This window comes from Oncorhynchus clarkii, chromosome 6 (assembly GCF_045791955.1).
Source record: "Oncorhynchus clarkii lewisi isolate Uvic-CL-2024 chromosome 6, UVic_Ocla_1.0, whole genome shotgun sequence".
In the NCBI taxonomy this organism is placed as follows: Eukaryota; Metazoa; Chordata; class Actinopteri; order Salmoniformes; family Salmonidae; genus Oncorhynchus; species Oncorhynchus clarkii.
Window position 1 is genome coordinate 21,338,941 of NC_092152.1, and position 144,179 is coordinate 21,483,119.

Genomic DNA, 144,179 nt, shown 5'->3' on the forward strand with positions numbered 1-144,179 from the left:
AGTGGGACTGGAAATGTGTGAAACCAGTCTCGACCATTTAGTTACCCAGCACAGGAATAGTTATAAGCAATTGGACATTTATCAGGGACTGAGGGGCAAAGATGTTAAGTGTCAGGATCCACACATCATCAAGTGACATAACCCACACACAACCAAAGTGCTACAGCAAAAGAGGAACTCATGTGCTCCTGTGTGTATTGTGTTTTGATGCACACTGGGAGACAATCCCTTAAGTACTCGTTCATTAATTTCCTTTGAACGCCTAGCCCTTTACGGCACAGCCTCCCTCCCAGAGCTTAGAGTGACCACATTACAATGAGGGGCCTCTGTGTTTTCCTACGGTGAACTGTGCCGACTTTCTGACAGCTGATAAATGAGCACAATACTGTCTCCCCCATTCAGCCTACCAATCATTACATGCAGGACTAGGGTGGTAGGAAATGATCCCACTAGCAGCACTTTATTCTGTTTGATGATGATATACTCTTATGCTACATGTTGACTAGACTTTCTGTTTATATAATACACGTTGAATTGTCACGTGTGTTGTAGACATCATTAGGCCCTACAACATGTAAACATGCTATACATAAACTCAAGTTGATCCCCATACAAATTCACAAAGAACCGAAAAGGGGAGAGAGCAGCTTACGAAGTCGGAGACCACCTACTACACTAGAAATCCCAATCCACTGCTCCAAAGAGGGCCATCAAGGTAAATTTATACCCCCCCCCCCCCCCCCCCCCCCGACAGGGGAGAACTCATTTCGAATCAGCTGCTTCTCCTCAGATGTAACAAATGAGACTCAGAGGGCCTCCTGACTCTGTCGTAAACCCCATCTGAGAAAATACATGATGGTCCCCACCACCACCAGAATACATCAGTTGGAGCTAAAGAGTCAGTCCACTCCGCTTGCTCACCCACTGGACAGGAAGTCTACTAATCTGAAACCTGATCCAGGGGGAAGGAAGGGCTCAGGAACCAGCCTTCAGTGCTTTCACCAATCATATTCATCACCAGGCCGGGTCGCCCGGGTCCAGACTCATTAAGCCACACTGCCGCTCTTAACTAAACATCTTCTCGATAAAATAAATGCTTCCAGGTTACTCAGTCACAGTCAGGGCCCAGGTCGGAGATGTATCACGCATCTGATCTCAATTACTGCTGCCTGGGGAACCTATATATGAACCTCAACACTACCCGTGCCTGAGCAAATAATGCAGTGCAGCCATGGTAACCAATAGAGAGAGTATAGCCCCATACAGATACGGTATGCATCATGAAAAGGGCTAAAGTATTATTTGATAATTGGTTCCTGGTGCTTTTTCATTCCTTTAAATATCCATCACGAGATGCATGTGGTTTTGTTGCTGTGAGCTCAATTTGGAGAAACATCAGATATAGTCAAGTTCAGACTGTAGTGTTCTGGGGTGTCGTAGACCATGGTGTGTACCATAGAAATATAATGTGATAGAATATACATATTCTAATTCTATGGAGTGTACTGTACAATCACAAACATTTCGAAGGGAACTGTTTTGGCACCAGATCTGGGTTCAAATAATTTTTCAAATATCGAGAGCTTGGGACTATAAGGTTCTATCTACAAAAAGATGATTCTGAGATAATTGGCTTTAAAATTCTGAACCATAATTGGTTTGAATGGTGTCAACAATTTTTACATTGCATTCTTTTGAACTTATCAACGTAATTTGGGATATTTAGAGTACTATATAAGTAGCAAAAATTTAACAGGACAAGGCTATGGCAATAACAACATTTTGACAAAAAACGCAGATAGAACCTTATAGTCCCAAGCTCTCGATATCTCAATTACCTCACATACATTTCAAAGTAAGTAGTGCATACGGCCCAGTACATCACTGGGGCCAAGCTTCCTGACATCCAGGACCTATATACTAGGAGATGTCAGAGAAAGGCCCAAACAACTGTCAAAGACTCCAGTCACCCAAGTCATAGACTGTTCCCTCTGCTACCACCCGGCAAGCGGTACCGGAGTGCCAAGTCTTGGACCAAAAGGCTCCTTAACAGCTTCTACCCCCAAGCCATAAGACTGCTGAACAATTAATCAAATGGCCACCCGGACTATTTATATTGACACCCCCATTTGTTTTGTATACTGCTGCTACTTGCTGTTTATTATCTATGCATAGTCACTTTACAAATGACCTTGACTAACCTGTACCCCCTCACATTGACTCGGTATATAGCCCCGCTATTGTTATGTAATTTTCTTGTGTTACTTTTTTCTTAGATTTTTTAAACTTTAGTTTATTTAGTAAGTATTTTCTTAATTCGATTTCTTGAACTGCATTGTTTTAAGGGCTTGTAAGTAAGCATTTCACAGTAAGGTCTACACCTGTTGTATTCAATTCAGCACATCACATCAAATCAAATCAAATCAAATGTATTTATATAGCCCTTCGTACATCAGCTGATATCTCAAAGTGCTGTACAGAAACCCAGCCTAAAACCCCAAACAGCAAGCAATGCAGGTGTAGAAGCACGGTGGCTAGGAAAAACTCCCTAGAAAGGCCAAAACCTAGGAAGAAACATAGAGAGGAGCCAGGCTATGTTGGGTGGCCAGTCCTTTTCTGGCTGTGCCGGGTGGAGATTATAACAGAACATGGCCAAGATGTTCAAATGTTCATAAAATAACCCAGACAGGAAGATCACATCAGTGACTCAACCCACTCAAGTGACGCACCCCTCCTAGGGACGGTATGAAAGAGCCCTAGTAAGCCAGTGACTCAGCCCCTGTAATAGGGTTAGAGGCAGAGAATCCCAGTGGAAAGAGGGGAACCGGCCAGGCAGAGACAGCAAGGGCGGTTCGTTGCTCCAGAGCCTTTCCGTTCACCTTCACACTCCTGGGCCAGACTACACTCAATCATATGACCGACTGAAGAGATGAGTCTTCAGTAAAGACTTAAAGGTTGAGACCGAGTTTGCGTCTCTCACATGGGTAGGTAGACCATTCCATAAAAATGGAGCTCTATAGGAGAAAGCCCTGCCTCCAGCTGTTTGCTTAGAAATTCTAGGGACAATTAGGAGGCCTGCGTCTTGTGACCGTAGCGTACGTGTAGGTATGTACGGCAGGACCAAATCAGAGAGATAGGTAGGAGCAAGCCCATGTAATGCTTTTTTGTTTGTCACATGTGACAAATAACATTTGTATTCGGATATATTTAATTTGAAAAGAAAAGTAGTTCAATATTTATACAAGTAATATAAAAACACTTGGAAAGTATTTTAAAATACTCAAATACACTGACTCAAATGCACTTCGTGAATTTAATCCAGGTATTTGAAATAAGTATTTGAAAATACTTTCAAACACAATTTGGTAGACTTTTTGTTTTTTCAAATAACCATTCAAATACTCAAATAAAAGTACTTATTTTGGACTGTGAATTTGAAAATACAAAAATACACAGATTTTTTTTTTTTAAATACCAGATACTAAAATACATATGTATTAGAACCCAGGTCTGATTGGCACAGCCTAATAGCAAATCGATGAGTTTAGCTTGCAATACTCCAGTTCACAGATTTAAAATTACCATTTTGAGATTAGCCTTAAAAGAGAAAAGCTACGTCTGTTTGCGTAACTTGTCTCTGCTCCCTGACGGAGAGAAAGCCACTGTCAGAGTGAATGTATTGCTGACACAGTCTTGGGTTTTTGGACATGAAGGATACAGGGCGAGCTGGGTCTTCTCTCTCTCCTCCAGTCTCTGGGCTGTTGAGTGATGCAACTACACCTCCCCACTCTCTCCCTCTCTCTCTATATTTATATATATCTCCCTCTCAGAACACACATAATGAATTTGGCAGACTCAGAGGGTTGGGATTGGCTCATGCTTGGGCTCCATAGAAAGCCAAAAGCTGATTGTGCTGAGGATGACTTTTGAAAGTATTTAAAGACCATCACTACTTTTAGTGGATTATTGTATGCATCTCAATAGTCTAAAGTGGATTTCTCTTCACCTGCATTGATGTGAAAGAACTACAAGAACACCTCCATACAAGTCATTTTCATTCCTGTATATCTCAGTTGCATCATGCCGACACACAATAAATAACATGTTTGCAATACTTACTTGTGTATTATTAGCGCTGCACATTCATTTTGCCAGCACGTCCTCACATATCATTGTTATATCTTATCGTTGCAGATTTATCATGACATGTATTTACTATTTCAAAGAAAAACACATTTTATATTTTCTAATTATGTTATCTTTATAGTAAATCATTGAAATCAGAATTGTTTGTTTTTGCCATTGAAGTCTCCTTCTGTCCACTCCAAACATGCTGTGGTTAATCTGGGCAGCCGCTAGTGGGGGCTATGGATCTCCACTATCGTCTTGGCTTAATGTGCCCTGCTGGTACTACACTCGTGTGTCCTCCGCGACAGGTTCATACATAAAACATCCTCCATTAAGGCTGCAAAGGCATCGGTTTCCTCCTTAACTAGTTTAATGGTGTGCCGCCAGAAAAAAATATATCCGTACAGTCTTAATAAAACACAATTTTTCACTACAATTTTTGGATTTTCTGACAACTTCACACCGCATTCAGCCAATCAGGTTACAGCAGTCTGTTCTTTACCCCTGGGTGAAAGTAGGGGTTCAAACCAGGTACTGTAGGCTAAGGTATAGTATAATTGGGAAGTTTTCCATGTGAAAAGTTTGGAATTTTATCCTATTAAGCTACTGTTTAAGTATACCCTTACATTTAGTTTTTAGTTTTTTTAGTGTGAATTTTACCCCTTTTTTCTCCCCAATTTCGTGTTATCCAATTGTTAGTAGCTACTATCTTGTCTCATCGCTACAACTCCTGTACGGGCTCAGGACAACCCAACCAAGCCGCACTGCTTCTTAACACAGCACACATCCAACCCGGAAGCCAGCCGCACCAATGTGTCAGAGGAAACACCGTGCATCTGGCAACCGTGCACTGCGCCTGGCCTGCCACAGGAGTCGCTGGTGCACGATGAGACAAGCCTCCACATAGAAGACTCTCTAAAGCGCCCTGATTTCTTTCACTCTAATTCTTTCACCCTACCGGCCAAGCCCTCCCTAACCCGGACGACTCTAGGACAATTGTGTGTCGCCCCACGGACCTCCCGGTCGCGGCCGGTTACAACAGAGCCTGGGCACGAACCCAGAGTCTCTGGTGGCACAGCTGGCGCTGCAGTACAGCACCCTTAACCACTGTGCCACCCGGGAGGCCACATTTAGGTATTTTAATTATAGTATACTTGTATTAATTTATGGTAGCCTACCTTATACTATGGAGAATGTTATTTATAATTTTTTATTTTGTGCTGTTTCATTGGATTACCCATCTTTGGTTTGTCTCCGTAAGAGGAGCTATGGTGCAAACAGGTTTCTGGTATGTCAGAGTGTTTGTATACAGGCCTTTGCAATGCAGCCACTGTCAAATGTTTGGACATGTATCAAGTATCTGCCGACGGGAGAAGCCAAGGTGTGGGAGAGTGTAACGTTCGTCGTTGGGAGAAAGAGAGGAGGACCAATGCGCAGCGTGGTAAGTGTTCTGTAACGTTGGTCGTTGGGAGAAAGAGAGGAGGACCAATGCGCAGCGTGGTAAGTGTTCTATAACGTTGGCCGTTGGGAGAAAGAGAGGAGGACCAATGCGCAGCGTGGTAAGTGTTCTGTAACGTTGGTCGTTGGGAGAAAGAGAGGAGGACCAATGTGCAGCGTGGTAAGTGTTCTGTAACGTTGGTCGTTGGGAGAAAGAGAGGAGGACCAATGTGCAGCGTGGTAAGTGTTCATAGCTTTTAGTGGCGTACTAGAACACTGAACAAAACAATAAATAACAAACGAACAGTCCTGTAAGGTGAAAGACAAAAACACTAAATAGGAAATATACCCCCCACTACTCAAAAGTGAAACCAGGCTACCTAAGTATGGTTCTCAATCAGGGATAACGATTGCCTAATTGAGAACCATACCAGGCCAAACACAGAAATCCCAAATCATAGACAAAAGAACATAGACAACCCACCCAACTCACGCCCTGACCATATTAAAACAAAGACGTAACAAAAGAACTAAGGTCAGAGCGTGACAGAGAGGGAACAATGGCGGAAATGAATGCAGAGTTGAATTTATTTTTAAAAAATTGATAGCTAATATGAATATTTTCTTGCAAAAATATTAAGTAGGTGGTGGCAATACACCTTTTCTTGGTTGTAGTCTGCCAATAAATAAAGAAGAATAAGAAGATGCAAATGTGTGGGATATGTATGGAAAAAAACACTATGAAGGAGAATGTGTAGCAGGAGAGAATGATGAAGGAGCAAAGTGCTGTAACTGTGGTGGAGATCATGAATTGAAGTCCTTGGAATGCCCAATTATAGTGAAAGAAATCAGGGCGCTTTAGAGAGTCTTCTATGTGGAGGCTGTCAAACAGGTAGAAAGATTTGTAAAGGCCCCATGGTAGTGAGTACCGGTAGGCCTACACTGCAGCCTACACTGCTTTTCTTCTGTGAATTTATTCACCCCCATCCAGTTGGTGGCAACAATAGAGCACTTAGTTGTGGTACGCCATAAAACCTTAGAGAAGAAGAAAAAATTATATACTGGTCATGGAGAATGATATAGTCCTTTAGTGGCCCAAAGCCCATTTTAGCAAGGGCAGTGCCATTGAGGGCTTCCACCAAGCTGCCAAAATGTTAAAGTAGTCAGAGTAGTCAAATGGGTGGGGATTCCTAAGGGTTGTAGCCTCAATAGCGATGCTCTGCTGTCACAGGCGCTATAATGGCACAGATATAAAGATTAGTCATTTATCTATCTCTATGGTACTGGTTAACAATTACAGAAGCTTTTATCATTTTTTACTGATGGCTCCAAAGACCGAGATAGTGGTCGCACAGGAGCAGGAGTTTACATTCCTGAATTTGATGTGGAGATATATCAAAGAACAGATTCACTTTAAGTTTACTCTGTTGAACTGTTGGCGATAGTTGTTGCCCTCCAGTGGGTGGAGGATGTCCAACCTGTCAGAATTGTAGTATGCTCAGATTCCCTTTCTGTATTGAATAGTTTATCATCTGGCAAATCTAATAGGAGTGACCTACTATTATGGAGAGACTGGGTGTAGTAGTGCGATTCTGCTGGGTCTGAGCCCACTCGGGAGTGGGCGGGAATGAAAGTAGATCAGGTAGCCAAAAGTGCTTTCAAACTAGATTTATATTATTGCTTCCCTGGGTATAGGTGAGGCAAAATGTAAAATTAGAGCTATTATGATAGATGTGTGGCAGAAGGGTTGAGACAGCGAGCCCAAGGGCCAACATTTATATGCCCTACAAAGAAAGGTCTGTGGACCAAGATTCAAAGGTCCGATTAGGAAGGAAGAGGTGCTGTTTGTTCAGTTGAACCTAGGACATTGTACATTAAACTCATCATTACATCTGGTTGGCAAGCATGTGAATGGTTTGTGTACAGATTGTGTCAGTGGAGGCTCCTCAGAGGAGGAAGGGAAGGAACATCCTCAGTGAATTTAATAAAAACAATGAAACATAAAAAATGTATCCTTTTTAGATAAAACTATTCTAAATATATTCACGTCACCAAATAATTGATTAAACACACTGTTTTACAATAAAGGACCACAGTAGCCTCAACAGCACTCTGTAAGGTAGCACCATGGTGTAGCCAGAGGACAGCTAGTTTCTATCCACCTCTGGATACATTGACTTCATTACAAAACATAGGAGGTTCATGGTTCTCACCCCTTTCCTTAGACATACGCAGTAATTATGACAACTTCTGGAGGATGTCCTCCAACCTATCAGGGCTCTTGCAGCATGAACTAACATGTTCTGCACCCATTAAAATGATATTTCATTGTGATAAATCCATATGTGGATTTACTCAGGAGGGTTTAGTTTTTCTTAATATTTGTTACATTTAGTCTGTAAGCTGTGATAGACTACACACTCCAGTACAGTAGGTAGCGACATGCACCTCTAATGTTTGTTTACGGACCACCGTAATGCAGTGAAGAAGAAAAATGAGGTTTATTTTCTTTTTTTGCCATAATTGCAAAAGGTATGGCCATGTGTCAAGTGTGTGCCGAAAGAATGTTGCTGAAGAATCTGAGGATGTACGGTGTTGCAATTGTGCTGGAAATCACGTTCCCAATTCCCCAGAGTTTGTAGTGGCAAGGGTCAGGGCTGTACAGCAGGTCTCCTACACAGAGGCACGTGAAATAGATGAAGGAGCGCGTGGAGCTGAAGATATGGAGGTGGATGCCCCGCAGCTTGTGGGAATTCAGAGTGTTGTTTAACAGTTGAGGGAAAGTGATATGCTGATCTTGAATAAGGTAGATTTTGTGGAGTTTATTGCGCATGTGATTAATAATACTTCACAAACAAACAAGAAGTCCAAGGAACTGGCCATACCTGTATCTGCGGCTGAAAGGTTTTTGGGTCTCCAGGACTTCACACCCAAAACATTTCAAGGAATTCTGTCCGAAGACACTCTTCCTTCTCAGGCCCCAGAGCATGTAGTGATCGGAGTTGACATTTGAATCTGACTAAAGAAGAACTATTTGGTTTTTGTTTCTTTGTCTTTGGGAACAATTAGTGTGTTGCCCGTGGGTGGCGGCATGCACCTCTAACATATGGTTGCGGACCGCAATAATAACATAGAAGAAGAAAGATATTTCTTTCTGGAAGGGGAAAAAAAGATGACGAACACTGATGCGGATCTTGAATGTCATGGCGGTGGAATCAAGGAAAATGTGACTATTGTCCAAAAGAATGGAAAATAAAGCAAAGTAGCGTACAGTGCTGAGAGTGTCCATTCTTATCTTGTTGGAGTACAGTTTGTTGATGAGGAGCAGCTGATCGGATCACCAATCTTGAAGAATCCATTTGAGATGTCCAAACTGGTGGAGAGAGTGCTGGGTAAAGTAAGGCTGTGAGAATCACGAGAAGTGGGCTTCTTTTGATTTCTTGTACTTCTGAGGATCAGAAGGAACGTGTGTTGCTTCTCACCTGATTTTGAGAAGTTTGACGTGTTGTGTGTGCCTCTTCGGAATAGGGCGCCCCTAGAGGGTAATATCTGGCATCTAACGGTAAGTCGATGTTGTCGAGATAAAGAATATTCCAGTACTGATTTTTGCATGTCGGATGAATTGTGTGGTAAATCAAGAGAAAATGAAGAGTCTATCTGTTCTTTAATTTTTTAACATGGAGTCTTTCCCTACTCAGGTGCAGTTGGGGTATATAAACTACCAAGTCAGAGCATTTATCCCAAGACCAATGCAGTGTGATCACTGTAAAGCTTTTTTTGTGTGTGTTTCAAGTGTCTGCAGAAGGGAGAAGCCGAGATGTCTCTGTTGTGGAAAAGGTCATATCATGTGTTTTAAAAGTGATGGCAATGTGACATGTTGCAATTGTGGTGGGAACCATGAAGCCACCTCTTTGGAATGCCCGACAAGGGTGAAAGAGAATGAGGTGGCCAAGGTCAGGGTTGTACAGAGCATTTCCTATGCAGCAGCTATTATAAAGGTTAAGGGTTTGAATGGTCTTCCTGAAGAGTCCATGGTGGTGGATAGGGCTGTGGCAGTCATGAAATTTCGTTAGCTGGTGATTGTCAAGGGTCAGGGTAATGACCGTTCATTAACATAAACACATTTAGCATCTCCTGGCTTCCACACATAGCCTACAAGCCACTGATGCAGACCTTTGGAACATCTACATTTTAAAAAGTCTAATAAATCCATGTAATATAGCCTACACCTTCACAATAAATCCATTATTTATTTTAGACAGGTCTAAAGAAACATGATATGAAGAAAATGTAGTCTATTTCAGAAGAACAGAATAGCATACTCTGAGTTGTCCTTATGTTAGGTCCTCATCTGGCTATGGCTATGGGCTACACTAGTTCATTTAAAGGACAAGATTTGTTTAGAATTCCGATAGCGTTATTATTATTTCATAGTATGAATAATACAATTGAACAAAGCTGAATAAAATACAAAGGATATTTTCTCCAAACGATTTGAGGTAGTGCACACATGCTGCAAATCTGTGTTGAGCAGTTAACAAATAAACAGGTACTCCTATATGCTTAATTTAGAGTTATTAATGTAACTTTAGTTGTTATACAAATGTTGAGCTGTATGTTTTGATTTTTAATCCATTGTAAGGTGCATGATGCGACTCCAATGATGATTTGAAAAACTCTGCTTTGTTTTTTGCATAGGCTATACAAACTTCATCAGTCTCTCATTCACAATTTGACAAGCACTTTATAATGCCTTGAATTTCCCGGCAGCGTCCCCTTTGTGTGGCCATAATGCCCCCTAAAAAAAAATCCATGCCTTTTACGGCCAGTGGCCGAATATAATAATTATAATTCCCTTCTCACTGAGTGCTGCGTGCTCTGAAGCACATCTCACTCACATGGCTCTCCATCACGTGCTACAAGTGAAGACAGACACATCAGGAACGCAACTGCGCGTGTCCTTATCCAATTCCGAGGTGCATATTCAAGAATTTGGAAGAACTGTCCACATTTACTTTTCATCAGCCAACAAGACGAGTAGGCCTAACTAACAGCAAAAGTACTAGCCTATGTCAATCTACTATCCCCCATATTACAACAGTTGACCTATTCTGGGCAATAAATAAATATTCCAAACATAGTCAGGAACAGTTGTGGAATGCTATAGATCCCAAATTAATACAACCACTAGCATCAAAACAATGTTTTTAGGCAATGATGCACCTGTCTCAAAACAGTGGCGGCGGACAAAAATACATGTCATCTATGCACTTAAATAACGAACAGAGGACGCTTTTCCCGTGGTTGATTTTCATGTCAGCCAGGTAGGCTATACTCCTGTTGTAAAGATAAACAATGTGCTTAATATTAGGAAAGTTGAGAAATAAATATAGTAAGCCTAGCCTATAGAAAGATGATCACTCTGTTTTTTCTCAAGCAATTGCATAGCCTATATAAATGTTGCGCAACAATAGCGCATGGGCTCTCATGGAGTGTTTGATTAGATTTTCGATTACCTTTGCATTGATGTCAGAGTGTTTAGAGGGACAATAGAGTGCTGAGTACCAGGCAAGTCGCAAGTTTGGTAGGCTACTAATGACCATCAGCAGCATCAGAGCTTGGAGAAGCCTAATTACCTTGGCTAAACGGTCACATGGAATTTGGCTGCCTTCATGACTTGTGACTGCCGATTTGGCAATAAGGTCACCGTAACAGCCCTAGTGGTAGATAGGCCTTCACTGCAGGCTGCAGGGGTTGCCTTTCACCAGCAAGACCCAGATATTTTACAGGTTAAGAAGGTGTACTTTGTGGTCTTTATAGCTATGGTGATGAATGGCACTGCCAAGGACAGTGCCACAGAAAGTCCAGGAAAATAGATATCATTGTGGAGTCGTTGGAGCGGTTCCTGGGACTGAAAGACTTCTCGTTGAAGGAATTGCATGGAGTATTGTCACGGGACGTACTAGCCCTTGATCATGACTTTCAGTTCCATTACATTACACATAAGAGTCATTGGATGAAGGTGTCTTCTGTAGGGGGGAGGTTTGTTAAGAAACGAAAAGCTTCTGAACAGCAACACACACTTTGTGGTTTGGAAGCATTAAGACTTTATCTTTTATATCGGCGAGAAATCATTAAAAAAAGGTTAAATTGATATACACCTTTATAGGGTTAGTGTTCCCACACGGCCATATTTCCATGTTACAGCACTTGTTTACGGAAAACAGATTGAAGACCGAGTGGACTATTTGTGCTAATTAGCTATCTGCATCTCCAAACACCTGTTTGTAAACAGAAGAAAGGGAAAGAGGGATACCTAGTCATTTGTACAATTGAATGCATTCAACTGAAATGTGTCTTCCCCATTGAACCCAACCCCTCTGAATCAGAGAGGTGCGGGGGGCTGCCATAATCGACATCCACGTCTTCGGTGCCCGGGGAACAGTGGGTTAACTGCCTTGCTCAGGGGCAGAACGACAGATTTTTACCTTGTCAGCAGAGACACATCAAATGTGTTTTCACTGTCTGACAAATACTGTTGGCTGCAACTGAGTTAAAACCGGTTATGTTTCTAGAACTATACCACAATTGAAAATCGAATCAGGTTTAATTGGAGTATTTGCCTGTTTTGGCTCCAAGAGCCAATTCACACTTTAAACAGAACAAGTAAGGTCCTTAAACTAAGGAGTAACATTAGGCTCCTTTAGTCCAATATTGGGCTAGAGCCATATGCAAAGATTTGAAGGGAGGAAGAAGTGGGAGTTTTGTTTTTGTTTTTATTTGGGTGGATGAAGTTAGTTTTCCCCATCACATAAGGATTTTCTTTAAAGAAACATGTTTTAACCCTGTCCAGTTTGTAGTGGCTATACACTTTTTTTGGGGTGTAGATCACCATAAAACCCACAGAAGAAGAGAAATGAAAGGTTTCTTTCCATAAAGTTCCCCACTGCAGATGACAGGATACACAGTAGCGTGTTGCATGTAGGCCTGCGCCAAATGGACGTAGCCTCATGTTTTTAAAAGTTTGTTTCTTATTCTTATTTTTTCCCTCCTGCATTGTAAATTCCCACTGGGACCTGGAACTCCACATCCTAAATGATGACTCTGTACGTTTTGGTCTATCCTCCCCCGATTCAGAATATGTAATTTTCATAATCTTTGGAATGCTTTGTGTAAGAGCTATTGAAGATTGAAATCTGAAATCGTTTTTTTTTAAATAAATACTCATGTGGATTTTTCTCCATCCACCCCTGATTCAGAATATACTATGTTCATAGTAATGGCATGTTTGGTTCAATAGCTATTGACGAGAGAACTGAATATCCAATATAAAACCATTTTACCTCTATACTGGTTACACAGTTACGATGATGATGATTTTCAGGGTGTGTAATTTGCAAAATTCAAGGATATTGCAAGAAAAGCAAGTATTCATACTAGTTTAAAGTGTCTTCACTAGGATTGTAATGCTCTCATAACAACCAATAGATGGAGCCATTAAACTACATTACACACTAGCCAATCTGGGTGTTGAGAAGGCTGCATACTGAAGTGAACCAGGAGATGGGGAGCTACACTACTCGTTTCGCTCCTACATTCTTGCAGTCATAATGTCCTGTATGTAATTCTGTGTGGACTTGTCAGTTTTTAGATGGTATCTAAACAGTTTCCTGTCAGAAAATACTTTGTTTCGGGTATGGGTGTTTATTTATGAGAGTACTCTAATAACTACTTTTTGTTGCGCTGCCTTACTGAGAAGAGCGCGTGCTTTGAAGGTGCGTTTTATGCAGTACATCTTACAATGAGAGGTGAGTTCCTTATAATTAATTCCCCCCCCCCGAACATATTTAATCAAAGTCGCCAACCCTGGTTAGTATAGGTTGTTTCTCAATTAATTAACTCTGATAATTGTGTTTCTAGAGTGCATCGTGTGCGTATGGGCGTTTATCCTGCTGCTAAGGTTACCAACATGTGCAGGGGAAGAGATCAGAGACGCCTCTGCGAATGTTGGTAAGCGTATAATATCTTGTATTATTATAACCTATAGTAGTATTATTCAGGGGTGCCAAGTTTTCCAGGGGTGTCATTTTTTTCCGTGGGTCCGGCCCAGGAAACAAAATCTGTTTTAAAGCGAATTTCCTGCAAATCTACATGTTTTCTCATGGTTTAGCCTTAGGCCCTTTTTAAAACACTGGTCAGATGTATTAAGGTTTATTTTAAATATACACACTCAAAACTCGACGACTTGGTTTAAGTTACTTTCAGATGATTTGGCCATTGAATTTAGAGTATGCTAACTGTATATGATATTAATGGTTGGTGGCAGTGGCTAACCATAGTACGAATTGCAGTCTCTCCTTGACTTTAAGAAACCAACATGTAAATTAAAACTTTAGCTAATCCTGCCTTGAGTTACAGGTAACTGCCAAAATAAAGGAAACCCCAATATAGTGTCTTAATTAGGCGTTGGGCCAACATGAGCCGCCAGAACAGCTTCAATGTGCCTTGGCATAGATTCTACAAGTGTCTGGAACTCTATTGGAGGAATTCAACACCATTCTTCCATGAGAAATTCCATAATTTGCTGTTCTGTTGATAGTGGTGGGAAACCGCTGTTTTAGGTGGCTCCAGAATCTCCCATAAGTTTTCAATTGAGTTGAGATCTGGTGACTGAGATACGCGCACACACACCCAATTTTTTTTAATTTATCACATTTGCCGAATACAACAGGTGTAAACTTGACAGTGAAATGTTTGCTTAATACGAGCCCTTCCCAACGATGCAGAGTTAAAAAGTAAGAATAAAATGTTAACACTTGGAATAAAATACAAGAATGAAGCTATATGCAGGAAGTACCAGTACCAGATCAATGTGCAGGATTACAAAGCATTTGTGCATTCCAAAAGTATTCATACCCCTTGACTTAATTGACATTTTGTTGTAACAGCCTGAATTCAAAATGGATTAAGTATATTATTTTTCTCACCCATCTACACAAAATACCCTATAATGACAGTGTCAAATTAATTGAAAATTAAATACAGCAGCGGTCTAAGACACTGCATTTCAGTGCAAGAGGCGTCACTACAATCCCTGGTTCGAACAGCAATCTTCAAGTCTTTCCACAGATTTTCAATGGGATTCAAGTATCCTCATCAAGGATTTGGCGCCGTTGATTGTTCCCTTTATCCCTACCAGTCTCCCAGTTGCTGAAAAGCATGAAATCACATTTAAAAAAATTTATTGGTTGCATACACATATTTAGCAGATTTTATTGCAGGTGTAGCGAAATACTTGTATTCCTAGCTCCATCAGTGCAGTAATATCTAACAATACACACATCTAAAGATAAAATGGGATTAAGACCCAAATAGACATGTAGTGTTTGTGTGTTAGATATATAAATAAACAACACACACAGAGTACCAGTCAAAAGCTTGGACACACCTACTCATTCCAGGGTTTTTCTTTATTTGTAAAGACATCAAAACTATGAAATAACACATGGAATCATATAGTAACCAAAAAAGTGTTATATGAATTTAAAATATATTTTAGATTCTTCAAAGTAGCCACCCTTTGCCTTGATGACAGCTTTGCACACTCTTGGCATCCTCTCAACCAGCTTCACATTAAATGCTTTTCCAACACTCTTGAAGGAGTTCCCACACATGCTGAGCATTTGTTGGCTGCTTTTCCTTCACTCTGCTGTCCAACTCATCCAAAATCATCTCAATTGGGTTGATTGTGGAGGCCAGGTCATCTGATGAAACACTCCATCACTCTCCTTGTTCAAATAGCCCTTACACAGCCTCAAGGTGTGTTTTGGGTGATTGTCCTGTTGAAAAGCAAATGATACTCCCACTAAGCGCAAACCCGATGGGAGGGTGTATCGCTGCAGAATTCTGTGGTAGCCATGGTGGTTAAGTATGCCTTAAATTCTAAATAAGTCACTGACAGTGTCACCAGCAAAGCACATCCACACCATCACACCTCCTCCTCTATGCTTCATGGTGGGAACCACAAATGTGGAGATCATCCGTTCACCTACTCTGGGTCTCAGAAAGACAGCGGTTGGAACCAAAAATCTCAAATTTGGCCTCATCAGATTTCCACTGGTCTAATGTCCATTGCTCATGTTTCTTGGCCCAAGCAAGTCGCTTCTTCTTATTGGTGTCCTTTAGTAGTGGTTTCTTTGCAGCAATTCAACCATGAAGGCCTGATTCACGCAGTCTCCTCTGAACAGTTGGTGTTGATGTGTCTGTTACTTGAACTCTGTGAAGCATTTATTCGGGCTGCAATTTCTGAGACTGGTAACTCTAATTAACTTATCCTCTGCAGCAGAGGTACCTTGGGGTCTTCCTTTCCTGTGGCGGTCCTCATGAGAGCCAGTTTCATCATTGCGGTTGATTGTATATGCGACTGCACTAGAAATAAACGTTTCATATATACACTACCACTCAAGTTTGGGGTCACAGCTTTTCTTTCAAAAACAAGGAAATTCCTATTTTTTTTTGCCCATTTAAAATAACATCAAATTGATTAGAAATACAGTGTAGACATTGTTAATGTTGTAAATGACTATTGTAGCTGGAAACAGCTGATTCTTAATGGAATATCTACATAGGCATACAAAGGCCCATTTATCTGCAACCATCACTCCTATGTTCCAATGGCACGTTGTGTTAGCCTTTTAAAATGATAAATTTGGATTAGCTAATTGATCATTAGAATCCCCTTTTGCAATTATGTTAGCACAGCTGAAAACTGGCTTTCTTTAGACTAGTTGAGTATCTGGAGCATCAGCATTTGTGGGTTCAATTACAGGCTCAAAATGTCCAGAAACAAAGACCTTTCTTTGGAAATTCATCAGTCTAATCTTATTCTGAGAAATGAAGGCTATTCCATGCGAGAAATTGCCAAGAAGCTGAATATCTCGTACAACGCTGTGTACTACTCCCTTCACAAAACAGCGCAAACTGGCGCTAACCAGAATAGAAAGATGAGTTGGAGGCCCCAGTGCACAACTGAGCAAGAGGACAAGTATATCGGTGTCTAGTTTAAGAAACACGCGCCTCACAAGTCCTTAACTGGCAGCTTCATTAAATAGTACCCGCAAAACAAGTCTCAACGTCAACAGTGAAGAGGCGACTCTGGGATGCTGGCCTTCTAGGCAGAGTTGCAAAAAGAGAGCCATATCTCAGACTGGGCAAAAGAACACATACACTGGACAGAGGAACTCTGCCTAGAAGGCCAGCATCCCGGAGTCGCCTCTTCATTGCTTTAACACTTTTTTTTTGGTTCTACATGATTCCATATGTGTTATTTCATAGTTTTGATGTCTTCACTATTTATCTACAATGTAGAAAATGGTAAAAGTAAAGAAACTATTGAATGAGTAGGTGTGTCCAAACTTTTGACTGGTGGACTATGTACTTCAGATATTTCTGCAATACATTTGCCAACATTTCTAAACATGTTTTCACTTTGTCATTATGGGGTATTGTGTGTAGGTGAGTGTTTTATTTATTTAATCCATTTTGAATTCAGGCTTTAACACAACATGTGGATTAAGTCAAGGCGGTATGTATACTCGTTGAAGGTACTGTATCTACATGAATGCAGGTTAAAGTGACTAGGTATCAGGATTGATGATGATAATAGTAAAGACAGAGTAGCAGAAGCATATGATGAGTGCAAAGATGTGTTTGTGTTGTGTGTGTGTGTGTGTGTATATATAGTCTTGTGAGTGTGCATAGGGTCAGTGCAGATAGTCTGTGTAACAATTTTAGCAGTCTTATTGCTATTTAGCGGGCTTTTTGCTTGGGTGTAGAAGCTGTCTCGGAGCCTGTTGGTCCGAGAGCCGATGCTCCGGTACTGTTTGCTGGGGGGTAGCAGAGTGAACAGTCTATGGCTTGGACACTTGGAAAAACACAGATACACTTTAAACCCCCTATGCTTCTTTGAGACCCCTCATTCAAATTCACTGAGATCTTTTCTTCTAGCCATGGTAGCCAAAATACTGGCCATTTTTTATAAATGACCCTAAGCATGATGGGCTGTTAATTGCTTAATTGACTCAGGAACTACACCTGTGTGAAGCACCTGCTTTCAATATGCTTTATCCCTTATTTACTCAAGCGTTTCCTTTATTTTGTCAGGTACCTGTAACTCTCCAAGAGGGTTGGCTTCCCACCCCTGATCTTTTCCCCAAATACTGGGAGTTTGAATATGTTCGTGTGACATTGGATTTCTACACAATTACCCCACATTCAAGAAAACCTTGCCATCTTACATAGGCAAGATCTTTTGCTGTTATGATTACCTTTTTTGCCTAGCAGCTTGTGCGCTATACTAAAATGTCAAAACAGGATATTTAAGGCAAGGGACATTTCTCATTTTATGGCTTAGCCTATATTCATCACTGTCCATAAATGCTTATTACATTTATTTTCAAAGACACAAGTTGGCATATCAGATTTTAAATACAGAATTTACTGACGTAATTAGGCTAAGTGAAATAAAAGTATGAGGAATAACAGTGTTTTTGGTGAGATATGCACACAAATTAACCTATGTTTTAGCCCCTTGTAAGGGATGGGAATTGTTCTACAGAGATTTTTCTGCCACAGAAAGCCTTTGTCGTCTAAGCGTTTATTTTCAGGATGCGTAAATCCAAACTGCAACACCTACTCATTCAAGGGTTTTCTTAATTTTTTAAAACTATTTTCTACATTGTAGAATAGTAGTGAAGACTTAAACTATGAAAGAACACATATGGAATCATGTAGTAACCAAAAAAGTGCTAAACAAATCAAAATATATTTTATATTTGAGATTCTTCAAATAGCCACCCTGTACTCTGCACACTTGGTGTTTTCTCTCAACCAGCTTCACCTGGAATGCTTTTCCAACAGTCTTAAAAGAGTTCCCACATATGCTGAGCACTTGTTGGCTGCTTTTCCTTCACTCTGTGGTCCGACTTATCCCTCAATGAGCTTGACACCTTGATAAGATAATTTCCCGACGATGGCTCACCTCTCTTCGTACTTGGCGACTTCAACCTGCCAATATCCAATTCTCTTTCCCCTCCTTGCCTCTTTTGGCCTCACCCTTTACCAATCCCCTCCATCTCACACGGCAGGCAATACGCTTGACCTTATCTTTACTAGAGTCTTCTTTCCTACTAATCTCACTGCAACCCCCCTCCAGGTCTCTGATCACTACTTTGTTTCTTTTTCTGTCTCCCTTTCCTCCAACCTTAACCACTCATCCCCTACCCAGATGGTAATGCGCCGTCGCAATTTTCGCTCTCTCGCTCCCACTACTCTTTCCTTTTCTATCCAATCATCTCTCCCTTCTGCTAAATCCTTCTCCCTGCCGCCTCTTCGACCCTACCCTCCTCCCTTTCTGCATCCTATGACTCGCTGTCCCGTTTCCTCCTGGCTGGCTCGGCCCTCCCCTCCTGCTCCGTGGCTGAGCTTACAGAACAGGGCTGTGGGCAACTGAGCGAAAATGTAGAAAAACCTATGTTCTGGAGGAACATCATCCTATCATCCTTTCCCCCCCTCCTCTCTACCCTCTTCCTCTGTATCTGCTGCTAAAGCCACTTTCTAAATGTCAATCTTCTGCCTCTAACCCTAGCAAACTATTTTCCGTTTTCTCCTCCCTACTTAATCCTCCACCCCTCCTCCTCCGTCTCAGTGGATGACTTTGTCAACCACTTTTGGAAAAAAAGGTTGACGACATCCGCTACTCATACACTCAGCATATTGTGTCCACTCACACAGAATTACACTACGCCTTGACCTCTTTCTCCCCCCTCTCTCCAGATGACATCCTGTCACTAGTGAGGTCTGGCCGCTTGACCCCCATCCCCTCCTTCCTTCTCCAGACCATCTCTGGAGACCTTCTCCCATTTCTCACTTCCCTCATCAACTCATCCCTGACCACTGGCTGCATCCCCTCTGACTTCAAAATGGCCTGAGTTGCTGCCCTCCTCAAGAAACCAACACTTGACTCAACTGTCAAAAACTATAAACCTGTCTCCCTTTCGTTTCTTTCCAAAACACTTGAGCGTGCTGTCTCTGATCAACTTTCTCGTTATCTCTCTCAGAACTCTCATCTTGACCCTAACCAAGACGGGTCACTCAACCAAGACTGCTCTTTTCTGTGTCACGGAGGCTCTTCCCCCTGCCAAAGCTGACTCTCTCTCCTCTGTTCTCATCCTCCTAGACCTATCTGCTGTTTTGGACAACGTGAACCATCAGATACTCCTCTCCACCTTCTTTAGGCTGGGCGTCTCAGGCTCTGCACACTCTTGGATTGCATCCTACCAGGCAGGCCGCTCCTACCATGTGACGTGGAGATTATCTGTGTCTGCACCCCAGGCCCTCTTCTCTCTATACACCAAGTCACACTGCTCCATCATATCCTCACATGGTCTCTCCTATCATTGCTATGTGGATGACACTCAACTACTCGCCCCCCACCCCCCTTCTGACACCCAGGTGTGGCGACAAGCATCTCTGTGTGCCTGACATGCATTTCAACTTGGATGTTGGCCCACCACCTGAAGCTCAACCTCGACAAGATGAAACTACTCTTTCTCCCTGGAAAGTCCTGCCTGCTCAAAGACCTCTCCATCATGGTTGACAACTCCAGTGTCACCCTCCCAGAGTGCAAAGAAGCTTGGCGTGACCCTGGACAACACCCTGTCGTTCTCTGCAAACATCAAGGCAGTGACCCGCTCCTGCAGGTTCATGCTCTACAACATCCGTAGAGTCCGACCCTACCTTGGGTCGTGAGGCGGCAGTGTAGCCTACTGGTTAGAGCGTTGGACTAGTAACCGAAAGGTTGCAAGATCGAATCCCCGAGCTGACAAGGTACAAATCTGTCATTCTGCCCCTGAACAAGGCAGTTAACCAACTCTTCCTAGGCCGTCATTGAAAATAAGAATTTGTTCTTAACTGACTTGCCTAGTTAAATAAAGGTAAAATAATATATTTAAAAATCCTTACACAGGAAGTGGCGCATGTCCTAATCTAGGCACTTGTCCTCTCCTGTCTGGACTATAGCAACACGCTGTTGGCTGGGCTCCCCACTTGTGCCATCAAACCCCTGCAACGAATGCAGCAGCCCACCTGGTTTTCAACCGTGCCAATTTCTCTCATGTCACCCTGCTCATCCGCACACTCCACTGGCTTCCAGTTGAATCTCGCAATCCACTATAAAACCCTACCTCTTCAAACAGTATCTTTAAATAATCCTCCTCCCACCCCACCTTCTAGCTCTGACACTACTGACAGCTACATTATTGAGGTAAAATGTACTTTCTATGCCTGTGATGTGTAGCTATCTTAAGATGAATGCACTTGCTCTTATCCAGAGTGACTTATAGTGTCTGCTAAATGACCCAAATGTAAACAGAAGTCCACTCTAAAATATGCAGTTTTGTCACACCACAATGCCACAGATGTCTCAAGTTTTGAGGAAGCATGGAATTGGCATGCTGACTGCAAGAATGTCCGCCAGAGCTGTTGCCAGAGAATTAAATGGTCATAAGTCGTTTTAGAGAATTTGGCAATACGTCCAACCGGCCTCACAACTACAGACCACGTGTAACCATGCTAGCCCAGGACCTCCACATCCTGCTTCTTCACCTGCAGGATAATCTGAGACAAGCCTCCCAGACGGTTGATAAAACTGGGTTTGGACAGCTAGGGCTGTTACGGTGAGCATATTACCGCCACAAGTCATGGCCGCAGTCAAATTCCACCTGACTGTTTAGTCAAGGTAACTCGGATTCTCCAAAACTGAGCTCTGATGCCGCTGATGGTCATTAGTAGCCTACCAAACTTGCTAACGGCCAGTTGCTAATGGCCTGGTACTCAGCGCTCTATTGTCTCTCTAATCACTCTGACGTCAATGCAAATGCTATTGCATTAGAGGCCATGAGCTCATGTTGCAAAACATTTCTATAGACTACTGACAACTGTTTTGATGGCCTCTTAAAAAGAGGATCCCATCAGCTTTCTATAGGCTAGACCTACTATATTTATTTATTTATTTATTTATTTATTTATTTAGTTTATTTCTCAACGTTCCTAATATTAAACACATTGCTTTGCTTTACATCAGGAGTATAGTTTACCAGGCTGGCATAAACATTTACTGTGGGGAAAAGCTTCCTCCATTCGCTATTTAGGTGCATATGACACATTTTTTCCCCCCCTGACCCTGTTCTGACAGGTGCATGATAATGTTACATTCTAAATCAAAACTAATTTCATACGCATATATTATTTAGTATATGTAAAGACAAGATTCAATTGAAAATAGTCTGATGGGTGACAATATTATCACTTGTGAATTATGCCCAGCATGTGCAGTCTAAGGCGAGAAACGGCGGCAATTTTTTTTTGACTTTTTCAAATCATAGTTGCACACATGTAGCCTAGTCCATAGGCCTATATGTTTTGATAAGGTTTGTATTACATCTAAAATGGCCAAATGACTCCAAACGTCGCCTATAGGCCAAGGACCCATGCAACACGGAGTGGACATAGCCTACAGAGCCTAGTGAAACCTCTATTCTTATAAGCCTAGTCATTGCGTAATTGGGTGTGAAAAGAGTTTTGACTAGCCACTATTTTAAAAGAAGATCCCAGCTTTCTCGTGCTTATATATTTATTGCGAAATTAAGCACATTTAATCTGCTTTACAACATACAGTATGTGGTGTGTGTGTTTTCAAGTTTGGGGAAGCACATTTTCACCATAAAAATGAACCTCTATAATAAAACATTACATTCGTTTTCACATTTGCAGACTAGCCTACTATTCGTAATGTGATGAGTAGATTGGATAGTCATAATGTAGGCTAATTTAACTCGATCACTGTTCGCAAAAAAAGACAGTTCAATGCATGGCTGAGCGCATATGGAGTAGGCTATAAGCTATTTCAGCTGACTTGTGTTTCTACTTTCTTCGACTGGGAAAAATGTGGCCTTTTTATAAACATATTTTCATGCAATTCTACTACACTTTATATGACTGGAGACAGAAGAATCTTTTCTAATAAGACACATTTCAGAGTAGCCTACACTGCTGACACTGACAAAGATTAATACAAATGACGACGTCCATATAACAAGCCTAAGAGAAGGTGAGGCACACATAATATGACGTCCATATAACAAGCCTAAGAGAAGGTGAGGCACACACATAATATGACGTCCATATAACAAGCCTAAGAGAAGGTGAGGCACACATAATATGACGTCCATATAACAAGCCTAAGAGAAGGTGAGGCACACACATAATACGACGTCCATATAACAAGCCTAAGAGAAGGTGAGGCACACACATAATATGACGTCCATATAACAAGCCTAAGAGAAGGTGAGGCACACACATAATATGACGTCCATATAACAAGCCTAAGAGAAGGTGAGGCACACACATAATACGACGTCCATATAACAAGCCTAAGAGAAGGTGAGGCACACACATAATATGACGTCCATATAACAAGCCTAAGAGAAGGTGAGGCACACACATAATATGACGTCCATATCACAAGCCTAAGAGAAGGTGAGGCACACACATAATATGACGTCCATATCACAAGCCTAAGAGAAGGTGAGGCACACACATAATATGACGTCCATATAACAAGCCTAAGAGAAGGTGAGGCACACACATAATATGACGTCCATATAACAAGCCTAAGAGAAGGTGAGGCACACACATAATATGACGTCCATATAACAAGCCTAAGAGAAGGTGAGGCACACACATATGACGTCCATATAACAAGCCTAAGAGAAGGTGAGGCACACACATAATATGACGTCCATATAACAAGCCTAAGAGAAGGTGAGGCACACACATAATATGACGTCCATCTAAACTGGAGGAGGAAATTGTTGTCCAAAACAAACTTCAGTAGCACTGAACCAACATTGATAAATAGTAAATATGCTCTCCGCTGGTGCTAGTAAAATAGGCTATACGGTTGTTCACTCAATTGATTTGAGAATTTTGATAACTAAAAAACTGTATTTTATGTATTCTCTTTTAAAGCAAAACCATTTGCTTTCCAAAATGTTTTCCCGCAATTATATTTTGAAATAATGCTATATCCCTTGCTTTGCCTCCTACTTTTCACAGACAGTCGTAACTCAACAATAATGTGCCCAAATTGCCCGCGCTGCCTTTCCTTCCAACTGTAGGCAATGCGATTTTTAGAACACTCTACAACGTATTTTTGATCCTTTATGGACAAATTTAATCTTTTAGTAGCCTATTTTTGAATGATTTCTGTATAGACAGGCGTATGGATTACATGTTTGTTTTTTTTGTAGGGCATTCTAAATCAAAAATAATTCCACACATATATTAGTAGGCTATATGTAAAGACTAGATTAAATTAAGAAATGTCTGATGGGTGAGAATATTATCAAGTGCTTGTCAAATTGTGCATGAGAGACTGAAGTGTGAGCAGCCTGCACAAAAAAACCCAGAGCAGAGCTCATGCCTTTCCATGCAACTTTTTCAAATCATCATTAGTGACATCATGCAGCCTTAGGCTATATGTTTGGATTTTTTTTATACATTCTAATGTTTTTCACAACTGAAGTAGCATAAATAACTCTAAATTAAGCATATAACATGCATTCGGAAAGTTTTCAGACCCCTTCCCTTTTTTCCACATGCTACGTTACAGACTTATTCTAAAATATATATATTTTAAAATTCCCTCATCAATCTACACATAATACCCCATAATGACAGAGTGAAAAGAGGTTTCAGAATTTCACATTTATTAAAAATAAAAATGTAAAATAATATATATTTCAGATAAGTATTCAGACCCTTTGCTATGACACTCTAAATTTAGCTCAGGTGCATCCTGCTTCTTCAATTGATCATCCTTGATGTTTCTACAACTTGATTGGAGTCCACCTGTGGTAAATTAAATTGATTGGACATGATTTGGAAAGGCACACACATGTCTATATAAGGTCCCACAGTTGACAGTGCATGTCAGAGCAAAGACGAAGCCATGAGGTTGAAGGAATTGTCCGTAGAGCTTTGAGACAGGATTTTGTCGAAGCACAGATCTGGGGAAGGGTACCAAAAAATGTCTGCAGCATTGAAGGTCGCCAAGAACACAGTGGCCTCCATCATTCTTAAATGGAAGATGTTTGGAAACACCAAGACTCTTCCTAGAGCTGGCCACCTGGACAAACTGAGCAGTCAGGGGAGAAGGACCTTGATCAGGGTGGTGACCTGATGGTCACTCTGTAAGAGTTCCTAGGTGGAGATGGGAGAACCTTCCAGAAGAACAAACATCTCTTCAGCACTCCACAAATCAGGACTTTATGGTAGAGTGGCCAGATGGAAGCCACTTCTCAGTAAAAGGCACATGGCAGCCGGCTTGGAGTTTGCCAAAAGGCACCTAAATGACTGACCATGAAAAACAAGATTCTCTGATCTGGTGAAACCAATATTGAGCACTTTGGCCTGAATGCCAAGCGTCGCATCTGGAGGAAACCTGGCACCATCCCTACGGTGAAGCATCATGATGGCAGCATCATGCTGTGGGGATGTTTTTCAGCGGCAGGAACTGGTAGACTAGTCAGGATTGATGGAAAGATCAACGGAGCAAAATACAGAGATCCTTGATGAAAACCTGCTCCAGAGCACCCAAGACCTCAGACTGGGCTGAATGTTCACCTTCCAACAGAACAATGACCCTAAGCACAAAGCTAAGACAACGCAGGAGTGGCTTCGGGACAAACCTCAATGTCCTTGAGTGGCCCAGCCATAGTCCGGACTTGAACCTGATCGAACATCTCTGGAGAGACCTGAAAATAGCTGTGCAGCTTTGCTTCCTATCCAACCTGACAGAGCTAGAGAGGATCTGCAGAGAAGGTGAGAAACTTCCCAAATATAGGTGTTCCAAGCTTGTATCCAAGAAGGTGGCAGGTGGTTAGAGCATTGGGCCAGTGACCGAAAGGTTGCTGGATCAAATCCCTGAGCTGACAGGTAAAAAATCTGCCGTTCTGCCTCTGAACATGGCAGTTCCCTGGTAGGCCATCATTGTAAATAAGAATTTGTTCTTAAGTGACTTGCCTAGTAAAGTAAAGGTTCTATACAGTTGAAGTCAGAAGTTTACATGCACTTAAGTTGGAGTCATTAAAACTCATTTTTCAACCATGCCAAAACGATCGTTTGTTAATTAACAAGAAATTTGTGGAAAGTCGGTTAGGACATCTACTTTGTGCATGACACAAGTAATTTTTCCAACAATTGTTTAGACAGATTATTTCACTTATAATTCACTGTACTGAGTAAAGGGTCTGAATACTTATGTAAATGTGATATTTCTGTTTAATTTTTTTTATACATTTGCAAACATTTCTAAAAACCTGTTTGCTTTGTCATTATAGGGTATTGTGTTAATATTGCTGAGATTAGGATGTTTTAAAATCCGTTTTAGAATAAGGCTGTAACCTAACATTTTGGGGAAGAAGTCAAGGGGTCCTAATACTTTCCGAATGCGCTGTAGGTGGACCTGTTTCTTTGTTAACCGCTCAACACAGAATAGCCACGTGCCAGCCACTCCCTGTTTTCTTCATACTGTAAAATAATATAAAATAACACCATGGAATTCAAAGCCTTCTAAATGAACTAGTGTAGCCCAAAGCCAGATGACGACTTAAAATAAGGAAAACTCAGAATATGCTATAAATAATACATTTATTGTGATGGGTAGGCTAGACTTTTTAAAATGTAGATGTTCCAAAGGTCCACATCAGTGGCTTGTAGGTTATGCGTGGAAGCCAGGAGATGCTAAAAGTGTTTGTTAATTACCGTGAGACTAGCAGTTATTTGCTTGACAATTACCGGCTGACAATTTCACGACCTCCACAGCACAACCAAAGAATTTCTGCACAAATTGTCAGAGACCGTCTCGGGGAAGTTCTTCTGCATGCTCGTCCTCCTCATCAGTGCCTTCTGCAATTCGGCACTGTAACCGACTTCAGTGGGGAAATGCTCACCGTTGATGGACACTGGAGAAGTGTGCTCTTCATGGATGAATCCCATTTTCAACTGTGCCAGGCAGATGGCAAGCAAGTGTGTATGACGTCTTGTGGGCGTGCGGAAACAGAGTTCCCCATGATGGACAGGCATAAGCTACGGACAACGAACACAGTTGCAATTTGAATGCACAGATACCGTGACGAGATCCTGAGGCCCATTGTCGTGCCATTCATCTGCTGCCATTCCCTCATGTTTCAGCATAATGCACAGCCCCATGTCGCAAGGATCTGTACACCTCCTGGAAGCTGAAAAATGTCCCAGTTCTTCCATGGCTTGCATACTCACCAGACATGTCACCCACTGTTTGGGATGCTCTGGATCGACATGTACGACAGTGTGCTCCAGTTCCCGCCAATATCCAGCAACTTTGCACAGTCATTAAAGAGAAGTGGGACAACATTCCACAGGCCACAATCAACAGCCTGATCAACTTTAGATGTCGTGCTGCATGAGGCAAATGGTGGTCACACCAGATACTGACTGGTTTTCTGATCCACACCCCTACTTAAAAAAAAAAAAGTAATCTGTGATCAACAGATGCATATCTGTTTTCCCAGTTATGTGAAATCCATAGATTAGACACTAATGAATTTATTTCAATTGACTGATTTCCTTATCTACTGTAACTCAGTAAAATCTTTGAAATTGTTGCATGTTGCGTTTTTATTTCTGTTCTGTGTGTATCATACTTTGACTAAAACCATGACATATTGACTTGCATTGATGTGCAACATCATGGGTAAGCTCTTGTCTTTCAGCTCGAAAAAGTGGATTTCTGCTGGTGTGGAAAACAGCAAAAATAATGTCCAAAATGTATAAAGAGCACAGTTTTATGTACATTTTCCAAAGTATAAAGCATGAATATGAAGCTAATGAACAGGGGCCCAGGTGGCAAAATAATTCCTCTCGCTTGCTATTTTCCGCTTACTATTTAGACCATAAATTCCTACCGCCAGCAGGCAAGTGTAGTTTGCCATTCAAGACGTGATTTACCTCCCTGACTGATATCCCCCACTCATAGGACTGCTATGTGCCCTAGGCAAGCCGTCTACCCATGAGTTAATTTGAAAGACAATAGTCTGTTGCAAAATGTTTTGCAACAAACTGTTTATTCCAAACGTAAAACATTTAGCAATGGAAAAAAAATAGTATCTTAAACTGAAGCAAATGGAACTAAATAGGGAGGGACCTAACTAATATTGCCCAATAGAAGCTCTCGTTTTGCTTCCGTTTGGTTCATAAATGGTAAACGATTTCCGTAATGAATATACCCCAGGTAGGTCCCTCCCCATTTTATTCCATTTGGTCCTGCATTCTGGTGCAGGACTTAATGAATACACCCCAGTTCAATATTTTATAATAAACTGTCGGTCTCAACTTACTGTTAAGAGTTAGAATAGTAAAATACACAATTTAGAATTTTATTTTCTCTTATTTGTCATTGAAAGTCACTCAATTAGAATGTAATCTAACAATTTTTAGATAGCTGACTAACTTAGCAATCTAAACTTATAGTAATAATGGCCTTATACCGACTGGCACACTTACTTGTTTGTGTTAACACAGATGGCACAAAGCATATTTGCAGGTGGAGGAAGACTGTTTTCAATTCTGTGCTATAAGATGATCTGCCGGGAACAAATTCTGCTGTATCATACATTCTTTTTCCAGTTAACGGTACAAATCTTAACTTCCATTGTACATTTGAAAGGGTTAGGAACACTATGGTGTTTAATACATATTTCATACTATAAATATTCAACCAAATATCTGTCCTGTTGGTTGAATGAGTTGACTACTAGTACAGTATAGGACTGTCGCCTATCAAGAAGCCATCATTTCATAGCAGAAGACTCCAGTTATCTAAATGACTGAAGAACACTGCTTAATGAGGAAGGATCTGCTGAACTACTGCCACTCATACATACTCTTCATTGTGAAAATTATATTTATGATCATCTCAATGGATGTATGTCTTGCAGGGAAGGACAGGAAGCCATAACATGATAGTGACTGCATGGCCAAGGATGTGAGAGTTGGCATCGTGCTTGCCTCATGGCAGCAGACATTTCTGTTAGCACAGCTCTCCAACCTCAGTCTGACTCTTAAGTAGTCCAAACACTCTTCTTTCCTGGCTTGTAAATTAATTATAGGCTGAATCTCAACTGGAAATCATTCAACTTACTGTTAATGCACTAATGGAAGATTTGTGTGAAAATAGTAGGTTAGGTTGTTCACACCTCGAGTTAGGATTTGGCCCTGACTAAGATGACATGCTCATTTAGCTGTCGTTTTGGTGAGTGTCCTCACCAGATGACAATCATAAATGTGCTTATAGCATGAGCAAAACAATGAAGTCAGGCTGGAACTTGATTTTGCCCTCCTCCCTTCTACTTGACTTTTATTGCAGTTATGTGCACATAACTGTATTATTAAATAGATCTTCCCTACCTCGCCAGGGAGGAGGGCAACACTTCAAATTCCAGCCTGAGATCAATGTTCTGCTCATGCTTTAAGCACATTTTTCAGTGTGGCATCCAAGCTGGAGAGACATTGGACACCATCTGAATATTGTCCTGGCTGACAACACAGATGTGCGTTGTTATGATGGTGATCAGGAAAAAGTATGTGCTCTACTAGGAAAAACTTTGGCGTTCTTGGTCATTTCAAATGGTCAGGAAAAGCTCAGTGCCCAAACTATACTTTAATCGAAGTGTGTGTTTTCTCATTTGCAGTGAATCCCTGTTGCTATTACCCCTGTCAAAACTGGGGTGTGTGTTTAAGGTTTGACACTGACCGCTATGAATGTGACTGCACTCGCACCGGCTTCTATGGACAGAATTGCACTACCCGTAAGTGAAATGTTTTGCTTATACATTCTTTTGATTATTATTCTTTTGATTAAGTTACATTTTTCATTTTCCTCCCTGGCTTATCAAAATATTGCTATCCTTTCCTGATGTGCAGAAGGACTTGTAAAATGAAAAGAAAAGATGAGCGCATTACATAACCAGGAAATAACATTTCTAGGCCTAAAAGTGAATGATTTTGGTGGTGGGGTTCTGCACAGCTGGGGTATGGCTTTGCAAAGCCAGGGAGGCGTTTTTGTGTCCAGTCTAACACTGATAGTTTACTTGAGAAATGTCTACGCGTTTTAAAGTTCCACTGGTCCCTCATCCATCTAGTAGCTTGTAAACACTTCATTTGTTTCATTCCCCCGTCTTCCATCCTAACGGGAACTGACATGATCCTCACGATGAGTAATAGTTAAGTCTTTTGAATTCAGTTATGTTTTGTGGCGTACCATTCACACTTGTAGGAAAGGTTTCTGGGAATCATAGTGCATGATTTAATAATGAATAATACCAAAACAAAATGAAATGACTTTCAATGTTGTCTCTTAATACTGCCAGTTGTGAAATAAGGTAACAGATATACGGTCTAGGGTTAAAAATGAATGAAATGAAACTGAATGAAACTGGCATACCAGTATAACACCTTGCTTATCAAAAAAATGTAACATTTACAGTGCCTTCGGAAAGTATTCATACCCCTTGACCACATTTTGTTTTTACAGCCTCAATTTAAAATTGATAAAATATTTTTTTCTTCTCCAGAAAACATGTTTTTAGACATCTAATTCACATAAGTATTCACACCCGAGTCAATACATGTTAGACATCTTTGGCAGAGATTACATCTGTGAGACTCTCTGGGTAAGTCACTAAGAGCTTTGCACACCTGGATTGTACAATATTTACCCATGATTATTTTCAAAATTCTTCAAGCTCTGTCAAATTGGTTGTTGATCATTGCTAGACAAACATTTTCATGTCTTGCCATAGATTTTCAAGCAGATTTAAGTCAAAACTAACTCGGCCACCCAGAAACATTCACTGTCTTCTTGACAGGCAAATTCTTTTCCGGTTGTTGTCCTGCTGAAAGGCGAATTCCTCTCCCAGTGTCTAGGATTTTGCCTGTGCTTAGCTCCATTCCATAATTGTATTTTATCCCCACACTTACATGCATACCCATAACATGATGCAGCCACCACTCTGCTTGAAAATATGGAGAGTGGTACTCTAATATGTTTTGGGCAAATCCAATACAACACTTAATATTCAGGACATACAGTTTATTTTGTCACATATTTGTCGTATTACTGTAGTGCCTTGTTGCAAACAAGATGCATGTTTTTGAATATTTGTATTCTCTACAGGCTTCCTTTTCACTCAATTAGGTTAGTATTGTGGAGTAACTACAATGTTATTGATCCATCCTCAGTTTTCTCCTATCACTGCCATTAAACTCGAACTGTTTTAAAGTCACCATTTGGCTTCATAGTGAAATCCCTGAGCGGGTTCCTTCCTCTCCAGCAACTGAGTTAGGAAGGACGCCTGTATCTTTATAATGACTGGGTGTATTGATACATCATCCAAAGTGTAATTAATAACTTCACCATGCTCAAAGGGATATTCAATGTCAGTGTTTTTTTGTTTTTTTACCCATCTACCAATAGGTGTCCTTCTTTGCGAGGCATTGAAAAATCTCTCTGGTCTATTTGAGGTTGAATATGTGTTTGAAATTCACTGCTCGAGTGATGGACCTTACAGATAATTGAATGTGTGGGGTAGAAAGATGAGGCAGTCAATCAAAAATCATGTTTAACACTATTATTGCACAGAGTGAGTCCATGCAACGTATTATGTGACTTGTTAAGAACATGTTTCACTCCTGAACTTACTTAGGCTTGTCATAATAAGGGGGTTGAATATTATTGACTCGAGACGGCATTTCAGCTTTTCATTTGTAAATATATATTTTAAAAAACAAAACATAATTCCACTTTGACATTATGGGTACTTGTGTGTAGGTTAGTGACACATCTCAATGTAATCTATTATACATTCAGGCTGTAACGCAACAAAATGTGGAAAAAGTCAAGAGGTGTGAATACTTTCTGAAGGCATTGGAAATCCAGACATATGTAAATATTTTCATACCGGAGGAGCCATGGGTCAGTAGTGATTGATGCAGATGGCACTACATGGTTGTATTTCTCACCTCCTCTCTAACCTCCTACTAGGACACACTGTCCTGGGCTGGCCCAGCATATCTAACAGGCATGTTTGTTCTGGGCACTATACAACTCTACTTTCAGGAAATTTAAGCTGTGGAAGTTTTTTCATAGTCCATCTATAGATACTCAATAAAGGACAGACTTTCAGTAACATGTCAACTGCATGTCTGTGGAGAGGGGACTTTCAAAATGAGGTGAAATGAACCAACATCCCCTTATCACAGCTCAAAGTCAAAATAAACTGGCCAGGTTTGAGTTGAACACCAATAGAAATTAGATTTAAAGGAAACTAAGCCATTTCCAGTGTTGTCCTGCTCAGGGGTTTTCTGATAATATAGCTTTTCAAAGTCAAATAGTGGACTTTAAATTGGATCAACTCAGTAGTGAGTCTCTTCTATCCCATCAACGGTCTGTATATCCTCTTCCTTGTCGTCATTCTGTCTCTGCTAAATGTCTCCTTATGTGGAGTGCTCATCAGTAGTCTAGAATGCTACCATGGTTTATCGCCTCAATCCTGGCTATTATAGTTGGCAGCAGCAGTGTTTCCCTTACTATTATTCAGGCAGGGTGGGCCATCTGCCTTGCTCGGTTTCCCCTTTAGCTTGACCTGATTTAGTCTCAATTGAAAATGTTGGCTTTGGAAGCCCTGGATGATTATTTAGGGACCCTCATCACCCTGCCTGTGAAGTAATCCGAGGGAAACATTGACTGGCAGTCTAGGTGGGCCCCAGAGTGACACTGGACTGCAGGGATCATCAACTATTTATTTTTAAGTAAATGGTCGGGGGGCCGAACAACATAATTACAAATAATTTGTAGACTGCAAATTGACCACAAGAAGCCCAAACACACATTTGACTAAACATAATTATTTCAAATCTTGCTTTTATTTACAATCACGTGTCTCTCAAGTGTGGGAACACTTGGGAACATATTTCCAAAATTGAAATCACTTGGAGTTGATTTCCTGTTGTTTTTAGTCTTTTATGTCCCCTCATTTATTTTACTGAAATCTGTGAGCCACCAGTTTGGGAACTCTGCTGTACTGTATGCAACACCTGCTTTATCAAAGCTTTGTGCCTTATCTTTTTTTATCCCTGCTGTGTCTTATCTCTGTGTGTAGCTGAGTTCTGGACAAGGGTCTACCTGAAGCTGAAGCCGAGCCCTGATGTGGTCCACTACATCCTTACACACTTCCACTGGCTGTGGAGCCTCATCAACAGGACCTTCCTACGGGACTGGCTCATGAGGGTGGTCCTCACAGGTGAGTCACCATTCAATGCAGCCGTGGTGAGCATTCTGGCACAAAATGGTTGCCATGTGGGTGCTATGTATAAGGGGTGGAATGGCTAACTTAATGCCGTACAATGTACAGTGCTTTGTAACCAGGGGGAACAAGTTATGATGATGGAAATGCATGCATGGATCAATTATGTTGTTGAAAATGCTTTAACGCTCTCCAGAGCCATATATTCATATATCTACTCTTATGTTACTGCACTAAGAGGAGTTTCTCTTCCCTACCAATGTACACCGACTACGACAGATTAATTGGACAGTTTGCTTACAACTTGTGTTAATTTGCCTCTTGGTTCCTTTTGTTATGTTCCCAGCATGTAAATATTTGCATAACACATATTGGCCCATGGTTTCATCACCACACTCTGAGCTCTCCCCTCTAACTCGCTACAGCTGCATACAGTTTTAGGTGTATTTACAAGGTTTAACATCTAAGAGAGGGGCATGGTGAGGTATTGTAAGTCATCTCAGAAGCCCGGGCTGTTGCCTTAAGAAAAGAGGAAGAAGGGGGTCACTGAGTTCAGTACTCATCTGCAGATTAACACTGCCTTAAAGTCGAAATAGCAGCAGCAGCTGTGATCATTATGGACTTTTTTATTTGAGTTGTCCAATATATATATTTTTATGTATATTTGCATCCTTCAACGCTTTCTACTAACCATACTATCATTCATTTGTACAGCTAGGTTGTTTTTAAGCTGGCATGGTCCAGTGTTTTTATGCTGGCCCACACTCTCTCCACCAATTTCCTCCTGTCTGTGTTTGTGTGCGTGCTAACTGGTAGTTGGGTGGAGCAGCGTACCCTGGCCTGACATCCTGACCTTATTTATTCAGTCTCTCTCCCAGGCCTGTGCTCCATGGTCCTCCAGCTGATTCACTCTACACATCACTTCCTTCCATGGAGATTGGAATGGAGACTTCCTCACCTCTGTCTCCCCTCTTTCTAACCCCATGACTGGGAAGAGACACTAGTGTGCCACCAATCTGTGGTGTGTTAGGGTGGTAAGGTGAGAGAGGGTAGTGATTAGGTCCGGGACGATACCAGTTTCGCAATATATTTTCCATGGCAAAAATGAAAGCCTAAAGCAGACCAAAGTTTTTGGTCCTTTTAAAAAATAGCTATATGTCAAATATTGTGTTCTTTAGCTTGGGAAATAAATGTGACTCTGGATGACAACATGTTTGTTTCCAACATTAGGGCTGTTTTCCTAAAGTTAAATCTGCTTTGTGTTTTGTTTCCTTTCTGCCATACTAACGAGTATTGCAATACTGGTATTGTCTAGGTTTGATGTGGTTGTTTTACCTACTTTATTTTAAAGCACTGATTGCTTGTAATTCTCTCTGCATAATAGCGTTTGCTAAATGACTGAAATGGAAGGGAATGGCGGGACGGCGCATGGGTCACTTCTGTACTTCCATTATACTAAAAGGCTACTGTGTTAAGCCTTAACAATAAAACCCATGGTGTTCATCTCATCAGTATGTACTGTATCAACCTTGTGCCTCCACTAAACCCCAACACATCTGTGTCAACCCTGTTAACAACCATGTCATGTTCTTCTGCTATAGCAAGCCCCATGTGTCATAAGAATTGCTAAGGTCTAATCTTTCATGGCATGGCGTCTGAGCTAAGTGTGTTTGTCGACGTGAGCTTGTTTACTGGACTCCCTGGCTTCCCCTCAGCCCCTCTCTCTGTCTGGCAGCTGCATTCCTCACAGGATTCTATTCCCCCTCTGGCTGGTAGCTGGATTTCCTCACGGTTTTTCAGTTTTATTACAGGATCTGGTCCGTGTATTTTTCCACAGCCATAGTAGTTTCAAGATGTATAGCTGATTGTCATGTGCTATAACCTGACTGACTTGTGTGTCTAAGAAATATTGGTTTATTTTGCTTTGCAGATGAACAACACGGTTTGTTTCTTGATATTTTGTACTATAATGTTAATTGTTTTCAGTTGCATCATATTGATACTTTCTTCCCTCAAATGTTTGCTTGTGGCTTTGCAAAGTCAAGCAACACGTCTGATGTAACTAATATACAGTGGGGCAAAAAATGATTTAGTCTGCCACCAATTGTGCAAGTTCTCCCACTTAAAAAGATGAGAGAGGGATGAGATCCAAGGCATGTTATAGTGCAGGGCTTGACTGAGTTGAAAGTTGCAGTTTTAAAGATGATTATCATCAGGGTTGTTTGGAAGTCAGGTATTTTCTGACATTACAGATCGTTTCCTGTAACGTATGAGAGAAGTGACATCTCTTCATCTAAAATGTGTGATGCACGCACGTACGCATGCATTTCCATCCTGTGGGTTGCATTTCCTCCAACCATTATTGCTTTTTCAGTGAAACTTCAGGCCTTTAATGATCAATGTGTCAAACTATTCTGTGTTCTCTCTGCCAAAGTCAGAGCAAACCTTATTCCCAGTCCTCCTACCTTCAACTCAAAGTATGGATACCTCAGCTGGGAATCCTACTCCAATGTCTCCTATTACACCCGTATCCTACCCCCTGTGCCTGAAGGCTGCCCCACCCCTATGGGTGCCAAAGGTGAGAGGGCATCCAAAGTTCCTATCAGAAAATAATGACTACTGAAGACTACTTACGAAAATAAATCTTCCCAATGGCAACATGCATAGCTAACATACATACTTTTCTCCAGGAAAGTCTGTCCTCCCAGACCCAAAGCTGGTGGTGGAGAAGTTTCTGCTGAGGAGGAAGTTCAGGCCGGATCCACAGGGAACCAACCTGATGTTTGCTTTCTTCGCTCAGCACTTCACCCATCAGTTCTTCAAGACTCAAAACAGCATGGGCCTGGGCTTCACCAGGGCGTTGGGGCATGGGGTGAGAATGTTACTACCGCTACTGTATATGTACTCCCTGTACTGTACAGTATATTATTCTATTACATCATTATTGCATTATATTCTATATTTAGAGGGGGTAATGTATTTAGGTTTTAGCGGGGGCAGACAACTCAAACCCTTGGCGCAAAACAAATCTATTCCAACTAGTGTTTAGCGACGTTAAACTTTTTGTCCCATCTTGATTATAAGTACCCATAAAACATTGTGATACAGTATATAAAAAATATCCCCAAAAATATCAGCTAAAACGACAGTTGAGCTATAGCGCAAAATCAAATGCAACTGAATGAATCATGGCAAAAGATAATGTTGAAAGCCTGGCATGTGCACGCAATGGCACATCTTTTATTCCTTTCTGGTGGAGAAGCAAAACAGGTTTGTCTGTGTCTGTTGCGAGCACATTATGGAGCAGTGACTGTCTGAGGAACGGGCCATCTTACCATAATGAGCTGGGTTATAAACCTACAGTACACCATGGGCTGGATAGAAGCAGTTTGGTTTTCAACCTCGCATGCAAGGCTTTTCTCTGCCTTTATGGTTCATTTCTTTCTTAAGTTTAATACAGTTTAAGCTTATCATTCAATTTTTCTATTGATATTGATTGTTCTCTCTCATTATTAGTCCCCTGGCTAACGTACTTTTTGAGATGGATTGTTTGATTAGGAAAAAGCCATGCATAAAACAATGAAACGTTTAAAAACTGCTAGACACAGGATAGTTAGCTTTATTTTTATAACAGAAACTACCTAACACTTGACACCCAGTGTCCTAACACATTATGACATGGTCATAATGTGATAACACTGTTATGACCCATATTTACACCTGTGACATACACTGCATTTGGAAAGTATTTAGGCCCTTTGACTTTTTCCACATTTTGTTACGTTACAGCCTTATTCTAAAATGCTTTTTATATATATATATATATGTATATGTCACTACACAATACCTGATAATGACAAAGCAATAAGTTTTTTGAAATTTTTCCAAATTTATATTGCAATAAAACCTGAAAATATTACATTTACATAAGTATTCAGACCCATTACTCAGTACTTTGTTGAAGCACCTTTGGAAGCGATTCGGCCTCGTCGTCTTGCGTATGACGCTACAAGCTTGGCATAAATGTATTTGGGGAGTTTCTCCCGTTCTTTTCAGCAGTTCCACTCAAGCTCTGTCATGTTGAATGGGGATTACCAGGATGTGTATTCAAAGCATACGTGTACCAACTGGCAAGTGTCTTCACTGACATTTTCAACCTCTCCCTGACCGAGTCTGTAATACGTACATGTTTCAAGCAGACCACCATAGTCCCTGTGCCCAAGGAAGCGAAGGTAACCTGCCTAAATGATTACCGCCCCGTAGCACTCACGTCAGTAGCCATGAAGTGCTTTGAAACGCTGGTCATGGCTCACATCAACAGCATCCTCCCGGATACCCTAGACCCACACCAATTCGATTACCGCCCCAACAAATCCACAGATAATGCAATCTCAATCGCACTCCACAATGCCCTTTCCCACCTGGACAAAAGGGAACAACTATGTGAGAATGCTGTTCATTGACTACAGCTCAGTGTTCAACACCATAGTTCCCACGAACCTCATCACTAAGCTAAGGACCCTGGGACTAAACACCTCCCTCTGCAACTGGATCCTGGACTTCCTGACAGGCCGCCCCCAGGTGGTAAGGGTAAGCAACAAAATGTCTGCCACGCTGATCCACAACACTGGGGCCTCTCAGGGGTGTGTACTTAGTCCCTTCCCGTACTCCCTGTTCACCCACGACTGCGTGGCCAAACACGACTCCAACACCAACACAACACAACAGTGGTAGGCTTGACCATCGACAACGATGAGACAGGCTATGGGGAGGAGGTAAGAGAACTGGCAGTGTGGTGCCAGGACAACAACCTCTCCTTCACTGTGAGCAAGACAAAGGAGCTGATTGTGGACTACAGGAAAAGGCGGGCCAAACAGGCCTCCATTAACATCGACGGGGCTGTAGTGGAGTGGGTCGAGAGCTTCAAGTTTCTTGGTGTCCACATCACCAACGAACTATCATGGTCCAAACACACCAAGACAGTCATGAAGAGGGCACAACAAAACCTTTTCCCCCTCAGGAGACTGAAAATATTTTACATGGGTCCCCAGATCCTCAAATGGTTCTACAGCTGCACCATTGAGAGCATCCTGACAGTTGCATCACCTCCTGGTATGGCAACTGCTCGGCATCTGACCATAAGGTGCAACAGAGGGTAGTGCATACGGCCCAGTACATCACTGGGACCAAGCTTCCTGCCATCCAGGACCTATATAATAGGCGGTGTCAGATGAAAACCCAACAAAATTGTCAGAGCCTCCAGTCACCCAAGTCATAGACTTTCTATGCTATCGCATGGCAAGCAGTACCGGAGAGCCAAGTCTAAGACCAAAGTCTCCTTAGCAGCTTCCACTCCCAAGTCATAAAACTGCTGAATGATTAATCAAATGGCCACCGGACTATTTACATTGTTAAGGGCTTGTAAGTAAGCATTTCACGGTAAGGTCTACACTTGTTGTATTCGGTGCATGTGACAAATAAAGTTTGATTTGAATGTCGCTGCTCAGCTATTTTCAGGTCTTTCCAGAGATGTTCGATCTGGTTCAACTCTGGCCACTCAAGGACATTCAGTGACTTATCCCGAAGCCACTCCTGTGTTGTATTGGCTGCGTGCTTAGGGTCGCTGTCCATTTGGAAAGTGAATCGTCGCCCCAGTCTGAGGTCCTGAGCGCTCTGGAGCAGGTTTTCATCAAGGATCTCTCTCTGTACTTTGCTCCGTTCATCTTTCCCTCGATCCTGACTTGTCTCCCAGTCCCTGCTGCTTAAAAACATCCACACAGCATGATGCTGTCATCCATGCTTCACCATAGGCACATGGCAAACTCCAAACGGGCTGCCATGTGCCTTTTACTGAGGAATGGCTTCTCTATGGCCAATCTACCATAAAGGCCTGATTGGTGGAGTGCTGCACAGTTTGTTGTCCTTCTGGAAGGTTCTCCCATCTCCACAGAGGAACTCTAGAGGACTGTCAGCTTGACCATCGAATTCTTGGTCACCTCATGTCCAGTTAATTGAATTTACCACAGGTGGACTCCAATCAAGTAGTAGAAACATCTCAAGGATGATCAATGGAAACAGGATGCACCTCAGCTCAATTTAGTCTTATAGCAAAGGTTCTGAATACTTATGTATATAATATTATTATTATTTTTTTTAAATGTGCAAGAATTTCTAAACCTGTGTTCGCTTTGCAATTATGGGATATTGAGTGGAAAAACATTTAAATCCCTTTTAGAATAAAGCTGTAACCTAACAGTGGAAAAAGAGAAGGGGTGTGAATACTTTGTGAATGCACCGTATGTTGTGTTATTTCATGGCTGATTTATGACGTCTACCGAAGTGTCAACCCACATTTTATTAACATTTGTGTTTTCCTGCCAATAAGTTTCCTGTTTGAATGTTTTGTCTTTTTAAATCCTTAATTAATTCTTTACAGTCATGTTTTTTTCATCATTTTAAATAATTTGTAGAAAATGTACTTTATGACACTGTCATTAAGGATTATGACCATCCTGTGTCCCTTTTACGTGGACACAAAATATACACTGTCAAGCAATATGACCCCCATAATTCAGATAGGCCTATCACTTACATGCCCTTTTAATCAGTCATCAGTTGAAAAGAGGGTGTCTTGTCCTGCTCCTGAAATCAGTTTCTGCATTCATTTCAGTCATCAGCAACAGAGCATTGGGGTAGGTGCATGTCTGAAAATAAATAACCATAAAATGTCTACATATATGTCATGACATTGTTATGACCATATAACAGTTTATGACATGTCAGCTGTTATGACATGGTTATGACACTGGGTGTCAAGTAAAGTGTTACCAAAAGAATATAGGTTTAGGCTAGGGAGGGAGAGAAACAATATTTCCTGACAGGACATTTTGCACTGCTTTGGTGGAATTCTCCTCTCTGTCTGGCCTGAATTCCTGTCTTGCCTTCTGTATAAGCTACATAAGACAGTGAGTGCCCTAAAGTGTTGGGATGGTGACATTTGTTTTGTTTTGGCTCTGTACTCCAGCACTTTGGATTTGAAATGATACAATGACTATGGGGTTAAATTGCAGACTGTCAGCTTTAATTTGAGGGTATTTCCATCCATAATAGATGAACTGTTTTGAAATTACAGCACTTTATGTACATAGTTGTTGTAGGAATTAAATTCCTCTGTTTTAACACCCAATTAAAATTAAACACTCTGTCAATTCATAAGGAGATGTATGACCCTTATTACTATAAAAATGGACAGAGCCCAGTCTTAAAGTCAAACAGCAGCCTTTATTCACGAGAGTACTGCTCCTTACACATTTTACCACAGGTTATAAATATAAATGACCTGACCAAATATAAATTCATTTATATGTATTAAAGCAGTCAAAAGTGTAGTATTTCATCCCATATTCCTTGCACACAATGATTACATCAAGCATGTGAATCTACAAACTTGTTGGATGCATTTGTATTTGTTTTGGTTGTTTCAGATTATTTTGTGCCCAAAAGAAATGAATGACAAATAATGTATTGTCATTTTTTTGTCGCTTTTATTGTAAATAAGAATATAATACGTTTCTAAACACTTCTACATTAATGTGGATGCTACCATGATTACGGATAATCCTGAAAAAATCATCAATAATGAAGAGTGAGAAAGTTAGTCACACAAATATTTTACCCCACCCCCCAAAAAATGCTAACCTTCCCTGTTACTGTAATGGTGAGAGGTTTGCATGTCTTGGGGTTATGATATTTTTGCCTTTAACTTTCTCACTCATCATTATTCATGATTCATTCAGGACTATTTGTAATCATGGTAGCATCCACATTAATGTAGAAGTGTTTAGAAATGTATTCTATAGCGGTCTAAGGCACTGCATTGCAGTGCTAGCTGCGTCACTACAACGCCTGGTTCGATCCCAGGCTGTGTCCGAGCCGGCCGCTACCGGGAGACCCATGAGGCGGCGCACAATTGGCCCAGTGTAGTCCGGGTTAGGGGAGGGCTTGGTCGGCCGAGTTGTCCTTGTCCCGGGCGCAATGCACGCTGACATGCTCGCCATGTGTACAGTGTTTCCTCTGACACATTGGTGCTTCTGGGTTAAGCGAGCATTGCGTCAAGAAGCAGTGCGGCTTGGTGGGGTCGCGTTTTGGAGGACGCACGACTCTCGAACTTGCCTCTCCCGAGTCCCATTGCTGCAACTCCCGTACGGACAAGACTGTAACTACTAATTTGGATATTACGAAATTTGGTAGAAAAAGGGGTAAAAAAAGAAAATAAGGATGTATAACAAATTTATTTGATTCTTATTTACAATAAGTGACTCCAAAAGGACTCTACGTAATTTACAATGAATTTATATTGGGCACAAAATAATCTGAAATGCAACCAAAACAAATAGCAAATGCATCCAAAAAGTTTGTAGTGACAAGCTTGATGTAATCATTGCGTGCCAGGATTTTGGGACCAAATACTAAACAGAGCCAAAACAACAAAAGATGTCACTTTCCCAATACTTTTGGAGCTCACTGTATTGATTGAAATAGGCTATAGGAATAGGCATGTTACTCAATGTCACTTGTGAGACTTTTACTGCACAGCACCAGGTCAAGTTCAAATAAGCTAAACCATCATCTGCCTCATCACGATGTCATCACCATCAACAAACAAACCCTGCACACTCTACGAGAGACATGAGAACCATATTCATCTCTATCTCTTGCCATGCGTCATGTCTCACAATCTCTTTTTAATCTCATATTTTATAATAATCTCTAAACAGGTGGATGCCGGCCATGTCTACGGCGATAATCTGGTGCGTCAACTGAACCTCCGGCTTCTTAAAGACGGAAAGATGAAATACCAGGTATGTAGAATATTGCATAACTCCACTCCAGCTGTGGACAAGTCTCCACTGGAATGTTACTGTAAACATGGTACCACTCTGTGGTAACTCTGAGGTACTTGTGATTAAAGTAAATACTATTCGTTCCGAGCCCCATAAATTATCTTATCGCATCACTAGCATGAAAGAATACACATCTTCTAAGAGGGAACACATCTTGACTCATGTCGGGATAAAGAAGTACACCCATGGGCTTTATCTGTTGAAATGAACTTCTACAGAAAGGAGTTTTGGGATTGGTATCTGTTTTTGGGAACTGGGTGTTGGTTCAGAGTCAGGGAGAGCTGATGTTGTAACAACCCCATTGATCAATGTCTCTTTCAGCAGTGGCTTGTGTTAACTATAAATGACACCACAACAAGGTTCCAGTTTAACAATGTTTACCGTATTTCCACAGTACTTAGTTGTGATCACACTCAGGCCAGGTCCAACTGCAAGAGAGATTTCTGCGCAGGCGCATTAATAACAGAGTGATAGCACTGTAATAACAGAAGTATAAGGATACTTATAACATGACAAACAATTTCCCACTTTTCTTTAAAGATAAATAGAGAACATCAACAAAATAATTAAATGTCCTAGTATTATTCAAGTCCCCCATTACAAATGGGTTGTCTGACAACGTGTTTTTTTTCCATTACTGAGTGCCTTTAGGAACACGACATGATGCTCCCTTTTTAGTTAGACAGTCAGCAAGCTGTTCCTCCGCTGGATTCTCTGTGCTTGAATAAATTCCTTGATGCTGCTAATCTCAAGATGAAGTATTTTCTCCGTGACAGACTTGGTTTATTTGACAGCATCAACTAGGAAGTAGTTGTCAGTGACACAAACTACAGGTACAATGGGTTGTTTTGACTCACCAGTGGTGAGCTCTGAGAACAGACTTGCCAGAAAGAGCAAGGGTTTCTCCAGCAAGTGTTCTCCGTACAACCCTCCTTGTCCTTTTTGACTGCCAACAGATAGATGAGAATCTTTCTTCCTCACCCATTAACATGATTATATGTCCACATTGTGTGCCTCTGTCTGTAAGGTTTCCTAGGGAAGCATCACTGACAACAACTGGTTTCTGAGAGTCATCTTTTCCCACATGCTGAAACTTTAGTCACTTGTTCTGATTTCAGTTTACAAACGACTTTGTTTGCCTCATGAATGGTTTGTACAGTGGCATGTTTTGTGTTGGATGCCAAGTTGCAGCCATCAAACATTACATCAGGTCTACTGTCTAGTAACCCATAGCATTTGACCTATCTTTGACCTCAATCAGCTTCAATTCCACAGAGGGAATTGAAGCTCTTTTTTAAAATTCATGTGGATGGGTTGAAGATTGATATAGCTTTCTTGTTGCATCAGTATTGTTGCGTCAACTGTAATAAATTTCATGCCAACATAACTAAAACTATCATGCTCCACACGGCCGACATGGAAAACGGCTTTGAGGTGTGGAATCACAGTTGTAGCAAAGGTCTGTGAGCCACACTAGATGAATTCATCAGCATGACAGGCAGGTACTCCAGTCACATTGCAGTCTTGATCAAGCCAATAGAAGACTGCAGGACCCACTTGTGACATTTTGCAAACTGTACTCAGCATTGCCTTGACAAAAAAAAAATGTTTTTACCCCAATTGGTTTCCAATTGGTAGTTACACTCTTGTCTCATCGCTGCAACTCCCGTACAGACTCGGGAGAGGCGATGGTCGAGAGCCGTGCGTTCCCCCGAAACTCAACCAAGCCGCACTGCTTTCACCCGGAAGCCAGCCGCATCAATGTGTTGGAGGAAACACCATACACCTGGCGACTGTGTCAGCGTGCACTGCGCCTGGTCCACCACTGGAGTCGCTGGTGCATGATGGGACAAGGACATCCCTGCCGGCCAAAACCTCCCCTAACCCGGACGACACTGGACCAATTGTGCACCACCCCATGGGTCTCCCGGTCGCGGCCGGCTGTGACTCTAGTGGCACAGCTAGCACTGCAATGCAATGCCTTAGACCGCTGCGCCACTCGGGAGGCTTGTTGCCTTGACTTTGTTGTACCAGTAGAGCGAGGCATTTGCCAGGCCATACATACACTTTTTTAGTTACCACAGTGGCCCTTAGCTTCAGGTCAGACGTGAATGTCCCTTGACAGCTCTGTTCCCTGTAGAAATGCAAGTTTGATTGTCTCTCCAGAAGTCAGTTGCTTTATGGACTGTATGCAGCAGTCTTTACTTCCATGTTGCATTTCTCAGCCATTTCTCGTTTCATTATTATTGAATTCTCCAGTGTCATTGTACAATTTCTGGGGCGGGCCATGCATACTTATCCAGGAATTAATGAAGTGCTTGACGATTTCACTGGGTTTCTATGTAATCACAATGCTTCCAGCACTGAAGCGTGTGAAGTGGTCCATTTATGTGAAGGCACCACAGACTTGGTCCTAGCTCGTGTAGGTCTACAGCCAGTGTTTAATTTTACTTGGAAGCCAGTGGCAAACCAACAGTTGGTCTGGGTTTGCTTTGTCTGGCATGTATAGGCTGTCATTGTAAGTAAGAATTTGTTCTTAACTGACTTGTCTAGTTAAAGGTTCCATCTTTTTTTAAATTTAAATGTCTCACAACTGCTCACTATCTGCCGTAGAATGGAAATGCACTCATCATCATTATTCCCAGAACTGCTGAGTAATTTCTGATGTCTGTCAACTGTAGCATGTTAATTGGGGAGAACGTGCTTGTAGTAATGGCTGGAACGGAATTATTGGAATGGTATCAAATACATCAAACACATGGTTTCCATGGTAAGTGTTCTGTAACGTTGGTCGTTGGGAGAAAGAGAGGAGGACCAATGCGTAGCGTGGTAAGTGTTCTGTAACGTTGGTCGTTGGGAGAAAGAGAGGAGGACCAATGCGTAGCGTGGTAAGTGTTCATAGCTTTTAATGACTTACTAGAACACTGAACAAAACAATAAATAACAAACAAACAGTCCCGTAAGGTGAAAGACAAAAACATTAAACAGGAAATATACCCCCCACTACTCAAAAGTGAAACCAGGCTACCTAAGTATGGTTCTCAATCAGGGACAACGATTGACAGCTGCCTCTAATTGAGAACCATACCAGGCCAAACACAGAAATCCCAAATCATAGAAAAAAGAACATAGACAACCCACCCAACTCACGCCCTGACCATACTAAAACAAAGACATAACCAAAGAACTAAGGTCAGAACGTGACTGTAATGTTACACTGCTCTATCTCTCTGTATACATTTTCCTCTTATTTTAACTTGTTACTTTTTATGAGGACAGTCTTTAACCCAATGTTAAGTGCGTTGACAAATAACACATTTGGATCTCCTTCCATACCTGCTCAGTGGATTTGTGCGAGGCAATGGCGCCCTCGTCTAGTTGTCTTGATAACATGACTTATTGGCGCTTTTTCTCTGCTGTTCAGTGTAATATGCTAGGTCACTCACTTGCATTCCATCTATTATTGGCGTGACAGCCGTCTTTTCACCCAAAATCCTTTTTAGTGCCAACTATCCGGGCGGGCAGTATCTACTATCCGGGCGGGCAGTATCTACTATCCAGGCGGGCAGTATCTACTATCCGGGCGGGCAGTATCTACTATCCGGGCGGGCAGTATCTACTATCCGGGCGGGCAGTATCTACAATCCGGGCGGGCAGTATCTACAATCCGGGCGGGCAGTATCTACTATCCGGGCGGGCAGTTTCTACTATCCGGGCGGGCAGTATCTACTATCCGGGCGGGCAGTATCTACTATCCGGGCGGGCAGTATCTACTATCCGGGCGGGCAGTATCTACTATCCGGGCGGGCAGTATCTACTATCCGGGCGGGCAGTATCTACTATCCGGGCGGGCAGTATCTACTATCCGGGCGGGCAGTATCTACTATCCGGGCGGGCAGTATCTACTATCCGGGCGGGCAGTATCTACTATCCGGGCAGGCAGTATCTACTATCCGGGCGGGCAGTATCTACTATCCGGGCGGGCAGTATCTACTATCCGGGCGGGCAGTATCTACTATCCGGGCGGGCAGTATCTACTATCCGGGCGGGCAGTATCTACTATCCGGGCGGGCAGTATCTACTATCCGGGCGGGCAGTATCTACTATCCGGGCGGGCAGTATCTACTATCCGGGCGGGCAGTATCTACTATCCGGGCGGGCAGTATCTACTATCCGGGCGGGCAGTATCTACTATCCGGGCGGGCAGTATCTACTATCCGGGCGGGCAGTATCTAGCAACTTGAAAGTGAACACCGCATCCAGGAGAACCATGTTGTACTTGCACATCCTGTTGTAAATCCTGTTACATCCTGTTACTTGCACATCCTGTCTGTTCAAAATAAATGATGTAGTCAGTCATTGCAACCCAAAATATGTCTAACACTCAAAGTTTGAATATGCCTCGTAGGCAGTCTTTCTCTTCTTTAAGTAACAGAATCCAGTTCTCTGATCAAAGTTTGAATACCGTCGTCCTTGTTCAAATCCTTTGCAGATTTTTCCTGTGTTGTATCTCTCTCCTCGAGCGATAATACCACCGCAAATGCTTGCTTTTTCTCGTCCAGATTATTAACCCGTGTCCAGATTCCGAGTTAATTTTTCAAACTTACATAAAACCTCTTCTCTTCGAAGCGAGGTGGCCCATTGTAGTTATTAGCCATCCTCTGCTACCAATGTTGACTCTAAATCAGGATTTCCCAGAGTTGGTTATTGGAATCAGCTGTGTAGTGCTAGGGCAAAAAAAATGGGGGGTGGGGGACTCATGGGGGGCCCAAAGACTGACTTTGGGGAAGCCCTGCTCTATTTCCACAGTACATAGTTGTCATCACACTCAGGCCAGGTCTAACTGCAAGAGACTTCTGCGCAGGCGCACTAATAAGAGTGATAGCACCGTAATAACAGAAGTATAGGGATACTTAAATGTACTTCACACTATGCATAGGACTCAGGATGAGATGGCTGTACAACTGTTGGTTATTTAGGGGGGTTGTTGAGGTAAACAGTATTTACTGTAACTAACAGTAGTGTTTCAAAATGTTGTGGTCATGGGCACGGCCCATTCCTCCACTGGTAATTGGGCATTGGCAAGACATAGTCATTGATTAGTTTGGCAGGTTGCTGGTGAACATCCTGTTCACCAACATCTTTTAAGTTACAGTATGTATAAAGGAAGGATGCATTAATAAAGTTTACAATCGCAGAGGTCCATTCCTGTCAGTGACATATTTAAAATGTATTTTCCACAAAACCCCAAAGGGAACACTAATGATAAAGTTTATCATCCAAAGAAATTAGTAAAGCATGCTCATTGACTCACTAAAGCTCAGTATTGTGCTATTGAGTCAGTAAAGCTCTTAAGGGGTCCATAGTATTACTTTCCCTTTTTCACTATCTTCTCTTCCAGGTAATTAAAGGTGAGGTGTACCCTCCAACGATAGCCGAGGCGGCAGTGAATATGAGCTACCCTCGAGGGGTTCCCGAGGGGCAGCGCATGGCCATTGGGCAGGAGGTGTTTGGGCTGCTGCCAGGCCTCACCATGTACGCCACCCTGTGGCTGAGAGAACACAACCGCGTCTGTGACATCCTGAAGGCCGAGCACCCCACCTGGGGGGATGAGCAGCTCTTCCAGACCACCAGGCTCATCGTCATAGGTAAGTACACACTGGCCTAAACAGAGATCTCTCTTGTCTTTCATGTTGCCAGACACTGTGCTTTAGGCAGGAATATTAATATTAAGGAAACCTTTCCATGTTCTGGGTTGAGTGAATAGTTACGGGGAAAATAATCCACACACTGCTATAGTAAATACATATTTTTTTTGTTCATATTCCAGGTGAAACTATCCGGATAGTGATCGAGGACTACGTGCAGCACCTGAGCGGCTACCTGTTGGATCTGAAGTTTGATCCGGTCCTGCTCTTCAAGTCCACGTTTCAGTACAGGAACCGCATCGCTGTGGAGTTCAACCAACTGTACCACTGGCACCCCCTTATGCCAGACAGCTTCCACATAGACGGAGACGTGGTGCCCTACTCCCAGTTCATCTTCAACACCTCCATCGTCACACACTACGGGGTGGAGAAACTGGTGGACGCTTTCTCACGCCAGTGTGCTGGACAGGTATGGGCTGTGTGGTGACCATGGGATGTCATATGCAGTGTTATATTGATGAACCCTAGTCTCAATATCATTGTCATGCCATAGGGGAGAGTGGGGTATATGTTATTCAGCATCACTAAATCAAGGGAAATATAGCATTTCTAACAGAGATATCTACATATATTTCAGGATGCTAGAATTCATGTAAACATAACAGTTTGAGAAAATAGCATGTCCAAAAGAAGTGGTGTCTTGGCACAACTTACCCAGGGTATGGATTACATTGAGCATAGAGACGGGTAAGTTGAACCGCCTTGGGGTAAGTGGGTGCGGTGCTGATAGGTCAAAGTTTAATTCATGGAATGGGGGTGTGGTATATTGTACATTGAGTGTACAAAACATTAGTAACTATTTCCATGACAGACTGACCAGGTGAAAGCTGCGATCCCTTATTGATGTCACTTGTTAAATCAACTTCAATCAGTGAAGGGGAGGAAACAGGTTAAAGAACGATTTAATAAGCCTTGAGACATGGATTGTGTATGTGGGCCATTGAGGGTGAATAGGCACACCTACATGTCTTTGAACAGAGTATGGTAAATCATATCAAATTTTATTAGTCACATGCGCCAAATACAACAGGTTCACCTTACATTGAAATGCTTACTTACAAGCCCTTAACCAACAATTCAGTATTAAAATATACGGATAAGAATAAGAAATCAAAGTAACAAGTAATTAAAGCGCAGCAGTAAAATAACAACAGCTAGACTATATACAGGGGGCTACCGGTACAGAGTCAATGTTCGGGGCACTGGTTAGTTGAGGTAATATGTAGATAGTTATTAAAGTGACTGCATAGATAATAAGAGAGTAGCAGCTGTGTAAAAGAGGGGGGGGGGGGAAATGCAAATAGTCTGGGTAGCCATTTGATTAGGTGTTCAGGAATCTTATGGCTTGGGGATAAAAGCTGTTTAGAAGCCTCTTGGACCTAGACTTGGCATTCCGGTACCGCTTGCCGTGCGGCAGCAGAGAGAGCAGTCTATGACTAGGGTGGCTGGAGTCTGACAATTTTTAGGGCCTTCCTCTGACACCGCCTGGTATAGAGGTCCTGGATGGCAGGAAGCTTGGCCCCAGTGATGTACTGGGCAGTACGCACTACCTTCTGTAGTGCCTTGCATTCTGAGGCTGAGCAGTTGCCATACCAGGCAGTGATGCAACCAGTGAGGATGCTCTCGATGGTGCAGCTGTAGAACCTTTTGAGAATCTGAGGATCCATGTCAAATCTTTTCAGTCTCTTTAAGGGGGAATAGGTATTGTCGTGCCCTCTTCATGACTGTCTTGGTGTGCTTGGACCATGATAGTTTGTTGGTGATGTGGACACCAAGGAACTTGAAGCTCTCAACCTGCTCCACTGCAGCCCCATCAATGAGAATGGGGGTGTGCTCAGTCCTCCTTTTCCTGTAGTCCACAATCATCTCCTTTGTCTTAATCATGTTGAGGGAAAGGTTGTTGTCCTGGCACCACACAGTCAGGTCTCTGACCTCCCTATAGGCTGCCTTTTCGTTGTCGGTGATCAGGCCTAGCACTGTTGTGTCATTGGCAAACTAAAATTATGGTGTTGGATTCGTGCCTGGCCATGCAGTCATGAGTGAACAGGAAGTACAGGGGAGACTGAGCACGCACCTCTGAGGGGCCCCTGTGTTGAGGATCAGAATGGTGGATATGTTGTTACCTACCCTTACCACCTGGGGGTGGCCCGTCAGGAAGTCCAGGATCCAGTTGCAGAGGAAGGTGTGTAGTCCGAGGGTCCTTAGCTTATTGATGAGCTTTGAGCGCACTATGGTGTTGAACGCTGAGCTGTAGTCAATGAATAGCATTCACAAATTGTGAGAATGCTATTCATTAATAGGTGCCAGGCACACCGGTTTGAGTGTGTCAACGTCTGCAACGCTGCTGGGTTTTTCACACTCAGTTTCCTGTGTGTATCAAGAATAGTATACCACCCAAAGGACATCCAGCCAACTCCAGCCAAGCATTGGCGCTAACATGGGCCAGCATCCCTGGCCCTGTGGAACGTTTTTGACACTTTGTATAGTCCATGCCCCGACAAATTGAGGCGGTTTTGAGTGCCAAAGAGAGTGCACCTTAATATTAAGGTGTTTGTACAAAACATTACAATCAGTAAGGCGGCAGGTAGCCTAGCGGTTAGAGCGTTGGGCCAGTAACCGAAAGGTTGTTGGTCCAAATGCCCCAGCCGAGAAAGTGAAAAATCTGTATGCCCTTGAGCAAGGCACGTAACCTTAATTTGCTCCAGGGGCACTGTACTACTAGGGCTGACTGTAAAACAATTAGGGTTGACCCCAATTAGTCGTTTTTGTAGCAAATAAGTAGCAAATAAACATATTTTTTTATGGCACACAAGACACCTGTCTGATTCGCGCCCAAGACTGGCTAAGATGCACAATGCATGTCTCTCTCCAGAATGTGCTCTCTCCCTCCAATTTGTGCACATTCATTGTTTCATAACTCCATTGTGTGAGTTGTCTGTGTTTGATTGTTAGTGTGTATCAATTACCCATTACATACAGTATATCACCAATTGTACATTTACTGTTAATTCCTATCATTTCTATTCTAAAATGTTTGTTTGGTTACAGTAATTTCTGTTAAATCATTAATTTACTGTTCTCATTGTCAGAGGGGACACGTTGTTTGCAGACCACACAACCTGTTTACACTTGTGAGAAACAAGTTTTGGTTAATTCCATTCATTCCAGAGTTTTGTGAATTTAGTTATCTTTTGTGTGGAGTGCTCCTGTCAATGTTGAGTTAGGACATTCACCTTATTATGTATAGGAGTAGGCCTTTAGGCTACCTGGCCTGCGCCCAAATGTAGCCAAACAGTAGTTTGGAAAAATGAATTTTAAAATGTCTACCAATCAATTGGTGGAAAGAACAGATGACTTTCGGTCAACCAATATTTTTTGTCGGGGACAGCCCTACAAACAACACATTTTCACTACACCTAACCGGTGTATGTGACAAAACTATTTACATTTTTTTTTAATGTATACCTACAATCAGATATAGATCTCTCTGTTCAATATCACTTAGCCTTCCATTTCCTGACCAGTTTTCTGGGATAGGGATGTCGTTTCTATGTGCCAATTTCTAGGCAAGTTCACTGCAATTGAGGCTACTAAGCTCATGAAACTGGTCTGCAAGATTCTTGATATGTTTAGCAAGTTCAGACTCCATGTCATCAGATAAGACCTTTTGTGCCTCTACTACTCTATCATAGCTTCTCTTACGCACAGGTACATGTTTTGTTTTCCTTTTTGTCAATCTACTTCAGTGTCATTCAGTTATTTTTATCATCCATTGCTGCTGCTTGTACTTCTTCCCTTCTGTCACTTCCTTGGCTGCTCTTTCAATAACCTTAAGGGGGGCTTGTTGCATGATATCTGCTCTGTAACAAAAATGCGTTCATATGCATGACACAATGCAAAAATACTATTCGTATTATGCATCAATCTGACAAAAATGTCATCATAATTTGTATGGTGGCCATTGGCTCAACTTTTGACTATATTAGCCCAATACAGCTACAAGGATGCACTTTCATGCTATGTTTAGGACCTCATCTTGTAGCTTATAGAGACCCCAACTGATTTATAAATCAATCTAATTCAGTTTAGATACAAGCATCATGAAATCTCTTAACACAATAAATTAATTTGACTTTGAAAATCTTTTTTATTTTACCTAACTTGCTAACCACATGTTCCATGTGGGATTTTCCTTTACATAATCCATGAAATGATGACCTCTTCCTAAATATTTGGTCACATTTATTAATTTTGTTTCCTAGAAACAAAGGGTTGCTCAACTAACTCTTTGGAGCAACTTACCTGGCACTCTCCCCTACATAGAAAGTTGTCTAAAGTGCATACAGATCTGGGCTATAATGATCTGTCTGATAGGATTGTGTGTCAAGGTTAGGGTCAATTCGAATTGAAGTCAGGGAGTCTATTCAGGGAGTAAACAAAAATTCTGAAAAATGTAATCTATTTTCTATTTCTACCAAAAAGCAGAAGCTATTTATTTGAAGTGACTTCAACTGAATTGATGTGTGTGTTGTAGTTCTTTTGAGCCAAGCAAATTCTATGTACGAGAGATGGAGAGTTTTATTAATTTATTGGAAATGAAATACAGAAATATCTCATTTATATAAGTATTCACACCCCTGAGTCAATACATGTTAGAATCACCTTTGGCAGTGATTAACAGCTATGGGTCTTTCTGAGTAAGTCTCTAAATTGGCAGATGGCAGTTTAAAGTGACTCAAATCCTATTTATTTGCATATCTGATTTGAATCTGTTCTTTTTTCCTGCAGTCTGAACAGCCAAAAAGCACATGGAATCTGATATTTCAAGCCACATTTCAAACCAGCTTTGTAGGTGGTTTGAAGTCAAATACAAATCTGATTCCTGGCCATGTGACTTGTTTGAACGGTCAAATCTGACTTCAAGTTGGTTTTTAGACTGTTTTTCGACATATCTTGTTGCTTGCTAGGTCCCTCAAGTTGTTTTTAGACTGTTTTTCGACATGTTGCTTGCTAGGTCCATGTGGTAGCTAACTAGCTTGTTAATTGTTCACAAACAAATGTGGGAATGTGCTAGAAAACTAAACAGCTACCTAGCAAGTTGGATCGTCTTATCCTATCAAGGTTTAAAAGTGTTCTTACTCTATGATTTGGAACATTCAAATTGCTACGTAACTTCTGAGTGATGGGAAGCACAACCACAACAAAACAGCCTACACAATTGCGCACACCCATTATTACTGTGACAACTAGCATAGCCTTTTCAGCAAATGACTGCTGTCAGAACACACACATCCAATTTGGTCACTTGTAACTGTTTGGACAGTCAGTAGTCCAACACGGATTTGAAAAACAAACTCATTTGAGCATTAAGCCCTGCGGTTTGAAAAAGGCTGAAGAGCTTTGTACACCTGGGTTGTACAATATTTGTACATAATTATTTTTACAATTCTTCAAGCTCTGCCAAGTTGGATGTTGATCATTGCTAGACAGCCATATTCAAGTCTTGCCATATATTTTCAAGACGATTTTAAGTCAAAACTGTAACTAGGCCCGTCTGGAACGTTCAATGTCATCTTGGTAAGCAATTAGTGTTGTATTTGACCTCGTGTTTTAGGTTATTGTCCTGCTGAAAGGTGAATTTCCATTCTCTTTTTGTAAAAAAAAAAGAAAAATCCCTAGTTCTTGCCGATAGCAAGGATACCCATAACATGATGCAGCCACCACCATGCTTGAAAATATGAAGTGGTACTCAGTGATGTGATTTTGTGTTGGATTTGCCCCAAACACAATACTTTGTATTCAGGATATAAAGTGAATTTCTTTGCCACAGTTTTTGCAGTTTTACTTTTATTTTAGTGCCTTTATTGCAAACAGGATGCATGTTTTGGAATATTTTTTTCCAGTACAGGTTTCCTTCTTTTCACTCTGTCGTTTAAGTTAGTATTGTAGATGAACTACAATGTTGTTGATCTATCCTCAGTTTTCTTCTATCACAGCCTTTAAACTATGTAATTGTTTTAAAGTGAACTTTGGCCTCATGGTGAAAATCCCTGAGTGCTTTCCTTCCTCTCTGGCAACTCAGTTAGGAAAGACGCCTGCATCTTTGTAGGGACTGGATGCCTTAATACACCATCCAAAGTGTAATAACTTCACCATGCTCAAAGCGATATTCAACACTATTAAGCACTATTATTGCACACAGTCAGTGCTACTTTTTAGGTCACTTGTTAAGCACATTTTTACTCCTGCACTTGTTTAAGCTTGCCATAATGCCTCTGCTGATCCCATAGATATTGTATGCAGTAATTAATGTGCCTATGAACCAGAGTTGCACTAAGGTGGTGTGCCCTAGTAGGAAGTCCATTGTGAGCAGCTCACCCCGCACAAACATAAATAGCATAAGCATGTCTACTTCTGCTATGCTTCCCAATAAAGCAATGAAAACAATCAAACATCCCAGAAAAGTGCTAAAAAATTTGCCCACATTAACATATGTAGCCTAAGAAACAAGGTTCATGAAGTCATTAACTAGTAACAGATGACATTCATATCTCTGAAACTCACTTAGATAATACCTTTGATACAGTAGTAGCAATACATGGTTATAACATATATCTACAGAAAATACAGAAATGTCAATACGGGCAGTGTTGCAGTCTATATTAAGAACCACATTCCTGTAAAGCTTAGAGCGGATCTCATGTTAAATACTGTTGAAGTAATATGGCTACAGGTGCATCTGCCTCACCTAAAGCCCATTCTTGTGGGAAGCTGCCATAGTGACTGTTAGCACTTTCTGGTCTATCTGGATAATATGTGTGAAATGCTTGACAATGTATGTGATATCAACATAGAAGTATATTTTCTGGGTGATTTTCAATATTGACTTGCTTTCATCAAGCTGCCCACTCAAGAAAAAGCTTCAAACTGTAACCAGTGCCTGAAATCTGGTTTGGGTTATCAGTCAACCTAACAGGGTAATTACAAACAGCACAGGAATTAAATAATCAACATGTGTTGATCACATCTTTACTAATGCTGTAGTGATCACAATATAGTAACCATATCTAGGAAAAACAATGTGCTGAAGGCTGGGCCTAATATAGTGTGAGGTCATACAACAAGTTTTGTAATGATTCCTATGTTGATGATGTAAAGAGTATTTGCTGGTCTATGGTGTGTAATGAGGAGCAACCGGATGCTGCACTTGACACATTTATGAAATTGTCTGTCCATAATACAGACTTCTCAGACTGCTCTGCCTTAACAGCACTATCGACAAGGCAGGTCCTACAGGCCCTTGTTTTGTCGCACCTGAACTACTATTCAGTCGTGTGGTCAGGTGCCACAAATAGGGACTTAGGAAAATTACAATTGGCTTAGAACAGGGCAGCACGGCTGGCCCTCGGATGTACACCGATAGCTAAGATTAATAATATGCATGTCAATTTCTCCTGGCTCAAAATGGAGGAGAGTAACTTCATCACTACTTGTATTTGTGAAAGGTATTGACATGTTGAATGCACCCAGTTGTCTGTTTGAACTACTGGCACACAGCTCAGACACCCATGCATACCCCAGAAGACATGCCAACAGAGGTCTCTTCAGTCTTCAAATGCAGAACAGACTATGGGAGGCGCATAGTACTACATAGAGCCGTGACTGCATGGAGCTCTATTCCGCATCAAGTAACTCATGCAAGCAGTAAAATTAGATTTTAAAAAACTAAAATAAACCTTATAGAACAGCGGGGACTGTGAAGAGAGACAAACAGACACATGCATACACACACACACACATACACATGGATTTTGTGTTGTAGATATGTGGTAGTAGACTAGTGGCCTGAGGGCACACACTTAATGTGTTGTGAATGTATTGTAATGTTTTTTAAGCAAGTTGAGGTTACAACTGCCTTAATTTAGCAGGATCCAGCAGCAGCTAATGGGGATTCATAATAAATACAATTAACTAAGGGTTGAATACTTATTGACTCCAGACATTTTAGCTTTTCAAATTGTTTTTATAAAAAAATATATACATAATTCCACTTTGACATGGGGTGTTGTGTGTAGGTCAGTGACACACAATCGGAATGTAATCCATGAACTGTGAAGTCCTGTGGGTGTATACTGTATATGAAGTAACACATTTAGGGCCCTTCTCGGGAGGGCCATTCTCACCCAGACCACATTAGAGTAGCTGACCCTCAACTGCAGTTTTTATAACTTCCTCTTCGTATGCAGTCACTACCATGTCTGAAGGTTTTTTCCCCCACTGTATACAAAATATACAATTGCTGGGATGGCACCTTTCTCACCTTCTCTCATGTAGCCTGAGAAGCAATCCTCTGCTTGTTATAGTCATTGGTTACTCAGGAAGAGTTAAGTGAAAGAACAGACGTAGCTAGCTACCTGTTTTTAGATTTCTATTGTTGTGGAAATTCTACACAGGGACACTCGAAGTCAATCATAAATTAATCATTGTTTATTTACAGTTAACTGGAGATGTTCCAATAAACTTGATGCACCATAGAGCTCCTGACAGATGTGTACTATCGGGGCAGTCCCATTTAGATCTCTTATATCCTGCTTATATACACGTTACATAGGCATGATTTAACTTATTCATAATTCATCATTAACATTTGGTTCATGCATGTGACAGACCAATACCTCACAAGGCTTCTTGTCTCCAAGCTGAGACCTTGAAACTGAGATATCCTTTCGTTCTCAAAACAAGGTTCTGGGTGTACTGCCGAATTGCAGATACTGATAGTGAGGATTCGTTCAATCAGTTACTTGCATGAACACAGAAATTGGTTATTAGAAAAGCACAAACATAACATTTTCCATCACACTATGCTTGCCTTGAATAGTGCAGTTTTAAGCTCTCTCGCTTTCTTATTTGTCTGAACATGTTTATCTTTCCTAGATCATTCTCTTCCCCATTTCCAAATCAATCCCTATCAACTATCCATCCGAGAGCTATTCTGCTACCTGTTTCTTTTGAATACTTTTTTTCATGTAGTCATTCATGCATCCTATATTTATACAGGTGATGCCCGTCTGATCCTTTTCGATGTAGTCTACACCAGTACCTATGGGTATGGGGTCAGAGGTTAAGTTGGTTTTAATCCTTTCTCTGTTTCTCAGATAGGAGGTGGGAAGAACATCCACCCAGTGGTGACCAAGGTGGCCGAGGGTGTAATTGAAGAGTCCAGGGCTCTGCGTCTCCAACCCTTCAACGAGTACAGGAAGAGGTTCAACCTGAGGCCCTACACATCTTTCTCTGACTTCACTGGTAAGACTACATATTTAGAGTTTGGGAAATTACGATGATACTAAAAGCTTCTATAGAACCATTTACCGGCTGCATCATAAAAGGTTGCATGCGCAGTTGGTATTGGTATTAGTCTTTTATTAGGATCCCCATTAGCTGTTGCAAAAGCAGCAGCTCCTCTTCCTGGGGTCTACACAAAACATGAAACATGACATAGTACAGAACATTAATAGATGACAATAGCTCAAGGACAGAACTGCATCAGTATTTTACTTTTTATTTTATTTTTTACAAAAGGCACATGTAGCCTACATATCAATACATACACACAAACCGTTCATAATCAGAAACCTCTTTGTTTACGAAGCAGTGGATACAATCACATGCAACTTCAAATGCAGATCGTGTAAGTAAACTAACACTTAATCAGATGGTTATCGTCTAAAACATTGCAAATGTCATGAGAGAATTGATTACCTAGCAAGCCAGGGAGGGGAGGTAAAATATCCCAAATAGAGCTAGATAAATCCAGAAATATAATATACTTGTTGATCAAAGCTATAGCTGTTAGTCTTGCTTGTTTTCATGGTCATCACTCACTCATTGTTAATTTTATCAAGGTCTCAACTAGAGGTCGACCGATTATGATTTTTCAACACCGATACCGATTATTAGAGGACCAAAAAAGCCGATATTGGCCGATTCTTTAAAAATATATTATATTGTATATTGAATATGTTTCATTATTTACTTGAGGCTAAATTGATTTTATTTATGTATTATATTAAGTTAAAATAAGTGTTCATTCAGTATTGTTGTAATTGTAATTGTCATTATATATATATATATATTACAACTTTTTAAAAATGTGTAATAATGACAATTACAACAATACTGAATGAACACTTATTTTAACTTAATATAATACATAAATAAAATCAATTTAGCCTCAAGTAAATAATGAAACATATTCAATTTGGTTTAAATAATGCAAAAACAAAGTGTTGGAGAAGAAAGTAAAAGTGCAATATGTGCTATGTAAGAAAGCTAACGTTTCAGTTCCTTGCTCAGAACATGAGAACATATGAAAGCTGGTGGTTCCTTTTAACATGAGTCTTCAATATTCCCAGGTAAGAAGTTTTAGGTTGTAGTTATTACAGGAATTATAGGACTATTTCCCTCTATACCAGTTGTATTTCATTAACCTTTGACTATTGATGTTATTATAGGCACTATAGCATTGCCAGTGTAACAGTATAGCTTCCGTCCCTCTCCTCGCTCCTCCCTGGGCTCGAACCAGCAACACAACGACAACAGCCACCATCGAAGCAGCGCGTTACCCATGCAGAGCAAGGGGAACAACTACTAGAAGGCTCAGAGCGAGTGATGTTTAAAACGCTATTAGCGCGCGCTAACTAGCTAGCCATTTCACTTCGGTTGCACCAGCTTCATCTCGGGAGTTGATAGGCTTGAAGTCATAAACAGCGCAATGCTTGACGCACAATGAAGAGCTGCTGGCAAAACACACTAAAGTGCTGTTTGAATGAATGTTTATGCGCCTGCTTCTGCCTACCACCGCTCAGTCAGATACTTAGATGCTTGTATGCTCAGTCAGATTATATGCATATATCATCAACCATGTGTAGTTAACTAGTGATTATGATTAATTGTTTTTTATAAGATAAGTTTAATGCTAGCTAGCAACTTACCTTGGCTTACTGCATTCGCGTAACAGGCAGTCTCCTTGTGGAGTGCAACGAGAGAGGCAGGTCGTTATTGCGTTGGACTAGTTAACTGTAAGGTTGCAAGATTGCATCCCCCGAGCTGACAAGGGGAAAATCTGTCGTTCTGCCCCTGAACGAGGCAGTTAACCCACCGTTCCTAGGCCGTCATTGAAAATAAGAATGTGTTCTTAACTGACTTGCCTAGTTAAATAAAGGTATAAAAAATAAAATAAAAATTGGCGCCCAAAAATACCGATTTCCAGATTATGAAAACTTAAAATCGGCCCTAATTAATCGGTCGACCTCTAGTCTCGACATCAGAATTAGCTATCCTGTGACAGAGCTTTTTGATGTCGGGATGCGTGCGCATCAATCAAACGTGACATTTGATGATAATCAGAAAATGGCTCCATGGAATTGGGTGCTCATCTGGGTAAAGTCATGAATCCAAAAAGACGGCAACAACCATATGTATTTTCTAATGCATAGTTGCTCTTTTACTAATGAAAAAGCTGACTCGTTTCGACCTCAATTGATGAAGCTTCGACAGAGTGATTTGCGGTCGAAAGAGCACCTACAGTGCCACATGTTGTGTTACAGCCTGAATTTAAAATGTATTAAATTGAAATTTTGTGTCACTGGCTTACAATTTTTTATAAATTAATAAAAAAGGAAAGGCTGAAATGTCTTGACTTACAGTTGAAGTTGGAAGTTTACATACACCTTAACCAAATACATTTAAAATCCCAGTAAAAAAATCCCTGTCTTAGGTCAGTTAGGAACACCACTTTTAAGAGTGTGAAATGTCAGAATAATCAAATCAAATTTAATTTGTCACATACACATGGTTAGCAGATGTTAATGTGAGTGTAGCGAAATGCTTGTGCTTCTAGTTCCGACCATGCAGTAATATCTAACAAGTAATCTAACCAAACAGTTTCACAACAACGACCTTATACACACAAGTGTAAAGGAATGAATAAGAATATGTACATAAAATATATATGATGGCCAAATGGCATAGGCAAGATGCAGTAGATGGTATAGAGTACAGTATATACATATGAGATGAGTAATGTAGGGTGTGTAAACATTATATATAGTGGCATTGTTTAAAGTGGCTAGTGATATGTTTATTACATACATTTTTCCATTATTAAAGTGGCTAGAGTTGAGTCAGTATGTTGGCGACAGCCCCTCAATGTTCGTGATGGCTGTTTTAACAGTCTGATGGCCTTGAGATAGAAGCTGTCTCCAACATACGGATCTCGCTTTCTGGATGATAACGGTGTGAATAGGCAGTGGCTCAGGTGGTTGTTGTCCTAGATTATCTTTTTGGCCTTCCTGTGACATCGGATGGTGTAGGTGTCCTGGAGGGCAGCTGGTTTGCCCCCGGTGATGCGTTGTGCAGACCTCACTACCCTCTGGAGAGCCTTACAGTTGTGGGCGGAGCAGTTGCCGTACCAGGTGGTGATACAGCCCGACAGGATGCTCTCGATTGTGCATCTGTAAAAGTTTGAGTGCTTTTGGTGACAAGCCAAATTCCTTCAACCTCTGCGCCTTCTTCACAACGTTGTCTGTGTGGGTGGACCAATTCAGTTTGTCCGTGATGTGTACGCCGAGGAGCTTAAAACTTACTACCCTCTCCACTACTGTCCCATCGATGTGGATAGGGTGCTGCTCCCTCTGCTGTTTCCTGAAGTCCACGATCATCTCCTTTGTTTTGTTGACATTGAGTGTGAGGTTATTTTCCTGACACCACACTCCGATGGCCCTCACATTCTCCCTGTAGGCCGTCTCATCGTTGTTGGTATTCAAGCCTACCACTGTAGTGTCGTCCACTACAGTTATGGATGAACAGGGAGTACAGGAGAGGGCTGAGAACACACCCTTGTGGGGCCCCAGTGTTGAGGATCAGCGGGGTGAAGATGTTGTTACCAACCCTCACCACCTGGGGGCTGCCCGTCAGGAAGTCCAGGACCCATTTCATCTTTTATTTCTTTCATCACATTCCCAGCGTGTCAGAAGTTTACATACACTCAATTAGTATTTGGTAGCATTGCCTTTAAATGATTTAACTTTGGTCAAACGTTTCTGGTAGCCTTCCACATGCTTCCCACAATAATTTGGGTGAATTTTGGCCCATTCCTTCTGACAGAGCTGGTGTAACTGAGTCAGGTTTGTAGGCCTCCTTACTCGCACATGCTTTTTCAGCCCACAAATGTTCTATGGGATTGAGGTCAGGGCTTTGTGATGGCCACTCCAATACCTTGACTTTGTTGATCTTAAGCCATTTTGCCACAACTTTGGCAATATGCTTGGGGTCATTGTCCATTTGGAAGACACATTTGCGACCAAGCTTTAACTTCCTGACTGATGTCTTGAGATGTTGCTTCAATATATACACATAATTTTCCTCCTCATGATGCCATCCATTTTGTGAAGTGCACTCGTCCCTCCTGCAGCAAAGCACCCCCACAACATGATGCTGCCACCCCCGTGCGTCACGGTTGGGATGGTGTTCTTCGGCTTGCAAGCATCCCCCTTTTTCCTCCAAATATAACGATGGTCATTATGGCCAAACAGTTCTATTTTTGTTTCTTCAGACCAGAGGACATTTTTCCAAAAAGTATGATCTTTGTCCCCATGTGCAGTTGTAAACCGTAGTCTGGCTTTTTTTTATGGCGGTTTTGGAGCAGTGGCTTCTTCCTTGCTGAGCGGTTTTTCTGTAGATATAGATACTTTTGTAATTGTTTCCTCCAGCATCTTCACAGGGTCCTTTTTTTGCTGTTCTGGGACTGACTTGTACTTTTCACACCAAAGTACGTTCATCTCTAGGAGACAGAACGCATCTCCTTCCTGAGCAGTATGACGGCTGTGCGGTCCCATGGTGTTTTATACTTGCATACTATTGTTTGTACAGATGAACGTGGTACCTTCATGTGTTTGGAAATTGCTCCCAAGGACAAGCCAGACTTGTGGAGGTCTACAAAAAATGATTTATTTTGATTTTCCCATGTCGAGCAAAGAGGCACTGAGTTTGAAGGTAGGCCTTGAAATACATCCACAGGTACACCTCCAATTGACTCAAATGATGTCTTGGCTTTAGAAACTTCTGATAGGCTAATTGACATCATTTTCTGGATTTTTTCAAGCTGTTTAAAGGCACAGTCAAATTAGTGTATGTAAACTTCTGACCCACTGGAATTGTGATACAGTAAATTAAGTGAAATAATCTGTCTGTAAACAATGAGCAATAATACACTACATGACCAAAAGCGTTCCTATTCATCCCAAAGGTGTTCGATGGGGTTGAGGTCAGGGCTCTGTGCAGGCTAGTCAAGTTCTTCCACACCGATCTCGACAAACCATTTCTGTATGGACCTCGCTTTGTGCAAGGAGGCATTGTCATGCTGAAACAGGAAAGGTCCTTCCCCAAACTGTTGCCACAAAGTTGGAAGCACAGAATGTCTGGCATCCTCCACATCCAGATTTGCATCTATGTCCTGGCATCCTCCACATCCAGATTTGTCCGTTGGACTGCCAGATAGTGACGTGTGATTCATCACTCCAGAGAATGCATTTCCACTGCTCCAGAGTCCAATGGTGGCAAACTACCACTCCTGATGACGCTTGGCATTGCGCATGGTGATCTTATGCTTGTGTGCGACTGCTCGGCCATGTAAACACATTTCATGAAGCTCACAACGAACAGTTATTGTGCTGACGTTACTTCCAGAGGCAGTTTGGAACTCGGTAGTAAGTTTTGCAACCGATGAGACTATTTTTGCGTGCTACACGCTTCAGCACTCTGCGGTCCCGCTCTGTGAGCTTGTGTGGCCTACCTCTTGGTGGCTGAGCCATTGTTGTTCCTAATGTTTCCACTTCACAATAACAGCACTTATAGTTGGCCGGGCAGCTCTAGCAGGGCAAACATTTTATGAACTGAAAGGTGGCATCCTATGACGGTGCCACGTTGAACGTCTCTGAGCTTTTCAGTAAGGCCATTCAACTGCCAATGCTTGTCTATGGAGATTGCTTGGCTGTGTGCTCAATTTTATACACCTGTCAGCAATGGGGTATGTCTGAAATGGCCGAATCCACTTATTTGAAGGGGTGTCCACATACTTTTGTATATTCGGAAAGTACTCTGACCTACCCATTGACTTTTTCCACATTGTGTTAAGTTACAGCCTTATTCTAAAATATATTAAATTGTTATTTTTTTCCTTCATCAATCTACACACTACCACATAATGACAAATCAAAAATGGGTTTTTAGTCATTTTTGCAAATTTATAAAACCAACAACAACAGAAAATGAAATCAATTTACATACACTATCCGTCAAAGGTTTTAGAACACCTACTCATTCAGGGTTTTTTCTTTATTTTTACTATTTTCTACATAGTGAAGACATCAAACTATGAAATAACACATATGGAATTATGTAGTAACCAAAAAAGTGTTCAACAAATCAAAATATATTTGATTCTTCAAATAGCTACTCTTTGCCTTGATGACAGCTTTGCACACTCTTGGCATTCTCTCAACCAGCTTCACCTGGAATGTTTTTCCAACAATCTTAAAGGAGTTCCCACATATGCTGAGCACTTGTTTGCTGCTTTTCCTTCACTCTGCGGCACGACTCCCAAACCATCTCAATTTGGTTGGGGGATTGTGGAGGCCAGGTCATCTGATGCAGCACTCACTTCTTCACAAATGCTTTTGGCTGTTGTCTGGGCCTCAGGGAATCCAGTTTCCCTGTAAGTAGTGAGCGAGGCCTTTTGCATTTGAGACTAAATTCACTGTGATATCCAACTACATTGAGGCGGATTGGAGGTGCTTGTTCACCTTGTTTGTCATTGTCAGTATCTCACACCATACAACACAGCAAATCAAGAAGCGGTAGGACCCAACTTCCTCTGCAAGTGCTTGTGCCTCCACTTTGGACACAGGATTGTTGATTGTCTGTCTGGCTTCCAGTAATGCCTCCCGAACCTCAGAAGCCTGATACCTGATTGCAGAACACTTTGGAGCCTACTTTCCCATCTTGTCACTCCATGACTTCACGGTTATGTTCACGTGTTTCTTCAAAACACTCCATCTTTATGTGCCAGCTGAAAAGGTGAAGAGCTTTTGCACAAAAACCCAACTGGATCTTTTGAAGATTTGGCAGCATCTGCAATGACAAGGTTTAGAGTATGTGCTCCACATGGGACGAACGTGGCTCTGGGGATATTTTTTGAGCAGTCTGGCTTGTACTTCTTGGTGCTTGCCCTTCATGTTGGTCCCATTATCATAAGCTTGTCCTCTGCAATCTTCAAATGGAATCTTAAGCTCGTTCAGTTTCTGAGATGACAGTGGACAGATTCAAGCCTGTTGAAACATTAACAAAGCCGAGGAAGTGCTCCTTGTTCTCTGGCTTTCCCTTTAAAGCCACGCTTCTCAGAATAATGGACATTTGCTCCTGGTGACTGTCACGTGTACAGTCCAAGATAATGGAGAAGTACTTTGAGTCTCTTACTTGAGTTACTATTTCTTCCAGAAACTTGTCACTCATCTGTATCAGCTCATTCTGTGTGCGCTTCCCAAGGTAATGAGTATGTGTCCCTCCATATTTAATTTTGCTGAGATTTTCCATAACGGGGTCAAATTTTGCAAGTAATTCAACCTCTTTTAGGAAGTTTCCATTATCTGGTTGGAAGAGCTTGTCTGATGGACCCCTGAATGTTTCTTTCAGCCAGAGACTGGGTGATACTTATTAAATGTGTAAGGAGATCCTGCCATCTCTTTCAGCCTCAAATTGTAATTTGAATTTGGTCAAGAGTCTGTCCCCAACTTAGGCGCAGATCAAGTTCTCTCCACTTATTCATATTATCTGTGTGTTCAGGACTACCCTCATGGTGTTTCAGAATGGTGTTGATATTTGACCAGTCATTCACACCTTCCTTTATTATTTTGTAGTCTTTTGTAGAAAAGAGCTTACAGCAAAAACAATAGTGTTGTTTTTGGTTATGAAAGCCAGCTCCTGGTAATCTTTCCCCCATTTGACAGCTGTATCTGTAATATGCCTGAATGGAAACCTCTTCTCGACTTGTCTTTAGGGTCATAACAATCCATTCCTGGTTTGAATGGACCTCCGTGCACCAACTCAGTCCTCATAAAGTCTGTTAAGACTGGGGGCCAATCTGCTGGGTCATTTAGTGGAGCAGCAACTGTTCTATTAGGGTCTGAGCTGCTTGTATCTGATGCTGGCTGTACACCTCTGATTGTGCTAGTACTGGCTGAGGCTGCCTGTATTTCACCTGGGTCTGTGTTAGTACTGGCTGAGGCTGCCTGTATTTCACCTGGGTCTGTGTTAGTACTGGCTGAGGCTGCCTGTATTTCACCTGGGTCTGTGTTAGTACTGGCTGAGGCTGCCTGTATTTCACCTGGGTCTGTGTTTGTACTTGCTGAAGACTGCTGTATTGGGTCTGTGTTAGTACTTGCTGAAGACGGCTGAATTGGGTCTGTGTTAGTACTTGCTGAAGACGGCTGTATTGGGTCTGTGTTAGTACTTGCTGAAGACGGCTTTATTGGGTCTGTGTTAGTACTTGCTGAAGACGGCTGTATTGGGTCTGTGTTAGTACTTGCTGAAGACGGCTGTATTGGGTCTGTGTTAGTACTTGCTGAAGACGGCTGTACTGGGTCTGTGTTAGTACTTGCTGAAGCCGGCTGTACTGGGTCTGTGTTAGTACTTGCTGAAGACGGCTGTACTGGGTCTGTGTTAGTACTTGCTGAAGCCGGCTGTACTGGGTCTGTGTTAGTACTTGCTGAAGCCAGCTGTACTGGGTCTGTGTTAGTACTTGCTGAAGCCAGCTGTACTGGGTCTGTGTTAGTACTTGCTGAAGCTGCCAGCTGTACTGGGTCTATGTTAGTACTTGCTGAAGCCAGCTGTACTGGGTCTGTATTAGTACTTGCTGAAGCTGCCAGTACTGGGTCTGTGTTGGTATTTGCTGAAACCGGCTGTACTGGGTCTGCGTTAGTACTGGCTGAGGATGGATGTGGATCAACTGAGTCTGTGATTGTACTGGCTGATGATCCAGCATATCCTCTACTGACAAACTTAAGCATAGTACCTGTAAATTATAGATAACAATACTATTATTAATTTTATCAGCTGCATCAGGCCCATTCAAACTGGCTCCCCCAGATTTCCTTTTATACATTTTCAAATATAAAATACTATTTATACTCTGACTTGGCTGAATACTTGATGGTTATTATTTACTGAGAGATGTGCATCCATATTTCCCAGTATGCCCAGCTAATCAACATTTTAAATTCAATATATAAATCAATAGTCAATGTCAATCCATTGCTTTCCAGCTTGCATTAGTCCAGAGCTGTAACTAAACCTTGACTGAGAGACTAGATAATCATTGTCTTGTTTTTAAATGATTTGCACCTATGAGGAGTGCCATCACACCCATATATTGTCTGAACTGGTTCTCAGAGGTTGCTGCTGGAAAGCGCGGGTTTCATTTTGTGCACATGCATATAAACACATGTTCACGCGCGACACGGTTATCTTTTCTGAACTGCAGTTTATAAACACATTTGCCCCAAATGGATGTATTTCACTCTCACTTTGTCAGGCACAAAGTCACAACACAGCCATGGAAGTGACTGGCAAGCAAGACACAGATAGACCAAGATATGCTCTGCCCAGCTAGGTTAGCAAGACACAGACTAGAGAGATGCACTGAAAGCTAACATGAAGATATTTTTGAGAGGAGTTATGATAAAGATGTGCTTAATGCATCAATTTTTTTTATATATTTTTTTATTTAAATAAATACTCCAAGCTTGGGTTTTGGATATGAACTTCCACACCGGTGATGGGCAAATAATACATTCTATGAGTAAAGGAACAATTCGGCACATATTGTGCTCAGTACTTAACGGTACTGTTATTTGCTGACATCAAACTTGGAGAGGAGAGAACACAAGTTTACCTGATTGCTGTTCCCGCAATTCACTCATGGTGTTTTATTTTTTCTCTTTTCGTGACCAGAAGGATAGTTCAGCTTTATCCTCTCATGGAAGTTGTAAACATTGACACCCACTTTGACATGAGGGGGAGGTAGGGCCCTTGTGTAATTTGTGGGGCCCTACACAACTTCCACAGTGAATGTATAGGGCTGACCGGCTCTGATTTGGGGAGTTTCTCCCGTTCTTCTCTGCAGATCATCTCACGCTCTGTCAGGTTGGATGGGGAGAGTCGCTGCACAGCTATTTTCAGGTCTCTCCGGAGATGTTCGGACGGGTTCAGGTCCGGGCTCTGGCTGGGCCACTCAAGGACATTCAGAAACTTGTCACGAAGCCACTCCTGTGTTGTCTTGGCTGTATGCTTAGGGTCGTTGTACTGTTGGAAAGTGAACCTTCGCCCCAGTCTGAGGTCCTGAGCGCTCTGAAGCAGGTTTTCATCAAGGATCTCTCTGTACTTTGCACCATTCATCTTTCCCTCGATCCAGACTAGTCTCCCAGTCCCTGCCACTGAAAAACATCCCCACAGCATGATGCTGCCACCACCATGCTTCATGGTGCTAGGTTTTCTCCAAACGTGACGCTTGGCATTCAGGCCAAAGAGTTCCATTTTGGTTCCATCAGACTAGAAAATCTTGTTTCTCATGGTCTGAGAGTCCTTTAGTTACCTATTGACAAACTCCAAGCGGGTTGTCATGTGGCTTCCGTCTGGCCACTATACCATAAAGGCCTGATTAGTGGAGTGCTGCAGAAATGGTTGTCCTTCGTAAAGTTTCTCCCTTCGGCCAGTTCTAGGAAGAGTCTTGGTGGTTCCAAACTTCTTCCATTTAAGAGTGATGGAGGCCACTGTGTTCTTGGGGACCTTCAATACGGCATAACATTTCTGGTACCCTTCCTCAGATCTGTGCCTCAACACAATCCTGTCTCGGAGCTCTACGGACAATTCCCTCGACCTCATGGCTTGGTTTTTGCTCTGAAATGCAATGTCAACTGTGGGACCTTATAGACAGTGGTGTGCCTTTCCAAATCTTGTCCAATCAATTGTATAATACCACAGGTGGACTCCACGTTGTAGAAACATCTCAAAGATGATCAATTGAAATTTGAAAAATTGAAAATTGAAAAATTTCGAGTCTCATAGCAAAATGCTTATCTAAGGTATTTCTGTTTTTTTTTTATTTTTAATACATTTAACTTTTCTAAGAAACCTGTTTCTTTTTGTCATTATGGGGTATTGTGTGCAGATTGATGAGGATATTTTTTCAATCCATTTTAGAATAACGCTGTAACGTAACTAAATGTGGACAAAGTCAAGGGGTCTAAATACTTTCTGAATGCACTGTATAGTGTAGTTTAACATGATTATTTTATGACTACCTCATCTCTGTACCCGACACATACAATTATAGGTTAAGGTCCCTAAATCGAGCAGTGATTTTCAAGCACGAAGACCAGGGAAGTTTTCCCATGCCTCGCAAAGAAAGGCACCTATTAAAAAAAAAATAAAAAAAAATCTACCTATTGATAGATGGGTAAAAATTTTAAAAAGCTGACATTGAATATCCCATTGATTATGGTGAAAAGTTATTAATTACACTTTGGATGGTGTATCAATACACCCAGACACAACAAAAATGCAGGCGTCGTTCCTACTTCAGTTCCCGGAGAGGAAAGAAACCACTCAGCGATTTCAACATGAGGCCAACGGGGACTTTAAAACATTTACAGAGTTTAATGACTTTGATAGGATGGATCAACAACATAGTAGTTACTCCACAATACTAACTTAAATGACAGAGTGAAAAGAAGGAAGCCTGTACAGAATAAAAATATTAGAAAACATCCATCCTGTTTGCAATAAGGCACTAAAGTAAAACGGCAAAAAATTTGGCAAAGAAGTAAAACTTTGTCCCGAATACAAAGTGTTATGTTTGGGGCAAATACAACACATCACTGAGTACCACTCTTCATCATTTCAAGCATGGTGGTGGCATCATGTTATGGGTATGCTTATCATTGGCAATAACTTAGTTTTTTTTTTTACAAAAATAAACTGAATACAGCTATAAGCACAGAGGAAAAACCTGGTTCGGTCTGTTTTGGGAGACACATTCATCTTTCAGCAGGACAATGACCTAAAACACAAGGCCAAATATACACTGCCGTTGCTTACCAAGACGAAAGTGAATATGTCCCTGAATGGCCGAGTTAGTTTTGCCTTAAATTGGCTTGAAAATCGTGTGCAAAGCTCTTAGACTATTGACTTAAGGGTGTGCATACTTATGTATTCAATTTTCTATAAATTTGCTCAAATTTGGGCTACACACTCACTGACACGTACATGTTGTTTTACTCTAGGACGCCCACAGGCCTCATAAAACTAATCCGAAGGCCCCCCAGTACCAGTCAAAAAATGTATGGAAGTACAGTATATATGGAGACTGTTTAGTGACAAAAATAAGGGTAGAAATACATGTAAAAAAATAAAAATAAAAATACAAAACCTTCCAAACTTCCTTTAGGTAGTCCCCAAAAATGTTATTTAATGCGTTTGTATGGGCTAATAGCAGTAAATCCATATTTTTTAAATATATGTATATATATATTTCAAAGGGTATTTAAAAATCTAAATCAAATAGCAAAATAATCCTTGCTATGACCTGCTTAAAACAATTCCATATAGCTTAGTAGTACCCCCCCACCCCCCCAGATTAGACAGGGATTAGACTCTTATAGGTTAAGAAGCCAACTACAGTCTGTCGTCCTGTCATCTCAAACCAGTCTTGTCTTTAACTTCATGTGTTTCTGATGAACTCTTTTATACTTCTCTACTGTATTGTATACACCTAAATGGTGGAACCAGCTTCGCCCTACCGTCGGGACAGCTGAGTCCCTGCACAACTTTCAAAAAATTCTGAAAAACCTACCTCTTTACGAAGTACTGTGTCCACAATTGTTCATCAATTTTAAAATAAGGCTGTAACATAACAAAATGTGGAAAAAGTCAATGGGTCTGAATACTTTCTGAATACACTGTAGCTATCTTAAGATAAAGGCACTAACTGTAAGTCACTCTGGATAAGAGCATATGCTAAATAACCAAAATGTAATTTGCTTTAAATGTGCCCTATTGATGTAATTGTGCTGCAACTGAATTGCTCTTCTGGGACAATATAGATCTATTCTATTGTTCTTAGGTGAGGAGGAGATAGCCAGGGAGCTGGAGGAGCTCTATGGTGACATCGATGCGCTGGAGTTCTACCCCGCCCTCATGCTGGAGAAGACACGCCCCAACGCCATATTTGGCGAGAGCATGGTGGAGATGGGGGCTCCGTTCTCCCTGAAAGGCCTTCTGGGTAACCCGATCTGTTCCCCTGAGTACTGGAAGCCCAGCACGTTTGGAGGCCAGACAGGCTTTGATATAGTCAACTCAGCCTCGCTGGAGAGACTGGTGTGTCTGAACACTAAGTGGTGTCCGTACGTAGCCTTCAGTGTGCCTCCAGCTGGGCAGGAACCGCCGCCAAGGAAACCGTCCACTGAACTGTAATCCATGGTTACGTTAGTGTTGTTGTATGGTATTATTGTAATGCCCTTGCCCACCTTTGATGCCTGTGCTGTATATTATGTTTACAATGCAAGGACTGCATTTATGAATCATCACCAAGTTCCCTATGTACGTTGTACTTTGTGAACATGAAAAGTAGCCTGGATTAAAAACTCATAAAATAGTGAAATAGTTTGTAATAAGGTTTATTTGATATTAATTTAGGTCTACATTACAGTACATCCATAATGATCTAGCTATGGTCATTGATTTAACAGTATTTTTGCAAAAAGGTAGAAATGAAAATCACATTTGAAACTGTATAACAGAATATTGTCAAATGAAGTACAGCATTGTTATTGTTGGCCATTCTTGAGTAAATAAAAAATCTATTTGATACAGTACTATTTTTGTTTGTTTTACTTTACAGTATGTGAATGTTAGATCTGTTTCAAATAACTTTCATATTTTTAGTTACTATTTTATCAGCCATACAAAGGTAACAAGATCACTAAAGATTGATATTTTTATACACCAAAATAAATATGTAATATTACAAAATAAAAACCTTTGTTTACGATCACTTCTGTTGACATTGTCATTGTTAGGAACAATTGATACGGTACATGTTGTTGAAACAAATACAATGATAAAAAAACAGAATTCTAAATTGTTACACAGTGATGTCTGAGGGATGAATTTATGGTGGTAGAAAAGGAAATTCATGAAATTGAGACATTTCACTGAACATAAAGTTAACTGATCCAGATAATGAAAACACAAAATCACTGATCATCTCAATTTTGGGTCCGCTGGGTCTCAGTTGAGACTTAAGCCCTGTCGTCATAACATCTTCCTTTGGTTTCAGCACAGAAGTAACAGTCTGTTTATGGCCCAACAGAGAGAGAGGGGGGGTTACCTGAATAGGAAGTGTACAGCAACAAAGATTGCAATATTTTGTACACCGCTGTTTTCTCCTTGGCTTTTTTCATTGTAGAATATACAACTGATAAAAATGTATTTGCCACATTCAAAGTAGTTTATGAAATATATAAATATAATTGACATGTACACAACACTATATACTCAGTAAAGTCAGAAACCATGGCATGTAGAGGATTATGGAAGCAGTTAATACTTTTTTGCCTATATTACATTGTTTTTGCTTCCTATGAATGTATTATTTTAGGCCTAAAGAACCATTATGTAACTGACATTTGTAATACACATTGAAGCCATAATACATTGTTTCCCTATTCAAAGGTTTCAGTAGTAAGAAAATAGAAAACTGAGCAGAAATAATGTTATTGAATAAATTATTCTCATGATTTTTCTTTGCGAAGGACAGAAACAGAATACATTGACATTACTTTGTTATTGACACATTTGTAGCTGACTGGTACAGTATGTGTAGAGCATTTAGGTTGATTAATAAAGGCATCAGAGTAAAGGCAGTTGTCCTATAGTCTTCAGTGGATGGTTCCAGAATCCAGATGGATCCCTCTTTCTGATACACACACATTCTCCTCACCACCGTCAGAACAAGACAGTTGAAATGTGAAGACGACCAACAATCCAGCCAAACTCTCCAGTGGAGACTAATGGCAACATCTGTGTTGGAATAATCTCTCCATCTGCCTTTCCCTCTTTTTCTAGTTACTTACTCTGGTGCACGGTAGGAGCCGATTGGTCATGCTCCTGACTGTGGGCCAATCGGGAGCTGAGCTGGGGCCCTGGTGCAGTAGCGGTGGTAGCATTGATCTGGGTGACGGCTGCCACTGTCGTGGTGGTGGAAGCAGGGACTGCTGGGTAGAAGTGGACATCAACGGCGACGGTGGTAAGGCCCAGGGAGATGCAGTGGGAGAGGAGGAGGGGGGCATTACTGTGGCAGATGCTGACACTGTGGCGGACCGGTGTGGCATAGGGCTCAGCTGTCTGGAGGGTCAGGGAGGAGCGCAGGCTTTCCTCACGCACAGGAGGTGGGGAAGGAGAGAGAGAGGGGGGATGGGGTAGGATTTCTTGGCCCTGGCATTGTCCGTATTCTATTCCTCCGCCCCCCCAGTCCTCCACACACTGCAGCTGGATACTGGGCTGAGACAGGCTGCATTCCTTCTCTTCATCCAGGAAGTGGTCAACCTGAAGTGGAGAGGATCCAGACAGCTGCTGCAACTGAATTTGTAATATATTGGTATGGTAATGTGTGGGAAATGTTATATTTGACCCAATTTTACATATTCATGCACGCGCACACACACACACACTGACCTGTGTGTCTTCGCTGGGCTCAAGATAGGTCTCTGCTATAAACGAGTGTTCTGGAGTGTGCGGGGGCTGTGTCTCATCAGAGGCTGGGTCTATCATTACAGTGACTGGGCTGGGGGCAGGAGGCCTGGCGCGTGTATCTGATGTGTTGGGGCTTTGTTCAATCACAGCCACCAAATCATCATCCTCAAATGCCCTTTCAGAACAGAGGATACATATACTTAATATTAGCCATTAGGGAAAGTACGGTCCTATTTTCATAGAGATATCCTCCACAACAAAAACAATAACGCTGAAACCAGTCACCTGTTCTCATAGGTCCTCCCAGTGTCCAGACGTTCAGCATGTCTGCATGGGACGCCCAGGTTCCTGGGAACTGTGGAAGACAAGGCTAATGGGATTCAATAAGAGAAATTAATATTTCCACTTCTGACTCCATGCAGGGTTTAAATCACATACAAAATCTTGGGAATGAGCAAAACAATTTTGATATTTTTTATATAGGGGTTCCCACATTCCTAGGGGGTGCCCTGGTTTGTTATGAGAGTGTCTTGTCTTAAGAGTATTTTAAACAGTGAGTACAGTATTCCAAAGTGTGGACAATAGGAGGAAGTTACAGTGAGCTATACAGGCCCACTGACTTCTAATAGTGGGGACAGGCTCGTTCTTCTGGACCAGGGAGTAGAAGGCCATGGTGATGAAGATGAAGGCCATAGACACACCCACTCCCACCACGATGGGGATGTCATGTTTCTCCAGCACTGGAAGCCACGGAGGAGGAGGCTTTACTCTGGGGGAGGAGAGAGAGGGAATGAGACGAGAGAGAGTGTTCAATTATTCTCATTGTTAATGGTGATTATAATTGTCTGAAGATCCAAATACAGTATGTAAAAGACAGACTTTGGATATTAGGAGGTTCAGTTGTGATGTACATTTCTCTTGCAACATTATCCAATCAAAATCGTTAGGAACATAACCAAGTCATGGTCTCATCATGCAGAACGTTAGGTCATTACAGTCAACAGAATAATACGCCCAAGTGCATGTCGTAACTCGTGCAAAAATGTAAGCAAGATAAAGTGATAGCAGCTGTGGTGGAGTTTCATCTGGAGCTTAAGCCTGTCAGCCCCAGATAGATAAAAGCTGCTTACCGGTATCTACAATCTTCACCAAACCAAATCCGGACATCTTTTGCAGATCATTATCTATTTTAAGAAATTCAGGTCTTGAAAGTTCTTGCATTGATTAAGCCTTATTGTTGCATTCCATTACTTAAAACATTGAGTATTATATTTTGCTTTTCTCAAATAAATGTATGTACACTGTAAGCAGAGACAGTGGAAACTATCTACTCTATGATGTAAGGCAGGGATCATCAACTAGATTCAGTTGTGGCCCGATTTTTACTTGAGCGGATGGTCACGGGGCTGGAATATAATCACAAATAATATGTAGACTGCAAATTGACCGCAAGAAGCCCAAACAGATATAATACTTGCCTAAAACATTTCAAACCTCGCTTAAATTTGTAAACGGACACACATCTATTATGCGTGGGAATACTTTGGGAAAAATGTTCCAAATTAAAATCACTTGGAACTGATTTGCTGATGTTTTTACAATATTTTATGCGCAACAATAAAAATAAAATAGAAAATGTGTTGTTTTTGCTCAGAAAACATGGGGGGGGGCAAATAAAATCACTTGTGGCGAGCTGCTAGTTGGGGAACCGTGATGTAAGCAGGCAAGCCTGGGAGGAATAAAAGTCCCCTCCGTCTCCCTCCTCCTGTCTCTGTACCGCATGGTGCCCTACCTGGGGTCCTCATTGGTCCTCATGGGGGACTGAGAGGTGTTCCTCTTCAGCCACTCTATGGGCTCTGTGTCATTGGGCCTGGTTGGTTTGGCTGGGTGAGCTGGGTTAGCAGGCTGGCTCGTGTTCTGTTGCAGGGGGTCTGGGGTGGAGGCAGAGGGGGCACTAGGGCCCTGGGGGTCAGGGGTGAGGGGTGTGGTGATCAGGTCAGGAAGATGGGTGTTTGAACCTGAAGGCTGGGTGAGGAGATCTGTACGCTGGGTTTGTGTAGGTCCATGCTGGGTTGGTGATGGTTGAGGCTGAGTTTTGGATGGTTGAGTCTGGGTTTGTGAGCGTGAAAACAGGGTGATGGTGCTAGGATCCTGGATATGTGGGTCTGAAGGATTACTTTGAGGTACAGGATGGTGGGTTTGAGCGATTGAGTCGGGAGCATGCAGGCTGTGAATGAGTAGAGACTGAGTCAAAGGTTCTTTGGGCTGGGTAAGAGAATCAGGACGCTGGGTAAAGGAATCAGACGGGTGGCTGGAAGAGTCTGGAAGCTGCGGGAGTGAGACCAGAGACTGGGTAAATCTGCCGATGTGGTTTAGGGGTTTAATTGGTTGCTCAGTGACTTGACGCTGGAAATGCATGACTGATGGCTGGTTGTGGAGGCTTTGGAATACAGACTGTGTTAATGGAGATTGGCTATCTGGGACTAAAACCTGCCGTTGTGTCACTGGGGGTGGGTTGTGTGTTAATGTTGGCTGGTTAGGTATTATTTGAATCTGAGTGAGTGAGATGACTCTATGAGTTACTGAAGGCTGGGTGAGTAGGTCTAAGGGTTCAAATAGAGGTGGAGGTAGGGGTTGTAGCACTGGATGCTGGATCTGTGTGACTGGGGACTGGGTTGGATTGGCCGAGGCCAGGTCCAATGGGAGCAGAGAGTGAAGGTCAGGTGGAACCAGCAGTCCTGTTTGTCCTCTGTAGAGACCTGCTAGTCCTAAAGCTGTCTGCCTGAGAGACGAGAGCAGTCGTAGAGTGTCAGGAGTAGACACTTGGGGGATGTCATTGCTTGAGTCTCTTTGAGTTGCTCGGACTGCAAATAGAAAATAATGGTATCAAACAAAACAATGCATGCTAGTAGAACACCAAGAAAACCACTGCTTTCTTTGGGTTTCTAGGCTCAATAGCTGACTGTATAAAGTTGATGTCAAAGAGTGTGATTCAAAATCTAAAGAATGCACATTACATTAAAAAAGTATAATATTGTTTTGTAAAGTAAATACAGCAAAGGGTAGTTAGTACAAGGATGTGCCTGCACTGCATTCTACAGTTGATGTTTTTGTCTGTACACACCTGTGCTTCCTCCCTGTAGGGAGACATGTGAGTGGGTCATCTCAGAATGCTGAACTAGACTCCGGTCATTACTGGACAGGGGAGTTCTCTGCTCTGCTTCAGTCTTTGGAACCTGCAATTTGTGAAAAGATGTTTGTCAGATTCATGAAATTTGGCATAGATAAAATGCATAACACACTGAGCCACTGAAAGCCGTTTTAAATAATTACACAACTGAAGAGAGACACAAAGATGTGACAAGTTAGACTTGTCTACTACTGATTATGGTAAACAATTCAGCAGACAAGCGATAGACTTCCACACCAACCTCATTATTACTCACTGCAGATACAATCTGTCTATGCTGCCTTTCTCTATCAGCTGGGTCATCTTCAGCTTAAGATAGAGAAGAAAATGATGAGCATATTTGAATACAGATCCCATAAAGTAACGACTTTTCAAAACTATTTGAATTCAGATCTCAGAAAGTGACTACTTTTTCAAAACTATTTGAATACAGATCCCAGAAAGTAACTATTTTTTAAAACTATTTCAATACAGATCTCAGAAACTATTTGAATAGAGATCCCAGAAGTAACTACTTTTTAAACTATTTGAATACAGATCTGAGAAAGCAACTACTTAAAATATATATTTTAATACAGATCTCAGGAAGTAACTACTTTTCAGAAACTATTGGATTGGCTGCCTTCAACTACTGGTAGGGCTGCATCTGGAACTGCATGTTGAAGATCGAAATAAAATAAATAGAGCACAAACAATCTCCTGTATTATTCCAATCCATTTTACAGTCTTCTCCCCCCTCCTTGATCGCCTTTGGCTGGTCACTGGTGTAGACTACACACTTCATGTCGTACACAAAACTATTCGAACTATTGCATTCCATGCCTCAGAAAAGCATACGCGCGATGTCATGTTATTTTTTCAGGTGGGGAGTAAGCTACATGCAGCTATTTACATGTTTTACACAAAAAATATTATTGACATGCATTTGTACTTTTCCGGATAAGTTAAATGCTTGGCTGCCTAGAAAGTTCGACTGTCCAGAGGTAGAAGGGGGTGAGTAAAGACCGAAATGTGAAGGGAGGGGAGGGTGAGCAGCAGCTACGTTATGCCTATATCACATCGACATTGAAATTGCATTTTGGTGCACCAGAAGTACATTCATTTCCAATGGAACGCTGCGTTTGCCTTGCAGCATTGCCCAGCAGAGGCAGTTGCAGTGCGTTCTGTGTGGTGCATACATTGTATTTATCGTCGTATGCGTCAAACTGCATGCATAGCCGGATTGAAAGAAATGGTAGCAGAAGGTGAATGTTGAACTTTTGTTGCTCACATCTCCAGTCGATGCTGAGGACCATTTTGCGCAAGAATACTATCGGTGTGATCAAGGCTAGAGAAACAAATGTGTGCGTAAAATAACGCATGCGCAGAATGTGACCCAGATCTTTCCTCTTGATATTTTTTTCCCCCGTTTAAAAAATAAATCTTACCTCTTGATCACACCGACTGCTTTATTGCACAAAATGTTATATATACCTGTATTCTGCTACCATTTCTGTCAAATCCAATGTATGCACTTGCCAATGCAATGTAATGCTGGCAAGGCAAACGCAACATTCCATTGGAAATTAATGTACTTTTGGTGTACCAAAATACAAAGATGATGTAGGTGTGATAGAAGCATTAGCTTTGAGAAATCGGTTTCAGGAGGGGCGGGTGGGGCGAAAACGATTTATCTGTAGCAACACCCTTAATTTTATGATACCTGAAAATACTGAAGAGAAATTCAAAGCCAATTGCAAACAGCAAGTTGGATGCTTAGCAAAAACAACTTTGAACCTCTTTGTCCATCTGAAGGAAAGTGTTCTTGTTTCAAACACACACTATAACATTTATAAAGGGATAGTTACGCTGAATACAAACTAACATGATTTTCCACCTACCTTGGCCATAGTTTATTCAAGAAGGTCGTTTTTTATATATTTAGTTTCCTTTCAACACTTAATAGACATATTTTGTTACTGTTATCATTCTCAATAACACTTAACATTAAATTGGTATTGTGCCTGTGTAATAAAACTGTCATTATTTTTGGAGCAACATTTTATCAGTATGTTGTTCCATAATACTTTGGTAATTGCATAGCAATGCGCTGAGAGTTTTTGTAACTACTGTACACAAGAGGAAAAGTGATGCACTATATTGCAATTTCCAAAGTCCTATGTAACAACAATGTTGCTATTGTAATAATCAAAGTTACTACACATGTATAAGAAGTTGATGTCAAGTGTATTACCTTATGTCTCACTCATTTATGAATATATATATTTGTTAGTCATTTTGAAGCTGCAAAAGTGGTCTACTTTAATGTTGAGGTAATATCATAAAGACATGGTTAAACCAGAGATGGTGAGGGTGGCTCTTCTCTGCTGTCGTCCCACTATGTTCTCAGCGGTACAGTGATAGTCCCCTGCATCAGACACCTGAACACTGGAGAGATGCAGAGCCCCCTCATCTGCACACACATGAAGGCACAGTCACACATTCACCAAAGCTCTCATTATTCTCCTTACCACCGATCTCATCTCTTCAGATCTGTAAACACTAGTAGAATGGATTTATGCCATCATAAGGGAATGTGGTAGGGTATCTTTCTTGGCAGGTGTAAGTTTTATTTAAAATGTGACTGGCTCACCATCTACATGCCTCTCCAGGGTTGGGGTGATGGAGTGTCCTCTGGTCCAGGTGTACCTGATGGGGAGGTCCCCCACTGCCCTGCATGGCAGGACCACATAGGACCCCTCTGAGCTGCTCACTGCCCCCAGGAAAGACACTATGATGGGGCTTACTAAGCCAGAGAGGGGGGGGGGGAGAGGGGGGGAAGCACCACATTGTCTCAATACATTCAGATACTAAGCACCTTAATCACACCTGAGCTTCACTTCCGGCTAATGTGATGAAGTTAACTTTGTTGTCCATACATGGGATATAGGCCAAGATTTGTAGCATGATCAAAAGTACTCGGCTCTATTAAGGCATCCAGACATCCATTATACACACACTTCTATAGTATAACATCAAACAGAATGTGTGTACTGTACTGGGGAAGGTAAGTTACCAGCGACACGTAAAGTAGCTGTTCTCCGGTCATGCCCCACAGTGTTGGAGGCTTCACAAGTGTACGTGCCCTCATCATAGCTCCTGACAGACAGGATGTAGAGGGTAGTGTTTCTCACGCTGAGAACAGAGAAGCTTGTCATTCATTACCACAAGAAGGTTAGTTGTCTGCAAGCTAACGGTTCCTGACAGATTGGTTGATTACGCCAAATACTTCCTCTAGTGATCAGTAACACAAGACTGTGTTTGCCCACTGAGCTAAAGCCTCACAGAACCACCTCTGTTACACTGAACGTACCCCACAGCGATCTTGCCACCAGTCTGAATGGAGCGTCCCTGTTTGGACCAGACAATGGAGGGCAGGGGCTGTCCCCAGACCTGGCACTGGAACACCACCTGGGCCCCTACAGGGACTGTCACCACTTGTGGCCACAGCCTCACCGAGGGAGATGCTGGTGGTCAGGGGGAGGAGGAAGAATAGGCTGGTTAGCTTGTTACTTCTGTACCTAAGAAAGTATATCTCAGATAATTAATTGTCTTTGATTATGATTGCAAGTGTATTTGTATGAATATTAACGTGCTGTATCAGGTATCATCCTGAATATCTCTTATACAGACACATGGCTAGACAATAATAAGCCTACATCCTGTGTGATGTCATACAGTATCTACCCAGAACGGTCAGTCTGGCAGCTCTGGAGGTCACAGATCTGTACAGGTGGACATTGGATGCTCTGCAGAAGTAGACTCCACTGTCTGTGTCATAGACACTGGAGAAACAAGCAGTTAATTACAGCTTGAAACTGTCTGGTTTCACTGGAGGATTACCATCATACAGAAAAATAATCTAGTCATAAGCTAGACACACTGTATACACACACACACTGTACACACACACACACACCTGTGGAAGATGAGGTCTCCACTAGGCCTGACAGTGAAGTGTGTCTTGGGAGCGAGGAGGCGGTTGTTTTTGAACCAGGACACTGTTGTTGGAGGTCTGCTGTAGGGGGGTCTACAAACCAGAGTAACAGACTCCCCCATCCTCACAGACTTGTTGGTAGGCTGCTGGACAAAGGTCCACCCCATCACTGTGGAGAGGTAGGGAGGTACTGTATGTCAGTAAAGGGGCTAGTATAGATATGATATTTGGGTTTGATTGACAACAACCAGAGCACCTGCTGGAAGGAGAAAGGCAGTCTTAGACCTGACTGTCTCCCTCTTGTTCCTGGCCTCACAGTGGTAGGAACCCTCATCATCCTCAGACACGTTCCTGGGGGTAAAGGGCACAGCACAGCACACGCATTAATATCACTTTTGTTATCGCTGCTTGCTTTTTACATTTGATTTAAAGGTAAACAACTTTTATAATGTCTTAATGTCCTCAAGATCTCACTTGAAAACAAGCAGCTGTCCCTTGTTCTGCAGACTCAAGCCAGAGTTGTTCACAAGGAGATGGCTGTCTTTGAACCATTGCACTGTGGGAGGCGGTAAGCCTCGGACAACACAGCGCATGGAGGCCTCCGTCTCTATGGCAACTGTGATGTTGTCAGGGCCCTGAGTGATCTGCAGCCTTGTAGGGACTCCTTCAGAGCAACAGAAAAACATGGGGGTGTGCCTCAATACTATATAGTGGCTTTCTTTCCTAAGTTTCCTAAGTTTCCTCATGTTTAGTTGCCCTACTTTAGTCAACCTTGATTTAGCATACAGCATATGATTTGGATCAGTTACAGGAATGATGTATACATTGATACAGTAGTGTTAAGTAAATGCAGCAAAAAAATAAATGTCCCTTTTTCAGGACCCTGTCTTTCAAAGATAATTAGTAAAAATCCAAATAACTTCACAGATCTTCATTGTAAAGGGTTTAAACACTGTTTCCCATGCTTGTTCAATAAAACATAGACAATTAATGAACATGCACCTGTGGAACGGTCGTTAAGACACTAACAGCTTACAGATGGTAGGCAATTAATGTCACAGTTATGAAAACTTAGGACACTAAAGAGGCCTTTCGACTGACTGAAAAACACCAAAAGAAAGATTCCCAGGGTCCCTGCGTGAACATGCCTTAGTCATGCTGCAAGGAGGCATGAGGATTGCAGGTGTGGCCAGGGCAATAAATTGCAATGTCCGTACTGTGAGATGCCTAAGGCACATACAGGGAGACAAGACGGACAGCTGATCATCCTCACAGTGGCAGATCACGTGTAACAACGCCTGCATAGGATCGGTACATCCGAAAATCACACCTGCGGGACAGGTACAGGATGGCAACAACAACTGCCCGAGTTACACCAGGAATGCACAATCCCTCCATCAGTGTCCGCAATAGGCTGAGCAAGGATGGACTGAGGGATCGTAGGCCTGGTGTAAAGAAGGTCCTCACCAGACATCACCGGCAACAACGTTGCCTATGACCACAAACCCACCATCGCTGGACCAGACAGGACTGGCAAAAAGTGCTCTTCACTGGCGAGCCGTGGTTTTGTCTCACCAGGGGTGATGGTCGGATTCGCGTTTATCGTCGAAGGAATAAACGTTACACCGAGGCCTGTACTCTGGAGCAGGATCGATTTGGAGGTGGAGGGTCCGTCATGGTCTGGGGCGGTTTGTCGCAGCATCATCGGACTGAGATTGTTGTCATTGCAAGCAATCTCCTCCAGCATGACAATGCCACCAGCCATACTGCTCGTTCTGTGTGTGATTTCTTGCAAGACAGGAATGTCAGTGTTCTGCCATGGCCAGTGAAGAGCCCGGATCGCAATGCCATTGAGCACGTCTGGGACCTGTTGGATCGGAGGGTGAGGGCTGGGGCCATTCACTCCAGAAATGTCCGGGAACTTGCAGGTGTCTTGGTGGAAGAGTGGGGTAACATCTCACACCAAGAACTGGCAAATCTGGTGCAGTCCATGAGGAGAGATGCACTGCAGTACTTAATGCAGCTGGTAGCCACACCAGATACTGACTGTTACTTTTGATTTTTACCCCCCCTTTGTTCAGGGACACATTATTCCATTTCTAATAGTTACATGTATGTGGAACTTGTTCAGTTTATGTCTCAGGTGTTGAATCTTCTAATGTTCATACAAATATTTACACATGTTAAGTCTGCTGAAAATAAACGCAGTTGACAGTGAGAGGACGTTTCTTTTTTTGCTTAATTTACTTAAGTAAAAATACTTAAAAGTTATACTTAAGTCATTTTTAGGGGTATCTGTACTTTACTAAGCCAAGGCTTTCGACTCTGTCAATCACCACATTCTTATCGGCAGACTCAATAGCCTTGGTTTCTCAAATGACTGCCTCACCTGGTTCACCAACTACTTCTGTGACAGAGTTCAGTGTGTCAAATCGGAGGGCCTGTTGTCCGGACCTCTGGCAGTCTCTATGGGGGTGCCACAGGGTTCAATCCTCAGGCTGACTCTTTTCTCTGTATACATCAATGATGTCGCTCTTGCTGCTGGTGATTCTCTGATCCACCTCTACGCATACAACACCATTCTGTATACTTCTGGCCCATCTTTGGACACTGTGTTAACCAACCTCCAGACAATCTTCAATGCAATACAACTCTCCTTCCGTGGCCTCCAACTGCTCGCTGCCCACACCTGCCCGCCCGTCCAGCATCACTACTCTGGCCGGTTCTGACTTACAATATGTGGACAACTACAAATACCTAGGTGTCTGGTTAGACTGTAAACTCTCCTTCCAGACTCACATTAAGCATCTCCAATCCAAAGTTAAATCTAGAATCAGCTTCATATTTCGCAACAAAGCATCCTTCACTCATGCTGCCAAACATACCCTCGTAAAACTGACTATCCTACCGATCCTTGACTTCGGCGATGTCATATACAAAATAGCCTCCAACACTCTACTCAACAAATTGGATGTAGTCTATCACAGTGCCATTAGTTTTGTCACTAAAGCCTCATATACTACCCACCACTGCGACCTGTATGCTCTCGTTGGCTGGCCCTCGCCTCATACTCGTCGCCAAACCCACTGGCTCCAGGTCATCTACAAGTCTCTGTTAGGTAAAGCCCCGCCTTATCTCAGCTCACTGGTCACCATAGCAGCACCCACCTGTAGCACGCACTCCAGCAGGTATATCTCACTGGTCATCCCCAAAGCCAATTCTTCCTTTGGCCACCTCTCCTTCCAGTTCTCTGCTGCCAATGACTGGAACAAACTGCAAAAATCTCTGAAGCTGGAGACTCTTACCTCCCTCACTAGCTTTAAGCACCAGCTGTCAGAGCAGCTTACAGATCACTGCACCTGTACATAGCTCATCTGTAAATAGCCCATCCAATCTACCTCATCCCCATACTGTATTTATGTATTTATTTATTTATCTTGCTCCTTTGCACCCCAGTATCTCAACTTGCACATTCATCCTCTGCACATCCTACCATTCCAGTGTTTAATTGCTATCTTGTAATGACTTTGCCACCATGGCCTATTTATTGCCTTACCTCTCTTATCCTACCTCATTTGCACATGCTGTATATATATTTTCCTACTGTATTATTGATTGTATGTTTTGTTTATTCCATGTGTAACTCTGTGTTGTTGCATGTGTCGAACTGCTTTGCTTTATCTTGGCCAGGTCGCAGTTGCAAATGAGAACTTGTTCTCAACTAGCCTACCTGGTTAAATAAAGGGGAAATCTTTACCTTCATAGTTAGACAATTGTGTACTGTTTCCACCACTGCTTTCATACAGGATACAGAAACAGAAACAGACCGACCTCAACACTAGTTCCGTCATCCATGCTGTTCTAAGAGGACAGGACAGGGCAGACAGAAGGGATAGGGAGTAGGGGAGAGGCTGTGCATTGTCTCACCTTGTACTGTGAGTGTAGCTGCCTTGCTTTCCCGGCTGGTGTTCAGTAATGTGTTGTGTGTGACACAGACGTATTCCCCGTCGTCCTCTATTGAGACATTAGAGAGGTGAAGAGTGCCTGAGGTCTTCCTCTGGTTACCCCCTCCATATTGACCCTGGAGAAGCACACTTTGTATTTAAACGTACACAGCCACACACAATCAAATGTGCATACACAAAGACATAAAAATGGACATGTGATCAAATCCATACATTACATGCAAAGCCTAATGCATTTGATACCTGAATCTGAGCGCCTTTGGTGAAGAGTGTGTTGTCTTTGAGCCAGGTGATGTGTGCTGGGGGGGAGCTGTCCCCTGAGACACACTGGAGGAACACTGGCCGACCCTCACTGACTGTCTGAGACTGAGGACTGAAGAACACCACCTCCAGGTCTACACACAAAGACCCACAGTATCAAACAAAGAATCCAATGTATCTAGGTTTTTCTCAATTCCGAGACAGATTTCACAAAAAAGACAGTAAATATGTGTATTAAAGCTAATGCATTGTATTATTTCAGAAGAAGCATATAGAAGAGCTGAGAAGGCCAACTAACCAGCTTCCATCACTTGGACAACAGTCATGATGTGTTTGGCTCCAATGCCTGCACTACAGACATATCTCCCCAGGTCCCCCTCTCTCAGCTGGGGGAAGAACAGAGATCCGTTGGCCAATTGGTGGATCCCTCTGCCAAGACCAGGAGTCAATGCTGCTGGCTCTCCACTGGCCCTCTCCCATCTAACAGACAGTTCCCCCTGGCTGCTGGAGTCATACACTGCACAGTACAGTGTGAGGGGAGCACCCAGTACACCAACACCATCCTCTGGATGGGTGGAGAACACTGAACACAGACACAAGTGTGAGATACAAACCGGAGAGAGAGAACAGGCGGCAAATTGACAAACTGTATTCTGAGACTTCCCTATTAAGGGTTGATCCTATAAGTTATGTTAAGTAAGACATGAGACCCAGTCAGTCTAATTGTCAGTATCTTGTCATAGGAAAGGATACAGAAATGATCAGTGCACCAGTTAGGCACCTACATTGCTAGTTATGTATAGTAAAAATTATACTTTACTTCAAAACATTAATGTTAGATGCAATCATTGACAGTGAAGTACCCAGCAAAAGTGAGTGTTGTTTTGAGTTATTACTCTACAGAATAAAATAAAAAAAACATAACAGGATTCAATAACATTAATATATGAATTTACTAAAAATCTAATGATTGAATATGTTCCAAAACATTCAGTCTACCTGAGGACTGAGAGAAATCACAGATTACAGTGTGGTGTGAAGCTGCATGTTGCTAGGAGACAGAGGAAGCTGAAGCAGGGTTTTTTTTAAAGCCTTTTGTCACATTATACATGGGGTATGGAAATTAGCATTGGGACTATTTAGAAAAACTGGTCTCGATCATTGCAGAAATCATGATAGAATTTAATTGATACATAATTATCTCGTAGTATTAGTGTTGCAATTCATAAAGGAGGACCTATCTCTAATGAAAACATTGTTCTTTAAGTGTCATTAATGATATGACGAGAAAAAAATCACCAGTATTATGCAATAATTGTGCAGCAACCAGTCTATGCATTAATTATGGATACAATCATTAGGCAACACCAAGTTCATGACCACATTTGGCCCCACTCTTTAACATTAAACAGCATTAACAGCAACAAAAGGGAGAGCATACATACTGTAAACCCTGTGTTTAGTTTGCCTCTCACTCACCCAGGTCAGACAGGGCTGGTTGACCATGAAGAGAGCAGGAGAGAATGAGCAGCCAAAGGTGAGAGGTCACAGGAGGGGAACTGCAGACAAACATAGACTCGAGCATCTTACTGCAGGGCTCCACCTGACACTGAGGTCCAGAGAGGCTCGTCCATGGCACCAGCAGTGTACGTGTCCTGAGAAACATTGTGCCCATCATCTTATATAAGTAGGTTTAAAAAAGGTAGCTTGGATGTTTGACCAGTTCAATCAGGGGCCTAGTTTATTTCAAATTTTCCCTGTGTTGTTTGCAATTATTCATCTCATTGTGTATTTATTATAGTGCGTAACTAGTAATATTTTGCATCCAAAGGGGTTGCCAATTGTGTTGCACTACTGCAGATCTTTTGTGCATGTGCATGTGTGTATGCATTTTCTCAGTGCTCCATGTAATATATGAAAGAACTCACTTAGCACCACACTCTGTCTCTCTCTGTATGATACCTATTTTGGTTGTGTGTTTCAGTGGCACCGCGATGGCAGTGGAGCATTGTCTGTTACTAGCCTCTTTACTCTCTTCAATGGGCCAGCCACTTCATCCTCCAGTTCAGCAGCAGCAGCCCCTCCACTCAATGAAGGTGACATGAAAAGGACTGCGGAGCTTTGTACTGTGAAGATCAGTTATCATCAGCCCCCCTGGAAGAAAGCTGCCTGTCTGATCACATGGGCTTTCATGCTCAGCCCAACATGTCCATGTAAGGATAGAATGACTATGTGATGTGACAGTTGGTGCTCATAGAGGCATGTGTTTCACGCACATGAACATTGATTTTAAAAGTATGGAAACATACAACACCAAAGGCAACAAAGCTTTCACTTCAATTTCCATTCAATGTAAATATTTGAAGTAGACGCCTAACAATTCAACACTAATTTAAGTGTAACAGTGCAGGCAGTGTGGACACAGAAAACTTAACCCCTTAGAGGCGATGTCCGTGCCCCCACATAAAATTAATTAGCATAAGAACTAAAAATCTAAAAAGAATCAGTCAGTTTAAGCTAGAGATATATTTTTGCATTGTATGCATCTCAATCTGCGGTGAAAGGTGACAGTTAGGAGCAGTGTTTGTCAGACCATGAATTGTCCTGAAAATCAGTCTTCTCACAAAATCGTCTGTAGCGTCCAAGTTTGTAGGTCTGGCCTACAATCTACACTGAACAAAACTATAAACGCAACAAAAAAATAATTTCAAAGATTTGACTGAGTTACAGTTCATATAGCGAAATCAATCAAATTAAATAAATAAATTTGGCCCTAATCTATGAATTTCACATGACTGGGAATACAGATACCTTTTAAAAAAGTAGGGACGTGGATCAGAAAACCAGTCAGTATCTGGTGAGACCACTATTTGCCTCATGCAGCGCGGCAGATCTCCTTCGCATAGAGTTGATCAGGCTGTTGATTATGGCCTGAGGAATGTTGTCCCACTCCTCTTCAATGGCTGTGTGAAGTTGCTGGATATTAGCTGGAACTGGAACACGCTGTCATACACATCGATCCAGAGCATCCCAAACATGCTCCCGGGGTGACATGTCTGGTGAGTATGCAGGCCATGGAAGAACTGGGACATTTTCAGATTCCAGGAATTGTGTACAGATCCTTGGGACATGAGGCAGTGCATTATTATGCTGAAACATGATGTGATAGTGGTGGATGAATGGCACGACAATGGGCCTCAGGATCTCATCACGGTATCTCTGTGCATTCAAATTGCAATCGATAAAATGCAATTGTGTTAGTTGTCTGTAGTTTATGTCTGCCCATACCATGACCCCTCAAATAAATGTTTCACAGAGTTCAAGTAACAGACACATCTCAAAATCAACTGTTCAGAGAACCAACCGCTGTGTCTTTGTGAGACGCAGAGTAGGTGAACGGATTATCTCCGCATGTGGTTCCCACCGTGAAGCATGGAGGTGTAATGGTGTGGGATGCTTTGCTGGTGACACTGTCAGTGATTTATTTAGAATTCAAGCCACACTTAACCATCGTGGCTACCACAACATTCTGCAGCGTTACGCCATCCCATCTGGTTTGCTCTTAGTGGAACTATCATTTGTTTTTCAACAGGACAATGACCCAACACACCTCCAGGTTAAGGGCTATTTGATCAAGAAGGAATGAGATGGTTTGGGATGATTTGGACTGCAGAGTGAAGGAAAAGCAGCCAACAAGTGCTCAGAATATGTGGGAACTCCTTCAAGACTGTTGGAAAAGCATTCTAGGTGAAGCTGGTTGATAGAGTGTGCAAAGCTGCCATGAAGGCAAAGGGTGGCTACTTTGAAGAATCGCAAATATAAAATATATTTATATATTTTTAAATTAAAATGAAATAAATCTTTTTCATGCTAGGGTCCTTTTTTCTCAATTTCCACCTGACTGACGTGCCCAAAGTAAACTGCCTGCTGCTCAGGCCCTGAAGTCAGGATATGCATATACTTGGTACCATTGGAAAGATGACACTTTGAGTTTGTAGAAATGTTAAAATAATGTAGGAGACTATAACACAATAGATATGGTAGGAGAAAATCCAAAGAAAAACCAACCAGAATTTTTTTGAGAGAGAGCCCATGCTATTACAAGGGAACGTATAGGGGCATTCTGACATCTAGCTCTCAGGATGCAATTCCTATGGCTTCCACTGGATGTCAGCACTCAATGCTCAAGGTTTCAGTCTTGTTTCTTCCAAAACGAGTAAGAATAATGAGTTTTACTACAGGGACACAGACTTGGAAATTCATGAATGCTCGCGCGATGAAGAGGACACATACTTGCTAATATTGTTTTCCTATTGAACATACTTCTTTCCGTATGAAATATTATAGTTTAATGACATTTTTGGGTGTCTGAGGTTTGGATAGAAACATATTTTGATTTCTTGAAACAAAGTTTAGGGGTAGATTTTCAGATTCCTATCTTGGCATGTTGAACGAGTGGATTACTCAAATCGACGGTGCCAACTAAACTGACTTTTTAGGATATAAAGAAGGATTTTATCTAACAAAACGACACTACATGTTATAGCTGGGACCCTTTGGATGACAAATCAGAGGAAGATTTTCAAAAAGTCAGTGAATTTGTAATCGCTATTTGTGAATTTCTGAAACCTATGCCGGTGGAAAAATATTTTGATGTGGGGCGCCGTCCTCAAACAATCACATGGCATGCTTTCGCTGTTTAGCCTACTGTAAATTGGACAGTGCAGTTAGATTAACAAGAATGTAAGCTTTAAACCGATATAAGACATATGTACCTAAATGTTTAATATCCATCATTTGTATGATTATTTATTTGAATTGCGCACCCTCCAGTTTCACCCCTAGCGGGACGCCTACCGTAAGTTCAGTTTTTTGGTTACTACATGATTCCGAATATGTTATTTGATGTTATTTGATGTCTTAGAATAATTTGTTAAACAAAATGATAGTGAAAGTGGTCCCATGGCCATGGACCCTGGCTGGTAGTGGAAGTGCTTGATAGTGGGCATGTGAATGGGCACTTACGTGCCTGAATCATCTGGCATGGGAAGCAGAGCCAGCAGTGGGTATGCTAACACACAGCTATCTGATGAGGGCCCGGGGGTGTGTGTTTGCTTTGCCTCACAGCAGACCATTTACCTCAAGCAGTTTAGCAAGTCATTAAGATTGGATTTAATCTCTCACTCAAGCACTTAAATGCTCTGTCTCTCTTTTCCCTAAGATTTTCTTTGTTTTGGTTTCAGATGTCTTGCATTATTTGTCAGCAGCATTTTTATGTAAAAGAACACTCATACTCCAATGAGACAGGCTCCCAAACCATCAAAATGCAATCAATTTGTTTTTGAATAATACATTATTTATGTGTAATATTGAAAACATACATAGATGCATGAAAATAATTCCAGTGCTTGTAAAAGGCCACTGCAACATTACCAAATTAATATGAAATGTAATTACCAGAAAAGCACAAACACCCACTGTAATATTACAGTATATTTGAATGTAACTGCAACTAGCACTATTGTTACTGGAACTAACACTATAGATTTAAACTATTAAAATGAATGACCAAATAAAATGCAGAAAGCATGCAAGTGTTACCTATTTTAGCAAAATAACTAAAATTACAAGACAACCTTTGCTTATGCTACTTATTTGCAAGTTATAGAAATATGAAATACAGTATTATGATGTATAAAGTAATATACTCTACCTTCATCCAGTAGATCTCTCCAGTCTGTGCAAACCCTCCGTTCGTCAGCTGTATATGCTTAGGTTCCAGGTGGAAAGGACAAGCCACGCTCACTTGCATGCACACACATACACACACACACACACACACACACACACACACACACACACACACACAGACACAGACACAGACACAGACACAGACACAGACACAGACACACACACACACACACAGACACACACACACACACACACACACACACACACACACACACACACACACACACACACACACACACACACACACACACAAACAGAAGAGCAGAGCATAATCCAATTATAGCCATAGTAAAGAACAAAACCACCTTCACACACATGAGAACAAGGAAATCCCAAATGTTCCACTTCCAACAGTATTATAACAAGCTTATTATCACGATACAATACTAAGTATTGTGTTTCTATTATTGTTCCCAGTGAAGGAGCACTGATGAGCTGTGAAAGAAGACATGCACAGATAATGAAAATTCATATTAATTATCTCATGAATATGTTTAACCATTTAGTTCATGCCAAAAGACATTATTTGAATGTACTATCAAGAAGAATATGGGGCATACAGTATGAATAAAAAAAAAAGTTATTTGGCACATGCACTGAAAATACAATAGGTGTAGACTTTACCCTGAAATGCTTACTTACGCCTCGACCACTTCGACAGCATCATTGCATTTTGGTGCACCAGAAGTACATTCATTTCCAATGGAACGCTGCGTTTGCCTTGCAGCATTGCGTTGCAGAGGCAGTTGCAGTGCGTTCTGTGTGGTGCATACATTGTATTTATCGAACTTATGCGTCAAACTGTATGCCTAGATGGCTTGATAGAAATGGTAGCAGATAGGGAATGTTGAACTTTTGTTTTCCACATATTCAGATGATTCTGCGTACCATTTTGCGCAACAACACTGTAGGTGTGATCAAGGCGTTTACAAGCCCTTTCTCAACATTGCAGAGTTAAAAAGTAAGAACAAAAAATTGCTAAATTAAAAAGGAAAGTAGTAACACAATAAAATAACAATAACAAGGCTATGTACTGGTACTGAGTCAATGTGCATGGTGAAGAGGTAGTTGAGATAATTGAGGTAATATGTACATGTAGGTAGGGGTAAAAGTGACTCTGCACTCAGGACAGATCATAAACAGTAGCAGCAGCACATGTGAAGTGTGTGAAAGTGTGTCTATGTGTGAGTGTGTGTGACGTCAATATGCGTGTGTGTGTTATGTGTGTGTAAGTGTATGTAGTGTCTGTGTGTGTGTGTTTGTATGTTGGATTGTCAGTGTAGTATCCGTGAGTGTGTGGGTAGAGTCTAGTGAGTGAAAGGTCTATAATTTGGGTGGCTGGAGTCTGACCATTTTTAGGGCCTTCCTCTGACACCACCTGGTATGGAGGTCCTGGATGGTAGGGAGCTCAGCCCAAGTGATGTACTGGGCCGTACAAACTACGCTCTGTAGTGCCTTGCGGTCGGATGGCGAGTAGTACCAAGTGGTGAAGCAGCCAGTCAATATGCTCTCAATGGTGCAGCTGTAGAAATGTTTAAGGATTTGATGGCCCATTCCAAATCATGTCAGCCTCCTGAGGGGGAAGAGGTGTTTTTGTGTCCTCTTTCTTCACAACTGTGTTGGTGTGTTTGGACCATGATAGGTCCTTAGTGATGTGGAAATCTCTGGCAACAAGTCAAAAGAGTTGCCTGTATCCTGCGTGACTAAAACAGGCAGTTCTATAGAATGTCTGTCTGGGCATGAGACAATCTATAGAAGTGGATCTGTTAATGGGCTGTGCATCATGGAATGTGCTGTCTGTACTGTTTCAGCATTAAATGGGGCTAATGAGAATGACTGCAAGGCAACACCACTCACCAATTTTGCATCAGCTTTGGGAATTATGTGTGGTCTTAGATGAGGAAAAACAGAAATGAACACATTATCAAACAATTGATAACAACACTATTATGTCATGTAAGATGTTGGTGAGACACTTATTCTATGCAGATTGTTCATAGAAAATAAGGATTTTATGATTGCCTGCACAGAACCCATTAAATGAATCAGAACTGGTGGTTAATGGTAAAGTCTATAGACAAGACTGTCAATTAAGGACACATCAATGCAAGCATTAAAGGATAAGCAGTTTTATTCTACCCATCAGTGGAGGCTGGTGGGAGGAGTTATAGGAGAACAGGCTCATTGTAATGGCTGGAATGGAATTAATGGAACGGAGTCAAACATATGGTTTCCATATGTTTGATCTGTTAAATACCGTTCCATTTATTCCATTCCAGCCATTACAATGAGCCTGTTCTCCTATAACTCCTCCAGCCTCCACTGATACCCATGCTAGGGAGAAGAGCAGATAGACTAAACCTGATTGAACAGCATAACACAATGGTCTCATCTCCATGGAATTGAGGCTGTAGTAGCACTGTTTAGCACATTCAAAGGCATGGGTATTATCCAAGCATAGCCTCGCCTTGGTCGACCTGTAGTAAGTCTTTGCAAATGTAAATGGACTTATTTTCCCCAATCAATTCAGCACAATCAAATGGAAATTAAAGTACAAATAGACCGATGTATAATCTATGCAAGGAGAGTGATTTTAATTAACTGGACAAAGACTGATTTAGTTGGCACATGTGATATTGTCAATTCTGGACATCAAACACACAAATCCACCAAAGGAGGTGTGCAGCTCAATACCTGCCTAGACGCTAAGCATTGCTATCTGACTGCTGATGTAATAAAGTTGAACAAAAAGCACTATATATAATGAAAGTCCTGGGGAGGAAATGTGGTCATTGGTTAGCTGTAAATATATCTACTCAGGAGCATCAATAATGTAATAATAATGTAATTGAAATGCAATGTACTAAGTTGAGTCATTCATTTATTGAAGCCAAATTGTCACTAGAGCTATGAATATCTATTCTATAAATTATGCATCTCTTGCACAGTAATGTAAATGCATTTGCCTACAACCCCAAAGTATAAAACAAATAGTATCCGAATATTGTTTGTAATGCAGTGATACCTTCCCCTTGAGAGAGCTCATTGTGAGATAGTGAGATATGAGAGGACTTCCCTCAGCGTTGAGGGAGTGTGGGTGTGTAGAGTGGTTTCATTCAAACCCTCAGCTCTGGTTCTCTAATCAGGCCCTTTGGGCCAGCAGGCAGACATTCCTGAGCAATGATTCATGATGAAAATCGCATTCACACTGAATACAGATTACAAATCAAATTGTACTGGTCACATACACGTATTTAGCAGACGAGTCCCAGCCCTTGCTCCAGTCCCAGCCCCTGCTCCAGTCCCAGGCCTGCTCCAGTCCCAGCCCCTGCTCCAGTCCCAGGCCTGCTCCAGTCCAAGCCCCTGCTCCAGTCCCAGGCCTGCTACAGTCCCAGCCCCTGCTCCAGTCCCAGCCCCGCTCCAGTCCCAGCCCCGCTCCAGTCCCAGCCCCTGCTCCAGTCCCAGCCCCTGTTCCAGTCCCAGCCCCTGCTCCAGTCCCAGCCCTGCTCCAGTCCCAGCCCCTGCTCCAGTCCCAGTCCTGCTCCAGTCCCAGCCCCTGCTCCAGTCCCAGCCCCTGCTCCAGTCCCAGCCCCTGCTCCAGTCCCAGCCCCTGCTCCAGTCCCAGCCCCTGCTCCAGTCCCAGCCCCTGTTCCAGTCCCAGCCCCTGCTCCAGTCCCAGCCCCTGCTCCAGTCCCAGCCCCTTCTCCAGTCCAACTACCTCCTCCATCTTCCATGGTCACACCACCACAACAGCCTTGTCTGGTGTCCCTGCCCTCTGCAATTCGAATACAGCCACCACCTAAGGTAAACACATGTTAAAGTATGAAAAGAAAACGGTTTAATAAAACTGCAAATGTTAAAACATTTGTCTCTCTCTTTACATATCTATAGTCCATAGCACCAGCATGTCCACCTCTTCCAAAACTTCTGAAGCTTCCTCTAGTGGTATTGATGTAAAAAAGTAGAAAATGTTTTTTCTGAAACATGCTCTGTCTAACACTACTTACTTTCTCAACTGCAGCACAGAAAAGGAAGAGAAAAGCTCCACCAGCTAACTCTGTCACCGCGCCCATGGCACCACCCTCAGGTACTTCAGAATCTGCTTGTTTTTCTCTCAGTTGTATCAATTACTATTGTTGCTGTAGTCCTTCAACATTTGCAAACCATGTTAATCAATTAGATTTTTTATTTATTATTTTTTAAATAAAAGAAGACACCACCTGCTGTGTTTGCTGTAGGGAACGTGATCCGCCTGCAATCTCCCCGCAGGAGTGTGAGTCAGAGGTACCATTGGGTGTGCTGTGACTTCTGCCAGCACTGGTTCCACTGCAGGTGTGTGCAATGGGATCTAGAGGTGGTGGTTGAGCTGGATTTGTGTGACAATATAGGGATGGAGGTTGAGATTAAATAGTTTTCATATGCAATTATTTATTTGTAAAAAAGACATGTCTAAAATATAATATACATATATTTATTCAACCCATCTTGTGTATTTCTTCCTCTGCAACACAAACTCCAACCGTGTTTTCATTGTTTATGTCAATGCACATCACTGAAATGAAAGTTTTATTTGATGTAAATGATTCATACTCATTTATATTTTAGTATTAAACTGTTATCTACTTTCTCAAAACATAAGATTCATCTGTAAATCAAATTATGAGACATTATTTGGTTACAACACTGAAGAAGATGTTGGTGAAGAACCAGAGTCCACAGGAAGGCACACCGGCCAACACAATGAAAAGTTGACGGGCAAGTACATTTTTTTAACCGGAAGGCTAGCCAACTAGTCAACTATCTAGTAAACATTTCAGAGAGGAGGTTGGTGTCACTTTTTTTTAACAAATTTAAATGGATATATCTTGTAATTGAACAAAATAGTAAGGTAGCCAATAACTGGGTTATGCCGATAATACTCGGTGCATTTTTTAGCTAAATCGCTTATCAAAAAGCTGATAATAGTAGTATTTCCACTGAAATGTCAAACATGCTAATTGCTAACCCGATAACATTTTTGCAACACCAATAATCACAAAACATTGATGGCTTGATCACAGGATAACGCTGTTGAAGGTAATATATTTCTTAAACACTGTTTAATATGCCGATAATACGGGCTCCTACACTAACTCATGCGTGAGACACTGACCATAGGAGTTGGCAAGAAAGCACAAACAGATCTGGGACCAGGCTAACAATAGTGATTTCTGTATTCTCAAGTTCTCAGAAGTCAGAAAAGCAGATGGCTCAACCAGACAATGATTGGAGTAAGGAGGAAGAGGGCAGGTACAGTGAAGATAGAATTGGCAGCTCCTTGGAGATCAGGCCAGCAGAAAGCCTGTTCCAGCAGGTGATGTTTCTCAGGACCGATACCTGGAAAACCAGGGCGATTGAGGAGATTGGTACAGATGTAGTATTGTCAGTGGTTAATTGCATCATAGAAATGTGATACTTTTTGTATCCTGTAAATATAATACTACCATGTTGTGTCCATTCATTCAAGGCATGCAGTGAGTTATCATGCTGTCCTCCCGTGTCTGTATGGAATTTAATTGGAATTTAGGCTTATATTATGACAGATAAGTAAGCAATAAATGTGGGAACACACCTACTGTACAATTATATGAATATAAACTTAACAAACTTGAATCCATAAGTGCTCACCTCGTGAGTGATCCAAGAGCAGATGCTTCAGTTTGCGGAGAGTGCGGGTGAGATTCTCCAGACGGTGGTGAAGATGGACATTCTCATTTTTCAAAGAATGGATGGTATCCTGGAGCTCATAGCTAGAACCAATGCGTGGCAACATAGAGATAGTCCAGAACATCACAGCCACTTGCACAGTGAACAGCATTGTTACCCTCAAGACCATAATAGCAAAAGATAATTGCAATTATGTCTGGCAAAATCAGCTTAATGTTTCATTGCTTTGTCAACAATGTCTGAATACCCCTACTGCAGCAACTGTTCTGAAAAACTGCTCAGCTGTTCCAAAACAAGCTAAAAGCATGTGGAAATAGCAGCATTCAGGTCCTTGCCTATTTCTAGGGCAAACCATTATTTGGGGTCCAATAGTGGTGGGCAGCCATGGGCAACTCTCAGAGATCAATTGTACTATTCTGCATCCCTAATCTAGGCTAGGGAGACTGCCTCACAAAAAGGTGCTTCTGTGATCCCTAATGACACTGGCTTGTGTCCGAATACCCATACACACGTGCTAATACTTAAACTGCATACTATGTACACATCGTGGGGGGGGGGGGGGGGGGGTTGATAATAGCTCATTTCCAATTTGATTAAAGTCTGAATAGAATAGGATTTAAGATAAAGGCCTACTCAGGCTGGTTATAGGCAGACTATCACATTCGACTTTTACCATAGCCCATATCGCCCATCTATCCTATTTAAAGGACTGAAGACAAAAACAGACCATTTGGTTCCATTTCAACATAATGAAACTAAAATGCTGTAACATACAAAGGTTTCGATACACCTACTAATTCAAGGGTTTTTCTTCATTTTGACTATTTTCTACATTGTAGAATAATAGTGAAGACTATGAAGTAACACATGTAATCATGTAGGAACAAAAAAGTGTTAAACAAATGAAAATATGTTTTATATTTGAGATTATTCAAAGTAGCCAACCAGGCACCCCCCTCATTAGGACAAAGGAGTAGTCAGGCAGACATCCGTTCAGAGAGGAGTGTTACCAGCTCCAGATACAGTATAGTGCCCACTCATCTGTGAGTCGCATCCCAGACCTATCCGACATTCAAACAGTTATGTTAGAGGAAAGAATGAAGCTCATGGAATTTAATAACCTACACCGTCAGCTAGAGCAAGATCACAATGTCAACAGAGTGTCAACACATAGCAGCGAAGCCAGAGAAGCTCAGCGACAACAGGAAGAAGCGCAGCGTCGACAGGAGAAAGCTCTCCAGGACCGAGAAGCAATAGTTACACAACTGAACAGGCAGCAGCATTTACAGAAGATAGCTAATGAGCTAGAGCTAGCCAAGCTTGTGACATCCTTTCTTAAATAAAAGGATAGTGTTGATGCAGCCAGAACCCAGATAATTCAGTAAGAGCAGAGGAGCCCCTCACCAGCACCATCTGATGAATCACATGGCAGCTTTGTCCCAATGACAAAACCACAACACGCCAACCTAGGAGAAAGAGGCAGAGACAATGAAGACTTACATCGTCTTCTCCCTGCCTATCCATGGCACTTATCAGCTCCCGTGGTTCCGCACCCTGCTCCAGCTCTGCTTGATATGCGCTTAGCCCAGGACTTCTTCTGCAACCAGGCTGCCAAGTCATGTAGGGTGTACGTCTGGTCTGTGCCAGTCCAGTTGATGCTGTGATCGAAGCAGTACTCAATGAATTCATCCCGGTAGCTTTGTGGCATCTTGGTCAAGAGCCGGTCAACGTGGGAACCACATCTGAGCTCATAGCCGTTTTGCCCCTCAAGTGTCCTAAGCATGTCTACCAGTGAGTGGATAGACAGGGCAAGGTGTAGAAGGCTTCTCAGAACCTGACAGCTGGGGAGTTTAGGATGGTGGCTAGCTCACACTGGATGAGTTGGAAGAGCTGAACTTACTTGTCCTGCATGGCTTGTAAGGCAGCAGTGTAAGGTCTTGAGTCGTGCACGTAGGCCTTAGCGAGCTTGACTGCACTCTGTAGTTTCAGATAGGCCACGAGCACTTGATACATACTGCTCATTTAGGTGTCTGTGACTGCCCATCAGGTCATTTAGGGTCATCTTGAGGGCAAAGTCACATTTTCTACCGCTCTCAAGGTAGGGCAACAACGGCTTCGGAATGCAGTGTAATTAGGCAATCAGCTGATCCATGCCAGGTGGTGGAGCAGGCTCCGGGTATGGTGCCATCTGTCCCGGGGAAGGATATGCTGATGCTGGATTGAGATAGGGCATGCCTAAGCCTGGTGTACCTGGACAGACCCAACCGATTGGCAAAAGTAATGCTTAAGGTCGTGAAAGTCTTACTTACAAGAGACCGAGACCTGGAAACATACACTGTGCTTTACGATGGCTCTGAGCGTAGCATCATCCTTCCACAGGCTTTTCAACAACTAAACCTCACTTCTGAGCCTGAGACCCTCACCCTCAGGACAGTTCGACAAGACATTGTCGGTGCCTCAGTTATAGTTGATGCCTCAGTTATCGTTGATGTGTCCCCCCTGCTCAAACCTTTCAAGAAGTATGGGATACGTCCGGCATTCACCACAGGCAACCTAGGCCTTTCCAAACACTCCTGCCCAGTAGCAGCTCACCAAAGATGATACAACCACCTCATTAAGCTGCCTTTGCCACGAGTGGCCCAAGCTCAACCTCTGCTGCTGATTGGTTCAGATATGCCTCACCCCCTGATACCCATACAGCCAGTGTGTACAGTGTGTCTTACCAGCTGACAAATTGATGCTACGCTTCATCTGGCGGAACATGTATAGAACCGAGTATCTATGAGTGGCAGGTCTTGCCATTTGGCATGACTTGTAGTCCCTGTTGCGCCATCTATGCACTGCAGCGACATGTTCAGGACAATGTAGGAGACAACCAAGACCTTGTGAAGTCAGTTGAGGTGTCATTCTACGTAGACAACTGCCTTCAAAGCATCCCCTCTGCCGATGAAGCAAGAGACCTCGTTAACGGACTGTGCCAGTTGCTACAGACTGGAGGCTTAGCGATTCGCTAGTGGGCAAGCAATGTACCAGCTGCCATCGAGCCCCTTCCGCCCGAGACCAGATCGAAAAGAAGCGAACTATGGCTTTCACAAAGTAGCACGGATTTCCAGGAACCCTGGGGCTATGTTGGAACTGCCTCAGAGACTCCTTGGGATACAAGCACCACACGGTACTCGTCCAGGACCTGTGGAAAGAAGGGATAGGTTGGGATGACCCCATTCAGCTCAAAGCCTGCTAGACAGATGGCTTGTCTGGTAACAAGATATTCCTGACCTTGTCCAAATGGAACTCCCCAGAACTTACGCAAAACCATATGCTGACAACCCAAAGTCGACCAGAGACCTCCACATATTCTGTGATGCGTCAGAGAGAGCATATGGCTCTGTTCCCTACATGCGGACTGTAGATGGCCAGAAGCAGGTACACATTTCCTTCATTCTGGCCAGGTCTTGCGTCGTGCCAAAGAAGCAGTTGTCGATGCCACGCTTGGAGCTGAGTGCTGCACTCACTGGGGTTCAGCTGGCCAGTGTCTTCCAAGCAGAACTCACTCTGCCCATTGGACAAGTCATCCTCTGGTCCGATTACACTACAGTCATTTATTGGCTCAAGTCAGAATCTTGTAGATACAAGGTATTCGTTGGAACTTGTGTTGCAGAAATGTAGAACCTAATGGATGTAGCCAAATGGAGGTATGTGGATACCCAGAACAACCCGGTGGATGGCATCATTCGGGGCAAGACCTTGGAAGAGCTGGCCCAAGTGCATTAATGGCACCAAGGCCCTGAGTTCCTCCAACAATCAGAAAATCAGTGGCCTTCAATGCCTTCTGCTGACCCGGAGCCTGATGATAGCGGACTGAATAAATCAGCCTTCTGCTGACATGTCTGTCAGTTCCAGTTCTCAGATATCAGATATCAGCACGTTTGATACATGGAAAGACCTTATGAAGGCAACAACTAAATCCCTACATGGGTGGCCGATACACTCTCCAGTTCACCCAGCAAAGCAGCAGACTACATAGCCGCAGAAAACTGTCGTGGAAATTAACCACTAAGGACTCAAAGTCAAAGTAAATGAAGCAATCTTTATTAACATGGCCACTTCTCTAGTCCTAAGATAATATTTTGGGCATACTGCCAAATTGCTTATGAGTGATAGTGTGATTTACTCATTTATTCAACCCATCACTCGCATGAACCAAGCATGACAGGTTATTACAAAATCAGCATTGTGCTAAACATACGATTATATACACAAGAACATTTCCATCACAGAACCTCCTCCTGAAGCCGTCATGTCAAAACGGTCTATACCTTCTAACAGTCGTCTGGGTCCCTTGTCTCCTGAGTACGATAAGGATTCAGGATTCCTTACAGTTGGCGGTAGACTGCGCAGAGCATCTGGAGATGGATGCTATGCACCCCATCGTCTTGGATCCGCATCATCCACTGACCAAGCTACTCATTCAAGATTTCGATGAGACTCTCCTCTATCCTGACCCATAGAGGGTTCTGGCAGAACTGTGTCATAGATACTGAATTCTGCCATGGAATGGAGGCCATCTGGAAGTTTCAGCACACCTGTTTGCAATGCCAAAGATGGCGAGCCAAACCTGAAGTTCCTAAGATGTCAGTCCTACCTCCTGCTCATCTGCGACTGTACAAGCCATCCTTCTACTCTACTGGAGTGGATTATTTCAAACTATTCAACATAAAAATCAGGCGTCGCAAACAAAAAGAGATGGGGCATGGTCTACAAATGCATGACCAGCCACTGCATCCACCTGGACCTCATATAGAGCCTGGATGCCGATGCCTTCCTGATGTCTCTAAGACGCTTCATTGCACGTGGAGGCAAGACTTTCAAGCTTCTTTCGGACAATGGTACGAACTTCATTGGTTCGAACCTCCAAAGCGATGGCCCCCACCTGAAGAAACACTATCACTTGCAGCCATGGGTGGTCCTGTGAGGGCATAGGCCCACCCTCTTGGGAGCCATGTCCACCCACTGGGGAGCCAGGTCCAGCCAATCAGAATGAGTTTCCCCACAAAAGGGCTTTATTACAGACAGAAATACTCCTCAGAAATACCCCCCCCCCCTCTCTGACGATCCCGCAGGTAAAGAAGCCTGATGTGGAGGTCCTGGGCTGGCATGGCTACAAGTGGTCTGCGGTTGTGAGGCCGGTTGGATGTACTGACAACTTCTCTAAACCATTCATTTCAAATAGACTGGTTTCAATTCCTCCCTGACCAATTTAGCAGCTGTTTTCATCCCATTCTGGAACTTAGAGTAATTTAATAGGTTCTCTTAATCGTCAGTCTACAACAGGTCAATACATTGGAGGTGCCGAATAGGTATTTTTTCATTTGCATGTATATTTTTTATTAGACCTTTTTTGGAAGTACATACCAGCCATAATGGGATTAAATGAAGATAGTAGCTCAGCGAAAAACCCACATTTGGTGAGTGAAGAACGTATTTTGACATTATAATGCTTGCAGAGCTCTAATGGAAGTTTTAATTAGAGCTTTCTGGTTTTTAGAGAGGAGACGCTCATACTCGTCATCCTCGACATCTCAAGGATGGAGCACTGGAGGTAACAATAATGTAGCAGACATGCAAGTTCTGCTTTCCAAGGTAAGAATGTGTAGGCTATTACATTGAACTTTCCATCTAATTTTATCGATTGAAACACTAAATTTCCGAAAGCAGTTAAGGTTTTCATTTCAGATTGACATAATCACCAACATTAGCTAATGTTAGCTAGATTAGCTAAGGGCTGGCAACCTAGTTAGCTAGCCTAGATAAATTGGTAGAAAATGTGATGCTAGCCATGTGCTATTTTTGGAGGGGTAACTCAAGATGTTATGAAAATAAATGCCCCCGCCCTCCCCAATGTTAAACGTATTTTCACATGACCCTCCCCTTCTACTGTTAAATAAATTGAACACCCTCCCTAAGGTATAGGCCTGGGCATACTAGTTAGCTACCTCACTTTGTTTTGTGGTTGTGTCCATTGTGTGGCTCTCACTAACTCATTTTCGTTGTGTCCACTTAATCGAGAGGCTTTGTGCATGTACTGTTCCCGCAAACTTTACATTATGTCCAGCCAGGCATCCAGCCTAGGATTCTCATCCATTGTCAATTCATTCATTCACCCAAAAACACACAAACACTCAACGTGTACATTGTTGCACACCTGAATTCAACCCTGTTTATGCTGTCCACTATTGATTTGAACATGTTCTTTATTGGAGCTAGGTTGTGCTCATTAGAGCACACACCATAAACAATGTGTTGCTATGATATAAACAAAAACAAGAATTTTATATTGCACAAGTTCAGAAAGTATTCTACCTCCCCGTTTCATTGCAGTTTCTTCCGTGTTGTGCCTTATGAACATTACTTTATTGACATCTTCTCTGTCCATCTCTGTAGTGGTCTGTTGTATTGACAATGTTGTCTACATGTTTATTTCCCCAGTGGCCTGGCTGTGTTGGGCTGGGCTGTGAGGTGGTGGTTGTGGGCTCTAGGTACTGTACTATGCAGAGAGGCAGAGGCAGGAGGAGTCTGCAGTGGAGGAGTGGCTGTGGGTGTTGAGATGATGCAAGTGGCAGGCCATGCCTGGGGGCCGGAGATGGCCGAGTTAGATAGCAGCTGAGCCACTCTGCTCTGCCCTCCCTACAGACACTGGTAGGAGGCAGGCTCAGCAACGGACCAAGGAACAGGTGAGGAATGAATGACTGGGGATGACACACAGATATAGACACACACACACACACGCAGACAGGGTACAGTACTGTACTACAACAAGCATGCTTAACATCCCCTCCCCAAACACACACACATGCGCACACACTTTGCTTATTAACACAAGGCTCATTCCATTTGATCCAACCCCCCTTTCAGAAAAGTGAAGTTAACTGTCAGTCTGCAACTACCTTTAGACGGTCATATCTGCTTTCTTCCTGTCATTTTAATCTTCTCTCCCATCTTCTCTTTATCATAATACCAGTTAGGTTAGTCAAATAAATCAGTGATGTAACTGACAGGGAGTGAAGGTGATTTACCTTGTCTGAAATATTTCCAGAGGCACAAGAAGGGGTGGCACAGAGGAGGAGAGATTTCTTCCACTGTTCTGTTCTTGCCACAACATGCTCTTTTGCACACTCTCTCTATCACACACACACTTTAACACACATTCCTCGTGGCCCAGCCCCTCTCGCCCCTCATCACATCACACCACACACACACACACACCCTCACACACCTTAACCCCATTACCTCTGTTTCCATCTAGGAAGTTCCATCCATGTAGTACAGACAGACACCCACAGTACATTAATATCTACAGGACCCTGTGGTGGTAACCCTATAGTCATCCAGCGGCCTCAACATCTTGATGACTCCGATGGACTAGCAGTTCACTGCCTTGCTGTATGGTTTCTGAGCCAGTACTTCAGGGGCTGCCAGAGACATCATACTCATGTTTTCATCACTTCATTCAGTGTCATCATCACACTTCTGCTCTGACATCATAACAAACTAGATCACTGGTGGAGTGTGTTTTCTCTCAAAATAAACTGAATCATAGAGAATGGACACACACACGCACGCACGTGTGCACTAACACAAACATTCGCACGCCATTAGGCACCCTTCAGTTTATAAATCCATAGCAACAATACATTTTAATGCTGAATTATAATTTTTTTACTAAAGGGAATTAAATGTTGCGAACAAATAGGTGGTGTCATTGTATCCTGGTTGTACCATGCCCCTTGCTGCTGTCTCCCACATACAGCATGTTAATGGGGCGGCAGGTAGCCTGGTGGGTAGGAGCGTTGGGCCAGTAACCCGAAAGGTTGCTGGATCAAATCCCTGAGCTAACAAGGTAAAAATCTGTCATTCTGCCACTGAGTTAACCTGTTTCCCGGGCGCTGATGACGTGGATGTGGATTAAGGCAGCCTCCCCACACCTCTCTGATTCAGAGGGGTTGGGTTCAATGTGGAAGACACATTTCAGTTGAATGCATTCAGTTGTACAACTGACTAGGGCCCAGACATGAATCTCCCTCTGCCAGGAGGGGAGGGTGGACAGGAGTACTACCAGTGGGAACAACAGGTTGAGGAATGAGATGAGTCTGGATGGTCTTTGCAAGGCCTTTCTCATTAGCAACAACACAACTACTCCCCCTGGGAACAAGAGATGGGGTTGAGAGAGAGAAAGGGAGTGGAGAGAGAGGAATGTGATAGAAGAATACTGCCAGTTAAAAAGACGACAGGACACACTTAAACCAGGAGTGGACAATCTTAGCCCCATTAATGACTAGTCCATAATGTAATTATCTGGCAATAATTTAATAGCTTTTTTGAAGTGATAGAGAGAGATAGAAAGTGTAGTACTCCAGTTTCCTGGCCAGCATCACAGTGATGAAGATAGCTATGTTGTAATCCATCAGAGCTGTTGCCAGAGAATGTAATGTTAATTTCTCAACCGCCTCGAGTCATTTTAGAGAATTTGGCAGTATGTCCAATTGAAACCGCACAACACGTGTAAACACGTGTGCCCCATAGTGTCGGTGGGGTTATGGTATGAGCTGGCATAAGCTACGGAAAACAAACACACTTGCATTTTATCAATGACAATTTGAATGCATATAGATACTGTGACGACATCCTGAGGCCCATTGTTGTGCCATTTATTCGCCTCCATCCCCTAATATTTCAGCATGATAATGCACAGCCCCATGTTGCAAGGATCTGTACAAAATTCCTGGAAGTTGGAAATGTACCAATTCTTTCATGGCCTGCATACTCACCAGACATGTCAACCATTGAGCATGTTTAGGATGCTCTGGATTGACATGTACGACAGAGTGTTCCAGTATCCGCCAATGTCCATCAACTTCGCACAGCCATTGAAGAGTAGTGGGACAACATTCCACAGGCCACAATCAACAGCCTGATCAACTGTATGCAAGGGTTGCTTTCCAGAGAGACATCAGGGATTGTAACATACTCTGTTTCTCGGGTGTATGTTTCATGATTAACAACTCATGGTGTAATTGTAACAATATACAGGAATTCAAGTCCTTTTCTTCACCAGAACTAGAATTACACACAGTCAAATGCCGACTGTATTATCTCCCAAGAGAATTCTCTTCAGTTATTGTCACAGCCGTGTATTTCCCCCCCTCAAGCCGATACCACGACGACCCACAAGGAACTTCACAGGACTTTATGCAGACTGGAAACCATATATCTTCATTTATTGTAGCTGGGGATTTTAATAAAGCAAATTTGAGAAAAAGACTACCTAAATTCTATCAGCATATCGACTGTAGCACTCGCGCTGGAAAAACACGGGACCATTGTTACTCTAAATTCCGCGATGCTTACAAGGCCCTCCCCCGCCCTCCTTTCGGCAAATCTGACCAAGACTCCATTTTGCTCCTCCCTTCTTATAGGCAGAAACTCAAACAGGAAGTACCTGTGTTAAGGACTATTCAATGCTGGTCTGACCAATCGGAATCCACGCTTCAAGATTGTTTTGATCACGTAGACTGGGATAGGTTCTGGGTAGCCTCAGAGAATAATATCGACATATACGCTGATTTGGTGAGTGAGTTTATAAAGAAGTGTATAGGAGATGTTGTAGCCACTGTGACTATTAAAACCTACCCTGACCAGAAACCGTGGATAGATGGCAGCATTCGCACAAAACTGAATGCGTGTACCACTGCATTTAACCATGGCAAGGCGACTGGGAATATGGCAGAATAGAAACAGAGTACTCATTCCCTCCGCAAGGCAATCAAACAAGCAAAATGTCAGTATAGATTCAATGGCTCAGTCACGAGACATATGTGGCAGGGTCTACAGACAATCACGGACTACAAATGGAAAACCAGCCACAACGCTGATACCAACGTCTTGCTTCGAGACAAACTTAACACCTTTGCCAGCTTCGAGGCTAATACAGAGCCACTGATGCGGTCCACTACCAAGGACTGTAGGCAAGGACTGTAGAGCATGCGTAGACCAGCTGGCTGGTGTTTTTACAGACATATTCAATCTCTCCCTATCACAGTCTGCTGTCCCCACATGCTTCAAGATGGCCACCATTGTTCCTGTACCCAAGAATGCAAAGGTAACTGAACTAAATGACTATTGTCCCATAGCACTCACTTCTGTTATCATGAAGTGCTTTGAGAGACAAAGATCATATCACCTCCACCTTACCTGTCACCCTAGACCCACAATTTGCTTACCGCCCCAATAGGTCCACAGATGATGCAATCACCATCACACTGCACACTGCCCTATCCCATCTGGACAAGAGTAATACCTATGTAAGAATGTTGTTCATTGACTATAGCCCAACATTCAACACCATAGTACCCTCCAAACTCATCATCAAGCTCGAGACCTTGGGTCTCGACCCCAACCTGTGCAACTGGGTACTGGACTTCCTGACGGGCCGCCCCCAGGTGGTGAGGGTAGGTAAAAACATCTCCACCCCGCTCATCCTCAACACTGGGGCCCCACAAGGGTGCATTGAGCCCTCTCCTGTACTCCCTGTTCACCCACGACTGCGTGGCCATGCACGCCTCCAACTCAATCATCAAGTTTGCAGACGACACTGCAGTGGTAGGCTTCATTACCAACAACGACGAGACAGCCTACAGGGAGGAGGTGAGGGCCCTCGGGGTGTGGTGTCAGGAAAATAACCTCACACTCAACGTCAACAAAAAGGAGATGATTGTGGACTTCAGGAAACAGCAGAGGGAGCACCCCCCTATCCACATCAACGGGACAGTAGTGGAGAGGGTAGTAAGTTTTAAGTTCCTCGGCGTACACATCACGGACAAACTGAATTGGTCCATCCACACAGACAAGGTTGTGAAGAAGGCGCAGCAGCGCCACTTCAACCTCAGGAGGCTGAAGGAATTTGGCTTGTCACCAAAAGCACTCACAAACTTCTACAGATGCACAATCGAGTGCATCCTGTTGGGCTGTATCACCGCCTGGTACTGCAACTGCTCCGCCCACAACTGTAAGGCTCTCCAGAGGGTAGTGAGGTCTGCACAACGCATCACCGGGGGCAAACTACCTGCCCTCCAGGACACCTACACCACCCGATGTCACAGGAAGGACATAAAGATCATCAAGGACAACAACCACCTGAGCCACTGCCTGTTCACCCCGCTATCATCCAGAAGGTGAGGTCAGTACAGGTGCATCAAAGCAGGGACCGAGAGACTGAAAAACAGCTTCTATCTCCAGGCCATCAAACTGTTAAACAGCCACCACTAACATTGAGTGGCTGCTGCCAACATACTGACTCAACTCCCGCTCACTTTAATAATGGAAATTGATGGAAATTGGTGTAAAAAACGTATCACTAGCCACTTTAAACAATGCCACTTAATATAATGTTTGCATACCCTACATTACTCGTCTCATATGTACAGTGCCTTGCGAAAGTATTCGGCCCCCTTGAACTTTGCGACCTTTTGCCACATTTCAGGCTTCAAACATAAAGATATAAAACTGTATTTTTTTGTAAAGAATCAACAACAAGTGGGACACAATCATGAAGTGGAATGACATTTATTGGATATTTCAAACTTTTTTAACAAATCAAAAACTGAAAAATTGGGCGTGCAAAATTATTCAGCCCCCTCAAGTTAATACTTTGTAGCGCCACCTTTTGCTGCGATTACAGCTGTAAGTCGCTTGGGGTATGTCTCTATCAGTTTTGCACATCGAGAGACTGACATTTTTTCCCATTTCTCCTTGCAAAACAGCTCGAGCTCAGTGAGGTTGGATGGAGAGCATTTGTGAACAGCAGTTTTCAGTTCTTTCCACAGATTCTCGATTGGATTCAGGTCTGGACTTTGACTTGGCCATTCTAACACCTGGATATATTTATTTTTGAACCATTCCATTGTAGATTTTGCTTTATGTTTTGGATCATTGTCTTGTTGGAAGACAAATCTCCGTCCCAGTCTCAGGTCTTTTGCAGACTCCATCAGGTTTTCTTCCAGAATGGTCCTGTATTTTGCTCCATCCATCTTCCCATCAATTTTAACCATCTTCCCTGTCCCTGCTGAAGAAAAGCAGGCCCAAACCATGATGCTGCCACCACCATGTTTGACAGTGGGGATGGTGTGTTCAGCTGTGTTGCTTTTACGCCAAACATAACGTTTTGCATTGTTGCCAAAAAGTTCAATTTTGGTTTCATCTGACCAGAGCACCTTCTTCTACATGTTTGGTGTGTCTCCCAGGTGGCTTGTGGCAAACTTTAAACAACACGTTTTATGGATATCTTTAAGAAATGGCTTTCTTCTTGCCACTCTTCCATAAAGGCCAGATTTGTGCAATATACGACTGATTGTTGTCCCATGGACAGAGTCTCCCACCTCAGCTGTAGATCTCTGCAGTTCATCCAGAGTGATCATGGGCCTCTTGGCTGCATCTCTGATCAGTCTTCTCCTTGTATGAGCTGAAAGTTTAGAGGGACAGCCAGGTCTTGGTAGATTTGCAGTAGTCTGATACTCCTTCCATTTCAATATTATCGCTTGCACAGTGCTCCTTGGGATGTTTAAAGCTTGGGAAATCTTTTTGTATCCAAATCCGGCTTTAAACTTCTTCACAACAGTATCTCGGACCTGCCTGGTGTGTTCCTTGTTCTTCATGATGCTCTCTGCGCTTTTAACGGACCTCTGAGACTATCACAGTGCAGGTGCATTTATACGGACACTTGATTACACACAGGTGGATTGTATTTATCATCATTAGTCATTTAGGTCAACATTGGATCATTCAGAGATCCTCACTGAACTTCTGGAGAGAGTTTGCTGCACTGAAAGTAAAGGGGCTGAATAATTTTGCACGCCCAATTTTTCAGTTTTTGATTTGTTAAAAAAGTTTTAAATATCCAATAAATGTCGTTCCACTTCATGATTGTGTCCCACTTGTTGTTGATTCTTCACAAAAAAATACAGTTTTATATCTTTATGTTTGAAGCCTGAAATGTGGCAAAAGGTCGCAAAGTTCAAGGGGGCCGAATACTTTCGCAAGGCACTGTATATACTGTACTCTATATCATCTACTGCATCTTTATGTGATACATGTACCACTAGCCACTTTAAACTATGCCACTTTGTTTACATAACCTACATTACTCATCTCATATGTATATACTGTCCTTGATACCATCTACTGCATCTTGCCTATGCCGTTCTGTACCATCACTCATTGAAATATCTTTATGTACATATTCTTTATCCCTTTACACTTGTGTGTACAAGGTAGTAGTTGTGGAATTGTTAGGTTAGATTACTCGTTGGTTATTACTGCATTGTCGGAACTAGAAGCACAAGCATTTCGCTACACTCGCATCAACATCTGCTAACCATGTGTATGTGACAAATAAGATTTGATTTGGAAGTAATTTGCGAGCACGGCTCTCAAATTACATTTGTTAAAGTCCCCCAGGATAATGAACGCTGCCTCCAGGTATGCAGTCTTCAGTTTGTTCAGGGTACAATGAAGATCTTTATGAGCATTTTTGGTGGTGGCTTGGGGAGGGATGTACACAGCCATGGTGATAATCCCTGAGTACTCTCTCAGAAAGTAAAAAGGGCGACATTTGATAAGTATTCCAAGTTGGGAGAGGTTCGTAAATTCCTGTACGTTTCCCGTCGCATCACTTATTGGTCATAAAGCAGGTCCCTCTGCCTTTGTTCTTGCCACAGAGAGCACCTTCCCATCTGCTCGATGAACTGTAAAACCCGCTGGTTGTATTCACCTCATTTTCAAGGGAAATATGGAGGGGGTCTGTTTAGGTTGTTTTGTGGGGGACTTCCAGTAAAGCACTTCCGGCCAATAGCTCGCAGCTAGCTAGGTAACTAGCTCACTATCACTTCTCACAACTTCCCAAACATGGATTCATGCAAAACAGCCATTTTATGTTTCATTTTATGTTTGGTAAGGGGATGCCACAATAACTGTCAGAAAGGGAAGCTGTTCATGGAGAACTTGAAGAAACAACCAAACCAACCCTATGTGTGTTGCTATCACTTTGTGGACAAGAGGCCGACAGAAGAGCATCCTTTCCCTGAGAAGTGGCTGGGCTATGATGCTCCAGTACAGACCAGAAAGCAACTTCTCATCAACACATACAGGTAGCTGTTAGCTAGCTGCTACTCGCTAGCTATCGTAACTTCTGCCTGATTCAGGACACCCCATCTGTTATCTAGTTTAGCTATGTTAGTAGTAGGTAGCCACTCCTAAGTCCCAACATACTGTAGCTAGCTAACTGTTGTCTAGCTTACCCACTTAGATAGCTAGCTCGAGGGCAGCCGATCTGATACAGTGTTGCTAGATAACTACCCGAGCTAGTTAGTCCCTACATTGTTAGCTATTGTTACGGTTTTCTTCTGGTGAAAGAGAGGCGGACCAAAACGCAGCGTGGTTATTTATAAACATCTTTAATAAAGATGATAACGTGAACAATATACTTATACAAACCAAGAACCGTGGAAAACCGAAAACAGTCCTAACTGGTGCAAAACACAGAGACAGGAACAATTACCCACAAAATACCCAAAGAATATGGCTGCCTAAATATGGTTCCCAATCAGAGACAACGATAAACACCTGCCTCTGATTGAGAACCACTCTAGGCAACCATAGACTTTCCTAGACTACTTAACTAAACACAATCCCATAAACTACAAAACCCCTAGTCAAAACAAACCACATAAATCACCCATGTCACACCCTGGCCTAACCAAAATAATAAATAGAACACAGAATACTAAGACCAGGGAGTGACAGCTATTCAACAAATTCAGTCTGACAATGTCTCCCACACGCCATGATTATCCCCACAATTGCTGGTATGCCACTGGTGATGCTCATGAAATGCCTAACTAGCTAAATCTTTCAACTTTTAAGTGTTTTTTTTGTGTTTTTTTTTATATACCTATCCATGACCATTAGGCTGTCTGTGTATTTTATTTTGTTAAACTTGTGGTCTCTGTTATGTTTGTTTGACAGATGAAGACAACTGTGGTGATGCAGAGTCTGATCTGAGTGTGCCAACGCCACCGCAGCATAAAGATGCTGATACTCAAATGCAGGTTCCAGCAGTGGCTGACAGCTACGTGTCAAGAGAACCAGTCAACAAGCCCACCTGCCACAAAAAAAACTATGTGGTGGTGCAGAGCCATTGACCCAAACCATCCTGAAGAATGACACCAGCTCAGTGTTGTATACTGGCCTTCCTCTTAGTGTTTTCTTTGACCATGTAGCATTTCTGCAGAAATTCTACACAGATAACTTCAAAATGCATATCACTGATCAAATCCTATTAACCTTGATGAAGCTGAAGCTGAATCCACTCCAGAGTGATCTTGCTGAATGCAGAATCCTTTCCTACTGGATTGACACAATGTAGAAGCACATGAGGATCTATATTCCATGTCTGCCAAGGGAGACAATCCAGAATACATTCACTCAGTGCTTCAAAGAGAAGTTCCCCAACACCACTTGTGTCATCGGCTGCTCTGAAACCACTCTTCAGAAAGCACACAATCTCGATTCCATACCAGCCTTCACTCAGAAAGAAGGCCAGCTGTCTGACGAGGATGTCACAAGCACCAGAAGGATGGCTAATGTGCATATAAATGTCGTGAGAGTTATCAGAATACTCAAGGTGTTCAAAATCCTCTCCCAAACTGTTTCCATCAACCTGATGCACAAAATGGACAAAGTCCTTAGAATCTGAGCAGCACTTATTTACATGCAGGGTGAAATCGTCCATGAGGATAACGAGTGAGCAGTGAGAACGTTCATACATCTGAAATGTAACTTTATACACTATAATGTCATCCGCATGAGACACTGTGTGTATATAGTGCATTCGTAAAGTATTCAGACCCCTTGTCTTTTTACACACTTTGTTACGTTACAGTCTTATTCTAAAATGGATTAAATAAATGTTTTCCCTCATCATTCTACACTCAATACCTCATAATGGCAAAGTGAAAACAGGTTTTTAGAAATGTATGCAAATGTGTTAAAAGTAAGAAACAGAAATACCTTATTTACATACAGTTGAAGTCTGAAGTTTACTTACACCTAGGTTGGAGTCATTAAAACTCATTTTTCAACCACTCCACAAATTTCTTGTTAACAAACTATAGTTTTGGTAAGTTGGATAGGACATCTACTTTGTGCAAGACACAAGTAATTTTTCCAACAATTGTTTACAGACAGATTATTTCACTTATCATTCACAGTATCACAATTCCAGTGAGTCAGAAGTTTACATACACTAATTTGACTGTGTCTTTAAACAGCTTGGAAAATTCCAGAAAATTATGTCATGGCTTTAGAAGCTTCTGATAGGCAAAATTTCATAATTTGAGTCAACTGGAGGTATACCTGTGGATGTATTTCAAGGCCGACCTTCAAACTCAGTGCCTCTTTGCTTGACATCATGGGAAAATCTAAAGAAATCAGCCAAGACCTCAGAAAAAAATTGTAGACCTCCACAAGTCTGGTTCATCCCTGGTTCATCCAAATGCCCGAAGGTACCACGCTCATCTGTACAAACAATAGTACGCAGGTATAAACACCATGGGACCACGCAGCCGTGTGAAAAGTGCAAATCAATCCCAGAACAACAGCAAAGGACCTTGTGAAGATGCTGGAGGAAACAGGTAAAAAAGTATCTATGTCCACAGTAAAACGAGTCCTATGTCGACATAACCTGAAAGGCCACTCAGAAAGGAAGATGCCACCGCTCCAAAACTGCCATAAAAAAGCCAGACTACGGTTTGCAACTGTACACGAGGACAAAGATTGTACTTTTGGAGAAATATCCTCAGGTCTGATGAAACAAAAATAGAAATGTTTGGCCATAATGACCATCGTTATGTTTGGAGGGAAAAGGGGGAGGCTTGCAAGCCAAAGAACACCATCCCAACCGTGAAGTACGGGGTGGCAGCATCATGTTGTGGGGGTGCTTTGCTGCAGGAGGGACTGGTGCACTTCACAAAATAGATGGCATCATGAGGTGGAAAATTATGTGGATATATAGACGCAACATCTCAAGACATCAGTCAGGAAGCTTGGTCATAAATGGGTCTTCCAAGTGGACAATGACCCCAAGCATACTTTCAAAGTTGTGGCAAAATGGCTTAAGGTCAACAAAGTCAAGGTACTGGAGTGGCCATCAGAAAGCCATGAACGCAATCCTCTAGAAAATTTGTGGGCAGAACTGAAAAAGCGTGTGTGAGCAAGGAGGCCTACAAACCTGACTCAGTTACACCAGCTCTGTCAGGAGGAATGGGCCACAATTCACCCAACTTATTGTGGGAAGCTTGTGGAAGGCTACCCAAAACGTTTGACACAAGTTAAACAATTTAAAGGCAATGCCACCAAATACTAGTTGAGTGTATGTAAACTTCTGACCCACTGGGAATGTGATGAAAAATTATAAATTTGATGATAAATTATTCTTTCCAGTATTATGACATTTCACATTCTTCAAATAAAGTGGTGATCCCAACTGACCTTATACACATAATTTTTACTAGGATTAAATGTGTTTAAATTCTCCCCCTATTGCTCAGTTTTCCCGGGTGGACAGTTCTAGGAAGAGTCTTGGTGGTTCGAAACTTCTTCCATTTAAGAATGATGGAGGCCGCTGTGTTCTTGGGGACCTTCAATGCTGCAGACATTTTTTGGTACCCTTCCCCAGATCTGTGCCTCGACAAAATCCTGTCTCGGAGCTCTACGGGCAATTCCTTTGATCTCATGGGTTGGTTTTTGCTCTGACATGCACTGTCAATTATGGGACCTTATATTGACAGGTGTGTGCCTTTGCAAATCATGTCCGATCAATTGAATATACCACACGTGGACTCCAATCAAGTTGTAGAAACATCTCAAGGATGGTCAATGGCAACAGGATGCACCTGAGCTCAATTTCAAGTCTCATAGCAAAGGGTCTGAAAACTGGTATCTGTTTTATAAACCTGTTTTCACTTTATCATTATGAGATATTTTATGTAGACTGATGAGGATTAATCAATTAATCAATTTTAGAATAAGGCTCTATTGTAATAAATTGTGGAAAAAGTAAAGGGGTCTGAATGGGTGGTGGTGGTTGATATTGTCTCCACAGACTTTAGGGGACGTTTTACAATTTGTGGGCTTGTTTCATAAATCATGAGCATGTTTTATATCAATTCTTGCCCGTTTTAGTGAGCTCGTTTTATAAATCATGAGCACAATTTATATAATTTGTGAGCTTGTTTAAAAAAAAATCGCAGTTAATGTCACATCCAGGGCTCAATACATTTGCGTTTTGGGAGGTTGCATTTCAAAGCAATGACTGAGGTCACAGATTATCCATTGTATTGACCAGATAACCAAGTGGTTGCTCTAACAATGAAAATACAATTCTTTAAAAATGGAAGGCAGTCCAGGAGAAATTATCGGGACCATTCTAGCCAATGAGAGGGCAGATACGAAAGTAAACGACAGGCACAACTCCGATAGAAGTTTTCTCAAAGTTGCCGGAATGTCACGTGCCCTACTTAACCTAAACATTACGAAACTTCTATTTGATCAAATACGCCACTGGTAACAAATAAGCCATCAAAAATGTTGGCAATCAAGGACAACTTGCATAGTAAAATAAATAAAACTCCGGGCTTGTTGAGCGGAAAAAAAACGAAAAACGACACCTGCTGGAGAAGACAGATTTTGGGTCCAGTTATCCCTCTCGCTTCGCCTCTTCCTCTGCTGACGTTCACAATTAGCTGACAAAAATTGGTTGGGGTTAAGGTTATGGTTAAGGTTAGAGTTGGGTTTAAAAGCAGATTTTAAGAAGAGAAATTGTAGAAATAGGCGGGGTTTATGACTTTGTGTGTGTGATAACTAGTGACGACCACAAAGGTTGGACCAGAGATATTAGATAAAGGAGATGGGAATCAAATTGGCAAAAAGGAATGTAATAGGCCCATTTCTGTGTTCATGTAACTGTGGTGCGCGCTAACAGCGTTTCAATCGGCGACGTCACGTCACGTCCCGTCAGTAGTTGCTCCCCTTGCTCTGCAAGGGCCGCGGCTTTTGTGGAACGATGGGTAATGATGCTTCGTGGGTGTCAGTTGTTGATGTGTGGTTCGAGCCCAGGTTGGGGACGGAAGCAATACTGTTACATTGCCGCGTGAGTGTGGTGCTCGCAAATTGGTGGCAGAACAAAGGGGAGTTCTTATTGTACGCCATCAAAAAAATCCTCTATTTACATGTTGCATATGAGTTAATTTCACATTACTTTTAGATTGTGAATGTCCTGCTTAATATAATGTGTGTGTCATCATCACAAGTGAACTGCATTATACTTAAAAAACACTTCAACTTCAACCAGTAAAATGGCTCTTTGGTTAGCTTTTGCTACAGCCTATTTCAATAAGCGTTAGCATTCTAGTTATTAACAACTGCTGCATCCAAAGTAGTTACTTTGCAAAGAGCACAACCAAATATAGTGACTGTTCAAGCAAGTGACGACGATTCAAGCAATGATTCAAAACATTGTAAGCATATGAGAAACCCCCCAAAAGTGATTTTGTTTAGAAGTAATAAAAAAGTAAATGTAGACAATGTTGAATGGGCAGAGATGGAGATGACTTATTACTGCCGCCAAGAGTCTTGCGCATCTTTGCATTACGTCAGTGTGTCTATAACGCCACACCCAGCAGACTGTTGACCAATCGCGGTCATGCTGCCAGTTATTTGAACGCTAGGAAGTCGGAGATTTCCGAGTTCCCAGTTGTTTTGAACGTGGCACATTAAATCAAATCAAATTTTTATTTGTCACATACACATGGTTAGCAGATGTTAATGCGAGTGTAGCGAAATGCTTGTGCTTCTAGTTCCGACAATGCAGTAATAACAAGTAATCTAACTAACAATTCCAAAACTACTGTCTTGTACACAGTGTAAGGGGATAAAGAATATGTACATAAGGATATATGAATGAGTGATGGTACAGAGCAGCATAGGCAAGATACAGTAGATGGTATCGAGTACAGTATGTACAAATGAGATGAGTATGTAAACAAAGTGGCATAGTTTAAAGTGGCTAGTGATACATGTATTACATAAGGATACAGTCGATGATATAGAGTACAGTATATACGTATGCATATGAGATGAATAATGTAGGGTAAGTAACATTATATAAGGTAGCATTGTTTAAAGTGGCTAGTGATATATTTACATAATTTCCCATCAATTCCCATTATTAAAGTGGCTGGAGTTGAGTCAGTGTCAGTGTGTTGGCAGCAGCCACTCAGTGTTAGTGGTGGCTGTTTAACAGTCTGATGGCCTTGAGATAGAAGCTGTTTTTCAGTCTCTCGGTCCCAGCTTTGATGCACCTGTACTGACCTCACCTTCTGGATGATAGCGGGGTGAACAGGCAGTGGCTCGGGTGGTTGATGTCCTTGATGATCTTTATGGCCTTCCTGTGACATCGGGTGGTGTAGGTGTCTTGGAGGGCAGGTAGTTTGCCCCCGGTGATGCGTTGTGCAGACCTCACTACCCTCTGGAGAGCCTTACGGTTGAGGGCGGTGCAGTTGCCATACCAGGCGGTGATACAGCCCGCCAGGATGCTCTCGATTGTGCATCTGTAGAAGTTTGTGAGTCGACAAACGTGCGTATTTCCTCTAAAGTACGTAATGCCACAATTCCAAAGCTATACAATATTACAGAGAGCAAGTTAATGATCTCACATTTTGGAAAATATTTGTCATGATGTACTTGTTGTTGACGAAATTGATGCTAATGTTGGGGTTTAGAACTAGCGCCAAATTGACTCCCATTCACTCCTTGAAGGAGAGCTCTCCTTGTGCCAAAAATGCCCAGAATGAACCGCGCGACCCATTGACGTAGCATGGGCAACACACACTATGGTAATTAATACGATTCCAATGGAGTTTCCCATCTCCTCAAAAGTTTCTCTGGTTGGAAATTGGTTTGACGTTGCTAGGCAATAGTCGAAAGAGGAAGTGTTTTGCAGTATCATCCGGGTGAATTGGTGGTCTCAGATAATTCAATATGGCAACGCACATGTCGAGGTGCAGAACTTGGGGCCGTGTTCAGAGGTAATGTTCATCTTAAAACAGTTGCATTTGTGATTGCACTGACTTTACTGAAATATGTATGTGCCTTTTCGTGGTCAGCTAGCTGGCCAAGTATAGCCTAGCTAGCATGCAAACAAGCTAACGTTAGTAACGTTGCTCGTCGTGGAGCTAAGGACAATCAAAGTCAAACAAAACAATGTTGTGGAAAGCTAGATATTTTTGTATCTATAGTTGTCTCAAACCGAATAGCGTTATTGACAGTAACGTAGTCTGGGAAGCCATTTAATTAGATGTTCAGTTGTCTTAAGGCTTGGGCGGGGTAGAAGCTGTTTAGAAGCCAATCAAAGCACGTTTTGGGCTCACTCGGTAGTTTTTACGCGATTTAAGTAGAATCCTGTAGAAAAATAATGTTAATTATAATTGATATTCCTAAAATATAAGTTAAATGATTTAGATTTTATTTTGTTTTTGTTGACATTTTACTGCATTGTTAGACGCTAGCTAGTAATATAAACATTTCGCTGCAGCCGCTATAACGTCCGCAAAACTGTGTACAAGACCAATTAACTTGCTGGTTCAAGTCTCGAGCCGACTAGGTGAGAAATCTGTCTATGCTCTTGACCAAGGCACTTAACCTTAATTGCTCATGTAAGTCGTTCTGAGTAAAAGCGTATGCAAAATAAAAAAGTTCAGTAGACATTTATAATTTCATCTCCTTGTGCCAATGCTTACAGTAGATGGCCAATACGAAAAAGTTAAAGCAACACATTTTTTGACAGGATAATCTAAACAAATCATCACCTCACTGGTGGTTCTACACAGTGACGGGTTGTCTTTCATTTGATCAAATCAGATGTTATTCGTCAAATGCATCGTAAACAACAACTAACAGTGAAATGCTTACTTACGGGCAATTCCCAACAATGCAGAGAAAGAAATTGGAGAAACATTAGAAAAGGAATAACACATAATTGCACAACGAGTAAGATAACCTGGCTATACAGGTACCAGTACCGAGTCGATGTGCAGGGGTATGAGGTATTTAAGGTAGATACAGTGCCTTCAGAAAGTATTCACATTTTACAAAGTACTCTTAATGTCAAAGTGGAATAAAAAATGTAAACATTTGCAAAGAATTTATGAAAAATAAAACATTATATATTGATTAGATAAGTATTCAACCCCCTGAGTAAATAGTGCCTTGCGAAAGTATTCGGCCCCCTTGAACTTTGCGACCTTTTGCCACATTTCAGGCTTCAAACATGAAGATATAAAACTGTATTTTTTTGTGAAGAATCAACAACAAGTGGGACACAATCATGAAGTGGAACGACATTTATTGGATATTTCAAACTTTTTTAACAAATCAAAAACTGAAAAATTGGGCGTGCAAAATTATTCAGCCCCTTTACTTTCAGTGCAGCAAACTCTCTCCAGAAGTTCAGTGAGGATCTCTGAATGATCCAATGTTGACCTAAATGACTAATGATGATAAATACAATCCACCTGTGTGTAATCAAGTCTCCGTATAAATGCACCTGCACTGTGATAGTCTCAGAGGTCCGTTAAAAGCGCAGAGTGCATCATGAAGAACAAGGAACACACCAGGCAGGTCCGAGATACTGTTGTGAAGAAGTTTAAAGCCGGATTTGGATACAAAAAGATTTCCCAAGCTTTAAACATCCCAAGGAGCACTGTGCAAGCGATAATATTGAAATGGAAGGAGTATCAGACCACTGCAAATCTACCAAGACCTGGCCGTCCCTCTAAACTTTCAGCTCATACAAGGAGAAGACTGATCAGAGATGCAGCCAAGAGGCCCATGATCAATCTGGATGAACTGCAGAGATCTACAGCTGAGGTGGGAGACTCTGTCCATAGGACAACAATCAGTCGTATATTGCACAAATCTGGCCTTTATGGAAGAGTGGCAAGAAGAAAGCCATTTCTTAAAGATATCCATAAAAAGTGTTGTTTAAAGTTTGCCACAAGCCACCTGGGAGACACACCAAACATGTGGAAGAAGGTGCTCTGGTCAGATGAAACCAAAATTGAACTTTTTGGCAACAATGCAAAACGTTATGTTTGGCGTAAAAGCAACACAGCTGAACACACCATCCCCACTGTCAAACATGGTGGTGGCAGCATCATGGTTTGGGCCTGCTTTTCTTCAGCAGGGACAGGGAAGATGGTTAAAATTGATGGGAAGATGGATGGAGCCAAATACAGGACCATTCTGGAAGAAAACCTGATGGAGTCTGCAAAAGACCTGAGACTGGGATGGAGATTTGTCTTCCAACAAGACAATGATCCAAAACATAAAGCAAAATCTACAATGGAATGGTTCAAAAATAAACATATCCAGGTGTTAGAATGGCCAAGTCAAAGTCCAGACCTGATTCCAATCGAGAATCTGTGGAAAGAACTGAAAAATGCTGTTCACAAATGCTCTCCATCCAACCTCACTGAGCTCGAGCTGTTTTGCAAGGAGGAATGGGAAAAAATGTCAGTCTCTCGATGTGCAAAACTGATAGAGACATACCCCATGCGACTTACAGCTGTAATCGCAGCAAAAGGTGGCGCTACAAAGTATTAACTTAAGGGGGCTGAATAATTTTGCACGCCCAATTTTTCAGTTTTTGATTTGTTAAAAAAGTTTGAAATATCCAATAAATGTCGTTCCACTTCATGATTGTGTCCCACTTGTTGTTGATTCTTCACAAAAAATACAGTTGTATATCTTTATGTTTGAAGCCTGAAATGTGGCAAAAGGTCACAAAGTTCAAGGGGGCCGAATACTTTCGCAAGGCACTGTACATGTTAGAATTACCTTTGTCAGTGATTACAGCTGAGTCTTTCTGTGTAAGTCTCTAAGAGCTTTCCACACCTGGATTGTGCAACATTTATTCTTAAAACAATTCTTCAAGTTCTGTCAAATTGGTTGTTGTCCTGGCACAACACTGCCAGGTCTCTCACCTCCTCCCTATAGGCTGTCTCATCGTGTTCGGTGATCAGGCCTACCACTGTTGTGTGGTCAGCAAACTTAATGATGATGTTGGAGTCGTACGCAGCCACGCAGTCGTGGGTGAACAGGGAGTACAGGAGGGGACTAAGCACACCCTTGAGTGGCCCCTGTGTTGAGAGTCAACATGGTAGATGTGTTGAAGTCCAGGATCCAGTTACGGCGGGAGTGATGGCATGACTGTCAAATCCGTGAATGTGTTTGTGGCCAGTGACTTTTATTTTTTTTATTTCACCTTTATTTAACCAGGTAGGCCAGTTGAGAACAAGTTCTCATTTACAACTGCGACCTGGTCAAGATAGAGCAAAGCAGTGCGACACAAACAACAACACAGAGTTACACATGGAATAAACAGACAGCCAATAACACAATAGAAAAAATCCATATACAGTGTGTGCAAATGAGGTAAGATTAGGGAGGTAAGGCAATAAATAGGCCGTAATGGCGAAGTAATTACAATTTAGCAAGTAACACTGGAGTGATAGATGTGCAGAAGATGAATGTGCAAGTCCAGATACTGGGTTGCAAGGGAGCAAAAAAAGTAATATATATATATATATATATAACAATATGGGGATGGGCTTTGTACAGGTGCAATTATCTGTGAGCTGCTCTGACCTCTGATGCTTAAAGTTAGTGAGGGAGATATGAGTCTCCATCTTCAGTGATTCTTGCAATTCGTTCCAGTCATTGGCACCAGATAACTGGAAGGAAATGCGGCCAAAGGAGGAATTGGCTTTGGGGGTGACCAGTGAAATATACCTGCTGGAGCGAGAGCTATGGGTGGGTGCTGCTATTATAAATAGAGCACCTCGATTTTTTTCCTTGCCATTGAGTTTGAAAATGATTAACTGCGTTCTAAGTCCTGCGATGGACAGGCGCGTATGATTAAATCAACAGTACCAAACCAAAGATCTTTGGAAACCCTGCTCTAGACTAAAGCCTCCATGGTCTGACCAGTAGCCTGAATGTTCAACGTCCCAAATGTTAGCGTACACAGACACTGGCAACTTGGATTTCTGGACAAGCACACTTTGGCATCATCAGTGGTTAGCATCTGGTGCTAGCTTTATCATGTGAGTAGGTGAATCTGGTACTCATTTGTGAGTGTTCAGTTCACCTGTCAAGATATGCTGCTGTTATTTGCAGCAATCCATAAACTAACCCACGTTTTTGCATTTACAGGTTTGGAATTGCAGCGTATAGAAAGTGCAGCAGTGGCAGTGGATATCCCAATATCTCACTCTCTGCACCGTTACCAGGGATCCCAAAACCAGTGTTTGCAGCAGTGGACAGCCATGAACAATGCGAGACCAAAATCACTACTTTGGAAAATGGCCTTAAAGTAGCATCTCAAAACAAGTTTGGTCAGTTCTGCACAGTTGGAAGTAAGTTGCTACAGATATTGAATAGAGCTGATCTTTCTTTATCATTCTATTTCAGACCGTCTCTTGCCGCATAATCAATAGTATGCGGCATATTAATAGTATGACTGAATATTGATTTTATTTCTCTCTCCTTCCAGTTTTAGTAAATTCAGGCTCTAGACATGAGACAAAATACCCCAGTGGAATTGCACACTTTTTGGAGAAACTTGCCTTTTCTGTAAGTCTTACCTGTTTTGAGACGTCTTGCTAGTCAACAGACACCTTTGTACAAAATATGTTCCACTGTTTTTTTTCCTCTCACTATGTTGTCATTTTGTAGCACAAGCAAATTGATTGCTATGTTTTTGTTCATGGCAAATGATAACACCTTCTGCATCTTCAGTCCACAGCCCAGTATGGCAGTAAAGATGAAATTCTTCTCACACTTGAAAAACATGGAGGGATCTGTGACTGCCAAACATCCAGGTATGAATATTTTATTTGGCTTTAATATCCAGGCACAGTATGTTTTCACTGTGAATGATGGAAAGGTCTAGTGTAGGGTTGCTAAGGGTCGGAAACTTTCCGGTAAATTTTCCATGGGAAGTTAAGCCTGGGAATTTGGGTAATTTTGCTTAAAATCATCAAAAATTAGCTTATAACAGTGAATTGTTTTGTGGAATACACATAAGGTATTGTGGCATATTTTGGTTAAACTCCCCAATTCAATGGATTTGCAACCCTCTGCATGCACAGTGCATTCTTCCATCACATGTACAGCTGATTGTCAAGATCTTGCACACTAATGAGATCCTATTGAGCCCACACTACTACACTGTTTGAGCCAAGGACTACATGCTTTCTGGTAAGTTTTGATTACAATACTGGGTGAATATATTTTATATGACATACCTGATTTTTTTTGTTAACTGGTAAATTGTAGCCTACAACAAAGTGTTTAAATCATTTCTAACTTGTTAAACATTTCTGCTCGTTAGTTTTTGCTACCATGTGGGTTTTAGCTTGCTTGAGCCTGCTGAGTGTTAATTCGCTCAGTTGTGCGCTCTCACAACAAGCAACCTCTGACAAAAGTCCCTCTACTTCTATTCAATGTGAAAATGATTAATCAGACACCTGATCGATAGCAACAGCTCATGGTCCTCCTGGAATCAGACGTTTTTTTTACTCAATGGAGGAACATAGTCAGACAAATGCTGATGAATGTCTTGCTCGAGCTTTGTATGCAACTGGTTCACCTCTGATGCTCACAGGCAATGTGTATTGGAAGAGATTTCTGAATGTTCTTCGCCCAGCATACACCCCTCCAACCAGACATGCTTTAACTACTAATTTGCTGGATGCAGAGTTCAACCGAGTACAAGTTAAGGTCAAGCAAATCATAGAGAAAGCAGACTGTATTGCAATCATCTCTGATGGGTGGTCGAATGTTTGTGGCCAAGGAATAATTAACTACATCATCTCCACCCCTCAACCAGTATTCTACAAGAGCACAGACACAAGGGACAACAGACACACCGGCCTCTACATTGCAGATGAGCTGAAGGCAGTCATCAATGACCTTGGACCACAGAAGATATTTGCACTGGTGACAGACAATGCTGCGTACACGAAGGCTGCTTGGTCTAAAGTGGATTAGTCCTACCCTCACATCACACCCATTGGCTATGCTGCTCATGCATTGAATCTGCTCCTCAAGGACATCATGGCACTGAAAAAGATGGATACACTCTACTAGAGAGCCAAGGAAATGGTTAGGTATGTGAAGGGTCATCAAGTAATAGCAGCAATCTACCTCACCAAGCAAAGTGAGAAGAATAAGAGCACCACATTGAAGCTGCCCAGCAACACCCGTTGGGGTGGTGTTGTCATCATGTTTGACAGTCCTGGAGGGGAAGGAGTCTCCAAGAAATGGTCATATCACAGTCTGCCGATTATGGACAGCCCCATCAAGAGGATCCTCCTGGATGAAATATTTTGGGAGAGAGTGGTAAGCAGCCTGAAACTCCTGAAACCTATAGCACTAGCCATTGCAAGGATTGAGGGAGACAATGCCATCCTGTCTGTGTTCAGGCTCTGCTTGCAGATGTAAGAGAAGAAATCCATACTGCCCTGCCCACTTCACTGTTGCTCCAATCAGAGGACTGCAGTTCTGAAATACATCAAAAAGCGTGAAGACTTCTGCCTGAAGCCAATATACGCCGAAGCGTACATGTTGGACACCAAGTATGCTGGCAAGAGCATCCTGTCTGGTGCAAAAATCAACAAGGCCTATGGTGTCATCACTACCCTGTCTCGCCACTTTGGCCTGGATGAGGGCAAGGTTCTTGGCAGTCTGGCGAAGTACACTTCCAAGCAAGGGCTTTAGGATGGAGCTGCAATATGGCAGTCGTGCCGACATATCTCATCAGCCATCTGATGGAAGGGACTTTGTACCTGTGGCTCTTTCCCCTGTTGCCTCCATCCTCCAAATCCCACCAACATCAGCTGCCTCAGAGCGCAACTGGTCCTTGTTTGGGAACACACACACCAAAGCACACAACAGGCTGACCAATACAAGGGTTGAAAAATTGGTGGCATCCGGTTAAATTTGAGGCTTTTTTAGTCTAACAAAGAGCCATCCTCAAGAAGGTTGATAAGTGACAGTGAAGATGAGGCCTCAGAGTCTGATGTTCAAGGAGTTGGACATTGAGGATGTCCAGGGAGAAGACATGGAAGCCTGAGAGGAAGACAATCAAAGCTTTAGCTTCTAGACTATCATTTTACAGATTTTTGGGAGATGCGATAGATCATTGGGGATCATTCAATATTCCCTTTTGTTGTTCATTGAAGTCATCCCATGTGAAGAGTCAACTCATTTAATTAAAGTTCAATTCGTAGCTAAATAGTTTTTTTTATTTCTATTGGAACGATTTAATAATTTGCAATTGTCTACTTATGATAAGGTAAAAGGTTTATGTTTCTGTCTCCATATGATATGGTAAATATATCCAATGCAAAAAACATCTACATTTAAATGGTATTAATATGAATTTACTTATTTCCATGAATTTACATATTCCCATTAATTCCCACGGAAAGTTTCCGCCTCTGAATATTCCCAAAATATTCCCAAAATGTGCAACCCTAGTGTAGTCATGGTACTCTTTATCCCTTTTGATGTTGTAGATACAGTATGTAGTTGGCATGTACAGTGCATTCGGAAAGTATTCAGACCCCTTTACTTTCTCCACATTTTGTTACGTTATAGCCTTATTCTAAAATGTATAAACAAAAAAATCCCTCAATCTACACACAATACTCATCATGACAAAGCAAAATGTTTTTTTTATAGCAAAAGTATTAAAAATAAAAAACTATCACATTGACATAAATATTCAGACCTTTTACTCAGTACTTTGTTGAGGCACCTTTGGCAGCAACTACAGCCTTGAGTCTTCTTGGCACACCTGTATTTGGGGAGTTTCTCCCATTCTTCTCATCAGATTCTCTCAAGCTCTGTCAGGTTGGATGAGGAGCATTGCTGCACAGCTATTTTCAGGTCTCTCCAGAGATGTTCGATCGGGTTCAAGTCCGGTCTCTGGCTGGGCCACTCGAGGACATTCAGAGACTTGTCCTGAAGCCACTCCTGCGTTGTCTGTGTGCTTCGGGTCGTTGTCCTGTTGGAAGGTGAACCTTTGTGCCAGTCTGAGGTCCTGAGCGCTCTGAAGCAGGTTTTCATCAAGGATCTCTCTGTACTTTGCTCCGTTCATCTTTGCCTCCATCTTGACTAGTCTCCCAGTCCCTGCCACTGAAAAACATCCCCAAAGCATGATACTGTCACCAACGTGCTTCACCGTAGGGATGGTGCCAGGTTTCCTCCAGATGTGACGCTTGACATTCAGGCCAAAGAGTTCAAACTTGGTTTCATCAGACCAGAGAATCTTGTTTCTCATGGTCTAAGAATCCTTTAAGTGCCTTTTGGCAAACTCCATGTGGGCTGTCGTGTGCCTTTTACTAAGGAGTGGCTGGCCACTCTACCATAAAGGCCTGATTTGTGGAGTGCTGCAGAGATTGTTGTCCTTCTGGGAGGTTCTCCCATCTCCACAGAGGAACTCTAGAGCACTGTCAGAGTGACCATCGGGTTCTTGGTCACCTCCCTGACCAAGGTCCTTCTCCCCCGATTGCTCAGTTTGGCTGGGCGGCCAGCTCTTGGTGGTTCCAAACTTCTTCCATTTAAGAATGAGGCCACTGTGTTCTTGGGGACCTTCAATGCTGCAGAATTGTTTTGGTATCTTTCCCCATATCTGTGCCTTGGCACAATCCTTTCTCGGAGCTCTACGGACAATTCTTTCGACCTCATAGCTTGGTTTTTGCTCTGACATGCACTGTCAACTGTGAGACCTTATATAGACAGGTGTGTGCCTTTCCAAATCATGTCCAATCAATTGAATATACCACAGGTGGACTCCAAGTTTTAGTAGCATCTCAAGGATGATCAATGGAAACCGGATGCACCGGACCTCAATTTTGAGTCTCATAGCAAAGGGTCTGAATACTTATTTAAATAAGGTATTTCTGTTTTTTTATTTGTAATAAATTTGCAAAGATGTCTAGACCTGTTTTCACTTCGTCATTATGGGATATTGTGTGTGTACATTGCTGATAAAGAAATTCATATTTAGTACATTTTAAAATAAGGGCGTAGCATATCAAAATGTGGAAAAAGTCAAGGGGTCTGAATACTTTCTGAAGGTACTGTATAAATGATCTCAGTACTGCTTTGTGGAATGGGATGAAGATATTCAGTCAGTTTGTAGGATGCCTAAGGTTTCTATTCACAGAGACACAACCATGTATGCAGTCTCTGCCGAGGTGAAGGGACTGGACACGGTAGTCAGCCTGCTCTCTGACGCTGTATTGCAGCCACGCCTACTAGGTGAGTCAACACTGAGTGACCGATCTGTCATGTTTAATGATGCTTCCCTTAATGACGAGAGAAAATGTTGACTTAATTGAGTTGTCTACAAAGTAACAGACTGGTAAATGTTTTTGTGGGAGTATATTTTCATCAAGGATGGCTCTGCTTTGGGTTACTAGATGAGGAGATTGAGATGACTAGGATGGCTGTGCGCTTTGAGCTGGAGGATCTGAGCATGAGGCCTGACCCTGAACCTTTACTGACACAGATGATCCATGCAGTGAGTCATGTGACTGGTTGATCCACTCTTTAAGTGACAGAAAATTACAACACTCTTGAGCTGCATGAAATCTATTGTTGCACTGTTTGTAATTGACTTTGGCCCACCTCTCTGCAGTGTGCATAGATAATCAATTGCGCCATTTGTTGACACATTTCTATGGCGATACATAATATTTCACAACACTTACTCTGTGAACAAGGCAGCATATCGGGGGAACACCGTTGGGTTGCCTCGCTTCTGCCCAGTAGAGAGCGTGGAGAAGATCGACAAGAAGCTGCTACACATGTACCTGCAGAGCTATTACTGCCCAGAGCGTATGGTGCTAGCTGGAGTGGGCATCGAACATGAACAGCTGGTGGCCTGTGCCAGGAAATATCTGCTAAATGTAAAGCCAGTATGGGGTGCCAGTACGCCTACCAATGTCGACCTGTCTGTGGCACAGTATACTGGTGGAATCGTAAGGGTAAGTATTTTTCCCTTTGCTTGCCTTTTCCTTTTAAAAATATTTTCTTTACTAATTCAGAATGTAAACCTTTTGTTTTTGATCTTCTCAGATGGATAAGGACATGTCAGATGTGAGCCTTGGCCCCACCCCCATCCCTGAGCTCACACACATCATGATTGGCCTGGAGAGCTGCTCCTTCCTGGTGGGTACCCACTTTGATTGGTTGATGTGGAAGATCTCCTGCCAACTTGGTTGAACTGTTTCTATGCTATCCTGTAGCTGGATGTTCTATGTATAATATATGCATGTTTTGTGTTACAGGAGGATGACTTTATCCCCTTTGCCGTCCTCAATATGATGATGGGTGGAGGTGGGTCCTTCTCAGCGGGGGGTCCTGGGAAAGGCATGTTCACTAGACTTTACCTGAATGTGCTCAACAGGTAAGCATGATGCAACATTCACAATTCTAATTAAAGTACTTAAGATTGTATTATTTTGTGGATTCTGTTTATTATTATTTTTTCTACAGGCATCATTGGATGTACAATGCCACCTCATACCATCACAGTTATGAGGACACTGGCCTGCTGTGTATCCATGCCAGCGCAGACCCTAGACAGGTAGGGACAGGGGATTTGGGAGAGCCATGCAAAGGCAGGACTTTACACGGTAGATGAAGGGCTAAAACAAAGCTGCCATATGCTTAGAGAATAACATCAGGAGAACTATTCAAAATAAAAACAATATTTTACTTTGTATGCGTGTTCTCTGAAGTTGTGAAAGTGCTGCTGTCATTCCAAAGTTGTTGATTGCAACATCTTGCTTTATTAAGGTTCGGGAAATGGTGGAGATTTTAACCAGAGAGTTCATTCAGATGGCTGGGACAGCAGGAGAGGTAAGGCTGGCCATTAGCCTGTGAGGGGAAATTGACACAAAAGCAACAAAGCTTTCTGAACTTTAAACTCTTTCTTGAGACTTCAAAACTTTGCATCTCTCTTTCCGTACTCAGATGGAGTTGGAGAGAGCGAAAACGCAGCTCAAGTCCATGCTGATGATGAACCTGGAGTCGCGGCCGGTTATCTTTGAGGATGTCGGCCGACAGGTTCTAGCCACAGGGAAGAGGAAGCTGCCACACGAGCTGTGTGACCTCATCAGTGAGTACTAGTACCCTCGATCATAATAGCGGATATTGATATCAGCAAGCCCAGAATGAAACATTTGTCAACAAAAATCTTCAGGGAGTAGGCTAATCATAACTGACGTGACAAATCAGTACTTCTGAATGCTGACTTTTCACTCTGTCCAGGTAACGTTACAGCGAGTGACATCAAGCGGGTCACAACAAAGATGCTGTGCAGCAAGCCAGCAGTAGCAGCCCTAGGAGACCTGACAGAGATGCCCTCCTATGAGCACATCCAAGCTGCCCTGTCCAGCAAGGATGGACACCTGCCTCGCATGTACCGCCTCTTCCGATAGACCCCCTCGTGTTTGTTTACCCAGGCATCACTGTATAAACTGGACACTGGCCTATACTAGTGGTCTGGCAATAGAGCTGTGCTAAGCTCTGGGAGAGGACTAATGTTTGGACCTCAACCGCAAAAGAAAAGTGCTGAGAGAGTGGTGATTTTAACTACATTTTATTCAGTCAGGAACAGTTACATTTTATTGCCAGAGGAAGTTTCATTTCCTGTTCAGTATCTTACCAGACCCACGTTGGCTGGGACGGTTGGCATGCTTTTGGGTTTAATTCCATGTATGTTTGAATGAGTGTGGGTGAATATGGCTTGAGTGCTGCATTGCTTGAGTGCTGCAGGGTGACCTACAAATGACCTTAATCTAATAAGGGGTTGTGATTCTGTTCTCTAGCCTTTAGGATAGCAAACAGGCCTTGCAATGTCCTACACCATTTTCACAGTTGATACAGGTACTTCCTTCAATGTTACATACACTTTTATCAGATTTCACAGGCTGAAGTCTCACCTAAGGCCTTGTCATCTTCAGCAGTGGGTGACTGAAATCTGTGAGACACTCTTCCGACTAACTGCTAGCACTTCTGTCAATGTCCCTTCTCATACACATAGTTGTTGGTCACCTCTACCGCACAGGAGATAATAAAATAATAAAATAACATTGGGCAATGCTTGGATTGGTGTCACCAATCATGAGACTGTTGTTTCTTGTAGATAGATACACATTGATCTCCACTTAACCAGACTGAAATAAGATACTGTGTTGTGTAGTTCGTTTTAGTATTCTCAGTGTTCTGCCTACGCTCCATTCTGTCATTCAACCCATTCCAACACAGTTTTGACCTCTGTATGTAAGTAGTACTGTATGTGTGTGTGCTGATATCCTCTCAGGTGCCAGAAAATCTTAACATTTGTTTCTCTGTTGCAAAACTATATTGCTAAATTGTAATAATGTATCCACAGCTTTTTCACTATTTGTGTTTCATTAAGACACTTCATATCAGAATACTGCCACTATTTTATTTCAAACCAAGATATCTCTGGGTCCTGGAGAGAAAGTGAACCTATTGAATGTGAAGATCCATATGTGTATCTATATTCAGGCCAATTTGTTTCCGGTAAATAAATGTTAATATTGCCATAAAATATTTAAGTCTTATGTCTGGACTGCCAAAGATTTAAGTTCTGAAGTTGATACGCTGTCTTTGAGGGATATTCAATGTCCACTTCAAATCAAATGTTATTGGTCACATACAAGTGTTTAGCAGATGTTACTGCGGGTGGTGCGAAATGCTTGTGCTTCTAGCTCTGACAGTGAAGTAACATCTACCAGTTTCACAACATATACCCCAAATACACTTAAATCTAAGTAAGGAATGGATTAAGAACATATATATGCGTATGTCCGAGCGGTATTGGACTAACATATAGTGGCATAGTATAGAGGTCGACCGATTAATCGGAATGGCCCGTTTTCAAGTTTTCATATCAATCGGTAATCAGCATTTTTGGACACTGATCATGGCCGATTACATTGCACTCCAGGAGGAGACTGCGTGGCAGGCTGACTACCTGTTATGAGAGTGTAGCAAGGACTATCTTATAAAATAAACAATCAATCTTAACAATCACTAGTTAACTACACATGGTTGATGATATTAGTAGTTTATCTAGCATGTCCTGATTTCATATAATCGATGCGGTGCCTGTTAATTTATCATTGACTCATAGCCTACTTTGCCAAACGGGTGATTTAACAAGCGCATTCGTGAAAAAAGCACCGTCGTTGCACCAATGTGTACCTAACCATAAACATCAACGCCTTTCTTAAAATCAATACACAAGTATATATTTTTAAACCTACATATTTAGGTAATATTGCCTGCTAACATGGATTTCTTTTAACTAGGGAAATTGTCACTTCTCTTGCGTTCTGTGCAACAGAGTCAGGGTTTGTGCCGCCTGGCTCGTTGCAACTTCGCCATACCGGGGATGATTTAACAAAAGCGGGGAAAAAAAACAATCGTTGCACGAATGTACCTAACCATAAACATCAATGCCTTTCTTAAAATCAATACACAGAAGTATATATTTTTAAACCTGCATATTTAGTTAAAAGAAATCTAGGTTGGCAGGCAATATTAAACTAGGGAAATTGTGTAATTTCTCTTGCGTTCATTGCACGCAGAGTCAGGGTATATGCAACAGTTTGGGCCGCCTGGCTCGTTGCGAACTAATTTGCCAGAATGTTATGCAATTATGACATAACATTGAAGGTTGTGCAATGTAACAGGAATATTTAGACTTAGATAAAATGCTGGATACGGAACATTATTAAAGTGGCTAGTGATCCATTTCTAAAAGTGACCAGTGATTCCTAATCTATGTCTATAGGTAGCCGCCTCTAATGTGCTAGTGATGGCTGTTTAACAGTCTGACAGCCTTGAGATAGAAGCTGTTTTTCAGTCTCTCGGTCCCAGCTTTGATGCACCTGTACTGACCTCGCATTCTGGATGATAGCGGGGTGAACAGGCAGTGGCTTGGGTGGTTGATGTCCTTGATGATCTTTCTGGCCTTCCTATGGCATCGGGTGCTGTAGGTGTCCAGAATGGCAGGAAGTTTCCCCTCTGTAATGCGTTGGGCAGACCGCACCACCCTCTGGAGAGCTTTGCCGTTGTTGGCAGTGCTTCACCACACTGTCTGTGTGGGTGGACCATTTCAGTTTGTCAGTGATGTGTACACCGAGAAACTTGAAGCTTTCCACCTTCTCCACTGCGGTCCCGTCGATGTGGATAGTGGGGTGTTCCCTCTGCTGTTTCCTGAAGTCCACAATCATCTCCTCAGTTTTGTTGACGTTGAGTGAGAGGTTATTTTCCTGGCACCACACTCCCAGAGCCCTCACCTCCTCCCTGTAGGCTGTCTCATCATTGTTGGTAATCAAGCCTACTACTGTTGTGTCGTCTGCAAACTTGATGATTGAGTTGGAGGCATGCTTGGCCACGCATTCATGGGTCAACAGGGAGTACAGGAGGGGGCCGAGCACGCACCCTTGTGGGGCCCCAGTGTTGAGGATCAGCGAAGAGGTGTTGTTTCAGATGACAAAGGCTACATTTTTTTAAAAATAAAACAAACCAATAACAAATATACCAAACATTTTTTTTATGTGATGTTACATCACAAAGCATGTGTTATAAAAGATGCACAGATATGGAGTCCTGAGGAAATCACAAACAAGATCACAGGCACTTGCTATGAGCACGTAATGACAACTCATGATTCACCATTACACCAGAACCATTGATCTTCATGCAAGAACAAAATGAATTATCTTCCCTTCGTTAGCACAATACAGTACGGAAAGTCATTTTTGAATAAGTTACATGACAGTGTATTTCATTTAGTCAAGACAGGTGACATTAAGGCAAGGAACCAGAGTACGGTCTAACAAACCCCTCCAACACGATCAACATCACCATTGCAAAAGATGATTCTGTATCTATTTTGTGAGATATTATACAATATGTAAATAAGTTCAATATTTGGAAGATATTATTCAATGCCAGAAAATACCATGTATTAAGTTATTTCAATAAGTACCGTACTTGTAGGGAATGCATTTGCATCAAGCAACACCACAATAACTGACATTTCCTATAAAGTTGATACGAATAACAAGCCAATTTCTGTGAAATCACATGGGTTCGTTTTTTCTTTGAGTAAATCCATGAAAAACACAAAAGTTTTGGAGTGAATTGGGCTTTGGTATAACAATCGAAAGTGATGTATACTATTAAACATCTGTAAGAGCTGTTTGTTGAAAATGCATTTACAAGGCCTTTGAATACTGTTACACCAAGTAAAAAAAGGTGACATTACATAGTCCACATCAACCTGGCTTGTTAAATAAAACAATTAGAATTTTTTTTTTAAAGTACAGTTTACATAAAGCATTATTCGCTTCAGCCAGCCAGCACACAGATGGAGATGTGACTGGCTGACTAAAAGGTCATCTTCAATGGCACGTTCCTCAGCTCAGTCTTGTTTGTGGAAGGGCTGTATAAATAGACCAGTTAACTGCTGAGTCTGCAGGCTGGTATCTGTCATTAATTCAAGGTCCCTACCCTCAAGAACAGCCCCACAGCTACAACCTCAGCCCCCCATAAACCATGAGTGACAGTTCCAACAGCTCTCAGTAGGGGGTGCTCACAGATCAGTTTCTGTGACTTCCATGACCCACATACAGACTGGGCTGGAAGTGGCAACCAAAGACCCTTTTGTCCCTCACGACTGGGTCAGAGTGATTCTGGAGGGAGGACCGGTCCAGTCAAGTCCGGTCCAGGTTCAGGAGATTGAGCAGATGGTGCTGCTGCCCTGGTTCTTTATGGCTTCGCTCTTCTTCAGCTCTCTGGTGATCCTCCTCCTGATGCCCTCCAGGTACAGACTCCTGTCAAACTGGCCTGCTCCCAGAGGAATACTGGGAAACACACCAGACAGAGAACAACAAATAAAAGTCAGGATTAACAAACTGTTCTAGTTAAACTCAGATTTTCATTGACTGCACTTTTGGACACCTATTACTACTCCTAATTGTACTATAGTGTACATGAGAGGAGTAAAACAGCTTGCTGCTGCAACAGCTGAGAGGAAGGGGTGGGACTTACTTGTCTCTCCCGGGACGCAGTTTGACCTGGAACATGGCGATGACAGGCCGGTGGTCTGACGTCTTTATCGTTGAACAGCTGGTGTACTTTATCACTTTGATGTCATCCACCTGCCTGTTCCTGAACAGTATTCTGTCCTATAGCACACAGAGGAACAGTGAAATATAAATAAATGTTATTTTGTGTGTTTAAAACAAACCATCATAAAAAAAAAGAGGCTTGCTTGAACGAATGGCACAGGGTATGACTGATGCTGACACTTACTGTGTATGAGGGAGTTCTCTGCTTGGAGGTGGTGTCGTACATGTCACAGCCGACATCATATTTGTAGGTGGGGAAGAACTGAATTGGTGCTTCTTGGAAGCCTTTAAAGATGGAACCTAGAACCGAGCATAATACATTTGTATTATATTTTGAAATATCTGTCACAGTGAGCGTGGTAACAATACATTTTGAGATATCATTCACAATCTAATACATGTAATATTTGCCTGTCCGGTTCTCTGTGTTAATATGGTTTTGTTCCATGTAGACATACCATCCTTCATTTCCTTGGAGAGTTGGTCATGGTGGAGCAGAGGGCCCATGTCCACACCCGGGTTCTGGTTTAGAATGGCCTCTACCCCCACACGATCTTTACTCAGACGGAAGTTAAAGTCCCCAAACCAGAAAACCTCATCAAACCGTGTTGTCACATCCGCTGAAAGATAATGAAACAGAAATGATAAGTACATTTACACTGGTGTTTTTATTCAGTACTTGTTGCATGAAGGAAATACCATCATTTCTCATCACACAATAAGCATGCTCTTCTAGATGTAACAGCAGTACTGCAATGAACAACTATTGTCTTTAGGAGTACTTACAGGATGTGGAGCGGTAAGGGTTGGTGTCTGGAAGACCATTAGGAAGAGCAAGTGCTTCAATGATTTTGTTGTAGTCCAGAATCCTCTCGTACACTTTGGAATCTCCAGCTAGAAAACAAGGACATGTATTAAATGACCTAGGGTGTATTCATTACGTCTTGCAATGGAAACCGTTTATATTTTAAAAACCAAACAGAAGTAAACAAAGCAAACAGAATGAAACTGGGAGGGACCTACCAGAATTTGTACAATAAAAACTTGTTTTAGTTGCAAAACATTTTCCATGTGGAGTAAACAGGTTCTGTTGCAAAACATTTTGCAACAGACTAAACATTGGCATAATGAATACACCCCTAGTTAGTATTGAGACTGTATCCAAAGGCTTTCCACTTCCTGTTTACATTCACGTCATGTATTGACATCACTTCATGAACAACAGATGTGTCACTCACAGGTAAAATGGGAGGTGATGAAGAGGAAGGAAGTGCCAAAGAAAGTGAAACCGATCCCCACAGCTCCTTTGGTTTTGATCTGAGACATGATGCGTGTTGTGACCGTGGCATGCTCCACTTCTGTTAGGAGATTTGATAATTACAGCGTATAGAGATGGACCAAATCACATAATGTACTGTACACAAAATATGCAGTAGGTAGCCAGAGATCACCTTATAACGTTGCCTCTCTTACAACATTTCAATAAGAGACAACATTCTGAGATTTGTTGATGGTAAAGGACTGATTAATTTTCTTCTGAAAATGTCAGGAGCCATTTGGGACAGACCTGAGCAGAACCAAATGAGGTCCCTCCTGACAAACACAGTGAGGTAGAGAACCCCGTGGGAGGCTGCGTAGAGCATGACGTAGTACGGCCCCAGAGTCTCCTGAAGACGGATCTCCCATTCCCTCCTGTGACACACACACACATCAGCATAGAGTACTGAAGACTTCATTGATATCATTTTTTTATGCACTAATACACAGTCATCTCATACCGGTCTGGACATCCCTCCTGGACTCCGATGATGTAAAAGTCTTGAGCAAATTCAGAGTCCGTCGGGAGCAACAGATCGTCTAGGTTGTTTGGAAGTCCCTGAAAAGGATACGGAAGCGGTCATTTTCCTTCATAACAGAATACCAGGACACACATTATCAAAGAGTGAGTGTAGAATGTGTAGAAACATATGTTCAGGCTCTAGGCCTAATGTTAAACAATAGGAGTGGCCCCACCTTTTCTCCCTGCATGTTCCATGTGGCTATGTAGATGCCAACTCTCCTCTCTGGGAAGTAGCGGTCCAGCTCCTCAGCCCCCAGCAGGGCACCACTACCCAGCACACTGCCCTCCAAAAAACTCCTGCAACACAATGAGGAAATTAACACTTAGGCTAATAACGGGAGGTATAGATCGTTTTTTCCTGTTTGGAAATATTATTGGCTACTTTGAACCAAACCCATTTAAAATGTCTGGTAGACTACATTATAAAATGTCAGTACCATGCACACACACACACAATTTAAAGAAGGCTGTGTATTATTGGCGCTGAATCACATTTCAAAACATAGGCTTCTTCCATAGCTGATAGCGCACTGAAACATTTCAGATAAATCCCCCGATTCCTTTAACAGCTCCTTGCTGAGGCATGACGCGTGTAGCGTACTGAGACCCATCTTTGCTCCCTGAATGGTGGCAAAAGCTACGCTGATTCACTTTACACTTTCCTCTGTCTGAATGAGCACTTACATAGCATAAGCCTCTGAGGCCTTCATTAAAGTATAGCTGACACCAGTGTTGCTAGAGCACACATCAATGCTAATGCTCTAACTGCAGATGTGCCATGGTAATAATTAGCCTTAGCCTACAGCATAGTCTTCTTGGTTACGATTCAAAGCTGATGGTGACTGTGAGACTGTTCACAGTAGGTCACAATAGCTCAAATGCCGGTCTGTATTTCATGCAGAATACAGGCATATTTAACTCAAGGCCCACATCAATTCTTATCATGGGATGTCATGTGCCACATCACAGGAAGTGCATTCAATGCAATGGAATATCACCGAAGCCTGGCTATCTTCATTTTAGAGGTGCATCAAACATTCAAAGGATACTATATACACTGTATTTAGATCCAGAATGTGTTGATCTAATACAGCATCAAAGCCATCAAGACTTCTAATAGCACTCTGATACCAGTATGAGTCAATGATCCAATACTGTTAGAGAAGGCTCCTGCAGTAGGTATCTGGTCAGTAATCTGGAGAGGATATCCTGAATGAAAGTATTGTGGAAATACCTGTTCCTGACGTCCCTGGGTCTGATGGGGTTCAACACGCTGAAGGTGGACTTCATGGAGTTGACAGAGATGTTGTCCGACACCATGTTATCCAGAAGCCGGCTGTCGCTCAGGTTCCTGTGCAGTTGCAGCCTCTCCTGCCCAGCCCTCCCAGGCACAATGCCATAATCCACGCAATCCCTGTCAATCCGATTAGCCGTCCTTAAGGATGCGGAAGCCAAGCTCTGCTCCAGAGCAGGAAATGGACCCGAGGGCTGTAAGGGAGAGAGGCGTACCTTGGAGGACCTCACCCGCTGCTCTGCAGGGTCACTGTGGTGGTCGTGGGGCCCCCGCTCGTACTCTGAAAAGCTCTGGCCCCTGGCTCTGAAGACGGGGGACCCTGATGGAGCCGATTGGGGTCCCACGACAGAGCCCTGTCCGTTCCTCAAGGTGGCAGCACCGCTCAAGGTGAACACACCTGTAACTGTTAAGTCCTCCTTTAGAGATTCTGTGGAGGAACCGGTCTCAGCTGGGTCGGTCAGACTCTCCTGGCTGTTCTTCAGTCTCCTGCTACTCACCTTCTCCTCCACTGAACCACTGTTCCCTCCCTTTGACAGTGCAGGGGGCTTTGGCAGCAGGGGTGGTCGGGGCTGGTAGGTACTGGTCTTGCTGCTTTGGTCTCGTACATCCTGAGTGATTTTCATGGTGTTGTTGAGGAGCTTTGTGGTTTTGTTGTCCTCTGTAGTGGGGTTCACCGGCCTATTGTCACCACTTACTTCTCCTGGATCCTTCCCACCAGGAGCTCCACCAGGTAACACTCCAACAACGGGCCGAGAGGGGCTGCTGTCCTCCCCATTCTCAGTCATCCTCATAGCAGGCTGCACCTTCTAGGTGCATGGGGACTCCATTTGATTAGAAGGAGATAATCTAGAAAACGATTACTTTAGCTACTATTATTGAGAAGTGATTGATAATATGTATAATTATGTTTGATTGCTCAATTCTATTCCTTAACTCATACTTCACATTAGCTCCATATGTTGCCCTGTTACTGATCTCACACAAGGTGTAACGTTAAGATAGGTATTACACCATTAGGCACGATTAATTTGATTAACTAACTAGTTAGCTAACGTTAGCTAGTAAACTGCACATATGGTTGACTCGGTAGTATCGGTAGCTAGCTAGCTAGCTAAATTACTGCCTGAAAGTGGCAGCTCTGTTGGCAGCTAGTTAACGTTAACTGGGTGCTAAACTTACTAGCTAGCTAAGCTAACGTTAGCTGATTACTTTTAAGGCTAGCTAACTAGATAGCTACATCATCGTTAACATGTTATGCTCCTAGTTATGGGTTCTGATAGCAGAGATAGCTAGCTAATGCTTACTATGCGTCCAATCTAGCTTTAGAAACGTAACTAATGTTAGCTGTGTGCTAGCTAATCTATGACAACAGAACGCTATTTAGCTAGGAACCTGGCAGTCTGGGAAAGACAAATGCATTAGGCATGACGCTTCATTTAATCAAATGATTATCGTCGTTAGATACCTGGGGGAAAGCAAAATCAAGTTTCGTCCATTGCAGGGTTGTGAGAATACATCGTTATTGAGGTAGCTGGCTAGCTATCTTTAGCTTAGCTGGTTAGCTCCGAACGCTAAGCAAACTTTCCACTTCCTTAGTAACGCTTGACAACAGTTTTTGTTACCTATAAAACACATGCTGCTTGCATTGTACTTGTAGCGCCCCCTACTACAAATGCAGTAGTGGTGGTTATGGTAATAATAAGGCTATTAACACCCGTTAGTTTAGTGAGCTATTATGGGGTGGTTTCAAGGTGTGGAGTTACAATAGTGGGTTAGAGTGAGTATAAGCCTTGGATTTTGAGAGCTTGTGATAAGCTCAACATGTTTTAGTTTGAACATTCTGAATACAAAACAGTGTGTGTAATGTATCCTCTATGTACCTCCCTACAGTATTAGTAAGGTATATCAACTGTGATGATTTACAAAATATACTTGTCTGTCTGTTTGACAAGAAACACACACACACACACACACACACACACACACACACACACACACACTTTTAACCAGAAGGTGTCATTATAGGGCTATGTAAGTGCATCAAGTGTGACTGCTTGAATCACAATAAAATATGAAATACATCTGATTCAACTCAATTATTGGCTTTTACATCTACAATATACACGTGATGCCTCACCATATGTCAACGAGGCTGTTTACTCAGAGTAAATACACATAACATTATCTGAGGTGTTTGATAACTGTTATGTTCCTGTGTTCACTCATGTTTAAGATGTTTACTAGCTCTCATTCAATGATGCTGCAGCACAGAAGTGTTCTCCAGTGAATTACAGTGCTTTATCTGTGGGTGGGCAATTTCTCTGATAGTGAGTCGAACCCTGGCAAAGAGCAGATGGAAGTTTCATGCAACTCTGCTCCTATTTGGTATCGTTACATTTCATGGTTCCCTCTCACAGCTGAAAGCGAGATGGCTAAGGTAGAGAGATTCTGAGAATCTTGACAATAATGGGTTCCATAATCTAGGACATCTGTGCACAGTAAACACTGTTCTTTCCATAGAAATCGTATTCAATTATTCTATGGTTCTTTCATCACTGTAAGATCAAAAATGCTGTTCTTTGACTACAGCTCAGCATTCAACACCACAGTACCCTCCAATCTCATCATTAAGCTTGAGACCCTGGGTCTCGGCCCCGCCCTGTGCAACTGGGTACTGGACTTCCTGACGGGCCGCCCCCAGGTGGTGAAGGTAGGAAACAATCATTCCTCTTCGCTGATCCTCAACACTTGGGCCCCACAAGGGTGCGTTCTCAGCCCTCTCCTGTACTCCCTGTTCACCCATGACTGCGTGGCCATGCACGCCTCCAACTCAATCATCAGGTTTGCAGACGACACTCCAGTGGTAGGCTTGATTACCAACAACAACGAGACAGCCTACAGGGAGGAGGTGAAGGCCCTCGGAGTGTGGTGTCAGGAAAATAACCTCTCACTCAATGTCAGCAAAACAAAAGAGATGATAATGGACTTCAGGAAACAGCAAAGGGAGCACCCCCCTATCCACATCGACGGGACAGCAGTGAAGGTGGAAAGTTAAGTTCTTCTGTGTACATATCACTGACAAAGTGAAATGGTCCACGCACACAGACAGCGTGGCGAAGAAGGTGCAGCAGCACCTCTTCAACTTCAGGAGGCTGAACAAATGTGGCTTGTCACTGAAAACCCTTGTCACTGAAAACCCAGGCAACTGCACTGCCCACAACCGCAGGGCTCTCCAGAGGGTGGTGCGGTCTGCACAACACATCACCGGGGGCAAACTACCTGCCCTGTAGGACACCTACAACACCCGATGTCACAGGAAGGCCAAAAAGATCATCAAGGACAATAACCACCCGAGCCACTACCTGTTCACCCCGCTTCCATCCAGAAGGTAAGGTCAGTACAGGTGCATCAGAGCTGGGACAGAGAGACTGAAAAACAGACTCTCATCAAGGCCATCAGACTGTTTAACAGCCACCACTAGAACAGAGAGGCGGCTGCCTACCTACAGACTTGATATCATTGGCCACTTTAATAAATGGAACACTAGTCACTTTAATAATGTTCACATATCTTGCATTACTCATCTCATATGTATATACTGTATCCTTCACTATCTATTCTTTACTATCTACTGCATCTTAGTCGCTCTGTTGCTGCTCATCCATATATTTTATACTTATATATTCTCATCCCATTCCTTTACTAGATTGTGTGTATTAGGTTTTGTTGTGGAATTGTTAGATATTACCTGTTAGATACTGCTGCACTGTCAAATCTAGAAGCATAAGCATTTCACTACACTCACAACAACATCTGCTAACCATGTGTATGTGACCAATACAATCTGATTTGATTTGAAAAAGCCTCCCAATGATGTCACTAAATGATTATAACCTCTGAAGCGTCTATACCAAAGCTAATTATGTACAGTAGACACTAATGATCTGGGGGACCAGGCTTCCTCATCTCTGCTATTGATAATGATCCTTTGGTAAATCCATTTGAATTCAATAACTTTTTGAAAGCATCTAATTTGTTTAAAACAAAACTTTGCATACATGTTTGCCCATGGAAGAAGTGGTCAGAAAGTCACTTTTTGGACCTGAATGGCAAAACATTCAGAAGATAAAGGTGCTCAAAGTTTATCCATTTTGTATACCCTTAACCATACCATGAGATATCCATGTCTTCATCACTGGAAAAGATAAACGTTTGAGTTTGATATAATTTAATAGCCCACAAACAGTGTTTTCAAACTAAATCTTTCACGTCAATTACCTAAAAATGGGTAAACTCAGATTTTTTCATATTCGCCCAATGTTGTAGCTTCGACCCTATTTCATATCATCTCAGGTTTTGTGTCACGTCTCTCGTCGTAATGAGGATCGGACCAAAGCGCAGCGTAGTAAGTGTTCATGATTTTATTTGATCACAAAACACTCAAACAAAATAAACCAGAGCGAAACCCGAAACAGTTCTGTAAGGTGCATAAACTATACAGAAAGCAACTACCCACAAAACACAGGTGGGAAAAAGGCTGCCTGAGTATGATTCCCAATCAGAGACAACGATAGACAGCTGTCCCTGATTGAGAACCATACCCGGCCAAAACATAGAAATAAATAAACTAGAATGCCCACCCTAGTCACACCCTGGCCTAACCAAAATAGAGAATAAAAGCCTCTTTATGGCCAGGGTGTGACATTTTGTGTTGTGCCGCCATCATTTGAGAGACAACATGGTCTTGAATACAGGGTGGGTGTCATTTCAATCATAAGTCCATTCCATTAATTATATTTCTATCACTTCAGACCACTACAATTTAGCTGGTGCACCATTGAAATGTAAATTTAATTGAAATGTTCAATTGTAATAACTAACACAAAGTTGACTGTCAGTCCACCCATCATTGAATTTCAACTTAAATGGTCATGTATATTATATTATCTATATTTCTAGGATTTCAATATGTTTCCTATGGAGGATTGACAGTGTAACTTGAAACAACAGATATTCCCATTCAAGTCCCATTCTCTGATGTGTGGACCTCATCCATCTTTGTGGTACCATTTGAAAGTTGACATCTCTATTTTATTCCACCCTGTATTCAGGAGAATGTTGTCTCAACTGAGGGTGGGCATAACAAACACTTTTGATGATGTAAGTAGGGTCTAAGCTGCAACATATGTGAAAATGAAAAAATCGGAGTTTCCAAATTTTTTGATTATTGACGTTAAAGGTAAAAAAATATATTTTAAAAAATATATACAAATGTATATACGGTACCTGTCAAAAGTTTACGGTACCTGTCAGAGTTTCTATTTTTACTATTTCCTACATTGTAGAATAATAGTGAAGACGTCAGAACTATGAAATAACACATATGGAATCATGTAGTAAACAATTTTTTTTAAACAAATCAAAATATATTTTATATTTGATATTCTTAAAAGTAGCCACCCTTTTCCTTGATGACAGTAATGCACACTCTTGCCATTCTCTCAACCAGCTTCACCTGGAATGTTTTTCCAACCGTCTTGAAGGAGTTCCCACATGCTGAGCACTTGTTGGCTGCTTTTCCTTCACTCTGCGGTCCAACTCATCCCAAACCATCTCAATTGGGTTGAGGTCAGGTGATTGTGGAGGCCAAGTCATCTGATGCAGCACTCCATCACTCTCCCTATTGGTCAAATAGCCCTTACACAGCCAGGAGGTGTGTTGGGTCATTGTCCTGTTGAAAACAAATTATAGTCCAACTAAGCACAAACCAGATGGGATGGAGTATCGCTGCAGAATGCTGTGGCAGCCATGCTGGTTAAGTGTGCCTTGAATTCTAAATAATCACCAACAGTGTCACTAGCAAAGCACCCCCACACCATCACACCTCCTCCTCCATGGTTCACGGTGGGAAACACATGTGGGAGATCCTCCTTTCACCTACTCTGCATCTCACAAAGACACAGCGGTTGGAACCAAAAATCTCAAATTTGGACTACCACCGGTCTGATTTCCACCGGTCTAATGTCCAGTGCTTGTATTTCTTGGCCCAAGAAACCACCTTTAGTGGTGGTTTCTTTGCAGCAATTTGACCCGTGAAGGCCTGATTCAAGCAGTCTCTGAACAGTTGGTGTTGAGATGTGTCTGTTACTTGAACTCTGTGAAGCATTTATTTGGGCTGCAATCTGAGGTGCAGTTAACTCTAATGAATTTATCCTCTGCAACAGAGGTAACTCTGGGTCTTCCTTTCCTGTGGCGGTCATCATGAGAGCCAGTTTCATCATAGCGCTTGATGTTTTTTTACAACTGCAATTGAAGAAACTTTAAAAGTTCTTGAAATGTTCTGTATTGACTGACCTTCATGTCTTATAGTATTGATGGACTGTCATTTCTCTTTGCTTATATGAGCTGTTCTTGCCATTATATAGACTTGGTATTTTACCAAATAGGGCTATCTTCTTTACCTTGTCACAACACAACTGATTGGCTTAAATGCATTAAGAAGGAAAGAAATTCCACAAATTAACTTTTAACAAGACACACCTGTTAATTGAAATGTATTCCAGGTGAAGCTGGTTGAGAGAATGCCAAGAGTGTGCAAAGCTGTCATCAAGGCAAAGGGTGGCTACTTATATCAATATCAAATATATTTTGATATATAAATATATTTTGATTTGTTTAACACTTTTTTTAGTTACTTTTACTAAATTTTCCATACACATAAAACACTTATTTTTCTCAAGTTTTGTGCACAAATAGGTTTTACATCCCTGTTAGTGATGTAGCTCACAGCTGCAGACCATGTGTAACCATGCCAGCCCAGGACCTCCACATCCGGCTAATTCATCTGCCTGAGTCATCCTGACAGCTGATGAAACGGTGGGTTTGCACAACAGAAGAACTTCTGCACAAACTGTCAGACAACATCTCAGTGAATGAGATGAACAGAGTGCCCCATGGTGGCGGCGGGGTTATGGTATGGGCAGGCATAAGCTAAGGACAACGAACACAATTGCATTTTATCAATACCAATTTGAATGCACAGAGATACCGCTGTGTCGTGCCATTCATCCGCTGCCATCAGCTAATGTTTCAGCATGATAATGCACAGCCTCATGTTGCAAGGATCTGTACACAATTCCTGGAAGCTGAAAATGTCCCAGTTCTTCCAGCCTGCATACTCACCAGACATGTCACCCATTGAGCATGTTTGGGATGCTCTGGATCGACGTGTACGACAGCGTTTTCCAGTTCCCGCCAATATCCAGCAACTTCTCACAGCCACTGAAGAGAAGTGGGACAACATTCCACATGCCACAATCAACAGCCTGATCAACTCTATGTGAAGTAGATGTGTCCCGCTACATGAGGAAAGTAGTGGTCACACCAGATACTGACTGGTTTTCTGATCCACGCCCCTACTTTTAAAAAATGCTATCTGTGACCAACAGACACATATCTGTATTCCCAGTTATGTGAAATCCATAGATTAGGGCCTAATGATTGTATTTCAGTTGACGGATTTCCTTATATGAACTGTACCTCAGTAAAATCTTTGAAATGGTTGCGTTTTATATTTTTGTTCAGTGTATATATGTTTTCTTCCAGAGATTATAGAATAGTTTGACAACCCTGTTTGAAAACTGTTAAATTATATCAATCTCAACTGTTGATCTTTTCCAGTGATGAAGACATGGATATCTCATGGTATGGTGGGGTATGCAAAATGGGACAACTTTCAGCACCTTTTATCTCTTGAACGTTTTGGCATACAGGTCCAAATATCCCATTCTGACCACTTCTACATTGGGCAAATATGTATGGAAGGTTTTGTTCAAATCAAAAAGGGTGCTGTCAAAAAGTGATTTAATTCAAATGGATTTACCCTTTTGCAAAGTTCAGCCATGTCTGAAAATACCACCTACACAGCCTGTTGCTGTGGACCCAAACGTCTCCACTCTGAATCCCAAACAGGACTGTGTTCAGACCTGCCTTTCTCTCCCATTGCACCAGCTGCCACATAGAGAGAGAGCCTTGGTAAAACTGTCAGCTGCATGTTGCAACAGGAGTACAGGGTGGTCAGGCGTGGGAATGAAAAGGATCTGAAAGCTCAAGGGATACCTATCAAGTTTAACAATGAAAAAGTTATCAGGTCCTGCTCACGGAATGGCTTTTCCATTGTCTTAATCTTCTGTTCTAGTATACTTGCAGATACAGATCTCTTCTCACCAAGAGACAGCTGACCCACCTTCCCTCATATAACATTGGAACTGTGGATCC

The 144,179-nt window shown here is 42.2% G+C and overlaps 4 protein-coding genes across 8 annotated transcripts; 2 read left to right on the forward strand and 2 right to left on the reverse strand.

Moving 5' to 3' along the window:
• Window positions 1-8,316: 8,316 nt before the first annotated feature.
• On the forward strand, window positions 8,317-70,620 carry LOC139410773 (prostaglandin-endoperoxide synthase 1). Of its 3 annotated transcripts, XM_071156260.1 has the most exons (11): window positions 13,109-13,373; window positions 13,486-13,575; window positions 29,415-29,531; window positions 32,883-33,023; window positions 35,461-35,604; window positions 35,717-35,898; window positions 41,804-41,887; window positions 47,331-47,577; window positions 47,760-48,046; window positions 56,793-56,940; window positions 69,872-70,620. In XM_071156260.1, exons 1-11 carry the CDS (start codon window positions 13,367-13,369, stop codon window positions 70,219-70,221), a joined length of 1,797 nt encoding a protein of 598 aa, XP_071012361.1. In that variant the 5' UTR covers window positions 13,109-13,366; the 3' UTR covers window positions 70,222-70,620. The 3 variants fall into 3 exon arrangements, with proteins under 3 accessions (XP_071012363.1, XP_071012362.1, XP_071012361.1); XM_071156262.1 differs by lacking the exons at window positions 13,109-13,373; window positions 13,486-13,575 and adding an exon at window positions 8,317-9,127; XM_071156261.1 differs by lacking the exons at window positions 13,109-13,373; window positions 13,486-13,575 and adding an exon at window positions 8,852-8,957.
• A 2,306-nt stretch (window positions 70,621-72,926) lies between these two features.
• Window positions 72,927-75,731, reverse strand: LOC139410774 (uncharacterized). The gene is made up of 3 exons (XM_071156264.1): window positions 75,626-75,731; window positions 74,294-75,365; window positions 72,927-73,270 (listed from the first exon to the last, which is right to left on the reverse strand). Exons 1-3 carry the CDS (start codon window positions 75,663-75,665, stop codon window positions 73,048-73,050), a joined length of 1,335 nt encoding a protein of 444 aa, XP_071012365.1. The 5' UTR covers window positions 75,666-75,731; the 3' UTR covers window positions 72,927-73,047.
• A 40,711-nt stretch (window positions 75,732-116,442) lies between these two features.
• LOC139410775 (mitochondrial-processing peptidase subunit alpha-like) lies at window positions 116,443-129,173 on the forward strand. The gene is made up of 13 exons (XM_071156265.1): window positions 116,443-116,544; window positions 120,731-120,933; window positions 121,071-121,150; window positions 121,316-121,398; window positions 125,754-125,848; window positions 126,010-126,110; window positions 126,313-126,576; window positions 126,668-126,760; window positions 126,880-126,998; window positions 127,088-127,178; window positions 127,391-127,453; window positions 127,568-127,712; window positions 127,865-129,173. The coding sequence occupies exons 1-13, from the start codon at window positions 116,498-116,500 to the stop codon at window positions 128,032-128,034; spliced, it is 1,554 nt and encodes a 517-aa protein (XP_071012366.1). The 5' UTR covers window positions 116,443-116,497; the 3' UTR covers window positions 128,035-129,173.
• Window positions 129,174-131,721: 2,548 nt separating this feature from the next.
• On the reverse strand, window positions 131,722-137,499 carry LOC139410776 (phosphatidylinositol polyphosphate 5-phosphatase type IV-like). 3 transcript variants are annotated; one of them, XM_071156268.1, is made up of 11 exons: window positions 137,368-137,499; window positions 135,843-136,708; window positions 134,782-134,905; window positions 134,547-134,644; window positions 134,336-134,460; window positions 134,007-134,126; window positions 133,555-133,662; window positions 133,227-133,388; window positions 132,953-133,068; window positions 132,689-132,825; window positions 131,722-132,501 (listed from the first exon to the last, which is right to left on the reverse strand). In XM_071156268.1, the coding sequence occupies exons 2-11, from the start codon at window positions 136,691-136,693 to the stop codon at window positions 132,369-132,371; spliced, it is 1,974 nt and encodes a 657-aa protein (XP_071012369.1). In that variant the 5' UTR covers window positions 136,694-136,708; window positions 137,368-137,499; the 3' UTR covers window positions 131,722-132,368. The 3 variants fall into 3 exon arrangements, with proteins under 3 accessions (XP_071012369.1, XP_071012368.1, XP_071012367.1); XM_071156267.1 differs by having other exon boundaries at window positions 135,843-136,748; window positions 137,368-137,496; XM_071156266.1 differs by lacking the exon at window positions 137,368-137,499 and having other exon boundaries at window positions 135,843-136,898.
• Window positions 137,500-144,179: the final 6,680 nt, after the last annotated feature.

Bases quoted from the DNA above. Each gene is read 5' to 3' on its own strand.
- LOC139410773 (XM_071156260.1), top strand. The intron at 35,899-41,803 runs GTGAGAATGTTA...ATCTCTAAACAG, and splicing joins CCAGGGCGTTGGGGCATGGG to GTGGATGCCGGCCATGTCTA. The intron at 56,941-69,871 runs GTAAGACTACAT...TATTGTTCTTAG, and splicing joins ATCTTTCTCTGACTTCACTG to GTGAGGAGGAGATAGCCAGG.
- LOC139410774 (XM_071156264.1), bottom strand. From the start codon at position 75,665: ATGACCCACTCACATGTCTCCCTACAGGGAGGAAGCACAG. The intron at 75,366-75,625 runs GTGTGTACAGAC...TTCTATTTGCAG, and splicing joins CCTACAGGGAGGAAGCACAG to TCCGAGCAACTCAAAGAGAC. The intron at 73,271-74,293 runs GTAGGGCACCAT...CTCCTCCCCCAG, and splicing joins AGGACCAATGAGGACCCCAG to AGTAAAGCCTCCTCCTCCGT.
- LOC139410775 (XM_071156265.1), top strand. From the start codon at position 116,498: ATGGCAACGCACATGTCGAGGTGCAGAACTTGGGGCCGTGTTCAGAG. The intron at 116,545-120,730 runs GTAATGTTCATC...TTGCATTTACAG, and splicing joins ACTTGGGGCCGTGTTCAGAG to GTTTGGAATTGCAGCGTATA. The intron at 126,111-126,312 runs GTGAGTCATGTG...TCTGTGAACAAG, and splicing joins TGACACAGATGATCCATGCA to GCAGCATATCGGGGGAACAC.
- LOC139410776 (XM_071156268.1), bottom strand. From the start codon at position 136,693: ATGAGGATGACTGAGAATGGGGAGGACAGCAGCCCCTCTCGGCCCGTT. The intron at 134,645-134,781 runs GTGGGGCCACTC...TATCCTTTTCAG, and splicing joins GGAACATGCAGGGAGAAAAG to GGACTTCCAAACAACCTAGA. The intron at 133,389-133,554 runs GTAAGTACTCCT...ATTATCTTTCAG, and splicing joins CCCTTACCGCTCCACATCCT to CGGATGTGACAACACGGTTT.